Source organism: Gavia stellata, chromosome 3 (genome assembly GCF_030936135.1).
Source record: "Gavia stellata isolate bGavSte3 chromosome 3, bGavSte3.hap2, whole genome shotgun sequence".
NCBI lineage: Eukaryota > Metazoa > Chordata > Aves > Gaviiformes > Gaviidae > Gavia > Gavia stellata.
The window spans coordinates 30415974-30560152 of NC_082596.1; the positions used below are offsets into that span (position 1 = coordinate 30415974).

The 144179-nt window shown below is 39.7% G+C and overlaps 6 protein-coding genes across 7 annotated transcripts; 3 read left to right on the plus strand and 3 right to left on the minus strand.

Moving 5' to 3' along the window:
- Positions 1–12831: 12831 nt before the first annotated feature.
- On the plus strand, positions 12832–20016 carry LOC104259241 (carbonic anhydrase 1). Its single transcript, XM_009814572.2, is given in 8 exon segments — positions 12832–12868; positions 13082–13220; positions 13222–13277; positions 14464–14582; positions 16510–16605; positions 17492–17554; positions 18555–18710; positions 19906–20016. Coding segments are annotated over 8 exon segments (777 nt in total).
- Positions 20017–35015: 14999 nt separating this feature from the next.
- On the minus strand, positions 35016–55095 carry LOC104264133 (carbonic anhydrase 13). 2 transcript variants are annotated; one of them, XM_059836146.1, is made up of 7 exons: positions 55057–55095; positions 48761–48958; positions 45182–45300; positions 41795–41890; positions 40610–40672; positions 39529–39684; positions 35016–37171 (listed from the first exon to the last, which is right to left on the minus strand). In XM_059836146.1, exons 1-7 carry the CDS (start codon positions 55085–55087, stop codon positions 37058–37060), a joined length of 777 nt encoding a protein of 258 aa, XP_059692129.1. In that variant the 5' UTR covers positions 55088–55095; the 3' UTR covers positions 35016–37057. The 2 variants fall into 2 exon arrangements, with proteins under 2 accessions (XP_059692129.1, XP_059692130.1); XM_059836147.1 differs by lacking the exon at positions 48761–48958.
- Positions 55096–56043: 948 nt separating this feature from the next.
- On the plus strand, positions 56044–61393 carry RBIS (ribosomal biogenesis factor). Its single transcript, XM_059836135.1, has 3 exons — positions 56044–56163; positions 59837–59953; positions 61315–61393. The coding sequence occupies exons 1-3, from the start codon at positions 56044–56046 to the stop codon at positions 61381–61383; spliced, it is 306 nt and encodes a 101-aa protein (XP_059692118.1). The 3' UTR covers positions 61384–61393.
- A 669-nt stretch (positions 61394–62062) lies between these two features.
- On the minus strand, positions 62063–76595 carry E2F5 (E2F transcription factor 5). Its single transcript, XM_059836134.1, has 9 exons — positions 76470–76595; positions 70452–70561; positions 69613–69774; positions 68320–68363; positions 66808–66872; positions 64903–65170; positions 64004–64204; positions 63540–63584; positions 62063–62178 (listed from the first exon to the last, which is right to left on the minus strand). The coding sequence occupies exons 1-9, from the start codon at positions 76593–76595 to the stop codon at positions 62069–62071; spliced, it is 1131 nt and encodes a 376-aa protein (XP_059692117.1). The 3' UTR covers positions 62063–62068.
- Positions 76596–80141: 3546 nt separating this feature from the next.
- LRRCC1 (leucine rich repeat and coiled-coil centrosomal protein 1) lies at positions 80142–98195 on the minus strand. The gene is made up of 19 exons (XM_059815235.1): positions 98136–98195; positions 97757–97962; positions 97341–97406; positions 96393–96560; positions 94647–94816; positions 94337–94546; positions 93384–93586; positions 92422–92611; positions 91936–92084; positions 90583–90787; positions 89404–89543; positions 87872–88073; positions 86670–86855; positions 85248–85422; positions 84354–84517; positions 83253–83461; positions 82914–83051; positions 80924–81059; positions 80142–80314 (listed from the first exon to the last, which is right to left on the minus strand). Exons 1-19 carry the CDS (start codon positions 98192–98194, stop codon positions 80192–80194), a joined length of 3099 nt encoding a protein of 1032 aa, XP_059671218.1. The 5' UTR covers position 98195; the 3' UTR covers positions 80142–80191.
- Positions 98196–103643: 5448 nt separating this feature from the next.
- SLC7A13 (solute carrier family 7 member 13) lies at positions 103644–110309 on the plus strand. The gene is made up of 4 exons (XM_009813361.2): positions 103644–104367; positions 107140–107271; positions 108946–109310; positions 110064–110309. The coding sequence occupies exons 1-4, from the start codon at positions 103644–103646 to the stop codon at positions 110307–110309; spliced, it is 1467 nt and encodes a 488-aa protein (XP_009811663.2).
- The last annotated feature ends 33870 nt before the right edge of the window (positions 110310–144179 follow it).

The following is a 144179-nucleotide window of genomic DNA, read 5'->3' on the forward strand; positions in this document are numbered from 1 at the left end:
CCAGATAAGCCTGCAGAATATTAACAACAGTTTTTCAATAAAAGAGCTAGTTATGATATGTTCTAATACTAATATTTCATCCTGAATTCCAGCAAACTAAGCTCCCCAATGTGAAAGGACAGTTAACCAAACCTGCATTAAAAAAGCCCCAGTCTTGCATCTTTTGTTCCAGGTGGTTACCCTGGAACCTTGGGCTGGTAACTGGAGTGTTGGGGTATACTGTAAACACAAGTACTGAAAGAGTGGTTTCTGTTGGAAGGAGTGGGGAGGGCAGAATTTCAGTTTTATAAATAAGTTCTGTGTTACTCATATATTTTGCTGCAGTGCTCCACATTGTCCTGTGCTCAATAAGGAAAAAAGTTTAAATAATGCCATCATCTGAGTATCCAACACGTTGTCCTTAAGTTTTTATTTCTACTTCTGTGAATTTAATAAATGTCTGTGTTTAACTACATCTTTGAGTATAACAAAATAATAAATTGTAATCTTGTAAAAAAAATATATTCAGTATGGTAAAATAACAGATAATCCAAACCACAGAAGCAAATACAAAGAATTCCATTTAAATAACTGAATGCATAGTCCATGAAGTCAAGTAACCCTTACCCAACACAATCTCTAAAGCTGAGTGTTTAAGCCGTCTCATATGGACTAGCAGTGCTCTAATCCTAATAGGTTTTTTTAAAAAAAGGTATCTTAAGTCTCCCTGTTTCATTATGCACAGGACAACACCTTCATTAAGCCCTGCTGAATTTATCAGCTTTGACAGTGGTCTTTTGCTTTTGGTAATAATATATGGCTTTCCTTTTTTGGGTGGTAGTCTGCTGACTAACATCTAATAACACTGGCTACTAAGCGTCCTGAAGTACCGGAAAGTGGACATTCTGGATGTCCAGAGTAATTTGATACTTGCACAATGGACTGTCATTCTGCATGTGATTGATATGTCTGCTGTATTTGATGTACAGCAAGTTGGCTGTGCACATGTGGATCATTAGTGGAGTATGCATGCAGTAGGTTTGACACGTTCTGAATTTACTGCCTACACACTGCACAGAGGCAACGGGAGCACACCACATGGCTGTACTAGACTAACTCCTGCCCCACTGGAGATTTGTTTTGTCTTGGGGGGGTTGGTTGTTTTTAGGAATAACTTCTTAAAATCCTTCATACATGGAATGGGTACGAATGCCTAAGGAAGCGTTACTTGTCTCCTTACCCTGCTACTGAGGGGTTTTGTAATTGCAGAGTCAACTTAGCAGGCTATTGGTGTTGACGGCCCTCCTCACACGAACATACTCACCTCAAGCTGTGATTCAGGAAGCCCAAGGTCACATACAAAAGTGTTTCTCCACCAAATGTTTATATTTATACGTCAGTCATGCTTATATACAGAACCCAATTGCAGGAGTGCTGCTGAACTTCAGTCATTTGGTATTATGAGAGTTTTGCTGGTTTTTCAGAGAGAAGATGCATTAGAAACTGATGTCTTTCCTTCAACAGTCACCATTGTAGCTCCAGTGCCACAGTGAAGGCAAGTCACGTCCCCTGTGGGGAAAACCTCCTTATGGATCACATAAGATGTATTTATCATCTATCATTCAAACAGAAAGTAACTCTTCGCATTGACTCAGAAAGACTAAGATTTGCTGTTACTAGACAGTCACTTAGATATTCAGTAAGTCATTTGCTTCTATGGCCTAGCAACTAAAGCTTTCATTTGTTTAATACAATGAGGAAGAAAACAGTTCAATGGACCACTGATACACGGTCACAGTGACAGATTTGTGCTATGGAGGACAAGATGCTTGCAAGATAGTGTCAGACCTTCTTCTGCCCCCAAAATTAGAGAAAAGGACTGCTGCTGGCCATCTAGCATGCAAGTCCAACCTAGCAGAGAATTTAAGCACACGTGCAATTTTAAATTTATAACCAGTTCTTTTGATTTCAGTTGGAATGTTCACACTTCAAAGATGCTTGTACACTTTATAGACACAGTTCAGGTGAGTAACATTTTTTGTCGCATACATCGGAGTTTTATTTTAAGTAACAGCGGTCTGTTTTTAAAGTCACATAAAATTTCAGTTTTGAAGAAACTATGAACTGGTTCCAAAAATTAACGTAATTTGATCTTGTTCAGGAATTAGCTTACCAGATGTTCTTCGGGTGTGCTGGGGTGGACTTGGGAGAATCAAGCCTGCACTTCCCTATTTAGTCAATGCATGTCTCAGCAAAGCACTTTATTTGTGTTCTCCTGCTTCTCTTGCAGATGGTATAAACTGCCTGTCCTTAGTAAGAGAGCATTTACCACACTCCCGAAAAGCCTTCGCGTTGCTAGTAGTCCTGCTTCTTCTCCAATGCTTCCCTCTGTTACATGTCAACAACACAGGCCAAGCCACATTCGCTGGTTCTCTGTGAGAGGAAGGATCTCCTTCACTTATTCTCCATCATGGTTTGAACTGTTGCGTATTTGTGTATTTTGAAAACTCTCTGGGGACAGAAAATATGATTCATACAGACAGACACAGTAAACCTTCATCAGGTTATTATGTTAATACCATGAATATTTGTAAACAGTAAATAAAACAGCAATGAAACCACTTCTGAGAAAAGTAAGCTTGCTTTTAAGAGACAAGGGATTCTGTTCTCTTCAGCAATGCATCTGCTTTCTTAAGAATTTACAGAACAGAATAGAGATTAAAGAAGCATCACGTAGACATGTAAATGAAATTAACATAAATTGGTGACAATCAATTGTGATGTACTTATTATATTCCAACATAATAAGTAAACAGTCCTTCAGCAATCACAGCATCATTAAAGGAAAAGTATCTGTTTCAGAGCGCTTACAAGACTGTCCTGAAATAATGGCAGATGATATTGTGTTTATAAGATTTGTTTCTCTGTCTGCACTTACTACATGACACTTGATCTCACTTTGGAATGGAAAAAACCCAACAGTTTAGTTAGGCTTTTAGGAAGCATTAGCTAATTATAGCTTTTATAATCCCCTTCATTTAGAACTAGTCTCCTGTTTGTAATAGCTGAGATCATCCCCATCTTGCAACATCCCACACGGTCACTTGCTAGATACCCTGTTTTTCCTACAAATACACATCTCTGAACTGTCAATTCTATTAGTTTATCTTAACAAAGTAATAGATTCTGGACTGTTCGCTGTTTTACTTTGTTCACATGATTGACTTCACAGATAAAAGTTCAGAGAATGGACATTATCTATGTATGTCTTAACCCAAATGTAATGAATTATAAAAATCATTGCACAAAATTCCCTAGGTGATGCCCACTTCTCTGACTCATTCTTATCTTTAACTCTGGACATATTCTCTATACAACACATTCTTTGATTCTTATATGTGAGCTTAGAAAAAACCCAGAAAATAAACCAGCTTTGCTGAAACTCAGCATAATTCTTGTCTAGTGTTCCAATATTTTTCATAATGACAGGGAAATGTTTTATAACATTCCAGACAAAACTTCAGTCACAGAACCGTAAAAAAACTCAGGTTGGAAGGGACCTCATGCAGTCATCTAGTCCAACCTCCTGCACAAATAGCAACCCCAAAATATCTCACATAGGTTTCAGAACATATATTAAAATGACATATATTAGTTTCACTTAGCATATGACCTGCTTGCAAAATTTATTCTTAAAATGGTTGCTAAAATTTCATTTCACTTACTGATACAAATTTTGGAAAGAAATAGAAGAACTAGTGGTCTCAGTATTCTCTGGATGAAATAAATATACTTCCAGCATCGTTGGCCATGTAAAAAGAAATGTGTAGGATTAATGTACAAGAACCATCCAGGTGCACCGTATGCTGATGTTCAATAAGATAATAGTGAAACAATATGGGAAAATAATATATCTGAAGTCCAAAGTCTCGCATTAGATGATGTTAACCTTCCTACAAGGACAGCAGGTTTTAGTGCAAAGGCATCAACAGCATCACACGGACAATTAAGAAAACATCCAGAGCACTACATCTGTAAGAAAAATAGTGAACAGAAATTCTGTGGTTGCTGTATTTGGCAGAGAGCAATACAAAGATGAGAAAAAGAAGGACCAGCCTTCACTTAACATTAGTATCACCATCAAAGTACAGAACGATTATTGTAAAGGACAGAAATATTTTAATGCTAACATCAAGCAGTGCTAAGATAGCCTTGTTCTATGTATCTGCATTAGAGATACTCAAGGTGTGTAAGTGAGGGAGCCACAGGCTAGAACTCTAATCCCACCAAGTTCTCCTACACGTATATTTCCATCTTCCCACACCTTCAGATCCAGTCTGGCCCCATTTTACTCTGCACCTCTAGGATTTTTTTCTGCATCCCTAATATTTCTGCAGGTCCTCCATTTCCTGTTGGCATCTTACAGCCTCCCCCCAGACTCTTCACAATTTCTTGTTCAGTTTCTAAAACACAGAACCCAAAATATCTTTATTTAGAACTGTTTTCTTGTCACTTCAGAAAGCTGTCAGAGAGTGCTGTTTATTGAGATCATCTGAGTGGTTTTAATCTTTCACTAAAGAAACACAAGGGTATAGTCATTTTGAATAAGAGCAGGCATATTTTAAGACAATGTTACTGGAAAGTGTGAAATTAGGGAAAACTGCAAAGAAACACACAAAATGTGAATAATTCACAAAAGTAATAATTCCAATTTTTTACTATCTGCCCTGCCAGGTAAAGATGTTCTTCAGAGGTCAAGTGAAAGAGCTGGGAGACACCTTCCGAGTCTCCCACATTGCTGCTCTGTCAGCATGCAATGGGATGGGCAACGGCCAGGGAGATGGTAAGGGATAGGGAGATTTTTTCATGAGTTCTTAACTTCTCTGAAGAGGTAAGAGCATGAATGTGTGGGTGTGCCATCATGCACTTCTCTCCCTCCAGTAACGCTCTTGCTTTCTGTCTATTGTCACGCTGAGACCAGCTCACTGGCTCCTTTCTCCATCTCAGCCTGTTTACATTGTTTCAGGTTTTCAAGGCCATCTCTGCACAGAAAAGGGCTGGAAAACTTCCTGTTTTTTGAACTGAGAGGAGACCTGCAGTCTGCTCCATTGATCTGGGACTCACACAATTCTCTCTGATCCTCTGCCAGTACACCAGAGTTTATTTTTTTGTTGCTTCTGTGAGAGGAGTAGGATAACTAGGTAGTACAGAGTGTGATTTCATGGTGGCAGGGAGCATGGAACATGTGGTTAATCTAAACTGCAACAGAAACTAGGGGAAACAGGGCAAGCAGATCCTTCTCGGGCACATCAGGCTTTTATCAGAAATTTGGGAAAGGTGCTTTTCATTTAAAAATAGAAACGATAGAATGATTTATCTGTTAAAACAACTAATTCCTCTTAGTCCTATTTAGCATCATGGAGCTCAGTTACATCCCAGTGGAACGTCCAGCAGTGAAAATGGTTATGGACCGAATATATGCGGTTTCTTGCAAAAACCTTCTCAATTTCTGTGCAATTTGCATTAAGTCCTGATCATTCATCATGTTCCTGTACTTCTGGTTTACATGCTGGGATGTTCCAATTGGGATGCCTGTTAGTTTCACTTCTGTAAGAACTCTACACAGGGCTAAGGCGGGTTTTTTTAGTGCAAATACAGAAATGGTGCGTCTGTAGGTGGCAGAGTTGGTCTAATGGTTCTGGTTTACTCGTGAATTATGTGGCATTCCCAAAACTACTTCTGATTCTTAACAAATATGATTCTCAGATTGCAATTGTTAACTTGCAGTAGGTTTTGAACATGCCCCAGTGAAAAAGGAAAATTACTGAAAGGTCGCACTGTGCACCAGCCAGGCTGCACACATGCCATCAGGCAGCGGGATATGTTTGGATATTTCTGCAACTTGCACTATGCTTGTGGAGTTTAACATGGAGCATAAAAAGAGAGAACACTGCTAGCATAATAATATCTTTAGAATGGAAATCAGTGAAACTACGTCTAGGTACATATCCGCATTTTACATTTGTAACAAAACTTGCATGTGCTACTTGTGCAGGTGTTTTTTCAGTAGTTCAGTAGCTCAAAAAAAGAAATACTTTTGCAAAACAGCTGACACTGAAATTATGATATTTTTCTTGTCCCTTTGTTATTAAGAACTCTTTTTAAGAAACTGTGGCAGAACTGAGCCCTAACTGGCTCACAGAAATTATTCTTCATGACTATCACTGATGTTGATGGTAAAATTAAAAGGTATGGCAAATTAAAGTCAGAATAGCCAAATAAGCCCTAGGTAGAGTTTTACAGTTATACACAAACATAGCCAAATAATCCCTGAGTCGAGTTTTAAGCAGCATTTGATGAAAAAAGGCTCAACAATAATAAAAAGAACAGTAACCTTTTCAATAGCCATATACCATTTGTTTTACCTCTGCTGTTTTGATAGAAGAGTTAGTGCTTTTTTACTGACTCTTTCTGAAGAAACCATGAATTTTAATGCTTTGTCACAGACAAAAGAAAAAGAAACTTCTCAGAATTTCTGCTGCTCCTGTTTTTCACTGCTTAGTCTCTTAGGAGACAGGAAACAAAAAAATATTCTAAGCCACCCAATGCAGCTTACAATAAAACACAAATTAAATCTTTCTGTAGCATTTTGACAAAAATCCTAATATCAGAAATTGCTTTGTGACAACAACCTTACCCTATAAAAATGGTTATGTTAGAAAATGTCTTTGAATTGTCCCATTTCACCCATGTTTCAGGTCAAAGGTATACAGGCTAAGTTTCTTACTGCTATTTCTTCACTGTGATCAAGCAAGCAGCAGAGGGCACAGCTCCCTGCTGAAAGCCTTCCAAGCAGGAGGTTGTGTGACTATGCTTCATGCCGCTTAAAATGTTTTCTGTCTATCGGGAGTGATGTGTTGATTAAAACACTGCAGTCTCAACAGTCAGTAACACTTCCAAAAGAAGGCATTTCTCTTTTGCTATTTATTCAACAGCCAGTTCTGTACAAAATCATGAGATTCAGTTAGGCCTAAAGCAACTTCCAGAATACAGGTGTTACCACAGACCACTGAAGCAATTATTTAGATAGAGTTTTGTACAGAACTCCAAAAATTGAATACATTTGGTTACCTTGGACAAACACCTGCTCCATACATACGGCTCAAATTCGTTCACAAGCAATAGCAGTAATACTTGGCAAAGCTATATTCATACTGATCAGCAGCTCCAGCTGAAGGGTCCAAATCCTGAAAAGGTATCATGCAGGTAGCAATTTTCAGCAGTCTCATGGCACACAAATGTGATTTTCAACTTCTGGCCCCAAATTCTGGGGTCTGTGGATTATTTTCAAAGTAAAAGACAACCGAGAAGAGCAAGCCTGCTTTCAGGAGGATCTGATTTTCTGTAACTTTTGCATCTGGAAGTGAAAGGGCTGAAAACCTCTAATATAGGGCGAGTAAAATGTACCATCACAGCAGTCTGTCTTTCTTTTTCATATGTTATATCTATAAACTAGATTAAGTCTGCTGCAGCTATGTAAGTTTCTTTCATATTAAGGTACAGAATTAAAAGGAAAAAAAACCCATAGAACTACCCCATCATTTCTGATACAGATTGTTTAATGTTGTATCAGTGTAACTGCAAGTAATAAAATTTGTATTTATTACCATGCCATGTCCACCTTCAAATCTGTTCTGGTATCTAAAGGTATTAGTTGCAATTCAATATATTCCCTGAGTATGAGGTGCATTTATAAAGTTTTATTGGCATTTTCTAGAAAATATGGACTACATAAGCTCACGGAACACCTGATAAGAAGAAAAGATTATGGATACTTCATTACTTGGACACAATTTTTTTCCTTGCTTCAGACTTTGGCTGTTATCGTAACTGGGACAGGGAGTTATAGCACAGACAGTTTTATACTTTATAGGTCTGTCTGCAAATAAAAATAGAGAGCTGTATTATCTTTCACCACTTAAAATAAATGCTCGGTTAGTATTAAAAGCCTAAAACTGTAGCCTATAGCAGATAAAACTCCCCAGTTAAGCTGACCCTTTTCCCCTCACAAAGCTGGTCCAGGTTTGATCCTATCCACAATAATCAGCCGTGCACAGGCAAGCAAAGCCCAGTGCAGAAAGCAGGCAAGACAATAGCTCTTTCACAACTGTTGGGGTCCTATTATCTCCCCCTTTATGCCACAGGCTAATATTTACAATGCCTTATTTTATTTTTAAGGTGATCCTTATCTCTTGCGCCCTATGCAACACTTTGCACAAGGATGGCCAGAGCTTCCTCAGACCAAGAGATGCCTGATGGCTTGGAAGCGCCCTCTTTCTAGTTCACTCCAAGACTTTCATAACTTTGCAACTTTCCTCCCTCTACTTTACTTACAATAGCTATAAGGGAAGAGTATCTAATACAGGTTATTTACTTTTGACCAGAGCATTACAAATAACAATATCTTGATTCTCTGTAAACATTAATTAAAAAGGATCACTATGAGAGCTAGTGAAATATTTTTGAAACTTTTTGGAGGATTTTTTCACAAACCCATTCACTATCAAGATATGTAGTATTTGGCACTTAAAAAATGAAACATTTCCTTTGAAAATTCTTGTAATTTAATATTTTTCAGAACAGTTTTCTGTTTTTTCTGGCCAGTGTCCTTAAAATAAGACTATTTTACATTCATTCCTATACTATGTTCATTTTTAATTTCATACTCGCAAATAAGGTCAGTAGGTGTCCTGGTATGCATAGTTAGACATATCTATAGGGGTTTGCAGGTTCAGAGCTTTAGACATTAAAACTTTGTCCGCACTCATCTGGAAAGCCAGGGATCCACTTCTATTTATACTGTGAAGGTTTTGCCAAGGATATCACATTTCTTTAATCCCAGTTTCCTGGAAAGGTGCTAACACTTTCCCTGCAGAGTGTGGATAGCCTGAAATGTGGAGGCAATAATCAGTGGTTGATGGAATACGGGCTTGTCTTTTAAGAAGCTTTTTACCATCCATGATCCTCAGCCTTCTCATGGCCTGTGCTGCTGGGACATTTTTTGTGGTTGCTGTCTCAGCAATTTAGTGCCATAGTTCTAATGCATTAGTATAATATGACAACGTCTAGACTACAAGTATTCTAGAGGAATGCATGAAAGCCACAAAAATAATTATAAAATGCTTTAAATCATATTATTTTAACTTACATTTATAGATAATTTACTTCAATCCCTATTGCAGTTTGTAAAAAGATTTTATTTTGGAAAAACATTCAGTGCTTTTTGAGTTCAGGAGTCTTTCCTCCTAGCATGAAGTTGTAAAAAGCCTTGAAATGTTTTTTGTCAGGTAGGAGAGGGAACTGAAAGAAGTTGCCCAAATGGCAAGTGCTGTGCAACAAGCAGTAAGATATCAGCCACCCTTCCTAAGCTGCATCACCTTAGTTCCTGGGACTTTGTTTAAAGTCAAACCTAATTTCTTTGTCATCTGGAGAAAGGCTGATCATACAGCCACGTTGTAACTTCAGGATTAAAAAAAGTGGTAACTCTATTCAAAGAAATTCTGGAGTCTTTTCCTTTGAATCCTGGTTCATGAGCTCTTCATGAGCTCAAGAGCTCCTTCATAACATTAACCTTATTCTCTACATTCATGCAGAAAAAAATAAAAATTGTTTTTGACGGGTTTTAATTTGAAGTTGTAAGAACCAGCAGCTCAGACCTTAATTAAGAAATGCTAGTAATTAAATATTTTAGCAAAAGTGATAGGGTCATAGTTAAAAGCTGAAGTGCACTTAGGGAGGTGTAAAAGGGTGTAATGGGAGGAATCATAAGCCAGTTGTGTTGGGTTTCAAGAAGCAAACCAGTTGTTGCGTCAGTCACACACAGTCTGCTGCATTTAAATCGGAGGTCTAGAATTACTTTAGAGCCTGGCTGATGAAACAGTAAAAAGGTCACAATTCTGAAATCTTGGCTCATCTTCCAAGAGATCATTTTACTGAATCTCTGCCATGCTCACCTCGCACAGAAAGAATATTTTTCATAATCAGAAAATTGACATTGATTATCTGATCAAGCAAAAGATACTATGGCAATTTTTCCACATTATATTCCCATTGCATCTGTCTAACAAGGCAAGATTTATATTTCTTTTGCCTATTATTCCTAAAACTTCATTCCTTTCTTTGTTAGAAAATTCAAAATTATCTTGCCCCACTCTTCTGTACTCTTTGTCACTGAATTTCTTTATATTATATTGTCCCCATATCATGCTGGAACATACCATCTGTTTCACTCAAACCACAAACACAATTTCAGATCTCTCTGAATTAATCCTATCTAACTTGTCACTTGTTATTTTCAGTGGTCCAGATGTTAGTTCTTGACCATTGACAGAAGGTCTTTGATATTATCTATGTAACTAACTGACAGTGACTAACACTGTCTACAGATGACTGATAGCAGACAAGGAATTGAGGGGTCTCTGGCTCTTTCACCCTGCTGTGAGTGTGAACAACTGCAGTCGATTTGGTGCTGTGGCTCTCACAGGACTGAAGGAACTTATCCTACATTATTCCAAAGGAATGATGATAATTGACATCAGATCTGGTCAAAAGTCAGGATTTCTGTTTTGCAAGAAACACATTCTGTTTCAAAACAGTTCTTTAAAGAATTATTAAATTTTACTGATGGCTGCTAAATCCCCCCACAAATACATTCAAAAGAGTTCTGATTCTCAAAGTGAAAAAACTCTTGAGCCATGAACACCTTTGCCCCAATGTACCAGGCTTACCCATCCCTCCAGGACACCTAACTCGTCATAGGGGACAGGCAGGAAGCTGGGCATCTTCTTGTCACTAATAACCTTGTAACTTGGACTCAAACCCTAAATCGTTTCCTGCAGCAGGAGAGAGGTTGCAAGTCCTGAGTACGCGGGATGAAGGTGGCTTTTTTGGGGCTCCTGGGCTGCCTGCCGTACGGCTTGGTTCTCCAGAGCAGTGGGCTGCATCTTTTTAGTGTCTGGTGCCAGGTTTGGTTTCTGAAGCCTCAAAACTTAGTCACCACCAGCCTGAGTCTGTTTCAGCGCTCAACATGGCAGTAATTTATCACAGCCATTACAGACCGTAGCAGCCAAGACAGCGGCAGGGCTCCCAGTTCCCCTTGCCCCAACAGGGTGCTGAAGGCTTGACGCAAGCCTGATTACTGAGCTCTTCAGACTCCCTGCTGGAGACCTACAAGTTAATAGCTGGCCAAGTCCAGCATACCTAATATTTCCAGCTGATCTATTAGTTTTGCTATTTTCGTTTCTCACATAGTTTACATAGTAAGGTTGCCCGAGGACCATAAATTGTGCACCCTTCACGCAGAAATGTCATGATGTAGTGAAACACTGATATCATTTTAGTAATCTGACTAGGAAATTGGTCAGGGACAAAGCAGGTGAAGCTGTCTCTCTTTCAGCAGATTTGTGGTGGTAATTTTTCTTTGAACATTTTCCATTGGGATAAAACATAATTTCTGAACAACAACAAAATTTAACAGAAAATTGCAATCTGCCTATAACTGAGATGCACCTAAAAGCTGCCATATTCCTAGGCATCAATGCCACAAGTTTTACAGGTTATAACATTACTTGCACAATGGTATCTGAAATTCCTGACGTCAGCTGTGGACATCTGCAAAGGCAGATATCAGTAGTTTCCTATTACTGAGAATAGTCTGTAAGAAAAACAGGAAAATGTCAACAGGTTCTGTTTTTGCAACGCAGGATGACAAGGCAATGCTTACATAGTCTATGATAAACCTTATTTTATATAGAAATAATTACTCCATACACTCAGTTCAAATGGTTACAAATATAGATAATACCACAACTATTTAACTATGCTGCAGTACTTGTCAAGCATATGGTCCTAAAAATACAATCCTGCTTTTAAGCATGTATGAGACAGAGTTTAAGCCAGACATATGTATTAGTAGAACTTAGATCTGAAACAGAGAGTCAGGGCATGGTATCTTATTACTGAAGAAATAGGTGATTGTGTGTAAATATTCTTGAATTATGAGATAGGGCCTACTTCAGAAGAAAACTTTGGAAGTTGGACTCCAGTCATGCACTTAATCAGGTATCAGTCACCAAGAAGATTGCTTTGAAGATTCCCAGCAGTACAAAAATGGCTTGAGATCATTCCCAAAACATCTGAAGCTGGTATGACTTAGCAGGCTTTGGACCTCCTCTTTTATTAATGAGAGCATTGCTAGTCATATTAATGTAATAATTAGCAATACATTGACCATTTTGTTGCACACTGACACTGTTATTTGTTTTCCATCACTAAAAGCTACTGAGATTGATTATTTTTTAGTGACTGTCAAAATTAATGTTCTAAAATCCACACAGCTTAAATCATTGACATGGATTTTCCAAAAGGCTGAGCATCCATTGCTTTCTGTGTAGTCTGCACCTTTATACCATAATTATCCTTTGGATTGTGAAGATTTAATGTAAAGGTCTTCTTTGGACAACTTTTGAAGAGTTAGAATGATGTAGATTTTAATTTGGCCTCTAACATATCTGTCTTAATATATATACTGAATCAAAAAGTAAACAGACTGCAGACCACACTGTTTCCTTATTACAATCCTTTCTCTTATCACAGTTTCTCATGCCATTCTGAAATCATATAAAATCAATAAACGTTTGTTAGAAAATATTACTGTCTTTAAGCAGGCATATAAAAGCCCAAGTGTAAGTTAAAAATTCAGAAGAAAATCAAAGCAGAGTTCTTGTCTTAACAGCTTTCATCAGCACCAGTAGTTTCTTTTTAAAGAAGACAGTACCTTGCAAGGAGAAAAAAATGGCAAGTTTGAACTGGAGTTATCAAGGCAACAATGGTAAAAGCTATCTTTAATAGAAAAGCAGATTTCTTTATAATATATTGAATATTTCTTTCTTTTCCTTATAAAAATTCTTCAGAATTACATGCATTATTAACATATCAAGTATCCGTATTAGATATACAATTGGTTGCAAGGGACGTGTCATGAATTCAGTTTTGGCACAGAATTTGAAGTAGAAAACTTCAATTTTTTATTTATTTTCCCTAGGACCTGACCACTGGCACAAGTTATACCCTATTGCCAACGGAGACTGTCAATCTCCTATTGATATTAAAACCAAGGAAGCCAAAAAAGATGCACCTCTGGGGCTTCTCCGGATCACTCGGAAACCTTCCACATGCAAAGAGTGTCAATGTTGGACATTCATTCCATGTGAATATTGAGGATAAGGACAATCAATCACGTTAGTAAAAAGGGGATCTGGAAAGGGGTATGTGAGACATTTTCTTATTTCATTCTCTTTTTCTCTAATTTATGTAGAAAACAAGGCGAGTTGCCTTTCAGGAGTATTCATATAGATTAGGGCATGCTTGCTAATTTTGTTACACTAGTTGGCAACACCCTTTAAATGTTACAGAAGATCCAGATTATGTTCTTTAAAATTAGGACTTGTTGGCAAGTGTTCTTGTGTTAATGGCAAAAGGACTGGTAATTTCCCAGTAGGAAACCTCCAGGATAATCACTCATTTGGGGAGAGGAAGATAGATAGGAGAGTTTCTAAACACAGTTACTCAGTTGTGCTTTTTTTTTTAATCAACTTGCCGTGGGAGATTTATACATATGTAAAAGTTACTCACAGTATAACTCCATATGAAATCACTCTGGACTAGGCTTTTTTCCTCAGAGAGTCTTACTACCTTGATAGCAAAGGAGGAGATTTCTTTGTACTGATGTATAATATCGCAAGTGCTGCAAAAACTCCAGGGACATATTTCTAAGCATCATGCACAATTACAGGTGCCTGTCACCACAGTGGGAATCGATACACATTTATGTGCCTGTAAGCAAGGAATTAATGATAATGACCAATAAACAGTGTCAATAACATCCAAGTACACCTGTGGAATCTCATAATCTAAATTCAGAAAATGTCAAGTATCTATAACTGTTACTTCTGTGAAGAAAGCGACCTTCAAAATACTGTCATAAATAATACAAATTTTAGTGGGAATTGAATTCCATGAGGTAGGACTGTTTCTTCTGCAGTTATTAAAATCAAATTACTGTTTCTGGCAAACTGCTGTTTTTCTGCATTACTTTTCCTTTTGTTTTCTCCCTGGAGTAGAAGGTGTATTCACATATATTTCACCTAAATTTTGGAACCATATTGAGGATACATGCAAATGTACTATAACCAATGCACTCATATACATATCTAGAATTAAAATCTTCAATAACTTCGGCTTAACTGCACAAACTGGTGTTTCGTTTTTTTTTCTCCAAATGTTTAAAAATTACCTAATATCAAAACATGTTAACATGGAGAAACTGTTAACTGCTTGCACGTTATAAAATCTTTGAAATCTTTAACTTGCCTGTCAGGAATACTTTATTGATTAATGTTTTTACCTTACTTCATGCATTTGCAGTGCTGACAGGTGGACCTCTCACTGGAACATACAGATTGCGGCAGTTTCATTTCCATTGGGGCCAAACAGATGAGCAGGGTTCAGAGCACACAGTGGATGGAAGGCGATATGCCTCAGAGGTAGAGTCAATGAAAGAAAAGTCGAAGTCACGTTTTCAAAGTCCGGTCACATGCATCATCCCTAGGAAAAAAAAAAAAAAACATATGTAGATAGCTTCAATAATTATTTTATTTTGCAAAAGCAATACCATCTCTACATATGCCAAGTTGACTTTGCAAGAGCAAATCGGCTTTTGTGGTCAGTACTTATTAATCTAAATTTGGATAATCTAAATTAATATTTAAATAATGAAATAGGGCTGAACGCTGCAGGGGTAAGAGTAAGTAACAACTGCTAAATGTTAAAAAGGTCAGCTGTACAAGTACATTCAGCTCAGTACTAAATCAGCTGCTTTTTAGAGTCTGATCGCCCAATGCCCCACTACAATTGTAGCTGGAGCTCCTCAAAGCTACAAGCATGCTGATCACTGTAAGGTGGGTTTTTTTCTGGCTTTTCAAGAACAGCAAATAAGAAGGAAACCCAGAAGAAATTAATGAAGAGAAAGAGTTAAAAAGGTAATCTAGTAAGGGCTCCAGCAGCTGTCAAATACGTTAAATGTCTTCAGATAATGAAGTAAGGTCTGTTTTACAAAAATTAAAAAACACCTCCAAAGTAACAGATTTTATTTGTTTTCCAGTGTCTTAGTGTCCTGCTAATAGTCATCAACATGCCAAGAAACAATTCATGTTCAATCCATGTAATGTTATCTTTGGCAGCTTTTTAGATTTTAGGAACATTACAACATGACAATCTAATGGGATGGATTATACATTTTTAATTTAGGCATTAGAAACACACAGCCAGAAGTGTGTTCCTAATAGGAAATTTTCCACTGTTGAGAGTGCTAAAGCTATCTCATTTGATACAGCCAAGATAAGAAAGGGTTGTCCCTTTAGAATTGCTTTCTGCTGTAAAGAGATAGTGCACTTAAGCTGTGTTTAAGCAGCACATGATTAAGTGTTTATTAGTTTGCTTTGAATCAATAGTTTAAATATGTTGAAACAGTGAAGATGTTAAGTTGAAAAGACTGGAATTCAGCTTTGAAAAATACCAGACATTTTTAAAAAAATCTGATTTAAATCAAAATTTTAAAATTATATGTATTATACAGTAATTTCCATGTTCTGTCTCTATATTTTAGAATCTCCTCCTTGTATTTTATGAAATTTAGATATTCTCTGTGACCATGGTGCTGAAGCATTATACAAATAATCCTGGACTAAACTATTGCCATAGACTTAAATAGTTGCTAAGGAATTGCTAAGCATATTCATAGGTGAGAAGGTATTTAAAGAAATTATTACGATTTCCAAGTTCTGTAATTTTTTGGGAATTTGTATTTCGCATGAAAAATAGCTCAAGATATAATAAGCAACATACAAGGATGTACAAAAGTTCCTCAAACCTCTATTAAAGGAAACACTGTGAAAACTGAAAAGTTGTTGAAATATCTATGTTGAATGTAAACTATCCACAGCCATGATGTTCATGGCCCTACCATCAATCTTTTCCAGTAAATGGGACTATTGTGAATAAATATTGCACCATGTGTAACAAAGTGGTTACGCGCCTCAAAATGCTATTTAATGTATTACATTTTTAAAGACATGGAAATAAAGGCATGCACAGGAGACTGTTAGCAGTAGAGTTAGAAAAATATATGTCCCTTGTAAGTTGTGATTTTCCACATCTCTGTGTCCTTACCCCTAAATTGCTTTTAGAAATATGTGCAGTTCTGCCTACCCCAAGACAAAGCCTGGGTATGAGTCCTGACAATGCCAGGGCAATTCAGCAGAACACCGTAAGTCTGCAGGCGTTCACAAGCACGTTCTCGGTTTCACGGTCAGACCCGAAGAGTGCAGAGTGGTGTTTCTAACTATTTTACTCTAATTGCGATATTTCTTTGTAATAGAACCAGCAAAAATGAGCCTGTCAATTGCTTTTTAGCTTCATCTCATGCACTGGAACGTGGACAAGTATTCGAATGTAGCTGAGGCTTTCGACAAGCCAGACGGCTTGGCAATTGTCACTGTTTTCCTGAAGGTCAGTTACTGACATACTGAAAACACATGTGCCTCTCTTCCCTTTCCTTATCGAAACTGCAGTTAGTGATGAGGGCTAGGAAAAACATGTCTTTGTGTGAAGTCAGTGGAGATAACCGTCACTTACCCTGATTTAGCCCATGTTGCCAGCTTTGCCCATGCTTCTGCATGGGTGTTTTACCCAAATCCCCATTTCATCCACAGAGCCTTCAAGAAGAGCTCTACTTTAAAGCATGGGTGCTAGTGAGCTTGTGGTATTTTGTCCACCTTTGTAACAGGCAATGCTCACACCTTTTATGTTTGCTTTCCACTCCATGTACAGCTATGTGAACTTTCACGGAAAGACAGTTTGAATCACATGTGCTAATAATGTCTATCAATCAGAAAAGAAAATTCTAAATCAGAACTCCAAGAAAACTTGAATCCATGCACATGACATATTTAGCCTTTCAAAATCAGCTGAGGCAGGAAAAAGAATTCCTTATTATTAAGGACTTTGTTATATTAAGGCAACATCATAAAATAATATTATATATTATTTTATACTGATAAAATATAATTACTCATAGTTCACATTGCAAAAAAGGTACCAGCAAACCCATCTCTCTGAATGCTTTCAAAGTGAATTTCAAGGATAAGCACATATGATCAAAGCAATCATATACTTCTGAACCACAGATTATTTTCACACTACTGTTTACATTACTCTGCAAAGCAGAAGCAAAACTTCCTGTTATTTCCTCAAAAGTTCTAAATTTTGTCTCATTCATAGTGGGTTTGCAAATCTAAACTAAGCAACATTTATAAAGCATATTGTTATTCTTGATTCTGTTAGAATAAAATTATTGTTACATATTTAGGATTTTAAAGTACTTTTTTATTTACAGCTTGGCTTATGCAATGAAAACCTGAAGGGTGTCTTGAAGGCCTTGGATTCAGTAAAGACTAAGGTAAACATCATCACAGCCTGATCATGATAATATACAGAGTAGTTAAATTAAAATCTATGCAGTCTCTCATCTGCCTTTTTGAAGACTCCAGAATAACGCAGGGGTTCAGATGAAGGAGGCTGTTGAGATGTGGGAGCTGAAAGCCTGATCCTGGACATGAGTTTGTGGGATCCCGTAAGATATTTTGTATTGTTGCAGCTCCACTCTGTAGACAGCTATGGGCTCTTTGTGTAAGAGTAAGAGAACACAGTTCCTGATTCCTACCTAATCCTACGCTTCCAACCATCTGTCTCTCTATTTAAAATTACCCCGGTGTCCACCACCAGCACAGTCTCACAATAATGAAACTGAAGTTTCGCTCAGTTGAAGGAGGGGAAAAAAAGGTAGAAGAAATAACACCAGAACTACATTTTTCTTAAGCTGTCTTGTAAAGCAGTGACTATTCCCACTAAGCATCTCATAAAGGCACAAGATAAGCAGAGATATAATCTGAATATCTGAATTTTAGTGAAGTATGTTAAAAATACAATACAGCATCTCCCACAGGATTTTAAACAGGAATGTAGACTTTGACCCTGAACATGCAAACATTATCAACATGTGTGAGTCCTCCCTTTAGCTTCAACAGACAGCTGAAAATTAATTATGCACTGAAGGGTTTTGCTTGCTCAGGAGCACAGAGTTCAGTATTTTGGAAAAAAAAAACCAAACCACAATCTTTAGTCAGTGATGACTGAATTCTTTGGTATCTGATACCGTTTGAGGGGGAAGTTGTTTTTTGTTTGGTTTTTTTGAGTAACACTGCTCACTGTCAGTGGTGCCAGCCTAGGTGCATCGCAGTGTCAAACATCACCAGGGCGAGCAACTCACCTCTGATGCTATGAAAAAACACTACTGTTTTGAAATTACCTTCTCTGATTTAGGAACACACTTTCTTGTAGCCTGAGATGTAAATCCTATCTTATTCATGGGTTTCATTAACACAGCGTATCTTCGACAGGGTAAGCAAGCTCCCTTTTCTGATTTTGATCCTTCAAGCCTACTGCCTAAATCCATGGATTACTGGACATACAATGGCTCTCTGACTCATCCTCCCCTCCATGAGAGTGTCATCTGGATTATCCTTAAAGAGCCAATTACTATCAGCTCAGAGCAGGTATGATATTACAAAGAACAAGACCCTTCTTATCTCTTAGCTTCAGGGACATTATCACTTTAAATTGTGTTGCTGCATTTTATTAGGTTTATTTGTCTCATTTTTACTGTAAAATGAGTACTACCTTTACACCACATTATTGCTCTTAAACAACACTTATGATTCTGCCTCAGGCAGGTTAGGCTGCTCACACCTTACAAAGTCTTGTGGGAACTGAGATAAGATTACTTCGGATTAGTAGAGTTGCTTCCATTGCTCCAGGAAAGGTGATTTGCTTATTTAAACTCCCTTGCAGTGCTGTGTCTCCCAAAGCAGAAGCCAGGCAGAAAGCTGAATTCCTACCATTTTCATTCCTACAAGACCTCCCCCCCCCCAAGTCATATTCTCATCAGATCTCAGCCAAAAACCTGCCTGAGCAGGGAGTTTTGTGATGTGCCACAAGAACAAAAAATCAGAGTATAGTTCTCCATTCAGTGCTATCGTAGAGTGGTTAGGAGCTGTACCAATTGCTTTATCATTGCATAATTTCCTAATAATGTCTGTTGGACAAGCTAAATATCCCTCACTGGCCTTACCAAGGTAAGTATTCTTTCTGTTCTCTTATGAAACTGACTTACGCAGTTAAATTATTGCCACCTGTCCTTCCAAAGGTGTTTGAATTACTATCTTTCCAGATAAGGCTAGTTAAATACTTTGAATCTTTGAAAATAAAAAGCACGCATGTAGAAATAAATTGGGTATTATGAAGATCCTTAATATTTGTTCAAGGTGTTATTAATTGGGCTATTCAATGGATTGGGGAGAGAAATTAAGTACAAATAGTTTGACATAAAAAGCAATATTTAAAGCAAAGTTGTGTTAGTTCTAAGGCACTGTTTTTTACTTCCACAACTGGTGATATTTTTAATTTATCAAACCCCAGATTTTTTACATAGGTGATAACACAGTGGTATCAGTGTCTGAAAGTTTCTGTGACAGTTGGATATAGGGGTGAATAGGATATTCAAAGATGGTTATTTGTTCCAGTACTTCTGTGGCAGCATAAACCCTGACTCACTACTGGATTAATTCAATGTTATGAAGCTTACTTTTTTTAAAAAATAGAAAGTTAGTTGGGAAATATAACGATTTCTCACTGACATGCAATATAAAAGTGAAAAGCTAAATATATCCCTTCCTTCCTCACCCCATTTAGCTGGCTCAGTTCCGCACAATCCTGTCTTCTGCTGAAGGGGAAGCATCTTGTCCCATACTGAGCAATTACCGGCAACCCCAACCGCTGAAAGGCAGAGTGGTGAGAGGCTAATTCCAGACAGTCAAAGCAAATCTGGAGCACAGTCTGCTCATCAAGAGCAACACATCCAAACAAAGACTATGAAAAATCTACCAAAGAAATGAGTACGTGAATGGGTTCTTAGCTGCAGTATTCCTGTCCTGCCATAAACTGTTGTAATTCACTGTGGCATTCGGCAAGTGTTTTTACTGGAATTGATCTATATTCTTTTTGTGGTAGGCAACTGATCTGTTTTAATGCATGACTTTTAACAGTGGAATGTACTTTAAAATTTTTAATGAACCTTCACATTCCTTCTGATGTACTAAGTAAACCATGGTGATAAGAATCGAAGTAATTGTTCAGAGTGAAACTAATCAGTACTCAGCTTCCCACAAGGAGAGTTTATGCAACTGTATGAGGTGTCTGTTGTTTTCTTGCAATGAAATTGCTACTGTTAATGGCAATGACTAATGGGTTATTGTTGATTTGGCTAATAAAAATGGTTTCTTTTTCTAGTTTAGCTGATATATGCCTGATTAAAATTAAATTCATAAAGAACGCACTTTGAAATGAAGTAATATTGTAACAGTGCTATGCTATCAGTGTTTTAAAAGAAATTGTGTGATCATCGCTGTTTTATTTGACCTGCAGATCTAATAAAGGATTATTAGACATATGTCCATGGAAAAGTAAAGCACCTTGGTCTGGCTGTACATTTAAGTCACACACTTACGGCACCAGTTTAACTATTTCTCAAGCCGAGCAGTATTCAGCTTTGCAAATGGCTCCAGCAGTGCCAACTGAATTATTTAATAGCCAGCAGTGGCAAAGGTCTGAAGAAGATAAAGTCAGAATGTACAAGGAACAACATAAAGCGTTAGAGCAGAAATTAGGTTTCCAGTTGACCCCATTATGTAACTTAAATGTTATTTGACTGAAATGAATTAGTACCTTCATTAAATTACGTGACTATCATCTGTTGGGGTTTTGCAGCACATGTTGCTACAGGTATAGTTTCTTCTTTAACATCTGCATGCCTTTGACTATACAGTAAAAGCAGTGCTGTAAACATTTACAGTTCCTCACAATTCCTCTATAAAGTACAGAAAATTTTCAAATCCATGTTCCCAACATATTCAAAAGCTTAATTGCTTTAAATGCAAAAGACCGCCTCTGCTGCAGGCAGCTGCATTCAGTGGGACATACTCCTAGGTCCACCTTTTCAGCTAACCGGTGTGTATATCCAGCAACAGGATAACTAAGGCCTTGGTCTGTGAATCACCACCATAATGTAGTGGCAACAATTATCATACCAGAACATATGAAATAAATAACTAGTTACTTGCCCCAATCAAATTATCTTACACCTGATTGGCTTGTGTACCCTTGCTGCCTTGTGCCGTTAGCCTGTTAAGCACGATGACACAAGTCAAGACTCTCACTTAATTGGGTGCAATGTGTTTATAAGAAACACAAAAAATCATACCAAGACCTCTCTTTATTCCATTCCAAAACAGGTGGCACATTTACGGCTAACTTTCTGTATGAAATAGGTTTTGAGGTATCACAAGCAATTTACACCTGAAAAAAAGGAGAGGTCATTTAGTCTTATTCTCCTAGCTTGGAACTAAAGGAAAAATTGTTAATTGAAAGTGCAGAAGAATGAGCACAAACTGCAGGTAAGCACATGGCAGCTAAAATGTAATATTAAGGTTAGTCTTAGGCCTCCACTTTTACGAACCAGAATCTCCCTTTTTTCAGAAAAGTTCCTTTCCTAATAATATCAATCCCTGATGCAGAATCATGAGCAAAATGGGAGCTCACCTATGAGCATGGAAATCAGGACCTCAGTATTCAAAAGCAGTCTCCACTTCTGTGCTAATTAAAAAGCAGACAAATCAACATTCAGTCAGATATTCCTGCCATCCTCATCGGCAATACCTATTCCTATTACCTTATTAAGCAAAGCTAGTAAAATGCCTCTTTTTGTTCCTAAGCTTACAAAAATAATTACAAAGAGGTCAATAATTCCCTCAGGTAATTAATACCTTCTTAATGAGCGATCCTGAAACCACACCACTTGTCCCTGCCTTAGTGCAACAACTGCATCATCCCTTTAACTGCTGTGAACAGGAAAATAATCATTCTCACTCCTCTCAGTTCTCCAGAAAAAAATCTGATGGTGCCTGTGGGAAAAGTGATAACAGAGACACAGCTTTATCAGTTTGACTGGTTTCAGAGGAAGCATCTTCCTTGTAATGGCAAAAAAATTAAACTTCACAAAGACATCACAACAGGCACACGTTTGAGAAATGGGAACAAATCTGTTAGGCAGAATAACAGCTTCCTTTACAGAGCTGTTTCATTTGGAGTCTCTTTAAAAAGCTCTCTAACTAGTGTCCTGAGCTTTATCTTGTAATTTCTCAGATTTAGAGTGGGCCTGTGCTGCAGACCTGTGGGTTCAATCACTTGGAGACCTTTGCATTGTGTGCACAAGGGTGACAGGAAGAGGGCAGCTGGATCTACTGGTTTGTCTCAAGTTCATCTCCAACATAAATGACTTCACCCTGTTTCTTTTTGCGTATCGCCTTCAGAAAATTACTTTAATAAAATACAAGTGAAAACGTTAAGTAGGAACAACTGTGAAAATCAAATGGATCTGATTATGACAACCACAAAAATGAATAAGCAATTCATCGTCTAGAAAACGGTAAGGCAAAGAAAATGTCCTTGACTTGATCAAGGAAAGGCAAGCTCATTTCATAGTATCTCTAGATGTTGACTACCAATGAAGGAGAGATCTCTTATCTTTATAGCAAAGAAAAAGAACAAAATACAAACAGGATTTTATTTTAGGACATAAAGCTATCACTATATTGACATCTAATGGCACTTGCTGGCAATATAAGAGAGATGGAAAGGAAAATTACCCAGTGCAGTAGTTTGAATGGGTGATTTCTCAATGTCAAAGACTTGCGGAAATTACACAGAAAAACATAAATATTTTAAGTTTTATTTTAAGAATACCATTTCTGCCTTTTACCAGAATGAATAATTTTCTCATTTACTGCTCAATGTTTTATCTGTACATAAAAATATTGGGATCTGTGTGCTGTCCATGAATAGCTAAATCCCACAGTAAATCACCTTTAGTCCCAAATGACAGAGAAACAGGCAAATGCAAGCTACCATAGACGCAACTCTTCTAGAGAACTTCTGCTAAGCTTCTCCTCATCTTGCAAAGACTTCCAAGACTGCTAAAATAACGTTCCCTTGTGTAACTCCACAGATGTGAAAAAGTAGTTAACACTTAGCATTTAGTATCTGATCAGCAGAATGGGCTTCAGGTCAGGCTCCAGCAACCCCTTCCATCTTGATCTCTGCCGGGCGCATCAACTAGGACTCCTTCGTTGGGGTTATAAGACAAAATTGGGTTAGTTAATGTTCCACATTCATTTTTTTCTTTAGAAAATCCTTCCTAATTCAACTTTTTCCTCATGTTGGGGGAAGAAGTGTACTGTTATAACCACAAAGGTGTCAATTGGTAAGTGTGCTTTGAGAATGCCCATATAAAACCCTGTAGATGAGATAGCCTGAGGAGGTCTAGTTAATAGCTCCTGATACAGCTTAGGGATTTTACTGTAAGGTCCGTAGATCTTTTGGAAAAGGAAAGACCTTGTACAAGAAGTCTCACTTCTTTCATAGGACTTTCTGGGAATCCTCTGCATCTTTAATCCCGTCTATAACAGGTGCAGCAATGCAGGGCTGCAGTGCTGAGCAAGCCCAGTGGCACAGGATGGGAAATGTGGGGCTTGGAAGCAGCTAGCAACAATGCTAGGCAGTAGAAGAAACCACTTAAAACTGAAGTCAGTTGCAGTAGACCATTTAGAAAATGTCCAGATGTAATACTACATCTTGAAACTTTTAAAATTGTTTTTCAAGCAAAACTGCTTGTCAAAATCAACACATTTGTTAGCTATTCTGAACGTCTTGATTGCGTTGCATTATTTACCAAAGAAAAACAAAGAAAAAAATTGCTGAAAAAATCCCACCAGGATTAAAGGTGTACTGCTGCCTATGGTATGGTAATGCAATATAACTTCCTTGCATGCCTTATTCAAGTTTTTCTACATTAGCACAGAGCTCAAATAAAATAAATTTATTTTTTGACTGCTTAAGCCATTAAGTCTTTTGCAATGCTCTGAGGTAACCAAGAGATCATACCATAAAAACTTTAAAATCAACAAACTAAATTGTGCCACAAAGTCCACCATAGTGTAGCTAGAGCCAAGTCAGCTTAAGCAGTGTATGTGTAGGAAAAATACACCTATGGGACTGTGTTCATGCCAGTACAGTATACTGTGACTAATTTCTTTAAGGGCTATCTGTTGCAGCACTAAGTCAGCCAAAGGTGTAAGGTTCCTCTCAGAAGGGTGCTAAAGGAGCCCGTGTGACGACGAGACACCTGCTCCCCCGAGGGACCAAGTGGCCTTCATCCCCGAGGCATCCTGGTGGCTTCCAGCAGACGAGCAGAGGGTGGTGCTGCCACAGGACGCTGGCCTGCTGGGGTCCGCAGGGCCCAAGTAGTCGCAGGACCAAGCAGTGCCATTTTGGGAGCAGTGACAGCAGCAGCACTTTCTGTTCCTGCAGCCTGAAATGAGCACTTCCCTCACCGCCAAACTATCGCCACCTGATGATCCCCGTTTAGATATCCATTACGTTTACTTCCTATTTTGTCTGTGGAGAACTACTGCTCACATTTGGCTAAATCTGTGAAATTGAGAGGCTGGAATATCTTGTCACTGATATTCACTGTATCGGGAAATGTGTAGCCTCTGCTTAATTTTCTCATAAATATATACACACACACACACACTCCAAGCTTCCCTCTCTCTTCCCACCCTAGAGGGGAATCGGATTAATTCCTCACATACATACCCTTTGAATAGCATTTACCTCTCCTCAGGACACCGTGAGCTTAAATCCATCCCACCCAAGCACGAGAAACCCAAGCATGGCCGCGGGCGACCGAGCGTGTTGCATGCCCGCTGGCTCTTGGCACATGTCACTCCGCAGGACGATGGCTGCTGGAGCAAAGCCTCAGTAACCGGATACGGCGGGGCAGGGGGCAGCGTGAATCCACCAAAATGCGGCCGCAGAGCGTGGCCAGGGGATGGGCCTGCGGCTCGGCTGCACGTCACCCGCGCCAGGCCCCAGCTGCAGCCGCATCACTGAATTCAGCCCCGGCTGAGCCCGCTGGCCGCCGGGCTCACCCCTGCGTCGACGAGCGCTGACTTTGTCAGCATTGGGTACGATAGTTTCCAAAGCAGCTTTTTTGACCTTTTGGTCATAAAAACATCAGACACGCACAGGAATTCTGGTGGCACGAGGACGCGCTTTTCTGAGACACCGCAAATTTGATTTGTGGTGATGATTTGGCCTGCTCTTATTCTCACTGAAATCTTTAGCAAACTGCCCATTGACTGAGGTTAAACAGGATAAAGCAGTGAATGAGGCCGAAAGACTGAAAAAAAAATGGTGCCTGCCATGACAAAATCTAACTCAGTAAAACCTCATCTCTGTCTGGGACATTCAGTTACCAGAGCAATGTAATAACATGAATCAATATAAAAGACCAAGTCATGCACTGCCAATACTTTTATAAGTGGTACCTCTGAACCGACCCTCTCCTGCCCTGCTGTAAACTCACTCCTTCAACTGGAGGGTTGTTAATCAGGAGAGAGCTGGGAGACGGGGCAATCTGGTCATCTGGGTCGCCCCTTGAAACCAAACTGCTTCCTCATGATAAGGAGACACCAACCCTTGGCACACCAACAACGTGCCATCAGGAAACGTTTAGATTTACCCATGAAAAATGTGTTAGGACAGATTTGGTAGTAGTGGCACAAAAAGCTGTCAGCAACTGATGCAATAGGACCACCCCTGTCTTATCAGGAGGTTGCCCATGAGGAAGAGCAAGAAGGGGGACATCCACAGCCGCTTCTGTGCAAGCGATTGGGCTTCCCTGCAGTCCTCTGGGGAAGGCCAGATCTGCACATCCCCCTCCCTCCCTCACCAAACTGTGTGCTCTTCCATTGATTTGCAGTGTTGTGAACTGTGATCTAATATCCTTTCACAGAACCTTATTTCTTAATTATCTTCATGGAACCATACAGCCCGTTTCTGCAATGGAAGAATACTTCGGAGGCATGGTCCAATGGAGCCATTATGTCTTCTGTCTGTGAAAATGCACATATACAAGAGGAATGCCTGAAACAGTCACACTCCAACTAGTCAGAGTGCTTTCAGCCCTTGAACAAGTCCTGTACGATTAACATTAGGCAGGATTTTACAAGGCTGCCAGCTAACAATGTTGCATTTTGCATTTCCATTACATATCCCGCAGCAAAGTTTGTAACATGGATTCTTTTGTTATTGGGTCAAGGGAGAGAAAGGCTCCAGGGAAAGCCTCCAGACAGCTTTAGATAATTATTGCAAAGGAAAGCTCTGCCAAGACCTACAGAATTGTTTCCTATTTCACTCATTGTACCCTGCTTCTGGCCTCCTAGGTTTCCCTGGTATGAACATTGCTGACCTATCCCGTGATCCTTTAGCCCTCCTTCCAAGTATTTGTTGTATGCATATTTCTTTCTTCAAGTGACATTTTAACTCATTTGAGCATATCTGATTGATGAGAGGGAGGTGGAGAACAGATGTTTGGCTCAAGCAGTTGCAAGACCAGACACTTATGTACAGGAGATCAAGCTCTAGACCTGTTTCTGAAATCTCATTTCTGTGATACTACAGCAAGTTGGGCCAGTTGTGAAAGGAGCATGGACTGAGCTCAAATAAATGATTCAACAGAACAATATTATAAGTATAAAGGAGTATATATTAAAACCAAATTGTGCTCAAGGCTGTGATATACACGGTGTTCATACTTGTGTTCTTCTGTACATCTCCAAGCATAAAGGGATATAGTTATTCCAATGGGAGGGTTAGACTAATATGAAGATTCAGCAACTACTCCTGAACCCTTGTTCCCAAAAGTTATGCTTTGAAGCCTCTAAGTGTCACAACAGAACTGACCCAACTTGCCACAGGGCTGGAGCTGCCTTCAACTAGGAGATCACTCAGGTAGTCAGTACTTCAAGGAAATTAGAAGCTTCTTTTTAAATGGCTAATCAAGGGGTTAAGTACCAGTTTGAAAATACTGATGTGAAGTGACTACTGCAAAGCCACAAAGAAAAACGGTGCAAAGTTAGGAACAGAACAGGGTTTCTGCCCATGTCAGAGGTGGCTCAGTCCCCTAGAGCAGGCCCACCATTAAAACACAGCTTTCCAAAACCACCTTCTACTGCTTTCCCTGAAACACCTTCTATTGCTCTCTCTGAGACAGATATGTGACCTGCCCCTGGCATAAAGTCAACTCTTCCCACACACCCATTTTTCCAGGCTGCAAACCAGAAAGCTCCTCTTTCCTCATAGAGAAAGAAGAGGGGGCCCAATTTCTAATTGCTCCCATTCTCCTTAGTCTCACCCACATGCTCTTGGTTTTGACTGCAGAACCAGTTGGTTCTAGTTTGACCACATACCTAACAAGGATGGTGGTTGTTTCCATAGTTAAATCAGCAGTCACTTATGTGCTGGCTTCTGTGACACAAAAATCTTCAATTTCTGCTGAAAGACAACAGACTTATGAATGTAACAAGCATTAATACGCCCATTTTGCAAATAAGAAGCACAAAGAAGGCTTACAATAGGATTCAGAAGATACATTTTGGCACCTAAAATGAAACAGGATGAATGCCAGTGGCTAAATTCAGTAGAGAACTCCAGAAAGCGTATGCCAGCCTGCCTCTCTCATTTACGAGACATCTAAATACCACTGTCGTGCAGGAATGCCGCGTGCAGTGGTGCCCACACAGCAGTCAGCTTATGGAGACTTAAGTGTCCAGACCAAGTGGGGACAAGGTGTCACACAGGCACTTCAGTGGGATTCAGAAAGGAGAGAGGCACTGGTGAAGCCCCGGGTCATACTGCTGCACATGGCACTCCTAGCACACACCAGAAGCGTTACCTGTGCCCATACTAACAATTGGAGAAGGACAGGGCTTGGCCATGGTCAAGTGGAAGCTCCCCAGTGTGGTTTTGGCAAATGTCAGCTAGAGCTCTCTGCAGGAGGGCCCAGGCAGGGTGAAGTGATGGTTCCAAATAGACCATATGGAGGAAGGTACCCAGGAAAGCTCAGCTGTGCAGACTCAAGACATGTTCTTGAGTCTCATGGCCCTTGTTCCAGGGCCAGAAAGTGGGCCCTGGCTTGTTTGATTTACCATGACAGGCACAGCTATTAAGTTCACTGCAAAGCACAGCAGATACACTCGATTTTCCTCTGGAAAAGCAGAGGCTGTTGGTAGTTAACACACTCATTCAAGAAGTAGGTGGCTTTTTCCTGCTCAGCTTGAGGGATCTCTGTTGCCTCTGCAAGTGCCCTAATGGGCAGGCTTTGAACCAGCCCATCAGTAGGCAACTGCTACACTGGTTTTTAACATGAACGCTTCACTGCTGTAACTGGATAGTATTACATTGTAGGTGTGATATTATGCCTCTCTTTAAACTCAGAAAATAAGGTGATAGCAACAAGAATATGCAACTAAATAATTTCTTTTTAACTATCTAGCCATTCATTTGGTTAGTGGTTTTATACCTTGGCTGGGTAGCTTTTTCCCTGCCAAATGAGAAAGGTAACTCTCAGTGCCAGTGAGAAGCGTTAGCTAACGTTTTTACCGTGCCTACCAATGCAAGAGTGCTAAGTACTAGAAGTGAAGCACATCTTAGCACTCAAAGACCTGCATGCTGAATAGTTGACCCAGTGCCCAGACTGGGGCAACTACTGACTCTGAAGAGGCTGAATATAGCCTTAAGCTATAACAGAAAAGAAGTCCGGTACAGGTATGTAAGTAACAGTGTGTAAAGCACAACTAAACAGCAATACACACTTTCAGAAAAAGAAATGGAGCTTTCTCTTTTCCAATACAAAGCAGTTCAGTCAGTCACATTTTCCTCTTGCATGAATTACTGGATGCAAGATGCAAGAGAAAATTCTTTGGTATAATCGTTTTTTTAATCTCAACCTGGTTTAGCAGGAGCTTAGTGCAAGTGACTCTACAAACGCCCCTGAACACACTGTCATGATGCAACACACCCGCGTCAGTCACTAGGGAAAAGTGAAGCACAATCATGAGACTTCTGTATTATTTAAGCAATATCGCACCTAGGCAGTGTGTACACCCGAGTGCTGTTCAGTCCTGATATCCTGGGTGTTCCCACTCCACTATGAGATGGCCACATTGCAGGGCTAGATTACTAGATTACTTCCTGATTGCCACAAACCAGTGGTGGGGGCAGTGTAGATTATATATACCCTTTATACACTGACACAGAGGGTGAAATCCAGATCAGTAAAAATGACAGTTATCCAATAAATAAAAAAAAAAAAAAAAGCAGTCTGGAAAAGAGCATTTTAGTAATGCATTGTCCTGTCCACAATTACAACTCTTTCTGTAATCACACAGAATCACAGAATGACAGAATCGCTAAGGTTGGAAAAGACCTGTAAGATCATCAAGTCCAACCATCAACCCAACACCACCATGCCCATTAAACCATGTCCCACAATGCCATGTTCACACGTTCCTTGAACACCTCCAGTGATGGTGACTCCACCACCTCCCTGGGCAGCTTATTCCAGGGTCTCATCACTCTCTCAGTGAAGAAGTTTTTCCTAATATCCAGCCTGAACCTCCCCTGGCACAACTTGAGGCCATTTCCTCTAGTCCTGTCACTAGTCACTTGGGAGAAGAGACCAACACCCACCTCTCTGCAACCTCCTTTCAGGAAATTGTAGAGAGTGATAAGGTCTCCCCTCAGTCTCCTCTTCTGCAGACTGAATCTATTTCCAGTTAATGCACATTTGCAGTGTGCTTGCGCAAACCAAGAAACCTGTCTTGGGTCCTAACAGTGATATTTAGATATATCATAACTGAGAGAGACAGGTAGGCAAACACTTTCTGGAACTTCACACTGAGAGCCAGGTGAGAGCGGTACCATGGCTGAAGTGAGAACCACTGTTCACCTGAATCCGTCAGGAAACTCAAGCAGAAACTGGTTTCAAATAACTGATCAGATTTTCCAATTTTTCAGAATCTTTACTGTTTCCTTTGCAAAAATCCTGCTCAGTGATGATCACCTATACTCAGTTGTATTTACTGCATGTGTGAATTTGTCCTTGCACGGAGCTTGCTCCCAGAGCTTCAGGCGCTGGCACAGTCCGACCCACTGCCCTCGGTCTGCCCAGCAGCTTTCCATATGCTCAGGGAAGTCCAGCTAAGCCAGAACATGGTGGACCTACAGAGCCTGCTTGGTAGTGCTGACGTGGCCATGCACAGTCCAGGCTCCCTGGACACAAATGACTTCAATACTCTTTTTTTAATGCCTGGGGAAACTTCCAGCTGGGAGAGAACAGAAAAACTTACCTTGCTCATATAGTGGTTGTTTCTGGCATGTGGCTTTTAGGCATGTGTGGAACTATGTGATGGTAACTGCTTGTGGAAAACAATGAGCATTTAAATGCACAGATTCACCTAAATATGATCTTTTAAATCTGAACATCTTTTGTTATGTACCTGAAAGTAATCCTTCTTTTCACTTTTAAGAAAGGGAGTAAGTCACAATCAGCAGCACATTCTTAGTACGTGAGTTATATTACATACTCTTCTTTCACAGGCTGAGACTTCAGGACACCATGCATGTTATTCAGGCTGTTGTGTCAGCATGAAGGTGACACCCAGACCATTGCCTTATTTACAGACAGCTACCATCAAAAGCAATCTGTGAAGGGCCTCATTTTCCATTAGAAGGTTTTTTTGGTGTTCATGCTCCTACCTTTGGCATTTTTCTTCATTTCCTTCACATCTCACCACAGTTGTTCAGTCAGTTCAGTGTTTTAGATTATTGAATATAGTTTAGTCTGTTATAATCTTTTCAAACCAAGTATCTCTGTCCTCAATCAGTCATCCATCTATCTATCTCCAGAGTATACGTCAAAACAGAACAAGATTTTGTATCATCAGCACCGTCTACCAGGACATGTAAGAGTGCTGGGCATCTCCAATGTGCAGGAGACACAGCTACTGCTGAGGTAGCATCATCTCAACATCATATATTTAGTATTCCCACATACCTACCTATTGAGTGTAGCTATCACTGACACCATCCACACACCAAAACTGAAGCCTCTCTGGGCATAGGACCTTGTCTGCAGACTTCAGGAGGCTGATGGAGTCTAGTGTCAGCTCAATTCCACAGTACTCAACAGAACCTGCCATGTTCTGGAGTCATCCTCCAGCTCTTCCTGTATATTCTATGGTGTATGTGTGTATATATACACATACATAACATGTATATAGTATGTCGTGTATCTACTGATAAACATATATGCAGAGAGAATATATATAGATAGTTTAGTATAGTTGCTAAACATTTTAGGAACAATATGTAGGAACAGTAATTACATTAACACCATCAGACTGTGAGTACAGAAGCGAGTATTTCAAGAATTTGCTCAGAATACCTGCTGAAAATACTACACACCATGTTACAGCTACTCAAATAATGTTAATTAATAAATAGTGTTTTGTTTTTATTTTGCTCTATATAGTTATTGCTATGTATTAGCCAGTCCAAAACTAATTCAGTCAAACGGGTTTGCTGCAGCAGACATTCGTGAAGGGCTTTGCTCCTCTTATGAAGGTCCCCTGAACCAGTCATGAAGATGAGCTAAACGATTTTGAGAGATTTAAGGTTTCTTTTGGGCATTGGGCCAATAGGCTGGCAGTTCTTCGGCTAGTCTCTGCAGACATTTTTAACAGACTTCAAAATTAATATGTTGTTGAATAGCACAGTACGACGACTCTTGTATTATTTAGTTTGATACAACAGTAAGACATTGCTCATATTTATAACTGTATTTGCCATGAAATAGGTAACAAATACTATTTAAATAATCTTCAGCAATTTTTGGATTGCTGCTGCCATCTGCAGACCTGGAGACACAGCATTCTTTCAGCTATTTATACATTGATACCTATGCTTTCCACATAACCATGAGAATTTTAAAACAATTTTGGAATATAAGTTTGGATGCTGAGATTCTTAGTGATTTCCAGGTAGACTGTTTATTCATGAAATCACAAACTACTTAAGAAGCTGGAGTTTAAACAGGGCAAAGAGAAAACAGAAATCAAGAACAAACTCTCTGAAAAACACCAAGGATGACTGGGTTCCTTTTTTTCCCTCAAAAACACCAACGTGCTGTTTTTTTAAAAGATTTATTTTATTGAGAGCACATTTCTGTCTGCTGTCCACACAACTGTAGAAAAGATAAGAACTGGAAGCAAAATGTTGTCATTTAAATGGCTGATGCTTTATTAAAAATATTTTCAAATCAGAGACAGAAAAAAAATTAAATCAGGTCTTCATAAAAAATACATTTAATTGATCTGTTGCACGCAACATGTGCGATCTGCATCTGAAAAATGAAACTGTCAGGAGCATCTACAAATTATTCAAATTTATGTACCCAAGTATGCAGGTGAAATTTGATAAAATAGAAGTGACACAGGAACTGACTGTGCAGCACATCAGTTCTGTTAAGCGGAGGCAGAGAATCTTTGTTTTCACAGGACAATCCAGTACTCTCCTGAGAGAGACATTCCCTGTCCTCAAATTCTGCTGCACAAGAGAAGCCAACACAAATCACACATGCAAATGTTTCACCACAGTGAAAACTTGTACTTGGCATGACTGATGGAGAGGTTGACAGAAATAGGAAACAAAACATTAATTTAGAAACATTTTTGTTCAAGCACTTCAGCATTATCTCTTGTCTCATGAAGACTGCAGACACCCAGAAAAGGCCATCTGTCCATAGAGTAAGTACTTCATGAATAAAAGGTATGGAAATAACAGTATCTAAGAGATTAAGTAACGGACCAAATCTCTATTAGGCTAGATTTGTACAAAGAAACAATAGCAAGACTTAATATGAAAAACAAGCAGGCTATCTATATGTGCAGAACATTGGTGGAAATATAAAAATACTGTATTTTTGTAAGATGTTTTATAAGTTAAGATTTTTATCCTAAGTCCTAAAGAGATGTCAGGGAAGAAGACTCAAAGAAAAATGAGCAAAGGCAAGCAATGGTAATTAAAAACGAAAATGGAACAAGCTCTTTACTCCACAGCTAAAACTACAAAGCAAGATCAGACTGTGGGGGGAAAAACAAAATATAATAGGTCAGAAGTTAGATGTAGTCCATCTAGCAGCAGAGTGACAAAGGAGCTTGTCACAATGCTTTTTTATATTAGTTAATAGATAATAAAAGAAAAAAACATCTCTAGAGAAGCATTCCTCTGGCATTTGTACCTTCATGCTGAGGCTGCGACCTGAAGGTCTGTAAGTCTCTCAGTTACTTGCAACTTTTAACATCTGAAAGCTAGGCAAGATTTATCTCTAGCAACCTTCTTGTTGCCTACCTAAAGCTGCAAGAACCTAAATCCCAATTTTCCTTTCCATTAAGTTTAAAAAAAAAGTATTACTATTTCTTTCTATTATGTTACTTTATTCATATGCCATATTCCACTTGTTCCAGTGAAGTTATTTTGAAATTGATTATTTGGAAGGCTTGGGGTTTTTCCTGGAATTGATTCCTTGAATGCTTTTAGGTCTCAGTTCATGTCTGGAAGGCCACCAAAGTCCTGTTTGCTGAAGCAACAGAGAGACAAATCTCTGAAGGGGCAGAGAAAGCACAGGTATGCAGCAAGTGGGTGTATGGCAGCAAACAGATGTCTGCCTGATCTTCAGCCCACTGTACTCCAGAAGGAAAGACAGCTGCTTCCCAGGTTTTTTCTTTGACATAAAGAAAATTCCCAGCTGATGTTAAACTCTGTCTTTGCAATGTGAAAGACATCATGAGCACGACTGGCAAAGGCTATAGACACAGCAGAGTGCACTGCTTCCCTCCTGTGCCAAAACCAGCAGAGCTGACCCCAAGGTTCTACTGCAGTTTATTTAATTCTGAGAATAAGTTTATGGGTGACCAACCATCCAGCCGTATACAATTCTTGACAGCTACTATTTTCAGCAAATACCCTATATGTTTTTGGTCACTGAGCATTTCATTCTTCTTAGTATAAAGGCTCCAAGTGTGTCAGAGGGTAAACAGTTGATCAAAGAGACCTGCAGCTGGGGGGATGATGACATTATTTTAGCCTTGTTTGCTCTAGAGTTGTCTTAGTACAGCACAGAGCCCACGCTTCAGATTTAATTCCCTGGGAGCACATCATGTAGTCTGGTTGAGATTCAGCGCAGCTTGGGCATACAGTAAGTTAGTGACTGAGGATGCAACCGAGTGCTCAGTGCTGAGACTGGATCCATGCTCTCACCTTACAGTTACAGCAGATGGATAACCCGGGAAGCTGTTCCCACAGGATTTCAGGCAACTGAGCATTTCTAGTCTTTTTCAGATGCCACCACTAGCTTTCAGCCCAGATGCAGTACCATGCTAGGTCAATCTAACATGAACACAGCATCTCCACATTAGAGAATTACCGTGAGTGATGTCTTCTTCTAAAACTTATTTGCATAACTCTATAAAAATAGTCAATAGTTCAAAAAAGTGCTATCAAAAACTTTATGTACAATTGATTGCATGTCTTACCACTGCCAAAGACATTTTACGTGGAATATAAAAAAGTTGCCTAATACTACACTGCCCAAAGATAGACTTCAAATGAGGGGTGACAATTTTTTCTAAAACTAGAGCTGCAAGCACTAGTTATAAAACTGCAGCCTTCTCTGTAAAACTTCAGTTTCTTCAATAGAAAATACAAGACACATTCATAAAATCCATTTTTTATTTTGATAAAATCCATATAAATATCAAAGCACTGGATCAACTCCACTGTTTTCAATATGTAAAAAACATGTAAAACTTTTGTTTCTGATACGAAGCAGTAGCCTTATTACTTTCTCTTCTGAAGCAAACAAACTTTATAAGCTTCGTGCAATTTGTAAACATTTTGTTCATGGTCTGCAGCTACTGACATGACAGGGAAACATATCAGATCCAACACTAAGTCTAAAAAAGGGTGTGAACACACGCAACACGCTCCCGCTCTTTCCACGCACACTTTCCAGACGTCCTCATTCAGAAAGAACCAACCTGAGGTCTTTTCAGCTGCATTCTTCTCCCTATGCCAGCAAACAAAAAGTGCTTGCAGGTTTTTCCCCTTTGGTTAATATCTGTACCTGCTGCCGCTGCCAAATGCCTTTTATTTCTCACATGGTCTATTTGTGTTCTTTCCTTCAGAATACATTCAGAAGGCATGGAGAGGCCTTGCAGCAATAGTAGCTATACTCTGGGGAGCAGAAAACAAAAAAAAATCCACCTATCTTAAACTAAGCTAAAATATCTACGTCTCTATGTCTAATTTATTCAGTTACAAGAAGGTATAGAAAGTCAATCCTGATTGTGATTTCCCTCATGGTTGTCCATCTAAGATCAAAAGATCTGTTGAGGTAAAAGGCACAGCCTATAAACTTTATAAAAAACCAAATTCATGGAAAGCAGTCATGGAAGATGAGTTGGTCAGAAGTTCTACAGAAACTGGTGGTAGTTGCTGCCCATGAAACCTCCAGCTGCCTCTTTCAGGTATCACTGGTTTTCACTATGTAGTTCTCACAGTCTGAGGGTAAATCTAATCCTATACTAAGCTACATCCTATGGCAAGTTCATTAAAAATAATAAAAATAAATTTGGCATAAACCATACAATTATATTCAGAGAACAAAAGCTCCTGAGAGAAGCACAGGCTCAAGTCAATTCATAAAGACAGACATTTCAACACATTACTATGGAGGGCTGATCTTTTATTAGATACTGACTTGATCCTGATATCTTTGGCTTGCTCTAACTGCTATCTTTGGTCTCGGAATATAAGCGCAACCACCCAAGTTCAACTATGACAGCAAAACATCAGCCAGTACCTAGAAGACATTACATACCTGAGTAGTACTGTGCTCCACTGCAAGATGTGAGGCATGCAGCCTGTGTTTCATACTGCAGCGTGCAACGTGTCTAGTATGAAACAGTCCGGAGCAACAGCTACCCCTGCCTCCCGATTTTAAGTGGTAGGAGTCTGATGCTACATGGATATAGTGTTACAGTCCCTCATTGTTCACCAAATGCCACAGACTGGATTTAGGGATGAGCAGTTCCCTCTATGCCCTTCCACCTTGTGGCTTTCAGGTTTCAGGACAATTTCATCACTGTACGTGGTGAAATTCAGGAATACTTAATCCACCTGACGTGATCCTGCAATATACAAAAACCTTACTATATGCTTTTTTAAAAAAATCAATCAGTACATCATTACTGCTATGAAGCAATCAGAACAACAGGATCATATAAATATCTGTTTTACTTAAATGCTGTTAGTCATTACTGCTTTTTGTAGAAGATAAGCATGGTATTGCAGAAGTCAGCAATGAAATTATATCAGCCTTGAAATATATTTTCTTGAGATTTACAGTGTGAAGTCTTACATAGAAGCTAAATGTTACCTTAGAGACCAGAAGAATAATCCCAGAACATCCTTTACTGCCACTAATATCAGGGATCCTGTTCAGTCATTTGGTGGCAAATTCTGGACAGCTCCTTCACCACATCTGTCCCTTACGATTAGCACTGCCCTCTGTGTCTGCAATGCTAACGCCTCAATGCTCCCAAACCAATGCACTCAAACACAGTCAGACCTGTTAACATTGATGAACCTGCAACAACTCAGGACATACTTGCCTGTGAGAAATGACTGCATGGTAAGCAGTAATAAAACAACACCTATTTGTTAAAACAACTCACAAAAAAAAAAGAAAAATCACAAAGTATATTAACTATTAAAATTAATACAGCCTTTGGTTTCAGAGGGATACTACTCTGGCTTTACTCCTTTAATTCCTTCTGACTTCTCGTCCCTTTAAAGGCTGGGGAGGCCGGTAGTTTCTCAGCAAGCAGCAGGCGACCTCATCCTCAGCAGTGCTCAGGAGGCTGCGGAATTTGGCTAGCTGCAATCAAAAGAGACATAAGGTTCACCAGAAAACCCTCACGCTCATACTAATGAAAAAGCATGTAGTAAATATAAAGATACTTGTCACCTTTTTTCTGCCAGGAAGAATGGAACTGTATTTTTCTAGGGCGTGTGGGGAATAGCAATTTCACCATTTCTCTCCTTGCAAATGAAAATCCATGACTACTGAGAAAATCTCCCAAAATACGTGTCAGAATGAAACTGCATAAGGATTATTTGTTTCCTATATTCACACTTTGTCTTCCATAACTTGATCTAAAACAGGGGTTTAATATTTTTTAGTTCGGCTTTATAGTTTAGAGATTCTGGAATGTTTTGTGCCAAAAAGTAGTTTTCTTATGGGCATCTGTGTACATCTTCTTGTTCAAAGAGTATATTCACAATTAACCTGGAATAGTAGGTGTGGTACTACAGAAAGCTTCTGTAATTAGCACTTTTCATCTATTAAACATGTACTCAAAACAGGAGAGATTCCAAATTTTTCCCCTGTGAATACAGAACAAGCCATTATTCATACCTCAGCGTAAGCTTCTCTGCTTAAGCTGATCTCAGCAGAAACCCAGAAACCAGCAGAAACCCTCCATGTCTAAACCTTGGGAAATCCGAGTCTGATTTCTGACCTGAAGTTTAGTATTTTGTCTAATTTCTAATATTTCCAATATTTACTGTCTCTATTCCAATATTTACTATTTCTATATACCACCCTACTTCCCTTCTAGGTTACCAAAGGTAGGACAGCACAAAAATCATTCCACTATAATAGAGCATTTAGCTGTATGGCAGATTGCATCTTAATTGCATTAAGAGCAAAAAAAGTCAATACTATCTTACTTCACCCCATTCTAAAGCTAACATTTGTAACTCAGGCTCCCTGTGAGTTTCTAAAAACTTGACATGTATTTTTAATTTCTTTCAACCTGAAAAGTGCACCAAAAAGTAGGTAGTAAACTGTAAAGCCCTGAAGAAATACGAACTTGAGGAATAAAATCAAATGGCAAAACAGTATCAGTCATGGTGATGACTGATCAATCACAATGGTGGACATTACTGGAAACAAACACTTTTAGCTACATGCATGCTTCTATTTATAAGAATATAGCACATTTATACTTTAATACATAAGATATAGCTACAGTCTGTGAAAAATGAATAGTAAAGAATCACTGTATTTGACATTGTTTCTGACACCGTGTCCTCTGAACCTGTTACATATGGGTATCTGCATACAGTATTTCACATTTTAGAATGTATTAATTATAGATTAGCCCAAGTAAGAACCTTTTATCCTGAACAATGGCTTGTCTTTGGGAAATTGGTATCTTAACACAAATTTTCAATCCTACATCCATACATATTGCAACGAATCTTACAAAGCCAGACTGAGGGGAGTGGGGAAGGGATACACAGGACAAAAATGCACACACTGAGGAAATACATGACTTCAAATCAGTTACAAACAGAATTTGAGGTCTCCTGACTAACAAGCATCCCGTTCAATGAACTTTCTCAATGTTTTGCACAAAGACTGAAGTCACCGTTTCTGCTGAGTATATGGCCTAGGGTATTGAATTTTCTGACGTATTTATAATATTGACCATGAATGAGACAAACGCTGTAGTACAAAAATCTTAAGGTTTATAGTGTGTCCAGAATACTGCTAAGACATTGCAGGTGACGTACTTATCAACATCTAATGTTAGAAGCTATAATCTGACATACTTCAGTGTCTCCAGTGGGAAAAACTCTTTATACCTAGGACGACCATCCCACTGGGTGTCACTGTTGCAACGTTAATATACAGCATGAAGCTTAATTTGACAAGAAATGTAAGTAGACTCTTTTACAGGGTATCCCACTTTTCCTAAGATAGCCTAACATAAAAACCAACTTATTACAATTGTATTTGCTTTTCATAATTCTAGTAAATTCACCAAGGTTTACATATCTGGAATGCAAGAAGAAATTTACTATTGATCTCAGAAATAAAAATGGCAGAGAAAAGGTTTGAGCAGGATGCGCAAATAACTAAATTGAGTGGAATTCCAGGATTTCTTAGCATCAGAACCCTTTTTTCTGTAAGTTCCTTGTGGGTTATTTTTGATTGTTAATTTTTAGATTATGCAAATTCTTTTTAAAAAATGGATAATAAATAGCTGTTACACAAAGAAAGGCAACAAGAAGTCATGATAAATTTGATAGACACATTTTGTCCTCTGAAAATTTGATAAGGTATGCAATGTCAAGGTCTGCAAAAGAATACGTTTTTGGGTGACATTTACAGTTTGAAGTCTTACAAAAGCAACTTTTCTATAGCAGTGAAAAATTGAAAAATACCTGTTCAGAACAAACACTTATGGGCTCTCTCAAAACAATCCAGATGACACTTTCAAGAAGAGGTGGAACAGTGAGAGAGCCAAAGTAAGTCCAGTAATCCAGGGACTTGGGAAGCAGACAGCTAGGATCGAAGTTTGTGAATAGTGCTCTTTTACCCTGGAAAATGAAAAAAAAGCTCATTGTGGTTCTAGATTAAAAATATTTAGAAAACTATTTCTTACACAAAGTTTAAAAAAAAAGGAAAAAACAAGGCAATATTATCTAAAATCAGGAGGCCAAGATAAATCATGACAAAAGAGATAGAGCTTGTTCCACTATGGGATGGGCTGGCAGCATCCTGGATGATCACAGCAGGTGAGCCAGTGCCCTTCTGAGGAGGTCTTACCTGTGCCACAGCTTTGCTGCTGCTATCCTCGATGCCAGCAGGACACCATCAAAGGTGTCATCTTAGCATACACTCCCCATAGTTACAAATGACCATGGGATGGAGGTTGGGGGGAGAGGTGAGAAGATGTTAGAGTGTCAGCGTGGTCTCTCTGGGGCTGGCGGAGTAACCGCGCAGGTTACTGCCACCTGCTCCCCTTCCCATTCGCTCCTCCCAGGCCCACGGGTTACTACTTCTCCCTGTTCAGGCTACCAGGCCAGAGATGCCTCTATGAAACATGATGCTGTGAGTCTGGCTGATCGCTCTCACACATACAATAGCTTATTTTTCACCCTGTACCTCAGCAAAACAGGGGAGGAAACCTTTCCCTCATCTTTTTCACAGCTTTCCATAAAGTACGTTCTTCTCCTGTTAATATTCTCATAGCAACAGATTTGTCAGAGGTTAGGTTCTGTAAGGAATTAGCTTTTTCCTCTGATCTCTTGTTGTATAAAAATTATTTTTTGTCTGCTTAGTTTTTAACTTTACCTAACAAGAATGCTCTTAAACTGTCCCAAATCAGAGTTAGAAATGGGTAACTATGAAACTAGGGACTAGGGAACATGAAGGTGAAGGAAGTAGCAGCCAGGTTACCAAAAAACCAGAACAACAAAAGCAACCACTAGTATTAGTATTCTTTTAGAAGCATTCGTTCACCTTGATTCTGATGGTGTCCAAACGGTCAGTAATCTTCTTCAGCTGAGGGTTGCATTCACCAATCTATTAACACCAGAGAGGAGAAAGAAATACTTGAGCTCCAGAGAAAAATAGCAAAAATAAATGATCAGAAAGCAAATGCATACTGAAACTGTTTTATATACCTTTACTTAAGTGACTGTGAGATCTGGTATTTTTTGTGAGTACAAGCCTGTGACTAGCTGGTCCTTAGAAATAGTACTGGTCGTAAAGAAGATCCACTCCCTTGCTGACAGTATTTATTCTGGCTACTCATAGTAATTATTTCAGCTACAAAAGATCCACAAACTTACACTGCAGGGGAATAAAAGCAATTTATTTTTCATGTTTTGTATGCAGGATATTAAAAGTTTTAGGCTTACATCTGAAATTTAAATTGCTTATAACAGTGAAAACATCATTTTTATGTATCACAAGCAGAATTTGCCAAGAAATACAGTGAAACTTTCCTTGAATCATTATAATGTAAACTGGAAGGACAGAATTACTGAAGCAGTTCTCTGCCACTGCTGCATGTAATGGCTCACTGACTGCGCCAGCACTAGCACTAGCTGTGCCCAGTAAGCTGTGGCAGCCAGGCAGAAACCACAGATTTGACGAAAGCCCTATCCTTTGTCATGGATTGTGTGAATTTTCCATCTGCTTCTTCAAGCAGAAGTCAATGAAGCTGTTGCAAGAGTTGAATTTCACCTTAGAATTGCTGCAGGAGACAAAGAGGTATATAATGATTACAAGGAAATTCTCCAGATTCTGGGTTTTTCTTTTTTCAGAAGAAACTATCAGCTCAAAAACAAACTGTTAAAGAAGCATTCAAAACAAATCAGATTGCCCTTGGTAGTCAAGCACAAGTTATCGGGATCAATATAGAGGCCGCTGAATTAAGTTCCACATCTTACACTGTACAGGAGTGCAGACTAGACAAACTGAAGGGCCCCACTGTCTTGAAAATCTATTAATCTGATATTTTTAACCTTCAAGCAAGCACAGTTTTCTATACTGGAAAGTAAACAGTATGAAGGAAACAGTATAATTTAATGCCCATATAAAACAACCATCTCTTTAGCAATAATTATACCAACTATCAGCATTATCCCTTTGGGCCCATAATGCAGATTTATTAGGAGGGCTGAGACATTTTTTTCTTACCTTCAGAAATACAGCCATGACTGCTAATCCATCTGACTGACGAGCTGCCTCAACAAAACTGGAATACTTTTCTGAGTTCCAGTGGACCACATGAAGCTGAAAAGCAAGAGACACAGACAGCATCAACTCCCGCTGAACTCACATAGTCAAAACTTAATACTACAGTTTTACTGGTTTTGATACTCTACTTTGCTCTTTTGTAATCAGAGCCATTCAGTTTTCTAGATGCAATTATTTTTTTAAATTGGTAAATATATAGTTCACACAAATGGCAAAAAGTATTTCCAGTGGTTGGGATTATTCAAAATTTAGCAGCAATCAGCACACTACAGCGCCTGGCAAACTGCTGTTGGGTCCCCAGATTTTGAACAGAGAAACTAAGACAAGATATCCCATGGTTATATAACTAAAGCGTTTAAATCCATTTTTAGTACAGCTGATTTTACAAAGTGATTGAAAATCATGAGAATGTTATTAGTTGCTCCTCTTTTTCCTTAATTAAGCTTTCAGTAACATTAATCAGCCACATAAATAGCTAGAAAACAGGCAGAGGAACACACATTAAACTTGCACTGACCCCTTTTCCCTTGTTTAGTTTAAGCTGAACATCAAAATTTCATTTTTGATACTTTCCAAATGTCATTTTCTATGATTCCAGTAGTTAGGCACTTACAAGCAGCTTGATTATCTCAGGTTTAAGCATTTGCATTTCCAACATGCATTATTCTGGAACTCTTCTGCGGTAGTTGCGTAAGCAGCTTAAAGACAACACATAGCCCAGTGGGGAAAGGAAAAGCCCATGATGTCTACCCCCATACCACCTCAGTCCCTCCTGCTAAGCCAGGTTTCCTAAATCCTGGCCACACTCTGCAGTGGGAGCTCCTGGTTCCCGGGAAGCACCAGGACATCCCAGCCTTGAGCAACGGTCCGACTGCCAAACTGGAGAAAGCACAAACACTCACACAGCACTTAAGACTAAGTACTTCACAAATGTTAATTACTCTTACAAATTCTCAGTGGATTAGTAACTCTTAGTTTTTACATAAGGAAAGAGGCTCAGAAGCAGGGCATGAGACTGGCTTTTCTAAAATTGGTGAACATCTTTTCAGACTTTGAACTTTACTCTTTAGCAGTGCTGAAAAGCAGCTCCACTGAATGACTTAAACTGGGATGAACCCCTGAAAAAAAAGACTTCCTTTTGCAATACAGCACTTCAAAGTAAGAGCAGTTTAGGAAAGCTGGAACTTGCTTTAAAAGTTTTCTATGGGAAGGAACACAGCTGCATGGCTGAAACAGGGATCTAGGAGTGCGAAGATTTTGACTTTAAACCTCAGTCCTTGACTAAACTCTATGAGTTTCCATACCTGTACAATGGAGCTCTTACTTGGTGTTACAAGGTATAATTAATACTTGTTAAGCACTTGGGCTCTAAATTGCTGAAACGTTACTTCCAGCAAGTAAGGAATCCCACTGAAATCAATGATACATGTGTACTCATGATGAAACACATGCTGGCTCACAGCTTCAGAGATCCTTGAAGGAAAGTTGCTAAGAATATTATAAATTAAACCAGGAAGAGAACATAGTCCAGTAAACCATTCTCAGGTGCATTAGTATCCTGGAGCTCGTACTGCCTGCACCACTCACTATTACAAGTTCACAGAAGCTACATTGAACAACTTTTAGACAATTACATTTTTACATACACAAAAATGAAACAGATACTCTCAGTCAGAATTGACTTTTATTGTGGATTTTAAAAAAAGCAAAAAACCAACAAGAACAAAAAGGAAAATTCCCGCAACTAAATAAACCTCACTCCCACTCCCTCACAGCTTTACCAAAAAAACCCCAAACCAACGCTCCCAAACCCAAAACCCCCAAACAAACAGAGCTGTGAAACACTTTTGGGTACAGCCCCATTCTCAATGGCTTGTGACTTCTCTTTAAGGAATATATCCCGTCTTACCACCGCTCTGTCACTGCAGCTTGTGAAGAGACCTTGATCAGACCATACGTTGTCACAAAGAATGGAGCCATGGATCCCTTCTGCTTCCCGGTGGTCTTAGGGGGCTGAACCTTGCAGTCTTCTTTACCTGTACACTACTTCTTTCTTTGACTTGGTCGATGCTTTTTCTTGAAATCTTACACATCTTCCTTACGAAGGTGAGCACTGAAACCATCTTCATGTGTCCTTCTGAGGTATTTTCTTTTGTGTGAACAGTGCTCAGAAGCCTTGATCTTAATTCTGGGTTTCTTATCCCAAAGCCAAAGTGACATCTAGAGAGCTTCTTGTGGAGGGTTACCCAACCAACAGGTAACGGAAAGGTTTTTAGACTGGCTAGAAATTCAGAGATATTTTCTCCTTCCATTTGGTTTCTTAGATGGGAAACATACATATATTTTCTCAGCTAGAAATTTGGTTTTGGTACTTAATGGTTTTAAAGCACCTCTATTAATTCTTTATATTCCATCTCACCTGGGTCCTGTGGAAAACATAAGCCTTTAAACACTGCAAATGTCACTTTTCCCCATTAGTGTTAGAAAACGGATTTTGTTTCTGACCACTATCTCTTACAGCATTTCCAGTAAAATCTGATCACACCACTGTGCATACATTTCATTTTTTTTCTTCTTTAGTATTATGTCTTTTATTTGTCCATTACCATTTATTGTTATACCTTTTACTTCTTATTAACCCCAGAAAACTCTTCACTGTCTGAACTACTTGATGTTAAAGATCTCAGTCTCATCAAAATACTCCACGTTACTTCCATTTGCAAAGAGGAATCGGATACTGAATACTTTTTACTGTGGACTACTCAAACGCACCGAAGGAGACAGAGCAGGAGCGAACTCTCCATGCCAGAGCAGATGGTGCACTTCTCCCTGTGGCACGCTGCCTCCACTGAAACGCAGTACCTCCACAGACAGCAGGCACCCCACAGATATTAAGGTGCGGTTCTCAAAGTCATAACCATCACATTGCTAAATGCACCACAAAATGCAACGCTTCTAAGTCTTGCATAAACTTTACACTGCACGGGCCCCAAACCAAATAATTCTGTGGTTTGTAACTGAAGCTGACTTTGAAAATATTCTCCACGGAAGAGACAGTGAAAGACAAAGTTTAAAATAACTCTGGAACATTAAATCTTGCTCTTATCAAGCTCTTGTCTTCTGTACTCCTTTTTTAATCCTCTCCAAAGCTTTCAAATAGGTTCTCCTTTGAGAAAGGACCAAACATGCAACACTTCAAGAAGACCGCTTGTCTTTTGGTAAAATGGGGGGAGAATGAAAAGCGGGCAGAGGAGGGGCAACATTATTCTTACAGTGGAAAACTAGTCGCAAGCTGAGAGGTACAGATGACTCCATGTAAAGCCTTACCTCTGCCGCGTACTTCATCCCATCCACCGCGTGCTCGGAGCCGGCTTCGTCGTTGGACCCCCAATGGAAGTGAATCTGGCGCAGCCTGTAGGTCCCGCTGAGCGGCCCCCCGGTCAGCACTGGAAACCCAAGCAGAGGAAAAGGCTTCACTGCAGGAACGGGAGACAATACCCACATCCTCTACCCTCACACCAGACTTCAGTCTTTGGACAGTCCCCTACTCCTCAAAAGCTGTCTCAGATGGCTTCCCATTTCTCTGAAGTACTACATAAACCCTCGCTTGTTCAGGATATGACTTTCAAAATTGCATTTATGTGTAGATTAGTGGGTTGTGGCCCACTAAAGTGTACATTGTTATCACCAGGTTTGTCTTGCTATGGGCTGGATATTTCTCAGAAGATGGGAAAATATTTCTGTTTTGCAAGTGGTTTCCTCTCTTGTATGGATCTAAAAGAATCACCGAGAAATTAAGCTTAAAATGTAAGTTTTATGAATAAAAGGGAGTACCAGAAAAATATAATGTGAACAGAATTTCTTCTCCTTTTTGAAATTTGGAGGAAAGTAGGTGGAGCTTAAAAAAATTTTCAAGACTCTTGCCTTCATTTGCAACTACATCCAGTTACATTGAAGTCTGAGAAAAAGGAGCATATATTAACATAAATAAAATGAAGGCAACACTACATATGCATTGTACAGCTGCAATATTACTGACACTTAATTAGCCATTTATTTCAACTTAACATGCATATGGGTGGGCTTTTCATTGTTTTGCTTTTGCAAATCCTCATCTTTTGCTAATCAGAGCTGGAATGAAAACATGTCTGCAGAGAGACCTGAATGTGAATCACATTCAGAAAGATTCCTTGTTCACCGCAAAACAAATCACCCCACTCTCCCAGCTCCATATCTCCTCTGAGGGTTTGGGAATTAATCTGGGCTGGTTTACCGGCTCATTATAGAGATTTTAAGGAGAAAGGATGGGAGCTTTAACCAGACAGCTTTTAAATTAAGAGCACTGGGGAGGACAATAGTAATTCTTTCTCTCTTCTAGGTTTAGTCCAAAACTTAAGCTTTGTTAGCAACAAAATACCACCAAATAAAGATAAAAGAAGAATTTCTTAAGTTGCTATCTGCTAACACAAGTAGCCTGGCTAATGAAAAGGAACTGGAATCGTTTATCTGTGAGGAAAAATATTTGACCTCCTTAAAACTTCAACTCAAAACCATGCTTTTACAGAGCCTATAAACCCAGTGAACAAAGGGCACGGGGAAGCGGCACTCCTAAAACAAACTCCTTCTTTCAAGGACTGAAAACTTGGAGGCAAATGATCCTAGAAATGTGTAAAGATTGCTGTTTTAAATGGCTGAGGGAAAGCAATTATGTAGAAATGCATCAGCATTCAACGAAACACTTCTGCTGAAAAATGTGGAAAATGGCGTGATGATGTATTTTTACCACATCATACAGTGATGGTAAAACCCTTCCATTCCAACAGCAATTAAGGAAGAGGTTAGTCAGAAGCTATTTAAGGCAACTATCAGTATCTCAAAGTTTGAAAAGAGCTGGAAGAAGAGGTCTTTGAAACATCAATAGACCAATTTCAGAGAATAGAGCTAATGTGCCTCCAAAGAGGATAATCAGAATTACACAAACAGTTACAGACTTGACAGCCCAGTTTCAATGCTGGCCAAAGTGAAGAAATAGTTCATATGGAAGTCAGTTAATAATGAATTAAAAGGTGCTAATGTATTTAGTACCAATTAATTTGATTTTTTTTTTCTTTCATAGAACCACCATATGGCAGGAGTGCTTACTTCACAGGGGTGCCCCAGAGGCCAAATTTTGGCCCTAGAAAATTCAGTATTTTTTGATCAATGACCTGAAAGAAAACAAAAACATTACTGATAAAGTTTGTCAGTGACAAATATTAGGGAAAATAGTGAAAAACTCAGTTTATGGATACAGAAGGATTTTAATTCTTTGCTAAGTAAGGCATGATAATGTCCAAAATGTAAAGCCATGTGTGTGGACTGAAGAATCGAGTCCATACATAGAATATATGGAGTCTCCTGAAGGAGACTGGGGATTACATTTGTTAATTATCTGATCAACATCTGTCAGTGCTTTGCCATGAACTATATCCTTGGAGCTATGGCCTGAGGAAAGCAGTAAGAAAGAGGATCACATTACCACTGCTTTGGTACCATTGTAAGCCTACAGAAATAGTATGTTCAGGCCCTGTCACTTCATGGATGGAGTTAGAAAGTGGAAGAGGTTCTTGGTGTATTCATATTCATACTTATTACTTTAAAAAAAAAAAAAAGAAAAGGAGTTTAGGAGTTTAAAGGCTGAGTTGATCTAACTCACACCAGAAATAAAGTGTGATTTCAATTTTTTTAATTGTGAGGATAATTAACAATTAGAACAACTTACCAAAGGCTGTGGTAGGTTCGTCATCGCTGGAAATTTTGAAATCAAGATTGTATGTTTTTCTAAGACATGTGCTTTAGTTCACCCACACCTACTAGGCTTGAAGCAGAGATTAATTCTGGGGAGTCCTGTGGCATCTGACACACACGAGGTCAGACCAGATCATTGACGGTCAGCTGATGGCTTTCAGGCAACATCCAATGTTGCTTGTATCAACAGAAAATTTAAGAATTAAACTAAGACTGCCCAGGAAAGCAAAGTATGATGTTGTCTCCATCTAGGTATCTCCCAGTTGCCAATATAAGCAAGTAGTTCCTCAGGACTAATGGACAGGGTGATCACAAATCAGTCCCCCTCTGGCTTTGACCCTTGTGAATGCACCATATGGGCTTGGATCCTCAGCTAAGCCTCGCACAACCACACAAGGATTTTATTGCTCGTAGAAACTGCACTCCTACAGTTTCAAGGGGAGGTGTGCTAGCTTGCCTACCATCCAAGAGAAGGTTTTAAAGATGAAGGCACTAACATCACAAGACTATGCTAAACCAGAGAACTTCTAAATAAGAATTACTGCTTGCAAAAAGGGAAGCTACATACGCCTAGAAAAGACTGGGACAATAACACTTTTCAGAGAAGAAAAGGGATCACTTGGGATATATTTCATTTGTTCTGTATTGGCTCTTTCCTGACACAAGAAGTTCAAGTATGGATCGTAAAAGGGAAAAACATATATAACCAAACCTGCAGCTAAAGTCAGATAAGAGACTTGAGCGATTCGGTTGGAATGAACCTGTAATGAGACACAAAGGATTCATCTGCAGTGAGAGAGAGCAGCATTTGAAAAATTGTACACAACACTGTTCAAACATGGGGGCTGGCACTATCTAGCTGGTTGGGGTGGATCAAACCATCCCTGTGAAAAGGGAATCCTATCACTTTCTGAGAAATGCAACCTCAAACTCGTGTCCAAATATGTTCCCGCATCGTATCATGCTGAAAGACAGGGAAGAAAGGAATCTCTCATCCGGAGCAGCAAAGCCTTACTGTTTATGAGGAGTTCATACCCGGCAGTGAGACATGCCCAGGCTGTATGTACTTTATTCAGGAAACAGTGGAAGAAGATGCAGTGCAACAGGAAAGGAACAAACCTGATTTGTTGACGGTGTCATCAAACTCAACACTGGTGGAGTGCCCATTGTTAAGGATGATTTTAGCAGAAGCCGGATCGTAATTGGGATTTAGAGGACGGAGAGAGGGATCATACTTGGTTTCCTCAGTTTTGATGTCGATGGGTGACTGGCGGTCTCCATTAGCAACAGGAAAAACCTCCTTCCAGTGGGCAGGCCCTGCAACACATTGGAGGAGAAGTCTGAATTGATGGCAGTGCCCTGCTTCATACGAAAGAACAGTCTCCTTGAATTGTTCTTGTTTGCATCTTTTAAATTCAAAGAGGTTGTATGAGAAAAACAAATCAAAATATTCAGCTACTTTTGCTGTACCACATTGCACCAGCAGCTCTCAGGACCCCTTTATCTACCTTGCATGGTGTATCTAACTGTATTTGGCCTTTGAACAAGGCCACATGCAGCAGGCAGATATTTAATTATCCACAGCTAAGGCTCAACTATGCACAAGTTATATCCAACAAATGCTCATTCAAATCAAGCATCCTGTATCAAACAGGCACTGTGCCCCAATAAATATTCAACATGTAATTTTTACCTAATATCATGTCTCATTATGTCTTTAAGGACTACCTCTTATCTATCCAAAATCCCTGATTTAAGGGATTTTTATACCTTAGTCGTTGGCAGCAAAAGACCTGAGAACACATCTTCTACTGACTACACTGAATGAGATGGGGAGATGTCAAAAAAGATAAAAAGACTAAGTGGTGCATGGACTCTCCTGGGGCCTGATGGCAGTGCCTGTAACCTAAGCATCGCTGCACAACCTATCACCTCCTCCCAACCCATCAACCCTGCAAACCAGCTGTCACAACAAAAGAGAGATTGTCACCCTCTAACCATAAAGCCTACACATGCGCACACACATGCATACACACACGCACACTAGTATAGTGCTAACAAAATCAGCAAAGAACAGGAACGCTCAGGACAGTGGTGCCTGCACGAGGTTTGGATTTCTACCACCTCCTGCTGATAAATAAGAGTAGATCTTCCAGACACAGACTTGCACCAACATTCACCAGAGTTAGCTAGAAATTAAAACACTAAAGAAGCTGTTAATCAATACTAGTGATCTCGAGTTAACCTTCCTCTCTCCATGCAAGCTAAGCCAAAAGTCAGCTGAAAAGCATTGTCTCTGTAAATCAACAATATGGATACGAGAAAAATGGCAAATATTCTAAAATAGTAAGAAAAGCTTAGTTGATGAGATGTGTGAGGTGTCTGTTCTTATCTGCTAAACATCACAGAGTCCTCATTAAGAGTATGTGTGCCATTGTTGAACCATATTTAAATAATAAACAATGTGGAAAGGGGCCATAGAAGAGAAATAGGGACAATAAATTGCTTGGGGAATATGTTCTATAAGGTAAAGACAGCAAACAAGGTTTAGGATGGAGAAGAGGGTAAGGTAAGGGAAAAGGGAAACTGGAAAAGGGCTAATGATCTTTCAGTATTACAAAGACCAGAGCACTTGTTTTTCCTCCAGGCTTATCATGGGTAAGAAGCATAATAAATCAACTAAGAGAGACTGGATGTAAGAAAAACTTACATATGAGCATCAGAACTTAATCCTGTAAAATCTGCGTCACTGGAAGGTAACTGATCTCAGTCTAAAAATCATCCTGTTTGTTTGGGTCTTTCTGGATGGCTTAGCACTTAAATAAACATGATGATAAAAACAGTTTAAGATGTATTACGCTGTGATTAATAGCCTAACATCAAAAGTTGTCAGGTAGTTTTCTCTCCTCAACTTCAATAGAAGTGAACACAGCTTAGAAACTCGCAGGTGCTGAAATAACCCAAGTGCCCCAGCAGTAAATCAGGGAGGGAAGCATTCCACGGTGCCGTGGGGAAGCAGCTTGCACAGCCACCTGGGCAGAGCCTGACTGTCCTCTGAGCAGCACCAAAAAATAGAAGAGGGAAGGAGTACCTTGTAAAGACCAGCCTAAGAATTAAATCTCATATAGAACAAAGGCAAGGGCCTTCAGTCTTGAGTTTGTCGAAAAGTCCTTTTGTTAATGTTTTCATTAACTAAATTCAGTAAGCAAACCACTTCTAAGGCAGAAGATAAAAATCCTACTGGCTTGAAATACAAAGCTGTTTAAACTTAATTCTTCTCACTTCACAAATGGTCATCACAGCTATTCAATATTTTAATTACATACAGTTTAGCATATGATATAATTTTAATTGTGTTTAGATCCTAGTACCTTGTAGTTAGAGACACAATGCACAGTTTTATTAATTGAAGAAGCACCACTCCGTCATTTATACCTAACTAACTGCTGTGATTTAGGATGCTTAGAAAAAGCTTATTGCTACTTAATTTTAATGCTTAGGATATGCCTAAGCTGAGGAAAGGCAAAATATATTTATGTGCTTAACGACTTGGTTCTATTGCTCCATCTCAGCAACAACTACAGTTATTGTACAGTGAATAATATGAATTATTTGCATTCATAAACAATATGAATGTGCCAAAAAGAGGACCCAAGGCTGTAATTCTGACATTAGCTAATTATTCAACAATAAACTTCAGTTCTGAAAAGACATTGTACCTGCTTTTGTACTTGTCCTTAGCTCAGACGACCAAAATTATCTTTTGCTTTGGTGATTAAACGTCTGTCAGTAACACAAGACTGCCAGAAATCTGACCTTTCAAAATATACAGGAAAATATCAAGAAACTTCAGCTCATTTTGTACCACTTGGTTATATCAAGTGGTATTCTTTACTAGATTATCTACCAGCAGTCTAATACAATTATCATACTCTTGCCACTCTATGAAAACTGTGGCTCAATTTATTACTACGGACCCCATCCCAAAGCAAACTTCATGTATGACTGTTGGAAAATAAATCATTACAGCTGGAAGAGACGCTCAAATGCATGTCACACAATCAGATTCAAGCCAGTGGGATCTCCAGGGTGAAAATGTCTTCTGAATTTGGACCTGAATTATATGCCTTGGTCTCAACATAGTGTATAATTTGATTTTCTAGCTATCTACTTTAAGACATACCCATGAAAAGTGTAACTCATCGATTCACCTCCCTTCATTTTTTAATTTACTGAAGGAACATGCTTAAATATACTGATTTCTGAATTTATGAAATCCCCTCCTGTTGATGGGAAAATGTTCTTTTGCTCGAGGAGATTACCTAGTAGCTCTTAACAATCAAAGCCATTGTGAGCAAGATATAGGACAAAAAACTGAACCATCTGCTCTGAAGATTGCGTGCCTTTATCTTGGACACAGAGTTACCAAATGCGACGCACACCTCTGTCACTTTTAGATTAGACTATCGCTACTTACGGTACCCACCAGCATTGTGCACATTCAGTGCATGAACTAGATCTCATGAGGAAGACAGGAGTTTGTCAGGATATGCAACTTGCCATAGCACCTAACAGCACTGCTTTTATACCCAGCTGGAGTTAAAGGTCATGGGCTTCATCAAAAGGCTAGACTAACTTGAAACAAGCCTAGCGGAGGCATCGCAGGATACAGTTCAGTTGCAGTGAGCCTCTATACGGCATAAATCGAGTACGTACAGGTGAAAAAGCGGATTCTTTTTTTTGACAGTTGTCTAGTACATACAGATAGTTTATTAGTTTAGTATGGTCTGACCTCTGCAGGATCACATCCTCATTTGTTGCTAAAGAGAATCCATTGCCCAGTTTATCATATACAAAATGCTTAAATGTATAAAGTTAGGTTTGCAAGTAATTTAGTTGCATATTCGATTACAATAAGCTTAGCTCTAAGAAAAACAATCGGAAATTCATAATGGGTAAAATTAAGTGCCATTTTTTAAAGCAGAGAGCAAAATTATGTAATTATTCTGAGGGAGAAAAAAATAATATAGGGAATTCATATCCCTTTTTGCTTATAAAAATCCTCAGTGTTATAGTTGTAACTAGACCAAGAGACATTTTTGCAGTAAAACACAATACATGTACGTACTTTCCATATATGTTATTAAACAAATAGTAAACTGAAGGCAATTGATTCTCAGTTTGTCTTTTAGCTAAGGCAATTCCCCGGTTAGCTAAGGGGACTGTTTTCTGTGAAGGGGTGAGAACATTCCCCTCTTCGCAGGACCCTTGAGCAGCTAAGAAAAGCATGCATGATGCCACATTGAAGCCAGTTTTCAAGATCTCGGTATTACACCTCCATAAATAAGCACCATCAAAACTGTGAGGCAAGAACAGTGGCAAGAAAGCAAATGCAAAGGTTTGCATAGAAATAAAATAGTGTCTCTTTGCATTTCAGAAATACGTGCATCAAAGCAGGGGAGAACATTTAATTCTGTGTATACCAGTCAGACCATGTCCCTATACATAGACATACCATATATGCTGACATGTATGTGTAATATTTGACAGTTTACTTTATGCACATACTGATTTATGTTGCAGTTATTATTGCTAAGGGGCAAATGAATTTTTGCCTGGTTTAAAAAAAACAGTGCTTTTATCACTGCAAGTAACAAACGCAGAACTCAGAGTGAACGCAGATGTCTTTCCAACTCTTTATGAAATCAACTTTAATATATGACAGCACCAAATTTAATTAATTTCACTTTGTTGCTACCTCCTTAGTTGCAAAAGCTAATCTTAGTCTCAGGGAAACTATTCAGGGCCATGCAGGGCAACAAAATTTTTCAAGAATTAGGGCAATCTCCAGCATCTGCTATTCAGCAAAACAAGAAACAAACAAAACCAGAAACAAGCAAAACCAGAAACAAGCAAAACCAGAAACAAGCAAAACCAGTAAAATAAATGCATAAAAAGAGAAAAAGCTGAGGAATAAAACTGATGCTAGGGAAGAGCAGTGAAGTGTTGGATATCCAATCCTCTCACCATTAGTTGTCGGGGAGAGGCAGGGGGAAGGGGATGGACTGATGAGGAACTACCCACCCTAGCTGCTGGAGGCTCCGAGAGAGGAGAGCGAGAGAAAGCCAGACTCCACCTCGAATATGTTATTAGCCAGTAAACAGAGTTTTATAGGAGAAATGGGGCTTCAAACAAGGTCCAGAGCCACCCCGACAGAAATTCTGGTACTCCCCCCCCGGGCCCCGAAGTTGAGAATAGTGAAGGAGGAGGGATAGGATAAGGGAAGGAAAGTGGGCTTCTTATCTGGACAGTGCAGGTGAAGTCCACGCACTCTTGGAAAACATATGGAGAAACAAATTTGAAAAACAAGACCCATTTACGTCTTCAGGGGAGGGGTAGAGCAGACTGCACAGCCATAGATAACACGCCCAATCATTGCAACATTGCTGCGATGCACCACCACCCAGTTTTTCAGGAAAAGTATATCCATCAAGAAAAGATTGAACAAAAGGGCCAGGCAGGAAAGGTAGTACTTGTGCAAACAGTATTCCAAACTCCAAGTAATAATATAAATGAAGCATACTCCTATAGGCATTAGTATATGCAAATATATAGCTGTCTCCTTTTACTATCATGGTGGTTTATGTCTCTGCACTATAATAGACAATGTAAGTTATTCCATTTACTTTAGCAGAGCTGAGTCTCCAATTTACAAAAGCATTTTCATTACTACTTGAATGGCTTGTGAGCCGGTCTGCACACAGGAGCAGCGTTTGCATGACTTACAATGCAAAACAGAGGAAAGTCTTTAAGACTGCTGATGAGCACATCTTGGGACTTCAAAGACCGACAAGATTAAGGAAACCATGAAACAACTAAAATCCAAAAGCGTCTCCTCTTAGATGCATAGTTACACATTCAAATGACCGATTCGGGTAGCTCGTATTTCCCACCACATAACAGAAGCAGAACACAGCCGGAGTCAGAAAGGCACTGCCGATACAGCAGCTCTGATCAGTGTGACCGTCTAATAAATACCGGATATGTACGTGCAACTGGTCGACTAGACGAGCAAACGAAATCCCAACAGGGAACGAGACAGACCAATTTTCCAACTCAAAGCCAACCCCCGACCCGACTCTGCAGGCGACGCTGCGCGCGTGAAACGCCGCTCTCAGCAGCCAGCCTTGCATCATTCCGAGACAAAAATCTGCTCGGTCTCACGTTGCCATGCCTCGACAGCATTTCCGCTAATTCAGCCTTCTCGTGGGCTCGGGAGCTGCCGAAGCCAGCTGCGGGAGATGCCCTCGGGGGTGTCCCGCTGGCCGCGGCTGGAGCGGCCGCCCCGACGGCCCCGCGGGGAGCACCGCGGCCGCCCCCGGCCCGCCGCCCGCCGCCCCCCGCCGCCGCCCTACCGTTGTGTTCGTCGTATCCCCAGTGCAGCATGGCTCTGGTCTCCTGCCGGGACGGGACGGGCTGGGACGGGCTGGGAGGGGAGAGGCGGCCGCGCCGTCACCGCCGCCCGCTTTGAAGGCGACGGGCGGCGACGCCCCGATGCTCGGGCGCCGATAAGGAGCCTGCAGCGCTCCGCGCCCGCGCAGCCCGGCCCCGGCCCCCCGGCCCATCCGCGCCGGTTCTCGCTACCAGCTCTCCGCCGCCCTGCCTCCCCGCAGCGCAGCGCCGTCGGGGCGGCCCGCGGGCAGCGGCCGGCTGGCAGCTGCCGTGCCACCCCGCAAGGGACCGCTCCAACAGAGCAAGGCTGCTACCCCTCCGTCAGCCACCTTCCCGCGAGTGCCGTGAGTCGTGCGGCAAGGAAAGACGGGGAAATAAGTGTCTCTTCCTGGGGTTACTCCCCCCCCCCCCCCCCCCCGAAAGCAAAGCGAAGTGAGCATCGCTGCCCGGCCCCGCTGCGTCCCGCGGCGGGCCCCTGCGTTTCCCTCTCTCCTTGGCGCGAGGGGGCTGAAGGCAGTTCCCTTTGGAACTGGCCGTAGAGAGGTTCACCTTCTACAGGCGGGGCCCATAAGCCAGAAGGGTTTTCCAAGACCTACTCCATTATTTATTTTTTTTTAAACCCTGTGTTTCAGCGACTGTCCGGCACGTGCTTTAGCACCGTGGCGTTTAGCTCGGCGGCCAGCAGTGGCACGCGCAGAAAGCACAGCCTCCCCGCGCTGGAAGCTGGCTGCCGAGAGCGGGAGCACGCGCGGCAGGCGGGGAGCACGCGCTGGGACGGGGACGTTGCCCCGCCGCTCCCCGCCGCGCGGCCGGGACAGAGGCGGGCGGAGGGGGGCGCAGCGCCCCCTGCCGCCCCCGCCGCCCAATGACAGTGCTGGGGGGGGCTTGGAGGCTTCCCCGGCGCGCGGGTGTGACGTCAGTCGGCCGACCGTCGGCGCGGTGCCGCCGCCATGGGGAAGAGCCGGTCGCGGGCGGCGAAGGCGGCGAGCGTCTTCCGCATCGCCCGCAGCGGCGCCGTCAAGGCCAAGGCGAAGGGCAAGGCGCGGCCCGTCACCTCCGGGCTGAAGCAGGTGAGTGGCGCGGGGGGGCCGCCGGGCGGGAGGAGGCGGCTTGCCCGCGAGCGGCGTGGGTAGCTTCCCGCCGGAGGGCCTTAGTCCTGCCGCGTCGCCCGTAGGCCCCACGCGGGGCCTCGGCCGGGGGGACCCGGCCGCTTCTGCGGGGTTGGCTGCGGGCCGGGCTGGTGCGGCCTTTCCTCCTCTTAGGCCTTTTCTGCGGGGCGGAGGAAGCGCTCGTGACTGATGGAACAGACCTGTTTTAGGGACGGTGTTCTGCTGGGTACAAAATTGCGAAGTACGCAATTTCCACCTTTAAATTTGGTTTATATGTTGATGTCATTATCTTCAAAAAGAGCAGCACAAAACGTTTATTTGACTAATCTCCTGCAAGCATCTGCCACGTAAGACTTCAGGCTCTTCTGCTTGAGGGGGTTCATTCAGAAGGTATCTGATGGCGTCTCAGCATCTCCTGGGGTACGTGGTGCTGAAGACATCAGTTGTTTAACGAGCTTACGTTTACTAGGCAACGCTTGCAGTGTCACCGATGGTGTAATTCAGGGTATGGTTTAACAAAATGGCCTGCTCCAAACCATCAGGCACAGATACTGCAAGGGGAAGTCCTGCTCCTTTCCGTCAGGTTCCCGACCCCAGCCCCCCTTACCAGGCTCCGGGCTCTGTTCCCACAGCTCGCCTTGATGCTGGCTCGAGAACTCATCGCATACTAGGTGATGCAACTCGCTAAATCAGCAGCAAAAGCAATTAAAAATGCATTTTGCATTTTTCTCTGCTGGGTCGATGAGTTGAACAAACTTAATTATGAATGAGTGCAAAGAGAAACATTCGGGGGGGGGAAGAACCAGAAAGGATGGAGCCTTTTTTGATCCAGAAGCTAGCTGTTTGTCTCAGCTGTCAAGTAAAACCCTGTCAGTGAGATGCAGCGAACAGATCTAAGAGCACACACTGCCCTATGTGTTACTCTTAATTCCTCTTTCCCCCCTTCTGTCCCCTTAGATAGGCTGGGATGCTCCACAGACCCTTCTGTGAGCTGTTTTAACACACCAAAGCAATGGAAAAGTGAGCAAGCAAAAATAATATTCTGCCATTTTCATGTCCAGAGAGCACCACAGCCCAGAGGAGGGAGAGAGAGGGTCGTGTGGCTGGGAGCGATGCAGGGGAAGGGGATGGGGAGGATCTAAGGAAGAGTTTTCCTCCTGGTGGCAGCAAGTCATTATATGGTATCTTCTTCACAAACCCTGCCTCCAGCCTGAGCTGCGTGATCTGCTGAGAGTTCAGCTGGTCCCTCTAGAAGGGCATCTGATAATAAAAGCAGAAAGTTAGTGGCTTATTGTTCCCATTAGATTTAGTTGCAGTCTGCTGGGCAAACAGAGTTAAATAGCAGCTCTAAAAAAAGGCCCTTTCAGATTTTCTCCTGGAAGCTAAAGCCACTTGACAAGTTAATCTGGTAGACAGATAGGAGCATAACAAACTTTGGAAATAAACAAGGAGCCCCAAAACTATTTCATATTGCTGGTGTCACATCTCCACTTAGTCTAGAGGGTTCTGTGTAATAAAGGGAGAAGCAGGTTTAAAAACATGTTCATGAAAAGTCAGTAGCTTATTAGGGGTAAAATTTTATTCTGTGTGTTTGAAATTGTATTCTTTAATTCATTAAGCCTTTGGGGATTTGCTTATCATTAAGCAGTATAGGAGAATGCTCGGAAAAAGTTGTTAGAATAGGTTTACTCTTTAATAGATAAAAGCCCATTATAACTTTTCAAACAACTTTTGATATAGATACACATGCTGGCTACAGAGCCTCTTTCTACGGAGGAGCCCTGCCAAAGTATCTGAGGATATTGGCTATTAGTAACTGCATCCTTTCAGCACCCCTGTGAAGCTGGAAAATGGTAACAAGCCCTGATGGGAAACCTAAGCTCTTTGTAAATTGCATTGCCCACAGTCCCATCCACGGTGATTTAACCTAGGAGCCGAGTCTGTATTTCTCAAGTCACTATCCAGGTTATTATGAATTAAACCGCTAATCTGATGTCCTGGTTTCAGCTGGGATAGAGTTAATTTTCTTCCTAGTAGCTGGTGTAGTACTGTGTTTTGGATTTAGGATAAGAATAATGTTGATAACATGCTGATGTTTTAGTTGTTGCTGAGCAGTGCTTACTTTAAGTCAAGGCCTTTTCAGCTTCTCGTACTGCCCTGCCAGGTGCACAAGAAGCTGGGAGGGGGCACAGCCAGGACAGCTGACCCAAACTGGCCAAAGGGATATTCCATACCGTATGATGTCATGCTGAACAAAACAAAAACAACTGGGGGGTAGTTGGCTGGGGGGGGTGTGCAGCTGCTGCTTGGGAACTGGCGAGGCATCGGTCAGCGGGTGGTGAGAAATTGCATTGTGCGTCACTTGTTCTGTATATTCTTTTATCATTATTATTTTCTCTCTTTTCTCTCCTATTGTTTTTATCTCAACCCATGAGTTTTACCTTTTCGCCAACTGTCTCCCCCATCCCAATGGGGGGAGTGAGCGAGTGGCTGTGTAGTGCTTAGTTGCTGCCTGGGGTTAAACCACAACATCTGAATAGGTTTGTCTTCTCAGCTTCTTGCCACTGCTTTCTTACTACTGGTTCTCTTGGTCACGCACTTAGAATAAACGGAATTACTGTTAATATACACATGGTCTGAAATTATGGAAGCTTTGAAAGCAAAACGAATACATGTTAACACTTCACGGTTTGCTTCTGCCTATGTAAATTGCTGAGAGGTGAGTTACAGGGGTAGCCTTTGGAACAGCAGTAGGTATCCTGAAATTTGGGGTTGCCTGAAGAAGTATGAGCATGCTTCTGGAACATTTGCAATGTAACAGGCTCCTGTTCCAAACTTAGTGCTGCAGGAGCAACAGGTGCTAGGGCTGAGATCAGCTGAATTTTCATCTGCTGCAGTCATGAAACAGTTGATGGCCCCATGCATCCACCCTGCTCCTCTACAACAGATTATTGTCCCGAGAGCACAGCATATGTCCATATCTTAGCTCTTCCCTTTTGAAAGCAGGCATCTTTGCTGAAATAACTTATGAAGGCAGACTTGGGCTAGTAAGTGAGGGTGAGGTCTCCAGGGACCAGATACACATCGTGGTCTGCTACAGCCATAGAACTTTCTTTAAATACCATAGCAAAATCTGATAGATGTTGTTGGCCAGACCTACAGTATGAACAAGTAGGAATGCAAGGTGTGATACTGAAAGGCAAGCTACTGGCAGAAATTCAAAATGGTAAGATCATTTACAAATGAAGGAAGGAGCCCTTCCTGGAATTCCACTCCAGCTAAGAGGAGCTGAGGGTGGCATAGCAGGGCCTATCTGCAGCCTGGCTTTTGCTTTCTCTGTGTTCTGTTTCTGGATCGCTATGGCCTCCCTTTCCAATAGAACAAGTTTAACTGCTTTCATAATTTTCAATTTATTAGAACATTAGTAGTACATGACTAGAAGTAGTACATGACTAGATGATATAATTAAGTAACAGATTAACTCAAGTTTAAAAACATACCTACTAAAAAGCAATTTTGGAAGATATGCATGTAACACTGGCCGTATAATAGTTGTATAAAAATGGTGCAATTTCACATGCCAATGGAATTTCAGTTAAAAATACCACTGTGTGTTATCTTTCTTCCCTCCCAGATAAACATTAAAAATGCCGAGAAAGTTAGCACAATAAATAAAGCATTTGCTGAAGTTCAGAAAGAAGTACAGCAGCTATCAAAAGGCACTGCAGCAGAACCTCAGAAGAGTCATCAGGTAATTTCCCTTTGTAAAAATCGGAGGAGGGAAATGAAAGGAAAAGGCATGTTCAAAGCATTATATTCTGGCTCTAAGACTGCAGACAATTCATGCAGTTGCTTTAGAGTTATAAACATAGCTTTATTAATTTCAGTTGCATGGTAATGTTGAAATCTGGTTAGCATATTCAAGTGCTTTATAACTAGTAAAGTCAAGAGAGAAGAGGGTGGGCAGCCAAGCCGGAGCATGCTTCCAAAACATATTTTTAAATTATGTTCTAGCTGATTTTTAATTGTTTTTTTTTAAATGTTAATTCCAGCTCCAGCCTCTTGATTTGAGACTTATGTCTCAACATGAATAGACACAGAGTAAGGATGAAGCTTGCTGTTCCCTCCCTGAAGCACCTCATAGTGCTTTGAACCAAAGAGCTCTGCCTCTTTCTGTTCTCTGTTCCTAAGCCTTCATATTCCCTCATCAGAAGTACCAACACCTGAAACCGCAATTTCTGTACTAGAGCTCTTGGCTGTAGCACTTAGGGTTCAAGATGGTGTTTCACTTGCCTTCCTTTGTCTACTCTATTAAACAGGGCTACACGCAGTCTTGAGTAAGAAATAATTCACAAGCTCCTCTGTATAAACTCTTTATGCTGACTCTTCCTGATGTACTGGGCATGGTTTGGGGGAGAGAGAAAGCAGTGGTCCAGGGCAAAGTACAGACGCATCCATCCTGGCTGTTGGGGGAAGTAAAGGAAGTTGGGAGAAGTGGACATGAGTTGCATTTTATTTACTGTGCCTGGGGTGATCAAGTTTCTATACGGCTGGGAGCGACACAACAAGCATCAAATACCTTAAGGAGAGGCTGAGGGAAAAATGAAACGTAGGTGACAGTGCCACCAGCACAGGATGAGGCCAAGCAAGGGTTTCAAGGCAGTCAGTGCCAGCGGCCCTATCCCTGCTGGTTTGCTATTGCACGCAGCCAGGAATTTGGACTATACCACTGCTCACATGCTGGTAGGGCTGTACATGACGTAATGTTGAATTTAGTAATAGTATTTTCTCCAAAGCTGCAAAATTATGTTGTCAAGAGCATTTCCTGAACTAAAAGCTGAGCCTACTTCCATTTGGCCGTGTATGTTTGGCCACGTATGGCATGATGCTTTCTCCTGCAGCATAAAGTATTGGCTGCTTATCTGTCAAGTTTAGTGAATCCTCTGATCCCCCAAGTTATTGAATTATGACTGCAAAATTAGCCTAAATTAAGTATATAAAGACAAACTAGTCTTCTAGACAAGAGGTATTTATTAGTTTGGTTTTTTTTTTTTTTCAAGCAGAGTAAAAAGATACTGTTTTCTACTTTGAACTGTAACTCATTTTTTTCAGGTTTCCACACATCTGGAAGAGGAACAAGCAAACGTGGATGCTACCACAAGCCTATTATCTCAGTTGTAATGCATAATGGACAATGAAGAGATTGCAAGAAATGAAGCTCAAAAATACCGGTGGCTTTGTTTGTACAATTTTATTAAAAAATCTTGTTAATATACAAGTATTGGCACACTTTAATACAAACTACAAACAGACCTTTCCTATCATCTAGGAAAGTGGAATGTCAGAAGTCAGTGTGAGAAACTTAAAGTGCTAAAACAGAAGGCACTTCACAAAATTGGTTCACTGAAACAATTTAGCATAACTCAAGTTGATATCCTTCACTTTTCAGCTTGGCAGTGAAAGCTTCAAAATTGATTGAAAGGTTAAAAAAAAATAGAAAGCTTCTTGGCAGTAAAGCTTCAAAGAAAATGCTGTTAACTGTGAGCAAGAAGCCTAATCATTTTTTAAAAAATGATCAAAAGGCTATAAAGTATTTTCACTTTTCTTACTAAGGAAAACTCCAAATAATTGGATTACACAGAGGACACTCAGGTGAAAAAACGTGCCAGAGTTGTTTTTTTTTATAAAAGACCTTTTTTCTGTTTGTTGAATTTGTTTTGTGAAGTAGTTAAAGGAAGCAAAAGGAAATATACTCCCAGAGTCAGTGAACTAAGAAGTTATACATTCATTATTCAAATACTTAGGTTATGAAGAAGTCTAGAATGTTATAGTTAGAGGTAGATAAGTAGTCTGGTTGACACAATATCTAATAATTTAGTATCTGCACATCAAAGAGATCACAGACTCCTTCATTATCATCCAGGTTAAAGTTGTAGTCATCTCCGGGAGTAGGAGAGAGTCGTAAGAGAGGAAAAACTGTAAAGCAGGAATAGTTTAGTTTAAATTAAAACACTGTTGGAATATCAGCCCTATCTCATAATTCAGTATGTTTGTCATTACCAGTATCAGGGTTAGTCTTAATAATTAAAATAGTCTTGATAATCTGACAAGCATGCTAGGATACATACTGTGAATACCTGTATTGCCTTCAAACTAAGGGAGTAAGTGATGTGTCTACATTTTTTGCTTAGTATTTTAAGTTAATTTGCTGGAATAGAGTGATAGCTGTGGAATATGGACTTAATTTCTCCTGCAATGAATGAGCTCCTGAGCAGCTTTTGAAACTTTCATCAGTAAGCCATCATTTATATTTATATTCCTTCATTTTATTACAGTATTGTATATATAAACCTTCAAATATTTATCATTTTAAGTAAGGAAGTTACATTATCCCTATTTTTACAGATGAAAAATGGAGGCTAGCAGTTTCTGTGTGCACTGCATTTCAAGCATGGACTTGAAGCTGTCTTTGGGGAGGGAACACAAGAAGAGAAGCCTCAGCCCTCATGCTGCATCTGAGAAACACACTAACCTAGTGCAGATCAGCTGGGCATGCTGTACCTGCTCTAGAAGTGGAGACCGTTTCCATTTTAGCCATGTATTGGCACATTCACGTAATCCCATCTTGCCCCTCAGATCCTGTAATTACATGATTCTTTCTGGATGAGCCCTGAGGTTGTCTGCTTGAAGGGCAGATATTAGCAGAGGCTGCTCGCAGCAGAATATTTACAGGGCAAGAGGAACAATGCCAGCAGCAGAGTTCACCTCTTTGCCTGGCACCTTAGCAAGACAGCAGAGAAGCAGGGAACATAGGAACCTACTAGCTGTGGTTCAGTTCTGCACGCGTGTAGCCACCAAAGTGCAAAAGCAGACATGGGTGACATTTGTCTGTTCTGTTAGTGTACCACAGCCGGCCATGTATCAATCTGCATGCAGGCACGTACGTATGTTCTGAAATGTTTACTCAAAGCTCCTGCAGGAAGCCTGAGGCAGAACAGAATTAAACCAGATTTTTTTATTTTTTTTTTTTAAGGCAGCACTCTAGTCATCAGCCTGTCCTTTGTTCCTGAATTAAGGACTGGTGGGTTACTCATGCATGTAAGTGCTTGCTGGATTAAGGCTTTCATATTTTGATTGTTAAATAAAACTGTTGCAGGGAATGGAAAGGGGAGCAAAGACAAGAATCACAAAGATAGAGGCAGCAGTACAGGGGAAAGAAGTAGTTTCATACTGACTCTTGGCACCAGATTTAACAGACACCTACCAAGAGTGCTGTTGACACAAAACCCATGCTGCTACTTGTGATTATTAGAAAAGTAAAGATGCTAAATACTTACCGTCAGAAGACATGAGTTCATCAATAATATCTCCACTGATATTTCCTGTGAAAGAGAGGAGCATGTGTTTATGGAAGCCAACACATATTTTCTGCATTAAAACAGCGAATTGCAAAGTACAGTATGGCTCATGTGCAGTGTGGGAGTTGTAGAGATAGCATGCCATGTATATGTAAAATAGATTTATCTTTGTATCCCTCAGTTTTTCCTGATACATTTCTCCCACTGATCCCTAGAGCCTTGTACAATATGAAGCTTATTTGGTGGCAGAAAGGTATTTTGCTCAAAATGAGTTTGCTACTCAGAGCTGGCTCAGTGGCTTTATTAGGAGATGAACAAAGGCCTGTCATCCTCTGTGGGAAAAGTGCTCATCTTTCCCCCTCTGTAACTTATCAGTACCTTGGTCACAAAGAAGGGCTCAGGAAACTAATAAAAACATTTAAACAGTAACTGCTTCTTCCTACCTGTGGGCTCCTCCATCTTTGCTATGTCGAATGAGTTTGGTTTGAGAATACAGTTAACATCCAGGGGCAGCAAGCCCTGGTAGTCAGTTGAGCTAGCTGTAGCTTGGGCGACATCTCCTGAAAGGCTGGGGTACAACACCGACTCTGGAAGGCTGGAGTAAGGAGCTGCTGGGGCTGTACTGTTCTGCTGCACGCTGCCGTCTACAAAGACAGAAAGGCATGTTACAAAGTCTGTTATGGTAAAAGAGAACACAAAACGCCTGCACCCGGCTTTGTCTTTTGAGATCATGGCCAATGTCTGGGATGAGGTGAGAGGAGTCTCCCCCTTCCAAAGTCACAGGCACAATTTAATCAGGACCCCTCAGAAATGCAGTCTGTAACACTGACAGCATTTTCTTAAGTCTCTTCATATTACACTACTATTATTATGAAAAAAATACCTGATATTCAGGTAGTCTCTCACTGTGGCTATGTGGAAGAAGGTAAGTGACCTTGTGGCACAAAAGCTGGAACTGGTGCCTGTATTATCTGTCTCATTAAAAAGGTACATGTTCAAATCATATACTCCTTCAGAGGCTGGCAATTTCGTTCCATACTGCATTCTGGAGAAGCACCTCAGAATAATTAACAGGATCACATCCAAAACCTGTTCGGTATAAGATGATAAGCTACAAGGGGAGAATCTGTTTCACCAGACAGAAAACAGAAGAGGAAGAGGCTTCTCTGTAACCTCCTGAGAGCTGTTAGTAAGCTCTTGGGGTAGTTTCTTAACAGACAGCTGCTACACTATGCAAATTCTGCATCTTTCCTTTATCTACCACCTTTTCTAACAATTTCTTCTTTCCCTCCAGTCCCCTTCCTCGCCCACCCATCTGAGGTAGGAAAAACCCTGCACACACCTGATGGCGTGTCCGCAGCTGATGTTTGTGGCAACTCTTGTCCTTGGTTCAGATCATGTTGTTCTGGTGGATTTTGAGGAGCTGTAGCAGGCTTAAGGGCAGTCACTGGAGCTGCAGGTTGAGATGGGGGCTGTGCAAGGTCATCAGGTGGAGGAACTGGAAACACCATGGGCTTGGAGGAGCTTGATTCTTTATTTATAAGCAGCACATGGATAGGTCCTGAACTACTTTTAAGATTGATCTGGTACTTCTTCTGTCCATTCTGTCCCTGTTAAGGTGGTATATTTTAAAAGTTACTGTTCCTTGAGAACTTAGAACTTCACAAAATGTAACAGTAACTGCGTATAGTTATTTCCCACAGAAAGTAATGAAGATGTTTGAACAGAATTCTCAAACTGATGCACTTTTTACCTCCCAGAAGAGAAATACAGTGGTGTTCTAGTTAGATCACTAGGAAGAGCTGATAATTGGCACAATCTTAGCAAATCATATACAGGAAAAAAATATTTAATACAGGTGATCTAATTAAAACAAAAAAAAAAAGATTACAAACCTGTAATATATTTACCTGACCAGAACACAGTTACGGAGGACACAAATACACATTCTTCGAAGTGCTTAACTAAATCTTGAATTCAAGTTACGTGAGTACAAGAACGATAAATAATGATTCCTTTATATTTACATTGCTTCCTTTTAAATGGAGCTTCAGAATGATCCTGGTTGGGACTAAGCATTCCAAAACAGTTGGATATCTCAACCAGACTGACTGAACACAGGATTGTGAGTCAGTAGAAACAATTTCCTAGCGGATTTGCCAGGCCTTCTTTTAGCAAGTTACTTAAGCAATACTTAGCTTCCTCTAGCACAGTCTCAATGAGACCACTGACACCACAGTGGCTAATTCAGCAAATAGGTTTTCAGCGCCTATGTTCTAGAAAAAATGAGGATGAGAAAAGTGGGAAAGGAGCCTCAGGGAAGGGGAACCAAAGCAAAAACATCCAGTCTGAACTTGGTGATGAAGACTAAGATCAGCTGTTTTAGTTCTCGACAAAAAGCCAAAAAAACCCACCTCCCATCATCACAGCTGCTAACTTTGGTCCCATAGAGAACCTTACCATTGCCTGAACTGATTTCAGCAGAGACAGACAAAGATAGTACCACTGATGAGTTTCATGGTTCTAGCTTTGGATGCTCTTACAATATTAGACTGTGCTTAGCCTCACTAAAAATAGCTGTGAAACTTCTCAGGTGAATTTCAGCCTTCTACAAGCATAGTGGCTATCATGCTTCATACAATGCTCTCTCCCAACTATGTAAACCCTATTTAAAACAGAGCACTGCAACAAAAAAAAAAAATAAATTAAAGATGGACAGAGGTAAGTAATTTGGCCTCCTACTTTAATCTTAGCCATTCAAGCCTTTTGGCTGAAGTCAGACTGCAGTCTGTTTCTCTATCCAGTCTAGTACCACGAGACTAAACATAAACTAAATCTAAACTAAACCTACAGCTAAATCTAAAAGGCTTTTTCGTAAGAGAGCTGTTTTAACAGTACAGCAAAGAAATTTGACATATAAAAGTCACTGCTAATAATTTCTCAAGGGAACTCATGACAATTATGCCTAATTTGGAAAGTTGCAACATCTAAAAACAAGAGAGAAGAAGAGAGGGCAAAGAAACCCACTATTATGTGTTGTTTTTAATAGAAGACAGAGTTACCATTAGTCTATCTAGGTGTACAAAAACCACTTTTTCCCACCCAGACTCTCCCTTCTCAGCTGAAACCATCTTAATTTTCCCCCCCGCCCCCGCTCTTGCGCACAGATAAATTCTCTACTCTAATGTAACTCTTCTTTTCCACTGTCCCTCTAGAACCCTTAGGTAAACAAGAAACCAATACATACCATTTCGGGTATAGGTACTTCTAACTGTGTACCACAAGGTGCTTGAATTGCTAGAAGTGTGTCTCCTGGTTAAATAGCAATTTTTAAGAAAGTGTTAAGTGTGCATACTTTTGTTAAGTGTTGCATGGTATCCGTTCAAATGAGATATGGTAATTCTCTAAGGTCACTTAAAATACTGCATAATGCTAGCATAAATAAATTCATGGTGGGACTTGCATAGTCCCTGTAAGATCCAAGTATATCCTATAATATAAATCACAGAATTCCAAGACTTAGACCGTAGTTGCAAGAACCTTTTCTCATAGCAGTACAAGATTTACCACTTCCTTTACCCATTTGTTACTGTCCCCAGATCTAGCTGTATACGTAATGTGAGGTGAAAATGTTTAACTAGTTTCTTTTTCAGCTAAAACAGCTCTCTGGTCCAGCTCACTTTATGGCTTTGAAGAATGGCGGTAGTACAGAGCGATTTAACAGAAGGAAGAAAATGTCTTAATGATCGTCTTCGGTGCCAGCACTTCCCAGTGTCTAAGCTCACAGCTTCTGCAGGACGTAAAACTGGGATGTCACAGCTGGCTATCAAACTCACCTGCGGCTTACTATGTGCACTAAAACTTACTGGTTAAAGTCAGATCACAATTACATCAACAGCACTGGCACAACCTGCCTCACACTGCAGGTCACTCACCTACCTGCACGTTATTTCCCATTTGTCTATAACTTGGAATAATGCTTTTCTTCCTTTGCCTCCTAAGAGATACTTACATGAAGTATTATGTGACTGGCGTACTAGGTGCCTCCACATTTTGTAATGAGTAACTCCTTTTAGTAACAGCTTGTTTTTATTAAACTCTGCAGTAGTTGTCTAATCTTGCTTTTTTACTCGAAAACAAACACAACCTTCCTTGGAGCAAAGAAGGGATGGTTCTGAGCCTAGCTGGAGGCCGAACAACAATCTTCCCTTGGGTGCCCCAGGATCAGGAGAGGATGTCAGGGGAAGTAACTTCTGCCAGCAATTCTTGGCAATTTCTTCAAACCTCCTGTACAGAAGGAATCCTTTTGATTTACTAGCAATGCCCCATCATGGAACTTCAGCTGGCTCCATTTATGTAGCATCATCAGGAGCTCCCTCTGGCCACAGCTGCCACCAGAAAATTTTAGGAAATTTGGACCTGCCTGGTCTTTCTGGTGGGTTGAACCAACATGCCCTGTCCCTGGTTCCATTAATAGCCTGAGGCAAGCTGCTGCAAAGTATGAATATGGAAAGAGATATCCAAAAACAGTACTCTGAAAACAGCTGAGCTTCCATTCCATACAATCTGACTACAACTAGAAAATGCCAGAACTTGCTGGTCACAAACATTATGAGAGACACCTACTACTAGATCACTACTGAATACTTCTAAATTCAAAATACTTACAGGGAACAAGCAGGTTAGTTAGCAAGTTAGTTTTCAAAAGGAAGATCAGGAAATCCCTCACTTCAAGAAATAAAGCCTAGCAGCAACTTACCATTGAAGCAGTTGCAGATATCTTCATGCGTGACATACGAAAACGTAGTTTATGTCAAGGAACATTTTTCTTAAAGCAACACAAAACTGGTATTTGTTGCCCTTTAAAAGAAGTTTGTCCAAACTCAGCCTAAACTATAAACTTACTGCTATTAATCAGAGGTGTAATCAAGGCGTGATTTTGGCTTTCAGAATGGCTAGTTAAAAATAGCAGAGTTCTACCTTTTAAAGAAAAAAAAATATCTGTATCTGTGAAGAAAATACAAAAAGGAAAAAGTTGCATAGCTTGAATGAGAAGAGATTCTTCTAAAAAAAGAGAACATGCAAAATCTTGTTTTGAAGAACAGCATTTACCTCACGAACTTGACGCTATAGAATTCAAGTACGTATCAGGACTTCCCAGAATCACATAAAAATACTGCCAGAGAGGACTTGAGAGTTCATCTGCCATCCCACTCCCCTGCCTCAAGGTAGGATCAACTGTTAAGACATTCCAGACAGATGTTTGTCTCCCCTCTTCTGGAAAACTTCCAGTGATGGATATTCCACCACTTCCCTGGGAGGGGGGGGTGTCAATTCCAGTGCTAGCTCTCCCGAAGGAAAGTTTTTCCTAATGTCTAACTTCAGTCTCCTTTCTACAAAATCCATTTTACAGCAACAGTTTCTGTAGAGCAACTGCAAGCAATTTTTAAGTACTTATCGTGGTACCACAGATAAGAGCAGCACTTTTCTGCTCCAAATCTCAGGTGCCCGTTTTGCTCGGTATCTTGCAAGACAGCTAAACACATGGTTACAAGTAACGTAGCAGGAACTCTCTGCTCATGGGGTATTTACACACAGGATATTTTTCCAGTTCCAAACCCGTCAGGCTTCAGGACTTTGTCAACTCCATTTATCTTTAGGTGATAGCTTAATCTTTTCAAGAGAAGGAAGCAACACAAAAAAAGATTCATGTAAAGCACTGCTAAAAAAGTATAAATTCAAGTGCTGGAAAGCAATACAATTCATTTAAAATAAGACACCAGGATTATACCATCGATGTAAAAATTACTGCCATATATATATATGCTAAATTATTTTATTTTCAGGTTACCAATCATACAGTCACAGAGGTTAAAAAGTCATGTAAATACGATTTATATTTTCTTTCTTTTTGAACCAAAGCCAGAAAAAAATATTTGCCTTTTCTTGCTTCTGGATAAAATGGACTGCATTATGCTTTACCTATTACCTACACTTTAACTCTTGCTTTAATTCTAGTTCCAAGATGCATACAATTAATTTAAAAGGATATTGGTGGTTTGTAGAATCATCCATGACATTCTTGATACTTTGCTGTAGCCACAGTTTCTGCTGATCCAGTTCTTTTTCTTTTAGTTCTAGATCTTCAATTTCAGCTTCCAGATACCTCAGCCTGTCTATGACTTCTTTTGTATTGCAGCCAGCACCTACTCCTCTTAAAAAGGCATAAGGGTTCATGAAACCGTAAGAAGTGAAAATCTAAAGCAAACACGCAAAGATCATTTCTTAAGATTACTTTCAACGTTTTGAAAATCTACTAATATTTAACATGAAGGAAATGAACATCTACCCTCCCAGCAGTTTTTTAACAGAAAAATGAAAATTCTTAACTTCAGATCAAATTTAGAATTTCCCCCCCGCCCCTAAATTTATTTTCTTTTGGAACAGAGCTTTTTCTGCATTGGAGCTGGTTTGCAGGCCCTTTCTTCTTCCCCTCTAACTCTTAGCTTGAATTTTCACCTTTGGCGACCCAAAAGAAAATAGGCATGGGCTACAGGTGGGTAAGTAGGTAAAGACAGTGTGTCCCAATACCCTTCCCAGATTCATCTAGGGTAAATTTTTCAACTACCAGTGCTAGTTATAAAGTATCACTACAAGTTTTCTGAAAGTTCCTCTCCTGTATGCTTTAAACTTGATTTTATGTGTCAAAGACACAAGGTAAAGGGAAGACAAATCAAGTTCATTTGCGACTTTACTGCAATTCTAAAATGTCGTATTGCTTGCTGATGAGCGTAACAATTTTATGGTGTCATATCTAGTCAGGAGAAATGGAGGGAGGCAATTTTTGTTGCTTTTGAGCATGTGAAAATATGCAGAATTGACACAGCTTACTTCCACTGGATGCTGTTTTTTGACTTCTTCTCAATGAGATCAATCCCCTCCAAAACATTGGTGATATCATAGATCCTTCTCTTCTGTCTCACAGCAAGGGTATCAGCAGCCTGTCAAGAGAACGGCGACTATCAGCAACTTGCATGCTGAGGGCAAAAGACAATTAAACCCCTCCCTTGGAAAAATGCCAAATAATGTCATTCTGAAGGAAGAAGGCTCAGCTCTTCAAGAGCCAGATGCTCAATCATGAATTCAGAAGTTCAGCACCTGCACTTAGTGCTGAGGAGTCACCTCTTTGAAGGCCAGCAGGCCCACCCTCATCAAAGAGGAGACTTCACCTGTGTTGCAAAGACTGTGTTCGGTATTCGGAGCGTGCACTATTCATTGGCGTGGAGGAGCTTGCAATGCTCTTTTTAGAAGGTAGGAAAAAAAGTAGGTAAGGCAGACAGCAACCCCCTGCAGTGGAACAAGCCTCTGAAGCCAATGACGTCGTAAGTTTATCATCCCTTCCACTGACACTCAAGGTATTGCAGTCTTTGTTTGGATTAAACTATGCTAGGATACGAAATGACAGGGCTGTAATTTCACAACGTGGCTGAAGGAGAGCTGCAATACTTCAAGCCAGCATCATCCTCTAACATTTCACTGCATGAATCCACCTCGCAGCGTAACTGGGCTTGCTCAATCTGCCACACCGAGTACCAAGAGCCGTTTCACAGCCACCAGAACTCTCCTACAGCTCACAGGGATGCTCACCGCTGTCACACTATCACTTTTACGTTACAGCTAGCTAGGTCGTGTGTCTGCGTGCTGTCACAGCTCGTCACTCAAAGCAAAGCAGAGTGTCAGGCAGAGGAAACAGCCTGCTTCATGCCATAATTCTCTCCATGGTGACTTTTATGTACCTGATGCAAAGACTTAAGATAAAATAACCAAACGAGCTAGTTGTGCCTTCCACGCCCTCATCTCTTTGATGCTGTAAAGTGGCTCAAGTTCAAAGAATATTAGCCAAAAGGAGTGAAAGCAAAGAGGAGTCTGACTCTGTAACTACCCAGGACACTCAGATACAACGATTACAAGGGATTATATGTGTTAAACAGATCAAAAGAGAAAAAGAAAAAAAATAAAGAGAAGGATACCTGACAAAGACTTCTGCACCCCAAATTTGCACTAATGCATAAAGCCAACTAATTTCCACTATAGGCACATAATGATTTATTTCAGTTTGTCCAACAATCTATTAAATTAATGCTTTCAGTAAAGTAGCCTATATGAAGAGTACAACTGGAGACAGCCACAAATAGGAAGGAAAATTGAATTCATTTTTTAGCAAAGTCCATATAACTCCTTTTGCAGTATTTTCTGAACCATGAACAAACTCACTAATCTTCCAAAGAAATGACACTTTCCTGTTAGAAAGTTAATTACTAGGACTGAGTAGTCCAATTTATATGGGTGAATGTTTTGCTAGTGAAGTAAAATTAAAGGAAAAAATGAAATAAAAAGGGAGATTAAAAAAACCCACTCTTACAGCCATGAAGTATAAACACTGCTCTTTCTCCTTGACAGTGATGTACCTTCTAAACAGTGTTTCTACTGATACTGTTATCAACATTTATCTTTTGCATGGTCTTCTGTAGCAGTCTGTTAAAATCTTTTCTTTCCTATCTAACAAAACAAAATACATAGGAAGTGACAAAATTGATGCTGCCTGTGCAATGTTTAATCAACACCCTGTATATCTCAGTCTTCAGAGGAAGTATTTCTACAAGCTCTCTACATTATTTAGTGCAAGGAATGGACAGCACACACTTAATCAGCTGCTATTCTGATTAATTACTTTCTGCTTTTTTCCCATTGCTCGACACAGGGACCTAGGACTTAGTCTACTGCTCATGGTTTGCATGATGAAGAAATTGCTTTAAGACCGTTTTCATTACCTCATGATATTTTCCAAAATGCCTGTCTGTACAATATATAAATGCTTTACTCATCTTAATGTATTTTCAAACCAAAGTTTAAGACTAAAAAAAAGAAATCACTAATTTTGAGAGCCCAACTTCAGAAGCTTCAAACTTGGAGAGGTCTCTAAATTCTACTGCATTTCGTATGCCCAAAGCAGAGCTCCTATTAACACCAGCAGTGGCGATTCACTACTGCTGCAAACCAGGCTCCAGAAGCCCAGGTTAGGGACTGAGAAAATGAAGGACATATGTATATGTATACATATGTATTTGGCTTTACTAGCACTGCGTATAATTTTATCATAGCTACAAAGCCCAACAACTTAAAACAAGAATTTCAACAATGAAATCAAACTGGGGCCAATCTGGAAAGTTTAATCCAGATATTCACGAACTTTCTGGTGCTAGCTGTATAACCTAATTATCTTCTCAAAATTTTATGGAGTGTTTCACAGATATTTTAAAAAACAATTGAAAAGTTCCTCCCCAACACTCTAGCAGTTACCAGTGTAACACCTTCTGGTAGGCTCAGAAATTAAGTTCAGGCATTCAGTTCCTCCACACAAACTACGCACTAATGACTTCAATAATTAGAAGAGCTTCCTGAGACTCTTCAACAAATCTCCTGTTGTCAAACACACTTTTAAAACTCATCATTTCTCAGCCAGTGTCAAATGGTTGAAGCAGATCCAGGCAGCACAAGAAAGGGACATCTACCACAATGGCCCTGTTAAGATGGTTGGATGTAGCTTCCACATTCCTTCCTCTGAATTATTTGTATTTGGAGTTCCTTCATAAAATCTTTTTAATGTAAAGCTGCTGCACTCTATAGTCATTCCCTCCAGTATCTCCTCATACTTTGAATACCTATGTATCCAAGACAAGCACTGTACGATTGTCTCATAGACAGGTGCTGAACTGGAAGAAAAACATCTAAGCACAGTGCTTCGGTTCTGTGTGCATTAAGATTATGCAACTTCTGGAATACGGAAAACGTGCCGTTCAGCACAGTTTCAGCTGCAGGCAGGCATGCACACACACACAAAACCTTGCCCAGAAATTAAAAAAAAAAAGACAACCAGAAAAAGGATAATTAAGAGTTTGGGTGCATTCTCACACAACTTCTTCTTTGCTCCCTGGGAGCTGACAAAAGGCAGCAGGAATTATTAGCTGCACAGTCGCTGCATTAGTACTGAAGAGCAGAGGAATTCGCTGGAGCACTGTGGCAGAGTCATAACTGAGAAGCTTAACAAAGCAGAAGAGCCAGCAACGCCTGCTTGCTCTCCGTGTGTCAAAGGAAAGAGGTCCTGCATCTGCCGGACTGTGCCTGTAGCAGATGACACCACCTTCTCCCCAACAGGACTGTCAACAGTTCGATGGGAGTTTTAAATTGAACAGCATGCTTGGCAACCTGTACATAAAACTACTGAATATCACTGCGTGCATAAAGGTTAAGGGAATGTAAAATTTAATAGATACGCTTTTTCTTCTTCTGTGGAATAGGGCAAGTGTAAGGCAGTTGTTAATTTGCTCCTGATCAATACATTCCTAAAGGTAGTAGCAAACAAGTAGATTTCAGAGTACCTGATGTTTTGCACTGATGATCAGAAACGCTACTTAATTGACAGTATAGCAGGGACAGCATTCTGCTATAAACCAAGCCCAGTTAAGAAATCAAGGCAGAAGCAATAGTATGCTACTGAAAAGAAAGAATATGCGATGTTTTGGGAGTCATTTCAGCGGCTTATCCCTTACTCACTCATCTTGCTCTTTTTCTCTCCTCCTTGCAATTCATGGGTTGCTGCACATAGGAACTTTCTTTCCCTTCCATCTCATCCCTTAATGTTTTAAGCTTATTTTCATAACTAGATTTGCTTATACAGGGTTATTCAGGGACAGTTATGCAATTACTTGAGAATAGCTGTTTGATTTTGAAGTAAGTACTGTAGAGTTCAAATTCCAAGTAAAGAAAATCCTCACGTCCCACAAGTTGTCAGGTGTTAGAAGAAGTGTCCAGCACTAAAACATTTCCAAAAAAAGTTGAGCATACAGAACTCACAGTGCTCCCTGCTCCTAAAGCGAGGAACAGTGCCTACACATCGGACGATGCATCACTACTGCTTCGTGATGGGTCAGCACACATGTCCCAAAGTATCCTCTTACAGACCACTTAACTATAATTACAGATGTATCAAAAAATCACCAGGAAATGTCCTATAGAACAGCTTTTCACTCTCAACTGCTAAATCACAAAGCCACAAGTACACTTAATGTTTCCAAAGTGTATTTTCTTCATAGTGCACTGCTGGTTTTGCTACAGAAATACTAATCAGCAGCACGACATCAGACGGTCAATACCTGCCAGCAGAGAGACATCTGAAGATGTTCACCCCATGAATCATTTCTTGGAACGCTCTGTTCCATTTCAAGACCATCCTGATTCTTCAGTCTTGAGCACACCAACGTAACACGCATGCTGGTTTTTATTTTTCCTTAGATATGTGGCTTCTTTATGAGAAATACCAGTTACAGAAATGTATGTTCTGACTCACTGTTTATGAAAGTACCAATGATTTACTCACTTCAGTTAGTATTTACTTTCAACAAATGGTATCCTGTAATTCAGAAACCAGCCTCCAATAAAGGTCTTGAGCAGAAATGTCTATGACTTGCTGCAATGCCCACTCACTTTTCCCTGGCTATCAACCCTTCCTTCCCTCTGGCTGGATACCTTCCTCACAAAAGGGAATGAGAAACGTCATCTCATCCCTCTGCACAGCCCAACTTTACTGTTCAAATCCATCCTCTTTGTCTCTTTAAGCTAAGCTTTTTGGCTCAACGTCTTACAAATTGAGTATGTTTTGCTTCTCAAACTGACCTGGAACACCTCACAGCACATGACAGATAATAAAGTAAGCTGCACAGCAATCCCTGAGATGTGGGCAGCTTAGTTCTGTTTTACTAAAGAAAGAAGCAGTTAAATACTAAGAAGTTAATCAACTTGTCCAGAACACAGCATAACTAAAGGAGAAATATAAAACCTACCCATGTCCCTCCCAGTTCACCCTGAAGTTTCACCAGCCACAGTAACATCACTGAAGTGCTTGCTCTCCGAACAGGGATGCACAAAAAAGCTCCGAGAACACCGTTCACCTCAACTCAATAATCAACGAATAAGGTCGGTTCTCCAGAAAGGACTTCACGTAACCAAAGCGCCAAGCCAGACTCCTCCTGCACTTCGCTTAACTCCTCAGCAGTTTGCTGAAGACCGCAGCCAGCCAGGCAAAACACCCTTTCGCCTTGATGTACTGCGCACCCCAACAGCCCGGGGGGCCCCAGCAGCGCCCCAGCCAGCGCAGCAGCATGCTCCAGGCAACCGGCAAGTGGGACGCCTGGCCCAGGGTCGGGTCCCTCCCGCAGCAGGGCGACCTCCCGGCGCGGGCTGGGTTTGTCCCTGGGCTCCGCGGGGAAGCCCTCCCGCTGCGCGGCCCAACGCCTTCACGCCTCCGAGGCGGCAGGGTGCGGAAGCGGGCGGGGATGACTCGCCACCCCCCGGCCAATTAAGCATCTTTGCTGTCTATAAAGAAGTACTGGAGAGGCGATGGGCTGTTTTTCAACATCGTTTTCCCTTGCTAAAAGGACATCGAGGGGGACGGGTGAGAAACAGTTTTAAATAACAGCCCGTACACTGAGTCAGCGCACAGGAGAGCAACAAATAAATAGAAAAAACCCCCGTGAGCTACATTTCATGCACGGTAACCACCTTAACCTCTTAAAGAAGAGTCAGAACGCGTGTTGCAGCCGGCCGCGGCGGCTGTCAGCCACCACCGGGCAGCCGCAGCCCGTCAGCGGCCGGGGCACCCCCCGCCACCCGGGGAGGGAGGGAGGGAGCGGGCGGCGCGGTCCGGCCCGGCCCGGCCCCCGCGCTGCGCCGCCCTCCCGGCAGCGCGGCAGGGCTGTGCGCGCCGGCGAGGCCCGGCGGTGCCGCGCACGCCGCCCCCCCGCCGCAGGCAGGCCGCCGCCATGGCGCCGCCACCCCGCCCCGCCCTCGCACCGCTTTGAGGTCCAGCACGCCGTCCTTGGCCTCCTGCAGCAGCGACACGAACTTGGTGGTCAGCAGCCCCAGGCTCTTCTCGTGGCGGCTGCTGCCGCCGCCCGCCGCCTCGGCCGCCGCGGCCATGCCGCCAGCGGGGCCGCCCCGCCGCGCCACGTGTCGCGACCGCTGCAACGGCCCGAGCCCGGAACGGAGCCCCGGCCCGAGGGCTGCGGCGGGAGGGGCGGCGCCGCAGGAAGTGACGCCGCCGCCGTTGCCTGGACACCGGCATGTTTCGGCCGCGGGGGGCGAAGGGCTGCCCGTGGGGAGCGGGCCGTGTCCGCCCCTCGGGGCTGCGCCGCGGGACAGGCGACGGGTCCGGTACAGGGCCCGTCCCCCCGGGAGGCCGGCGGGGCGGCGCTCCTCTGCCCTGCGGCCTCCAGCCGGGAGAGCCGGGGCAGGACGGTCAACCCCGCCGCGTGCGGGAGGGGAATTACACTTGGCTGACGCGGGCCGGGCCAGGCTGTCGCTCGGGCTTCCCCAGGGCGGGTGGCGCAGGCCAGGAGTCCGCCTCAGGATGGGAGGACCGGGCCGTCGGCGACCGACCGACCTGAGTGCCCGATGTGCCCCCGCAAGCCTGCCTTTCCCCTGCGCCATAGCTTGTCGCTCATTTCACCGTTTGCATTTGATATATAAACGCTTAGATTAATGATAAACTATGTTCTCCCGTCTCCTGGGGCAGGACACGCAACACGCTGATGGTCTGGCGAGAGGCACTGATAATTTCGGATGCTCACCCAGCCCCTCGCACTGGTGTCCAAATACACTCGGCCTTAACCTTCGTTCAGGTACGCCTCTTTCCTTCAGTTACCATCAGATGAAAGTAGAGAAGCTTTAAAGTCCACATAGTGTAAGAATTCAAGAGGTGCCCCTCAAGAAAGAAATGCTGTTGGGAAAAGACTCTTGGATGCCCCATCGCACAAGGCAGTGGAGCGCGTTATGAAGGGACATTACACGGAATGTGCTGTGTCACGTAGGAGCTGTACGTTCATAGATAATAGCATGTTCAGGGCGATATATGTATGTATAGGAGCAGGCAGGTATGCACTCCCTCTGGACCTTCAATCGCATTCCTCCTGGTCTCAGGTAACACCGGAATTTCCTGACTGATTACACATTTAATATTGATTTAAATAGATCCATTATCTTGTCTGGAAATGAAAACAAAACAGCATCTAATAACAGAATCAGTTTTAAGTCATCGTGATTAATGCAGGAGAACACGCCTTGCATCTGACAAGGTCAGAGATCACATTTAGTTTATATTTATTTCTTTTATTTTATACCTTTCAGTAATGTCAGGCTGAAATTTATCCTTACGAACAGGTAAATTTGGCGCAGCTTTGACCTACACCATATTCTTATTATTTTATCATTTTGAAGGTAGAAATCATTTAAATATCTGTTAAAAAGCTCTAAGAAAGCCATGCAAGCATAAAGAGGGAAACGATGCCAAAGGGAGAATTAGCTGCAAGAAAAACAAACAATCCAAACACTGCTAATGGCGTGCATGTACCCAAGTACTGTAATATGAGATTTCTGAGCGAAGAGCAAAGAACAGAATTTATGTAAAAACAGTAACAACTCCCTGTGATGAAATCAGAAAATAGTTTCAGAATGAAAATTTTGGAGGAAAAACTCTGAGCTGATATTAATAAATTGAATCAGGGTAAGAGTAAGTTCTTTTACCTTCCTGGTGCATTCCAGGTATTCAATTATTTCACCCAAAGTGTAGCTTGGTCAAATAATAGGCAAAGAAAAAAGAATTGCCCAAGGAAACACTTGATAAACATAACAGAAAAACACTCTGAAATGGTGAACCTTTCTGTGCCAGTGATACCCGTTTAAATACTGTAGAACAGCTTTCCAGGTAATTTCCTCACATAGCATGGCTTCTGAAGAAGCAGGAGTGTGTAGAGCACAAGGTAAGAATGAGAAGTCATTTTCTTCTGCATTTAGGTAACATTGATATATTTGCATCAGGGAATCAAGAGATCACTGGGATGCCAGTAGAACAATAAATCAGGCTATTTTAAACTTCACAGCAAAATTTACTAGACTGGCATTCATTAACCCAATTGTGCTAAGAACTGGTTCTTACACCTTGCTAACTCTTACCACTATGTATTAATTTTTACATATTATCAACTGTTAGCATGGATTCAAAGCAGTCAGTCCTTAAGAGCTATATCCCACCTTAGCTGGGAGTATACAGTACCACAGAGCAGGTGCCTCCTTATTAGCACTGATGGCTCCGGTCCTCAGGGGTCTCTGGGTCCAGGTGCAAGAACTCTGGATGGAGAGAGCCAGAGCTGAAGCAGGTGTCTGCTTTCTGCCCCTCACACAAATTTGGGATCTTACCCTTTTATAAGACCATGCAATCTCTAGACAATTCCCAGCCCTCCACCCTTGGACAATGTTACTGTGTGAAGCCAGGCAGGGTTGTTGTTTTCCCAGGCTGCTGCAGGTGATTTATTCAGTTGTTGGGCTGTTTGTTTATTTTGCTTTGTTGCTGCTTCCCTTTTTAAAGCAAAAGCAGTCTGTTCCCAGCTGTCAAGGTTGTGCTTTGTCCACTGACCATCAGTGAGTTGTTTTTGCTGCCGTGGCCCCTGCTTTCAACTTGTGCCCATGTTTTCAAGGCCTTTGTTATATCCCAGGCTTAAGCTGCACCTCATAACAAGAGGCAGCTGGTATCAAGCTCTGGTTCACACAGCAAATTCTCATAACAAGCTGATTAACAAGCCCGATGGGCCTTGCAGCGTTAACCAAAGGCCAGGGCCTTTTACTAGCAGTAGTGCTTTTACTGGGCTGCTGGGCACAAAAATACATAAACAGTTCCACCGTATCAGCGCACTTATGGCTGGGTTCTGACCAAGCTGATGGTAAAGTTGGCTTAGCATCTTCTATCGTCATTGGAACAACAGGACTGTGCTTTAGCTACTGTGAGGCAATACCTGTTACACCTGGTGTAACAACAGATAACTGATGTTACTATTTTACTTACTACTGCAGCATTAAACACTTCAGAGTATGGTGTACTACAATAACTGTTTAGGATCTTCTGAGAACAAGCAAATGAAATAAATGCCTGAGTACAGTGGAGATGGCAAAGTCTCAGTCATGAAAGTAGTATAACAATCATTAACGTAAGGCTTATGATTAGCTTCCATAACAGGCTGTTAGTTTATTATCTCCTATTTTTCAAAAGCCTGGTGGGAAGCCTAATGCTGTAGAAAACCCAACTATGCAGCCAAAAAAGCCACTCTAAGTTGTGGGAGTTGTGCATTTTTCATCAACAGTGGCAGATTTAATGTATTTTCAGGTAAATTCTTGGATATTTCATTACAAGTATCTTTACCCCAGTGAAGCAAAGCGTCAAGCTCTTGTCTTAGACACAAAGGCCCAATCTTCTTTTTTCTTATTAAACATGCTAATTCCTAATTTCATATGATGCTTTTCATCTAAATATGTGTTTCGACCCATTTTGACAAAACAGTTAAAAATAACCAAAGGTTAGAAATAACTATTTATTATGAAAATAATGTAAAAATATTTATGTCTGATTCTTGAACCATCAAAATGTATCACACTTGTTTTCTAGAAAACAAGGAAAAGTGCATTGTAGTGTATGAATTTGCTTAAGTTTGTGTAATACATGTTTTTAGTGTGTATATTAATAATCTTCAAAGATCTTGTTGAATATCATTCAGTGCATGTGTAAGTCGTCTTATTTTATTTTCCATGGCTTTTTTATTGTTTGCTGTTTCCTGCAGAAGCTGCCGCATTTCTTCTTCAACGTAATAAACCTGAAAGAGCACACAGAGATCAAATAGAATTCTTGCTTTTCCTTAATATACCTAAAACCATATAATCTTGGCAACTTTTAACACTGATAAGCGATGCAAGGGTTATATGCTTATGTTTAAATAAGCAATGCACTACTTTCAACACTGAATGCAGTAGCAGGATTTTGCTTTAAAAAAAGTACTAATTTGCTAGGAGATGGCGAGTAATGTGTCAAAACCAAAATACCTAGTACACAGAAAAAGCACCAGTTGTCACACTAAGGAAGAATGCATTATATGACAGTAGCTGTTAACAGTGGCAGAAGTGAGGGAAATGGATTATCGGCATAATTATCATTATTCTTGCCTGTATAGATAAGGAAACATTTAGCTATCGACTCCTAACAGCTACATAGCACGCAATTTTAATTTGCTTGAATACAGAACGTCATGGTGGTACAGTTCTAGAGATTTTCTTGCTGTGCAAAGATTGAGTACTAAAAACCAGGGCTGTTTCCATCCAGAAATTAGCCAGATAGATACAAACAGGTGACATCCAAGCACCACTGTTGTAGCAGCTGCAGAATAAAAATGCCAATACAGTGAACATAAATTTAGTATTAAAATTACTTTTTCATTTGCTGCTTCAATTTGCTTTTCCTTTTCATTTGCCAGCTGCAATAGTTCTTCCTGATGAGCTGCCAACATTGACTGAAGTTGTTTTCTAAAAGCATCATCCATTTCGTGAAGCTTTTCCACAGCAATCCTAAAAAATGATTAAAAAAAAAAAAATCACACTGCAAACAACGGAATTATTTTGCTTTGCCCAATTCTGCCTTCGATAAGGTTTTAATAACATAGGCATGAAGACAATTATTTCAATATCTAGCATGAGAAGATGTCCTGTTTTCTCAAGTATGTGCTCTAGTTTTATGCACCATGTTTAGGGCTTCTGGCATTCCTCTCAGCAGAAGCACTTAATCACTAGCAAAGAATACGAAGATTTGGGCTTGCTACTGTCAACATGGATAAGAACTCCACCTGTTTTCAAACATCTACTTATTGTGCTTTTGCTTCCTGAGAAGTCCATGACTGAATTATGCAATCCTGTAAATGGCCTGTAAGCCTTTGTCTCACAGAAATAGAAAAGGGTTTGCTTCACAGTAGTGAAGCATTTCCTCGACGCCAAGCAAATTCTGCTTTTAGGGGATAATTCTAAAACACGTAGCAACAGAAAGCAAGGCAAATTATTCCACTATAAAACTAATTTACACCAAAATTTTGCAACAAACTAGAATTCTTTGGGACAAAATTTCAGTTTCACTACTGATCTTTCAACAGTTCCAAAAGCTAGTACTACTGACTATTTGAGGTGGTTGGGTTTTGTTTGTTTGTTTTTTGTTTGGGGGTTGTTTGTTTGTTTTTAAAACAAACTTGACCATCAAGGTACTTACTTTCATTTATAATTAGATGACTCTCCTTAAAATAATAGTGAAAGTGTAATTAATCAGAGTGTTTAGTTTAAAAATGTAAACCAAAAAAACCTTAGTCATACTAGCTTATTCCTTCAGTAACGGTGTGGTTATCACTGCTAGCTAAACATGCACTCTTATTAACTAGCTAATCTTTTCTGAAGAATAGTTGGAAGGAAGGAAAATAAGAGAAAGGGGCCAAAGAATAAAGTAAAAATCATACTGACAATCTAAGCTCATCACAGGCAGCAGCCTACCATACTTCTCCATAATGCCGGAAACACATGAAATAACTAAGCATCATCTAAGTCCCTGACTATTTTCTGGGTTATGAGTATTTGTTTCTGTATCATATCTACTATTAACTGCTAAAAAAAAATTGACAGTACAAGAGGAATAATAAAAGAAATTAAAAACTTGTTGCTACTTGTATGGGAGGAGAATGACAGGTAACTTTTAAACAGTCTATTTGTCACAGACTGAAATATTTATTAATATTGTTGTGGTAAGTATTGAGGATCTGTCCTCAATTTCCTACACAGTGCACAAGGTATTTTCATCATCCTGCACAGACATTAGTGAAGCACTGTGGCCTCTCTCGTAAGCCCAAATGCCAGCCTCAGTTGCTTGGCTTGACCTGTGATTTGCAACCAGTTTGTTCCATGCATCCTAGTCACGACCTAGAAGGCTGACAGGCTCACGCTCAAAGAAACCCTGCTACAGACTGTGAGACTGTGCCTCACATGCACAACCACCTTCACTGCGTGACTCCAGCCAGCATGTGTGATGACTGTGTAAGAGTACCTATCACATAAGTGTGACATGGAGTTTCTTCAGAGAAGTGAACCAAAAGCATTGTGGTGGAATGGGCATACTAGGGACGAATGAGTGTAAGCTCCAATTATTTTCAAAGAAAATGGGAACATAGCTAAGAAGATTAAAGGATGAATGCTGTAACTGAATGCTAGTTCCACGAAGTCAGTCACCTGTATAGGAAGAACTACTTCTACGCACACAGTTTGCAGCAATTGGGCTCACCAAGTACTTAAAAAGGTATTATGCATTCTTTCACCATATAATCAGACATTTTTGTATACTTATTAACATTGCAACTCTATACTAACAAAATAAGCTATTAAGGTGTTCACCTCTGAGTTTGAAGACTTTTATTTCTCTCATCAATCAGCTTCTTCTCTTTGATATCGAAGCTCTCCTTCATTTGTTTAACCTGCACCTCCAGCTGGCTTAATAGCTCTCCTTTACCTTGCCACTTCTTTTTCAGTGCACTGAAAATAAAATGCACATATTCACAATGAATGTAGACACCACTTCTTAGGAGGGTGGGAAAAAAGTTTTCCATGCTTCCAATTTTCCAGGTTTTTGTGTGTTTTAATAGCAAGCAAGTACTCTCTGAACATAGAGTAACTTTGGAGCAGTGTTGCATACTATTACCATCCCAAAGCATTATTGCCACTTGTATGTATCACCTGTGTGCATTCTTAATGTCATCAAGTTCTACTTCTTTTTCTTCTAGCAGTTGCTTTAATTCCTCTTTTCTTTCATTTTGCCTTTCTAGTTTGTCCATTAGCTCTTCAAATTCAGCAGCTTTTTCATCCAACCGTACTTGAAAAAATTTCTGAGCTTCCAGATTTTCTTCATGCTGTTTTCTGATTTGTTTATCTTTTTCTTGTAAGCCCTTTAGAAGATAAATATTTTAGAACACAAATTCCCTTAATTTTAACTTTACTGTTACCCTTTAAGAGTACCTGTTTAGTCTATGCTGGAATAAAGCAGGGACAGACATGTGGAAGTTTACTCTGCTAAACGTATTATTATATGAAAAATACATAGTAAAGTGATAGCCAGTTAAATAATCTTCATCTAAAAGAAGTCAGAATTAAAAAAAAAAAACCATGAAAACAGAAATCTGAAATTGAGAGCAAGTTAAAAAAAATTATTTTTTAGAACTCTACTACAACTTACTATACATACACAAATCACTGACCTCACATTCTGTTACGTGGCTATATAGTTTAATGAGTAACACATCTAACCTTGACTGACATAACATGTTATAAAACCTTGCTCTGATTAATAAGCTGAAGTACTAAGTCTCTAAATTCTGTGATTCTGTGATGAGATGAATGGAATAGAACAAAACATAGTAGCTCTGCTGTTAAAATATTGATTTACAAGAACACAATAAAAAAAATATTTACATTGCATAATAAACCTGAAGTTTTTAATTTTTTTTTCCTTTTCTTTTAAACACACAGCAAGAATTATGCTATCCTAGTTTTTCCTCTCTCAAAATCATTACCAAGAATAACTTGAAGCAAGGCAAAGAGAAGAAAGTCTTTACATAAATATGGTTCAATGACAGATTCAAAGTAGCATCTCTGTACATCAAGTTAATACAAGACCGCCTTCTGCTCTCAGTGAAATCAATTGCCACTGACAGCCTGATGGTGCTTTCTGAGTTGGTAAACTAGGAGTGCAGAGCCAGCTTTCATTAGAGCCTTTACAATAACTTTCACTGCAAGTCTTAACTTTAGCTAAGCACACAAATTTTCAGACATGGCACTTACTTCTTTTAATCTCCTAATGGTTTCTGTCTGATCATCCACTATTTTGTTTTTAATTCTTATAGTATCACTGTCCTGTTCCTTTTGCTTTTTTAACATCTCAATCTCATTTGTTAAAACTTCAATTTTTGCCTCCAGTTTTCCCCGATCTTGAGCCAGATGAGCTCCTAGATAAAAAGAGGATATTTACACTACAGAACTCATTTTACAGATGACTTCAAGATGTATAATGTTGGGGGAGAGGGGGAGGCAAAGGTAAGAAACATCTTAAAAACCATTTTGACCATTTTGCCCACTGGAAACACTGTAGAGCTTTCCTCTGTAGGTAGGTAACACTTAAGAGGAAATGTAGAAATGAAGGTCTGTATTTTATCCTTTGAAAACTTCTCTGATAGAAGCCAACAGTAATTCTTACAGACCCAGCCAGTCTCGAAGAACCCACAAGGTGGTGCTGAGTTACATGAATCAGGGAAAAATGAAAAAAGCCCAAGGTTTTTTCACCCAGTATTTAACTTTTTTTTTTTAAGATATATACTGAAATTTTTACATTAGACTTATCTGATAGACAAGTAGCATTACATAACATTATTTACAAATCCTTGTTTTCCTCATTTGATATTTAAAAGTTCTTTGTATAGCATTATGGTATTTTGACATTTTGGGGAAATAGATAAACTGCATTCGCAACTAATTCCCCACAACTGCTGTTATAGTTCCTATAATGGCCTGCATACTACAGAAGATCTATTTTTGCACATCATCTTTACAACTGGATAAGATCAACAAGGCATCCAGAGACCCTGTAATGATTACAACTATGTTGGAGTGTTTATTTGAGAGGTACACATTGCAGAAAAAATGGTGGTGTTCAAAAGGAAAAAAAAAAAATTATTTTACCCTGTTGTGCCAACTCCTGCCCCCATATTTTTCTTTCCATTTTTAACCCATCAATCACAGATTCCTGGGCTGTCAGCTGAGAAATAAGTTTTCCATTTTCTTTTTTCAGAAGTTCAACTTGAACAGCTTTCTGTTTGTCCTCCTCAATCACAGTTTCAAGTTCTCCAGTTCGACACTGTATGAATGAACATTGGAAAATGACAATAAGATCTTTTAAAAGAAGTATTCAAAATTTCAAATCAATACTAAGCAGCTAGGAAATAATACTTATATACAACGAATTAAGTTAACTGAGGAATGTTCTGCTTGCATACAGGGTTCTGTCCATATCTCTTCCCAGTAATTAAACGCAAACGTTTGCTTCAAGTAGACATACTTAAATCCCAGAAAACTGTAAAGCTGATTTCTAAATAACCACCTTAAATTATCAATGCCATTATAAAAACTCATTTAGAATTATAAATGCACAAGTCAAAAAAAGAGAAACAAAGTCAAGTTAAGATACTAAAAACCAAATCAAAAGAAAACAGACAGAAGTTGGGATCCATGGAAGCATGGGCACTTCCACTTCCCATGATAAAGATTTATCTTCAGTTATGCAGGCTACTTTTTGTTTTACAGATTACAGCTGTTTAATATAGCTATTTTTTAATTTTGTTTTTAGCAGCTTCATTGACTGGCAGAATCCTATTCTGTATAGCAACACAATGTTTGGACACCTCAACAGCAACACGTAGGGAGGAGATTAGAAACAGCTGTGTAGCGGTTGTACTGCACCGAAGTTTTAATGTAAAGGTGGACTGGATACATACATGAACTGGATCACGTAACAGTTTAAAAGTTATGTTTCTAAGATAATTTTTATGGACAACATAGTACTACAATATGTTACCACACGGTGATCAGTAGCATATGATAAAGCAACTGTGCCCACAGTTTTTATCATGATAATTAGACAATTAGTAAATAATTACTAATACTGCTAACTCTCAGCCATATTAAACTGCTAATTACTACACTCGATTATTTGTTCAATTTCATTTTTACTTCACATACAGTGACCACTGCAGAACCATATTCCATTACTTTGAATTTACAAGTGTTAATTTATATTAATGTAGGTTTTAAAATCTCAGTTTAGAGTGACCACTTGATTATATACAAACGGCTAGCACTCACAAGGCAAGGAGTGCAATTCTGAAGACATGAATGAGTCTAGATTTTGCTATATGGGGAGCAGTGTTTGTGAGAAATAGAACTGCAAGATGCAAGAATAAAAGCTAATGCAGAGCACTAGATTTTAGTGCAGCAGGAAACGTGTCTTTCAGTCAATCTACCTTGTATGGAATTGTTACTTTTACTTTTATAGATAAAATATTACCAAAAGTCATGTATGTAGTTGAAATGTTTTGAAACAAGTACCTTTAGGTTTGCTGTAGCTTCTTCATTTGATTTTGTTAATTCTGCAATCTTTGCTTTCTGTTCTTTCACTATATTTGTCAGGTCTTGAATCAGACTTGCCATCTCTTTTTCCTTTTGTTCAAACTCAAAGAGGGCTCGTTTATGTTCCACTAAATCAGCAGCAAGATTTTCAAAACCCTCTTTTACCTAAAGTTTTATAAGACAAGACTTGAAAAATTCTAACATTTGGAGAAAGTGTGTATACATACAGATAAATGACATTTGAGTTTCAAATAAAGGAAGAAATAGAAGTTCATCAACAGTATGAGAAATTAGTGAATATCTGAAACTGGTTTTCTACCAGTTTGTTGGTGATACCAAAACTTAAAAAACTGGTTCTGCTCAGCTACAAATTTGTAAACACAACAAACTGGGGAAAAAAAAAATCATGGGTGGATGGGAAGCCGAGCAGAAAAACTATAGCTTGGGAAATGAAAACAATGCCTTGATTTAATCTCATTATTAAGATTAACATGAAAATCTGGGAAGAACCTAAAATTAATTCTATTTTTTTTTCCTTGCAAGAGAAAGATTTGAAGGGTAAAAAACCAGTCTTTTCTTTCCTCTCTTCTCCCACGTATCCAACTGATTTAAAATGAAGAAAACCAAGTTTAAGTGAAAGTGAAGTGAAATTTCATTTCACTTATCTTATTTCTATGGATAGTGTTCATATTATTTTATATGTTATCTAAGGAATTTAGTAAGCAAGCTTTGAATTTGAATTTCAAACTGCATATCCAAAATTCAATTTTGAGAGGTTAAACAATAGGGAAATTTATTATTAAATACACTAGTATATATGTAACCATAACCTTATCAAAACACCATAAGAGTTTTCAATAATTGACTATATTCTAATAGAAGGTCGACATCTTTTAAAAGAAATTAATACCACCAGGCAGAAGTTTCTTTAATTTCTTTTGATTAACTTTTAGTTATGAGCAACAATGCTGCATTTTTTGAGTGCTGACTTGACATTTGGTATCCATGTTCTATTAATTGATTATTTCAAAGCTTACTACCCATATTTTTATCAAAAAAACCAAAAAAATCCCAAAACCACAAAACCCAAAACCCCTCAAAAAACCACCCCCCCAAAACCAACACATTTAAGAGAACTACAAGTCCACCTAGTTTGAGATGAAATGTTCTCTTAGTCTTACCTCTTTGAATCTTTGTGCTTCCATGGTTAAAGCTAAACGAAACTCATCTTCTAACTCTTTGTACTTCTGGTTTAACACATTAATTTTCTCCTGAAGTTCTTTAACATGCTGTTCATGCCTCTGCTCCTCTTTAGCCACTTCTTTTGATAAAGCATCTTGAAATTCAGGTCCATTTAAAGCAACTCGGGTTTCAAGTTCTTTCCTGAAGTTACCAAACATATACTTGAGACAAAAACTGCAGTATCTCACAATGCTGTTTTAATTAATTTCCTCAGTATTTCTTAAAAAGGATAATAAATTACATAATGAATGGGATAAATTCCTTAGTTTCACAGACAGATTTCAGTCTTCTATTGCAGTCGTCCTGGGATGAGGTAAAGTGTGCTGACTACTGTTAAAACACCCAAAGGAATAACTTTACTTTTTAATTCAAACTTTTGTAGGGATTATTCAATTGCTCTTTTACTGTTAGTTAGCATTTGTTTGCTTTGCTGTTAACAAAGATCTGGAAGAGACATTGGAATCTGGGAAAAGCACTGCACAGCCAGATACCCTCTTTTGCAGTCATTCTCTTCACCCTCACCCAACAACTGTTGCTTCTCACTCAGACCCAAAACCTGAAAAGCAGCAGCAACAGGGACCTAAAGGGTTCCAGGATAAACCTCCTTCCTGTCTGGAAGCATCCCTATAGGAGAATGTTGAAGCAAAAGTACCCTGTACTTTAAGACTATTCTGTCCATCTATCTGCTTTAAAGCACAAAACACAAAACGTATCTGCTGTCATTCACATTACATCTTTTGGAGATTTATGAGTTAATAATTGAAAGTTCTCAAAACACAGCTATCAGATTCTTCCCATCTAAACCTGCAGTTATCTTGGTACCTGAATACATTTATTCTTGTAAAATTTAGCAAGTGTGACCAGCTTATTTCATTAATAACCTCCCTCACATACTAGTATACCACACACCACTTGTTGCTTTAGTTTGTACACGTATTTGATTGTATTAGCTACTCAGGATAGAAGTTATGTTCAAGTATTCTCCAAAAAAAGGAAATTTTGAGAGGAAAGAGGAAAACAGCCAGGCAAGCCCCCTACCCACCCTAAAGCAAGATACTGTAGAAGCTGACTTTTTTTGGGAACACTTTGTGTTATTGTAGTATATGCAGAACTTCAGACAATAATTCAAATGCAAATTTATTTTTATCTGATTATTTCCTGAATTAAAGATCAAGTATTTAAAATAAAAAGTTCAGCCATATAATAAGACAAGAACCTATCAAATGAAAGCCTGGAAGAACACAGTTACCTACATGGACTTATTAGTTAAAAATCTACAAGTTACAAAGATATTTTTAAATAAGCAAGAAAATGGGAAGACATCTACATTTTTACAAAGACCATCTCTCCCATAAAAAAACCAACCCCAACAAAACCGCACCTACACTTTGCAGAACGCATTTAAACAAAACAACTTTGCAACACTAGCATCTCTATTAACTTGTGAAAAATAAAATAGAAGACCCCATACCTTTGCTCTTGTTCTCTTAATATAAGAAGTTCATGTAGTTGTTTTACCTTCTCCTTCTGCTGTCGAAAGGATATTCGAAGTAACTGTACTTCTCTTTCATTTGCTGATGCTTTAAGCTCTGCTTCTTGCACCTGTTTCATCTGTGTAGAATTCATAAAGAGAAGAACAAGATTTTCTTAAAGCTGTAATCTATTCTTCATGTCTTATACTAGAATACAAAGGTACAAGTGCTTTACTAAAGTTTTATACATGTCTGCCTGGGCCATGCTCCACATGGTGCTCCTATGCATGCTCCACATGGGCCATGCTCCACATGCTGCTCCTATGCATGCTCCACAACTGTTGGCATTTTTCACATTTTTCACAAAGTTTTATGGAATTTTATTATGTGACCTAGCCCAAGACAAAGGAAGGGTGTTTTTTGGTTTTTGGTTTTTTTTTTTGTTTATTTTTTACTTAATATATTGTTACACTTGCAGAAATTTAAGACAAGATGTTTAAAATTAAGTCTTAGCTTAACTTACTACAACACAGAAAAAAGCAACTTTCATGACGAACCAAGGACATTTACTTAATTTATAAAGAACTTGAAAGTACCCTGCAGAATTGGAACAAGTGTATTGGCAGAATGATTTCCTCAATTACAAACTCTTGTATTGTAATACTTGTATTAGTTTAAAGCAAACATTTTTAGATGTATTCAATATAACTTTTTTTTTAAACACTCCAGTTATAAAAATCTGTATCTTTCTGAGTTTTACAGTTTAAAGTTGCTGCACAGAGCTTTCTAATAATTTTACGAAAAATGGAGAATCAGTACAAACATGAGGTAGCATACTCCACTTTTTCAATCTGATGCAAACTTTTATGAATAATTCAATTTTATAATCTTAAGCCTTTTACATACAAAGCTGTCTTTTCTGACTCAACAAGTAGGAAAAAAAGATATGAAAAAAGTTATAAAAAAGGTTTTAATTACTCATGAAATGGTAATTCAGAATCAAGACACTTCAGAGGGCTGCAAGTTAGAACATGCAACAGAAACAGCAGAGGTGATGTTAATGGAGATATTCTTACTCCTAATCATTACTTGTAGCATTCATCTCAATTCTTCTGTGCTCAAGCACTACAGTAGCCATCCTGTTGCCATTGCATTATTTACTCATGAAAAATATTTACCTCTATTGTTCGTTGCTGTAGTCTCTGTGTCTCCATCTTGGACAGTGTTTCTTCTAAAGCTTGCATTGCCTTCTGATGTTCTGCTTCTTTATTTCTTGCCTGATTTAACTCATTAGTAAGTCTTTCAGTTTCACCTTTCAACTGTTGGACATCTGCTTGCAGTCTTGCTTTAACATCTCTCTCTTTCAGTATCAATTCCTTTAACCTGAGAATAAATGCAATAAAGTTATATTACAAACTTTTTAGTATTTAGTTTGATGCCAAATACATTGAGAAAAAGCCATTTATTAGTAAGTGTTGTAGCAGCACATCTTGTTCTTTGCTGAGTCTTACTATTTACAGCACTGTCATGTAAAACTGTTTAAAAATATGTAAAATATTACTAAGTCATGTGTAGCACTGCTATATGGAACTTCATTTTAAAAGAAACTAAGCTGGAGACAATCTCATAGATCAGTCTTTAAGGAAATGACATTCCAGTATAATTTTGCTTTATACAGAAGACAAACATATAGTATGAATTTGTATTTTAATAATTTTCTTCAGAAAACTTTGAAATAGCCTTAACTATTCTAAGAATTTTTGATATAAGTTGTATCTCTAAAGAAACAGAACATAGTAAGCCTCTTATCCAAGGAGGTAACAAATAAAGGTGGGAAGTGAACGTAAAACAAAAAGAAAAAGGGGAAATAATCAGTCAGTCATGGATGGTAACTCAGGAAGCACTTGGCTTGTTTCTTCCTTAGAAGAAAATCTGTCTTTGATAAATACAATGCAGTTAAGAAAAAGACAAATAGAGCAGACATCTCCAATCATAGCTGACAACAAACAATGCTTTGTTAGAAGGGAGAACTTTTGAAAAAAAGGATGCTGCTCAGAACTCACAAGGATGAGCTGTCTATAGGAAGATATGCTTGGCCTGACCTGCACAACATATTGCAGACTGGCCAACTCTGGCCTGCCAGAAACAGCTCTGTTCAAGTGCACTGCACAGGAAAAAAGGAACGCTGTATGTATAGGTGGAATGGCAGACTGAGAATTGGAAACTTAAAGTATGAGACAGCTACTAGAGCTTGAGCTGAAAGTACAATTATGATACAGATTGCTTGGAAAGTAATGGCTAGAAATGGAGGTAAGTGACATACTGATACTGTTCTGAGACAAGGAACAGGAAGAAAGCTGCAGAAAAGAATTTCATTAGGTAATACTGAGAGAAATTCTAGCACTACTTCTTGATGCATTATTTTCCAAGTATATTGTTTAAAGCCATTCTCATTTCTTAAGCCTATAAATGGAATTGTCTTGAACTAAAAAACCCCAAACTCTTATTATTACAGCACTCTGTTTCCCTACCTGTCTGTAGTGTATACAGCCATACTCTGAATATTCTTTTCTTCTTTTGCATGTTTCTGTAGCTCTCTGACATGCTCTATTAATTTCTTCTCTGCTTGCTCTGCTTTCCACCTCTTTTCTTTCTCCTGATCTAGTTCTTGAATCAGCACCTTAGCAAGAATGTGGTAAGCATCAACTTACTAGGAAACACTCAAATGTAGCCAAAAATGAAAAACAATATTAATAATTGTAGAACAAGAATTTTTTTGTCTTTCTGGAATTCATAGATGACAGAGGAAAGTGCAATCAACCAGGCCAAAAACCCCCATAAAAGTGAAACAAATTAAGTTCTCTTCCAGCTGACACTGCAAGAACTCCACCATTTCTTGACAGTATCTACATGCAATTATTTTTGTCACCGCCAATTTTGAAGTTTCACCAGGAGACCTATGCATGGCTTCAGGTGAAGACATACTCCTATTTAACTTGAAATAATGCAAAACATACTCGGTATGTTGATTCCTCTGTGGCACTTGAAATAATTTCTTCTACTTTTTCTATATTGGTCTGTCTTCCAGTTAATATTTCAGCTTTTCTTCCCACTACTTTCAAGTCTCGAGTATCTGATGATGAATTGAGATGAGAGTCTGTCTGACTGGAGCGTGGACACTTTGAGGAACTCTTCTTCTTCTCTTCCCTATAATAGTAGGATATCAAGGTGTATTTAAGAATATGCAGAGTTTAAACAGTAACAGGGGATTCAGACACTTTTACCAGACAAAATTTTACATTTCTGTGTAGAAGCTGAATTGTACAGAGTTCAAAACCACATAGAAAATAATTTGCAAACAGATCATAAAACAAACAGCTAAATTCAAATCTTCAGCTGTTAAAAAAAAAAGTAGTACTAGTAGATGCTATATGAAAAACATTTTATGATCATGTAGATATGAAACAATTTTAGAGAAGCAGAGTAACTGTAGAGCTGCAGTGGCTGACTAAACTACTATATTACAATTTATATCATCTTCTATTCATCACATCTGTTATTTACTATATAAATAAAACAAATTACTATGGCATCCTCAGTTTCATCACAAAATATGGAGAGTTATACTCTTGACCATTGTACTGACACCATGAATCTTTTATTTTTTAATGACTCAATTCTTCTGTCTGTGGAAAATTCTTCTGTCACCACAATATAAAACAAAGATGAAAATATAAGCTGTTAGAATTCCAAAAGTGTTTTGGAATCTTCAGTTCAATTTCCTTTTCACCTACAGACAGAAAATGCTCATATAGGGAAATGGCTGAGTGAAGCCTCAGTAGCTAATGATTTTTAGAGCATTATTAACAGAGCTAATTTACCCAACCTACCACTTTCAGCAAAATGTTTCAAGTCTATGTTCACTCTGACAATATTCAGCTTAATTCCTTTTGGCTTTATATAGCAAACATTGGGATACCTGTCAGTTATTTTGTTCTTAAGATAATTCGCATGACACCTAGTAGATAAGGTAGTTCTACGGTAAGTAGGAATCTTGCTCCTTTTCACAACATTTCTGTTGTTCTCTTTTCCACTCTCATTTTCGCTCTCAGAAGTTGGATCTGTGTCTCTCTTAGCTTTGAGAGCATTTGGAGGAGCTTCCCTTCTTGAGGTATCAGATACCTAAGAACAGATCAGATTTATCTATACATTTTACAATTTCTAATTGGCTACTTTCTAACACTTATTCAGGTGCTATTTTTAAAAAGTTCACACAAAATAATTTTGATAGAAAAGTAAATAATTGCTTCCAAACAACCCCTTCCCTCCTGCTAAAACATGTAGTTGGTTGAAAGATAAAATAAACCCAACAGAACAGCATGCTTGAGAACATATAGCTGTATCTTTTTGAAATACCCGAAGTTTGGTAAAATCTTCTGGCAGAGAAGTTTGGTGCAAAATGTAAAACAAATACAGCATTAAAACCAAAAATGCCTTGCAAACATGCAAGGTACACCACAAACCGCTACAAAAATGTATCAGACCAACTTGACCTATTAGCAAAATTAATTTTTACCAACTCTATAATCCAGATATTTTGCTGCATTTCATATTTTACTCTGGTTCAGTTACTATATTGGTGGCTTCAGAGTAAAAAACAGAGAACAATTTTCTAATGTGACATGATCCGACAGTTCTCCTAGTCCCATACACTATTGTTTTTATTCAGTATGAAAGTTTTTGTGATTCAAAGTGCAATCTTCAGTTTTAAAGACTTTTTATTTTATTCCCAGTTTCTCAAAATTATTAACACATTAGCACGAAGTCAGCACACACATACCAGTAGAAATGCTCCAGTCTGTCCCAGAATTATCAAAAGGTACACCTCATTTTACAAACAACTTTCTGTGCAATCACAGAAAAAAAATTCACCTTTTGCAGTATCTGTGAAATTTGATTTTCTATTCTTTTAATCCTCATCTCACTGTATATTTTATCAAGTTCAGCCTTCTCTGGTTCTGAAGATGAGACAAGCTCTGTAGAGGAGCTGATGGCACTTTGTACTGGTATTCTTGTACGTTGATGAAAACGAGCTAACGCCTGGTCGATATGTGGTGTCACCACCGGTAAGGTAACATAGTTCTATCAAAAGGAAAGACAACCCTTGTAACATTAATGAGTTGCACGCAATATAAAAGTAAAATGTATCAATTTTAACATCAGTACACACAAACTATGGCACCTGATCTCTGGACGAAGGGCACCCAGATGAAACCAAACAGCCCAAAATATCTTCTAAACACTGCAAATCTGAACAATTTTCTTCTGCCACGTCCACTGGTTCACCAGAAATATTTCTTCCGTCTAGAGCTGTTAGCTGGGGCAATGTCTGAAGAACAGTTTCTCTATAACCTTGAGGAAAAGACCACATTTAAATTGAAATTAACCTCTAAAGGAGATGTTTAGTGTATTTTAGGTACCCTGTCATCTTCAAGTATTCATTGCATTTTTAATGGAAGAAAAAAAAAGTACTGAGTTATCTACAAGTGTCTCACCTTTCCCCACCCATAAGGCTTTCAACAGACAACATTACAAAACAAATGACCTGGGAAGCTGCCTGCCTAGTCCTGGTCTACACGGGCATCTCCCCACCACCATCAGCACAACGCAGTTGCACAGACAACCTTTTAATATCGGCCTACTGCACCAAAACAGTTGTATCAAGTGTAAGGATAGACAAATGTAATGGAAAGGCAAGTTCTGAAAGGGCTTAGATAACTTTATCCTTTTTCAGTAAATGAAATAATGCGTTATGAAACTGTAAGGCATTGAAGTTAATCTTCTTTAAATTAATAGAATTTGGGCTTCTGAACATTGCAGTTTTGAACGTAAGTGCCACCAAAGAGGTAGACATGAAAAGACACATAAACACTTACAGAAGAAAAGTAGCGGAATTTTCTAAGTTATCCAGATAACTTTGATAGTCCTGTTACTGCTTCCGAGGTGCCTGAATGCATTTGTAAAACTTGTTCATGGGTGCTTTTAAAAGCATTACCTAAGACCTTATTTGGCTTCCCTCAGTTATTTCTGAGGTTTCCAAGAACTGTACACGTATTACACCTGTATCAGTTACACGCTCATGATATGGTTGTTATTTTGTATATTGTAATTCCTACTGTTCTATTCTTCGTAATTAAATTATCTTTGAACTGTCCTAAAAAGCATCAATCCTCCACTTCTACCTTCCTGTAGAAGTATTTCCCCTCTCTTACAAACACAAACAGAAAACAAACAAAACCTGCACCAAAACAGGATGCTGCAATTTAACTTGTTTGAACACAGGGTGTAACATTTAAACGGTGCGAAAAACCTACCCCCAAACCAGAAACTGAAAGTGATGTATCCACATGCACTCCTCCAACTTGTCTCCATGCTGCCTAGTGAAACACCTGCCTACTATCTTGATGAAAATGCTAATTACTGCAGAGCATCTTAGAGTCTGTCGCTGGTTACTGAAGCTGTGAGAAAAGGAGGAAAGGCTAGTAGTGCTTATTACTGATCTTGCTCTTGTGGTCTCTATCAGTAGAAGACCATCTACTTCCCATACCTGCCCTCTTTCTATATAGTTCAGTATCTCTATGTACATTCTTCAAATTGTCCACCCACCCACCTTATTATAGTAATACTCCTTTCCTCCTATTTCTGCAATACTTTCTCTTCCCATCATCTTTGTCTACCTCCCACCTTAACCTAAAATAATATGTGAAAAGTTGAGCCTTATCAAAGCATACAACAAGTTACAATTTTGAGAATATGCCCAGGGGAAAAAAAAAATATAATGAAAACCGAATTAATTTTGACAGAATTCAGATTTCTGCAGGCTGGCCAGTTTATGAATGAATTTGCAAGCTTCAGAACCTGGCTTACAGTTTAAGGGAAATTACTGACCTAACGAGCATAAAGTATCTACCTAACATGAGATCTATACCTGCTGTGTGACAAACTGGATTGGCTTTTCCATTTTTCTCCAGTGTCAGATTCGTCAAACAGCACAGCCCCTTTGTGCACTGAAGTAAGTGATTAATATTGGTTACACAGTTGCTGTGAAGGTCAATATGGCTAATCTTATGACTGGTTCCATGAAGGCACTGAAATCCTGAAAATTTGAGAAAAAACACAAAATAATGATTTACGCTACAATCCTAGACTATAGGGTTTAGAAAAAATGGCATTTTGTTGAAAAACATTCAGTAAATAATACAACCTAACTGGAAATGATGTAACAACTTTTGCTCCATTTTCTTGTCTACATATATTAATTAGCTGTGGTACACTACCATACAGTACACCACTTAAGCTAGTTATGAGAGCAAACTTTAAAGAAACAGATTAGTCTCTAACTGTTAAGAAGCATGTAAAAATACACATTTTGCTTGAGGTTCTTTTTTATACCTCAGTTCATTAACAAAATTGTTACCAATGTTGTTTTTCATTTTCTACTACAAACTCCCTTGATTCTGTAGCTTAAAATCTTAGTTAGAAGCAACAATCGACAATTTCAACAAATAGATTTAGAAGAGAACTTCCCTATCATATCCAAAGTTGCATTTTCGTCCTGTATAAACGAGAGATATGAATATTTTGGAAATATCTTCTGAGACTATTGAATTTTCACTTTGGAAATAAGTTTGAAATGTTTACTGTACTGTGAGCAATCTCAGCCTTACCAAATACAGGAGAATAAATTCCAGTCCAGAACAACCCTTGATGTTAGAAACTTGAAAGCTGAGTGTAGCAGCAATTGCCACCTTTTGTAACATTAGTCAATCAATTGGCTAAACTATTAGAAACTTCTAAAAATACACTTGGTCAAGTTTTTCAAAATTAAAGTGAGACAAATGCTTTTTATTGCACTGCACATACCAACATCACTTACCAGAGAGATCATGTATGCGATTATACGACAAATTCAGTTCAGTTAAATTAAAGAGTTTTTCCAGCCCTAAACAAAGTGAGGAAAAAAAGAAACAGTAGGATTTTCAGAAGAATGCTCTGCTTTCATCAAATCAAAACTTGCAAAGTAAGCCGTTAAAAATCATAACTACAAATTATAACAATAAGTGATAATCATAATATAAAAATCGTGTTTTTCTTCTAAATTAAGGCATTTTGCTATGATAAAGCTTACAGAGACTAAATAGTCTTTTTTAAATTTACATAATAATATGGTTAGTAGCTCATACTAACTTCGTATAACCTTAATTATATGCATACTTTCCAGAAGCAAGCTTTAACACAACTCTTAGAAAAGCTTCATGAGTTGCTAAATGGACAGAAATAAATATTGCAGACCCTCCACTTTCATTATCAGGTTACAGGATAGGCTTAGGGTGCGCAGATTAACCAGGGAACTTAGCCCCTCGATCCGGCGGATTTGGTTTGATGACAGATCCAAATGCTGCAGATTCCGGAGGTGACTGAGCCCTTCGATTCTGGCGATGCGGTTACAGTGTACGTTGAGCGTGTGCAGGTCCGAGCTCAGGGAGACCTGCAGCAAGCTGCGAAGGAAAGGCACCTCCCATCAGCCGGACAGCTTCATGCCCGAGCCGCTCTACGCAGCCCCCCCGGCGCCCCGCCACGGCCGCGGCCTCCCCTCACCCCAACCGCCCAGCTCCCCGCGCCGACTGCAGTGGGGCACCTGCTGCGCCTGCCCCTCCGGCAAGCTCCTCACCTCTTAACGCCCTTATCCATGAGGCTGAGCTCGCCGGGGATGGCGCGGTCCCTCGCCATAGCGCTGGGTCACCCGCACGCACCTCCACTTCAAACTTCCCTCCTCTCCCAACGGCGACACTCCCTGCTTTACGGCTAAGACGCAAACCCCTCACGACAACCCCGCCGCAAAGCAGCACCTCCCCGCTTAGCTTGCTTGCCGCTTTTTTTTCCGTATTTTTCTTTTCCTTCCCCCTCTGCCTCTCTCCGCCGCCTCCCACTGCGGGCACGGTGCACGCGCAGAAGGGGAGGCGGGGGACCCTGGAGCATGCGCACAGCAGCAGCCGAGGCCATTGCCTGCCCGTCGCGGGGCAGCAGTGGAGGTGGGTCCACTGGTGCCGCTAAGCCGCCTGTGGGCCCGGGCCTTCTTTGCCGCTCGGGAGCGCCCAGCCAGGAGGCTGGGTTTATAAACTGGACTGCTTTGGGTTCTCCTCAGGGAAATGTGTGGGGGCTTCGGATCTTTTTAGGGCTGATAACAGTATTAAGAGTTCACTGCAGTCGTGGCTCAAAGCTCGCCACTGGCTCAGGCTGGCCTGGCCTGGCCTGGGGCCACAGATTCACTCTCTAAAAGAGGCATTTTCTAATGCACAGAAGCCCTGGCACCACTTCGAGCATTGGTTCGGTACTTGCCCAGCGGCCTGCCTGCTCAGGGTCAGTGTGCTGAAATCTGGGGCTCCGACCCTGGTATTTGTGCATGGCGTGACCCCCGCCGGGTCCTGAAGAGCAGGAAAATCCCAGGACTGTGTTGAGCTGCTGGGCGGTTTCTGCTGGCCACGACTGGCAGATCCTGCTCAGCATGGCCTGCCTGCACGGCCGTGAGAGCCTCCGGGAGACTATAACTAGTGACAAGGCACTGGGAGTTACAGTACAACTAGGATTCTGAAGAGAAACATAGCTAAAGGTGAATTTTGGTTAAACAATTTCAGTAAGACTGGACTAGATGTCCTAAAAGACTTCTTACTTGGACTGGGCACTGTACATGCTTTTTATTATCGGTGCTATTGTAGTACCCTTCTACAGTACCATATTGACATTTCTTTGTGAATGACTTTATTTTTCAGGGTGCTATAGCATCACTGTATAAGCTTAGAGTGCAACACTGAGCATTTGATGTAGAAAATGCAAGCCTGACCTGCTACAAGGAGGGCTAGATTAATCTAACCATCTAAAGTAGAAGGGGAATAATTTCCAGGGGGCAGTTCATACAGCCATTGCTGGGATTGGATGAGTCTTAACCCATCTCTTGCTTTTTACTACAGGGGAAGCCTAACAAAGTCTAAACACTTAGTTTTTAAGTGTCTGCATTTACACAGATGAGTGATACTGTTGAACATGCTCACCGGCCCTTGATTATTAATATCTGTTACTGCAAAAAATCTATCATACTTTTCTTTACACATCACAGACCAACAAAGAATGTAGACAGCAGCTCATGCAAATGCACTTAACATTCATATTTTATCAAAGAGAAGTGCTTAAAGAGAAGTAAAGTTTATGGCTAGTATGAACAGCTGTATAGGATGCAAGTGCAAACATTGTAGCATGTCACAAAACAGTGACTTTCCCTATGTTTTTTGATTTGCCATTAGTTGACTATTATGTGGGGTCTGTTTCTTGATCAATAATAAAAGAATGATGCATCTGCCAGGGAAACAAATAGATCCTTAAGACTTTTAGTAAAAGGGAGATGTATAATAAGCTTGGCAGAGTATCAGGAAAAAAAGAATATTGCCAAGGCAGTAAATTGTCACGTGCCTCTATGTGCAGATTCATTTTCTAAATAAAAGTTTGTGAAAACATTATGGGGTCTGGTGTGGCAAATGGTAAACTGGCTTCTATCTAATGGGACTTATGGAAATCCTTGAATAGCTGTTGAGGTCCTTTCAGAAGGCAAGACAAAGAAAACTACTTTGAAATGTCATGTTCCCAACAAAAGGTGAGCTAAAAAGGAGAAAAAAAAGGAGGATTATAAATAAAATTTGTCAGTCATATTAAGTAAGGTATGTCCCTTGACATATGCCAAGGAAGATTAACTGTGACTGTTTTTTTCCTAGAAGGTCTCTTCAGGTTTTTCCTTTGTTCCTCTGCTTCTTTATCCTTGGTGAATGTCAGAAGGAAGCTTCTTCAGAGACAGGACAGAAGAGTATTTATTGAAACTTTGCAAGACAAATTAGGTTCTAATTTTTGCTACATCTTCTCCCCTTAAAGGATTTGGGATAATGCAGAGATAAATCAATACCATGCTTGAAACACTGTGTAGTTAATTGAAAAGGTACTAAATAAATGTTTTAAAATCTGACATTGTTCAGACAGATGGGCTTCCTTCTAGTCCATTTAATCAGTGAGTGGATCATAGGAAAGACCTAGTGAGTACACACAGAAAATTCTTAACAAGGTTGAAATCAAGACTCCTTATCCAAGTACATTGAAATTCAGTTAATTACAATTAGGAGATAATACATATCCAATTTAGGCAACAAAAATATTCTTCCATTACTTTTCTGTATTGGTTTCTCTCTTAAATCTAGAGAAACTGCAGTGACTGAAGGTATCAGTCATGATAAGCATTAGATAGTTGATGATGAAAAACTTGACATTGAAGGCTAAAAGAATTTTGAAAGAAAATTAAAAGGGAAAATCCTAAATGCTAGGAGAACTAGCCTTTCAACCGTAGCTGTTATATAGCGCTCTCTTGACCTCATTTTGCTGTCGAAGAGAACTCAGTAGTTGGCACTCAAAAGAAATGTCGTCATTCCCTGTTGACTATAAAAATTGCAGTACTTTGGCATTTCATTTTGATGATGATACAACCTTGTAGTGTACTCCACGTAGCAGGGGAATCATAGGCTTGTCTTACAAACGTGTCTAGGTTATTTTAATCATTTATCTTTGCCCTATATTCAGCAGTTGAGTTTCTGGATAATGTCATCAAAGTGAATGTGACCAGGTACTGACTACATAGTTGGGTGTGAGGCAGGAGTCACTGACATATGAGACCTTGAGATAATCATATAGACTGTGGCAATTTATCCTCTCAGCCAGAGGGACGAGTTGGACATCTTACAGAAAACCCGGGAAATGAATATTTATGACATGCTTCAGAAGACTCTGCCCTTACATTTTGAAAAAGAAAGCAGTTTGGCTGAAAACTACCTGTCGTTGTGTAACCAGCGGTGTTTTACTGAGTTCTGCCCTGGTAATGCTCATGTTACTGTACTGTTTCCAGAATGTCAGTTTTTGTTGGATTTGTAGGAATGTTGTCATTATCTCTGCTCTTACCTCCTCCTACTCTGGCAACAACACACCAAAATGAAAAGCATACTTTGCATAAATCTCCAAAGCATTTCACTGAAAGTCTAGAAACATTTATCTGAAGTGGGCAGAAAGCGCACACAAGAAAGTAATAATCTCAGTGGGGTTTTCTGAAATCAGGCAGCTTTGTCAGAAGTAAAAAATCCTTATTAATCTGCTGCTTGGGAGATTTTGGAAATGCCTTTGTTATACTAGGAATGAACACACTTTAGGATGAACAGTGAAACAAAGTCAGTTGCATCTGTACTTTAAGCTGCCATTTAGGGTAATACTGAATTGTTTTAAAATAATAATCCAAATCCAGCCGTACATGGCCAAACACCCAAAATAAACAGTTGGAAGATCGATGGATATAAAAAAATATGTGTACATTCACAGAGAAGGAGACTCAGAAGAGGCACTGAAATAAAACAGGAGATTACATATTTTAACCATTTAAAACATTTGTCGCATTTAATTTCCAATTCACAAATACTGGGGAATAAATATTTGCATTATTTTGAATTATTCATAATACATGGTAAATGCATACTCGAACTTAAATACATATTGCAATTTACAAAGTGAATAAATGCAATTTAAAATGCATGCAAATTTTTATAAATAGAGTGTTTTGTGTAGAACTAAAATTCTTTTAGTCTGTAGGACGATGTTTTTTTGAAGGTGAAAGCTTATAGCGAGTGCTGCAGTGATTTGCAGAAGATGGAATAATTGTCTTACAGTTAAAAGCTGCTCTGGAGCTGTGGATTCTGTCACTGCCCATGCTGCATAGTTTCTGCGTGCTGATGGAAACACACTTTAACCAAGTTGTTGAAAAAATAAAAAAATAATAATCTGTGCACATGCCTCTTTTAATTAAAGGTCTTTTACATGATGGCATATTACATAAACCTATTTTTTCAGGTGGATTTATTTTCTATTTGAGTGAAAATCCTGCTGTTCAGGACCAATCTGCACCACTGTGTCTTTCAAGTTGGGCACTGTAAAAGCCATGAGTTTTGTTTGCTGCATTACTGAGCTTTGACCTTCGGGACAAAAATGGTTCTGCAACTTGACTGGTAAGAAGTAAGAACTTTGCAGCTACTAGTTTGGGTGCTTAACAACCCTTAAGGTATATGCTGAGCTTCTTTTTCAGTTGGTTTCCTGCTTTCTGCCCATTTTTCTCTAAATCTCTTAAAAAGAAAAAATACATTTTTCTTGGGGCAAAATTGTATGGCAATGGTGTATCCACATCTGATTGAAGAGAAGCTCCTTTTGCAGATTTTGAACATAAAATATACCACAGATTGTTAAATACGTAGAAAAATCATTGGCTGCACCTTAAAAGGCATGCACCAAACTGGTGGGGACTTTCAGCCTTCATCTTTCTGTTCCACAGCCCCCATACAGACAATGGAAACGATGATACAGCCCCTTCCCCTCACAGCAGTGTCCAAAGATTAATAACTGCTTAGGAAGTGCTGGGGTACTACTATAACGAGTGCTCAAGAAAAACTGGGAATAAACTGGTAATTTTCTTTCTAGGGCAGTGCTTAATGAGAGAAGTATAAACAAGCTCCAGTATACCCAGTGACTGATGAGGATTTGGCAAAACATACTGGTGACCATTGCTTATCACTGTCCATTTTATGTATTGAGGGTGGAAAAATAGTACCAGGCTGTCCAACTAATGCCCGTGTCACTGTCAGTAACATAAGGAGGGCTGATTTCTTTCTTCATGCTGCCATACCCTTCCCCTTTCCCTAGATCTGATGCAGAGGTCACGTTTACCCACCTCTTGCAGTTGTCTCTGAAGACCTATGTAAAAAAAATTGAAATCCGTTGATGAAAATCAGCCAAGAAATGTTTATTTACTGTACATGATTTGTTATGCTGTTTTCTTTAAAAATACCTCCAGACCTTAATAATTTCTGAAGTACATATTAAACCAACATGTACATGATTTGCCAGTGTTTCTTGAAGTATTTGGTTAATCATCTTCACACAGAAGACATCAAAACCCAGAGTATGCTCTCTTTTCTGAATGATTAAGCCAGGCTTCCCATAACATTTCGCTAGCAAGTAGGACCATGACAGTCTGCTAACAACAAAGTGAAAAGGAAATACACGTAATCCAGCCTCTGCAGTCATATAATCTGCTGTGAAAAAACAGAAAAAAATGGGAAAAGGAAAAAGTGATGATCCCAAAGATGTGAAAAGAAAAGAAAAGGACAAGATGCAACTCAGAAGACACATAGGTTATTTTGATGGGGTAAGTTTTATTATAGGATCAATTGTTGGGGCAGGGATCTTTGTGTCTCCCACGGGGGTGTTAAAGCATTCTTTACTGAACGTCGGCATCGCACTAACGATCTGGACTGCGTCTGGGCTGGTTTCTCTGATGGGCTCCCTCTGCTATGCCGAGCTGGGAACCGCTCTGCCCTTCTCGGGAGGAGAATACAGCCATATTAAAAGAGGCCTTGGATCCCTACCCGCCTTCGTGTTTATCTGGACGTCAACATTTACCAAGCCAGCATCAAATGCTGCTCGAGCATTGCTGTTTGCTGAATACGCCACCCAGCCCTTCTACGGCATCTGCCCTGCACCAGAAGCGCTGAAGAAATGCTTGGCCTTGGCTGTTCTCTGGTCCCTGGGGATTTTGAATGGCCGCAGTGTCAAAATGGCTGCCTGGGTGCAGACAATTTTCACTCTGCTGAAGATGATGGCCTTGTCTGTAATCGCCGTTGGTGGCATAGTTCTCCTCGTTGGTGGGAGAAAGGAGAGTCTGGCCAGGTTTGAGGATGCGTTCAGCTCAGAGATCCCCAACGTGTCACAGGTGGCTGAAGCCTTCTTCCAAGGACTGTATGCCTATGGTGGTTGGTGGTCCCTCAATTACATGGCAGGTATTTCACTCCTCATCTTTAGCTTCTGTTCTGCAGCCACCATTCTTACGTTCCTCAGCTCATCTTTGTAGTACTTGTCTCTCCTTCAAGACCATAGGGTCTCCCACGTTTTATGCGAGTCCTGTGTTTGTTGGGGCTGGCAGAAGAGGCGTTGTTCCTTTCTAGGGAAGTTTCTTGCTTCTTGTGCGGTCTCCAGGATCAGATTGACATTTCCAAAGGAGTACAAAATTTTAAAATTTAAAATCTCATGCATAAACAGATTTTTCCATACCTTAAAATGTTGCATTTTGTCTTTGCCAATGTCAGTGCATTTTTAGAAAAGGATTAAGATATCCATGACAAATTATGTGCACAGTAAGGACCAAATCCCAAAAGGTAGTTGATTAATTTATATTTAAATATCTGTACCTTCTCTGAGATTATGCAGGTTTGCACATGGGCAAATTAATTTTGAATTGTGTTAAAATATGGTCATTTTATGGGATATATAGAATGGTCAGTAGTCACTTCCTTGGGAAAACAGACTTTTGCACAGGAGATGAAGAAGAATCTAAGGAAAGTGGTATAAAACCTTTCATATAACTTGTGCTCAATTTTAAACATTCAAAACGGTTTTTAATATCCATTTACTTATTCTATTTTGTATCTGATGACACGTGGCATTTTTTCATGAAAACTGCGGAGAGAATGTTCCTAATGTTAGTTATGCACGTCACGAGTTAAATGAATAGTGTTTTATAGTATCATCAGATTTATAGAATTAAGTTGTAAGCAGATGGATGTTGCTGTTATATCTTTAACCCTATTTATCCATTGACCTCTATCACATGTAAAACATTAAATAAACTGAATGTGTGAAATGCATAACACAAAGTTCAATGGTAAGAACAGTGTGAAAATTGGGTTAATGTTTAAAAAAATGACTGTGGTTATTACAATACAGCTATTTCAGCATTAATAGTATGCTGCAATAAAAAAGGTGATCTAAATCAGCAAAGTATAATTTTGAAATCTTAGGATTTCCTTAAAGGAAAGCATTTAGCTTTGTAAGCCCAAGAAAATACAAAATTATTGGTAAAATGTTAATTTATTTCCTGATCGGTTAGGAATAGTAATAAATACCATGCACTGGGCAGCACAGCTGTTTAGACAGATGCAACCTATGCAACAGTCCCCTTCTGAACTGTATTTCCTATTCTTCAACAATAACTTCATTCCTGTGAGCTTCAGCTAAAGCATCATGTGCCAGCTGGACGGCAGGATTGTAACAAGCAACAAAACAAATGGAAAGATAAATTTAAATTGGCAGTTTTGGTGATTGTCCCATTCTGGGCTCAAAATTACCAAATGTATTTCTTACATTTGAACTAAATTGCAAATTCTCCAATAGTCCGTATCTAAATTTCACTGTTGTGCTCATTCAGTTCTTCTGGCTCTGTGCACTACAGCCAGCACTGGGGCAAGCTCAGAGCTGATGTTCTGGGCAGGAGACAAATTATATTTGAGGAAGGAAAGGGATTTCTGTCTCCTAAAAAAAGCTTAAGTAAGCTGCACATTTGACTTTTCACTTCTTCCCCCTTGTGAGTTATCAGTTGGTAATACTCCGGAAGTCTTCCTAAACGCTGAGGGAAGTGGGAAGGGGCGAGGGAGCATGAGGGAAGGGATGAAGGAGTGAAAGAAAGGAAAAAGACCCTTTTTGACTGAGATGACGATGAATTAATAGGGTTCTGGAAACCAGCTCCATCTCTTGCTGGGACTATCACATGGTCAGGAATGTGTGCCAGTGCCTCAGTTGTTCAGCTACAAAGTTTGGAGTTTTTTCTTGTTTGGTAAGAGCAGTTTTAAGCTAAGATGCTAGGCTTAGCACTGAACAGTTTTCCTCCGCCAGCTTTGCCCTGGAAAAGATAATCAACAGCAGAATCCATCTGGGAATGGCCCTCTTAAAGCCACTGCATTACTGCTCTTCTGTCAATACCTTCAGTCTCTTCCCCTTACATTTTCTGTATTTCCTGATGTAAGGGCAAAGAGAAAGGTTTTGTGCGGGAATGGGAAAATACACTCAGAAAGTTTCAGATCAGGACTCATGAGGTGATGTAAGAATAAACAAACTGACACTTACAGTCTCATGTTCAAGCTTGTGATTTGAAAGTATGGCTACTTGAAAATTTCTTACCAAATCAATTTTCTGATGTAAGTCAAATATTTGTTAAATCAGAGAAAAGTTATCACAGAATCATAGAATGGTTTGGGTTGGAAGGGACCTTAAAGATCATCTAGTTCCAGTCCCCCTGCCATGGGCAGGGACACCTTCCACTAGACCAGGTTGCTCAAAGCCCCATCCAACCTGGCCTTGAACACGTCCAGGGAGGGGACATCCACAACTTCTCGGGGCAACCTGTTGCAGTATCTCACCACCCTCATAGTAAAGAATCTCTTCCTAATAGCTAATCTAATTATCAGTCTTTTTGTCTTTTTTTTAAATCAGCCTGTCAGGTCTCTATCCGTCCCTCCTTCCAAGATAGTTAAAAGATGGCTAAATAAGAAAAAAGAGATTTGAAAAAATGAAAAATATTTTGTTTAGACTTCTTTGATAATAAACTCTTTGAGAACAACTGTAGGACCTCACAAGCAGTATAGCTTAGGAGCCATGATTAGGGGTTGGGCAGGACTTTGGTGTCAGTCTTGTCAAGCTCTGTGCAGATTTGCTACTGAAATACAGTTGCAGAAGCTGTATTGCTTGCTTTATTAGTCTTTTAAAATTGTATTTTTCAGAAGAGATGAAAAACCCTAGCAGAAATATCCCCTTAACTGTGATGACTGCTGTTCCAGCAGTAATTGTTTTTTACTTACTGGTGAACATCTCATATCTGACTGTCCTCACACCTAAGGAAATTGTCTCTTCAGGTATGGATTTTATATTTTTTTGATTAAAAAGGTGTGATCCATTGGCATACGCATCTGATGTCAATTTACTGGGTTACTTTTGCTCGTCTAACTTCACAGTCAGGAAGTCTGGGTTTCATTCTAAGTTTCAACAGAGAATTGTTGTTTAATTTTACCGTATGACATAAGTTGGACTGAATGCGGACAGATGTTATTAGGTGTTGAAAATGTTGGCACTGTCTGAAAAGACATCAGAAGTGTATTAAAACCCTGAAAATCAGGTGAAGATCAGGTCTCTGTTGAGTATGGAGAAGGCCTTTGTTTTCCTGTAGTTTTAATCCTCTCTCCTCCTTCCTCCCTATGTCATGGTGTCTCAGGCTAAATCTGTTACTGTTTAGGAGGTGGTTGAGTCCACCGTGATAAATAATATAGAAAAGACTGTGGGCACAAAAATGTAGCCATTTCGGGGGTATGTGTTAGTTATTCATGATAAATATTGTGATTCCTTAGAAGAGCCTGTACAAAAGTCCAGTGTACGTAAAGCCTCTCTCAGATCCTGTACCAATAAGCAGCCCATGAAAAGGTCGAAGAGGAGCTGTATTTCTCCTTGACTGTCCAAACAGCACCTTTTAAATACCACTCTAATGAGACTGAGCTGTCAGACCTTGCCTCCAGGAGTGACAAAAAACATACCTCATTTGGATGGATCAATTTTTTTTTCCTGTGAGCACAGCTCAATAACATAAATGGGAGCAGTGTAGCTGTCACTCAGCACCCTCTTACTATCACTCAGCCACTGTCATGCTATCTGCTGGGAGAGATGCACACATTTGCAGATCCATCCTACAATGAAAGAGGCAGCGAATACCAAAGTATCCGTGAATAGCAGCTGCCCAGCTGGCATGGGCAGCTCCAAACATACTGGGGGAGCTGTTCTTATCTGTGTCAGCTGAAGAGATAGCCTTAAAATTACAGCTCTTGTTTCAAACATTGCTATACATTGCTGCAGTTCTTGTTGTTCACTACATTTTTTGAGCTGTTGTTTTCCCCATCTCTAATAACTTCCAATGCTGCACAGGTCACTGCAAGACCTATATTCCTCATGGCAGTTGGTTATAGACCCACTAAACACTAGTCCTCGCTACAATATGGGCTATAGCTAATTTCCAAGCAATACTGAATATCTCTTGTTCAGAAATAATCTTTCACATTTCCCAGTTCCACCAAAGCAAAACCTCATTAATAACATGCTCACTGAGCTGTCTGTGCATGTACATGCGCTCATGCTGGCAGTTTCCTCATAACAGTAGATCATGTCACCACTGTGGTCACACCGGGGACTAATGCGTTCATTTTCTTTCCCTGCATGGCCTTGCGTGTACGTTTGTGATTCATGGCGGTGAGATGCAGCTTGCTCCCACTGGGCAGTCCATTATCATGGTATTGGCCCCAGCAGGTTTACACAGCTTGGTAAGGGAAGCACTCCTTCTTGCTGTCTTACCCCCCCGGAAATTTTTACCTCCTGAATTAAATACCCTTAGGATTAGATTAGTTATGTTTGTGTACTGTAGCAAAAAAACAGGCATTGCTGGGAAATAATACGTGTTTCTTGTATTTTAAGTTTTGTTTCTGTTGAGTCTGTCAGTAATTCAGAACATGGTACCTACACTACACTAATGCTTTGCTTTCTTGCAGTTGCTGTGGCAGTGACTTGGGCTGATCGAGTGATCCCCTCTGTTGCCTGGATCATTCCTCTCTCTGTTGCTGTCTCAATATTTGGTGCCCTCAACAGCAGCATGTTCACACTAGGTCGATTAAGCTATGCTGGAAGTCAGTCAGGACATTTACCTGCTTTAATATCCATGCTTAACGTCCACTCCTGTACTCCAGCACCAGCCATGATTTTTTCCACCACCATTGCATCCATTTTTATCATCCCCTCTGACCTTATTACATTAACAAATTACTTCGGATTTTCTGCCTGGCTTATGATTGGATTGACTTGTGCAAGCCTGATTGTACTTCGATACCGGGAACCTCATCTACATCGACCATACAAAGTAAATGGAAATAAGTTACAAAAGATTTTTACAGATATTTTGAGTCATGGGTAGCATGCAAAAGTTACGGAACAAGTGCAAGCCAAAAGTGGATAGTCACTACAAAAATGCAAATAATAATCACAATGTTTAGAGCCTTATTCAAAAACTTTGCTTCACTGTAGAAGGAAAAGAAACAAAGCAATGATCTCTGCCCCAGAGAGCTTGCGCTTGAAAACAAGAGACGGATATATGCAGAATAGAGGAGAGGTGCAAACGACATGAAAGCATATTAGTGTGGAGCAGTAACCAGAACAGTGTGGGATCCAGGCTGCCCATTAATGGTTGATTAAACCTTGATCTACTCTCATCTTTCCTGACACACCACAGACATTAAGGATAGGTTTAATTTCCTCTCAATCTAGCTGTCAGAAAGCTGGGTTAGAAGTGTATGCTTATTGTGAAGGCTTCTTCTAGGCACCCAACCCTGAGTTTCTTTTGGGAGCCCATAATATCATATGCGGACAAATAGTTTTCACGTACTGCCTATCTCTCCCCCTTGACGATAGAAGGAGCCTGAACAAGTATTTTAGAAAAGGTGCTGATCTTGTAGGTAGTTTGAGGTCAGATGAATCTCATCCTGGGTGAGATTGCAGCAGCATGAGAAATGGTACTCTAGTGTAGCAAAGAACACATGATTACTCTTATGAATGAGGCATAAAATCACAGTTGGTCAGTTTATTTCCTAAACGAGTTTTTTTCTTTCTCCTGCAGGTGTTCCTGCCTGTTCCATTTGTGATGGTGGCAATGTCTGTCTTCTTAGTTTTAGCTCCCATAGTCTGGTCTCCAAACCTGCAATATGTTTATGCTTTCCTGTTTATGCTGGGAAGCCTTATTGTTTATCTGCCTTTTATACATTTTAAATTGCATTTTGCATTTCTTGATAAAATTACTTGCCACTTACAGCTCCTGTTGGAAGTCTCTCCTGCTGATGGATCTGCTGAGGGCAAATGTGAATAATGGCAAATGTTTAATCCCAGTACAACTAGCAGCCAACAGAGGATTTTGTCTGAGATTGTAGAAGGCACAGGTTAGATGTTACATGTGATATATAGGCGTGCATGCATGTGCATGCATGTGTGTATGTATATACATATACAGATGAATATACATATATTGCATACATACATACACACATATATACATATATGTATATACATATATGCACTTATATGTATATATACATGCATGTATATGTATATATACACATGCATATGTATGTACACACATTAGCATAGTGAGTTAATATGTATATATTTGTGTCTGTGTGTATACATACGTATACATAGATATATATGTATACTTATTTAATAGGTGCAAAGAATCTCTCTTAAACTAGTAAAATCTGTAAAATGCTCTCCCTTGCTCCTGAAGACACAGTTAAAGTTGCATATATTCTTGTAATAATAGAAATAAGACTAAATTATAGCATAAATAATTATCAATATTATAATATAATAAATGAGTAAATACATACTTAACAGCATCATTATATAAATATACTTTTGGTCTCCAAACTAAATTGTTTGCATTATTTTTAGTTTGTAGTAGCTTGTTTATTAGAAATTCTGGTGTTAAAGGCTTTATACTTCTGTTCATCTGCTACCTTTTTTGTCTGAATTTATTTTTAATAAAAACCTTTGAAGAATGTAATACAATTGAGACCTTTTTTAATCCCAAGAAAACCATACATGTTGCATCTTAGCTATTTTAGAACAACACATACAAATTCAGGGTGAAATCTTATGAAGCATCAAATAAGGCAGTAAGAATTATTTATCCTCTTCGTCACAGCAATAAAACTAAAGATATGTGGATTACTTTACTAAATTCTTTACATCTTAGCATTAATATTACCTTATTCCTTGGTTTCTTTTTGTCGTTACTGAGAAATAAGAGCTTTTTAGGCCCCCTCCCCTCCATTATGTTTATTTTGTTTATGAAAGCAGGATCAATAAATTCTTTTTTATTTTGATAATTGGGCCATATTAAGTTCACATATTGTTTAAACTTCAAACAACCAGTACACAAGAAACATCACATGTTTAGGTGATTAATCTTTTAATATATGCTGTTATATTTATAATTACAATAAAATTACATGTGTAATGTGGTTTTTCAAACCTGTCTATTATAGCTCAGCAATACAACCAGTAGATGGCTCCAGACTAACATCTGTCTTACACCGTGATACTCTGGGTTGCTGGATGTTGTATTGGTGAGAGAAATAGTTTTACAGAGCACTGTGTTATAACACTTCCAGCAGAATGAAAAAATTCTTGCTAGAAGACTCAATTCTCTGATATATCAAAAATTTAGAGGTCAGAATGATAAGACTTTATACATAACTACCCAAAGTGTTGGTACCCATCCATAATGCTGGGAACCAGTTGAAGGTTTAAGAGGATTTGACTTTGCACTGGAACAAGCACCCAGATGAAAAGAAGTACATGAAGAAAGTGGCTTTTCTCACAGCAGGTGACGTACACAGAACAAAAATTTGAATTAAAAATTAGACCTTTTAAAATGCTGTAGGAAAAAAAGTCCATGCAAATAAGGAGTGGCGTGAATACAGCTGAGCTGGAGACTGGATCCTGCTGAAAGCAAGGCAGGAATCAATGTTTAATTTCACTCAATAGTGCTATTGGAAAAACATTTCTCTTGCTATTTAATTTTAAAAAATCACAAGACAAAATTTTATAGGAGTAATATTTTAAGAACTGAATTCTAGTGAGTATTAAATGAAGGAAGGGTTTTACTGTGACTAAAGCACTAACCAGGGATTTGTAAATGCAGGTGTGGTGCCTGACAGTGCCATAGATTTTCAACTGATTTTGATCAAGTTACTTATTTAAACCCATGTTTTAATATGTAAACAAAAACGGAAGTTATAAGAAAAAAAATGTGTATGGAACAATAATACTGTGTTGTAGAACACATGGTTAGAAAAAGCAGACATCGGGGGATGTTGCTCAACTGGATGTGTAATTTCTATGTAATTTCTTGTCAGTAGATCCACTTGAGCTTGTTGGTACACTTGAATTCCATAAGGAGTTGGGTATCTAGTGAATATGTATGTCAGGGTATGTTTGGGTGATTGGAGCATGTATCTGTTAATGATACAAACTTCAAATTTACAGGTTTAGCAGTTTCAACAAATTAGGAAACTCAAAAGTCCCAATGAAATGTAGTATGAAATAAATTGTATCTATGTATCTTTTTGTAATACGAAGTAGATCGATAGTTTTTCTTTTAACAAAAATCTAGGAAACGGCGCATAAGCAGGCACACATATCCCCCACAGTTTCAACGTTTATTGCCAAAGGGTGAGCAAAGACGAGAATGGTTAGAACAGGTCAGAATTAAAACTGCCCATGCAAACTTAACCTGCCCCCCCTGTGAAGGCACCTTATAATGGCCTTTGATTATCAGATCATAAAATATTCTTTGAATATACCCTTATCTCATTTATTGGATAGAATGGATGGTGCCTGGATAATTCACTATTATTTTCTTCCCATTTCAACATGTGACCTTACGCTTTATTTATCACTCTCTGCTCAGATGCTGTTCTTGATAGACATTATTAATTTCTTACAGACTTTTCTATGTTATGTTCCTCATAACAGCATCTGAGCACTTCACAAACAATCACTAATTTGTCTATACTCTCATGAGCTGAATCAGTGGTATCATCTTTGCTTTGCGGAAAGTGAATTAAGCTGATTTTTAGGTTGCACAGCAAATGCATTTTGTGATGTTCCCTGAGATCCTTCAATTCAGATCAAGGACCTTGATGGAGAACTATTGATGGAGACTTAGGTCCAACTATGGATGTTTCTTTATCTTAGGAAGCAGGGTAAAGAGCTTGGGAATTGGTGAAGATACACCTTGTATGGATATGCAGCCGCTATATGTAGATTTCAGTTCTTCCACATCTTTTAGATGGAAATAAAGGAAGTATGGCCAAAATTGTTCACTAACTTTGGATGCCTAAGCTGAGGTACCTTGGACCTGATTTTTCTTAGAAATTAGTAAGTTCAGAGTGCCTATAGTCTTCTGGAATTAATTTCCAAGAATAGTAAAAAAGGAAAGAAGGACAAATTATCACAGTCACTTTGGTTTTGATGAATAGCAGGTATCCTATAACTCAACTTCGGACTAACTGTGGGTAGCTGCAATTCCTTTAAGACATACAGTCTATGAAACGTTAAATTACAACTATGAGCGTTTAAAATTCCACCAAATCAAGCCATGAGGATTTAAGATAGGGTATAGAAAATGGGGAAAAGAAGTTTAAAGACAATTTTTAAAAATGTTGGTTTAAATGATTCCAGTATGACCTTGGGATTTTATAGGGAAAGAGAAGTTTTAATTCTTCTGAGCAATATTCAAATTCCTTAATCCATCAACCCTTCTGCAAGTGCCACCTCATTCACTACATCAAATTCCATTTCTACAGCAAATGAGGGATTGGCTACCTCACATTCTTCGACACAAACTGTTGACTTATTCCCAGATCTGAGAGAGATAGAGGTCTTCTGAAAAAGAATGCTCTCATTAAATGACCTGCTGTTTGGAAAGGGACTCACTCAGCTGAGCTGAATTAACATTGTAAAAGCAATCTCAGATATGTTATTGCCTATCTTCTGAATATGAGTCGCTTGATGTTCTCTTAAAGCAGCTCTTCTTTTGCCTGAGTGTTTTAGAATGCTAAATCATAAAGAAGCAAATACAGTATTCAATTTATATAAATTTCCTGTTGTTGCTGGATCATTCCACATTTCCAAGCACTAAGCATAAAGGAACAGAATTCAAATTCATAATTCAAATTAGCTACTCTGGCCAAAAGCAATTCAATATTTTGACATTATAGCTTGTTTTCAGTGACACTAGTTGGTCTCAGCTGCTTTCCCACTTGAACATACCTCATAAAATGTTATATAGAAGTGTGACTGGTTCAGTACTAGACTATATCAGACATTTATTTAAATTTTTAATTTGTTTTTTTTTTACCTGTGACTTCATAATTCTTTTAAGATCATGCATACTTGCATGTTTCAGAAGTTCAAACTTACAACAAATAAACTTAAAATGTGGATATTTGTTTTTCAATACTGTACTGGCCCAGTTTGTCATGTAACAAACCTAGCTGTTTTTCTAGGTTCCTAACACAATATTTGTATGTATATCTGCATTACTTTTTTTTGCCATTATCTCCTTAAAAAGCCAATGTAAAAAAACAAATGATAATCAGTCTTACTTTAAAAATTACTTGTAGTTACACATCATGCTATCTCCATGTTTGCTGATGGCTTTACAAAAAAATTTCGCTCTGAGGCAAAAACCAGCAATTGTACAGAAGAAATGAAAAAAATAATCAATTAATTGATTTGCTTCCCTTTTCATAGTTATTGTTAACTGTGATTCCAATAAAAAGATAATCAACTCATAATAAACAGTTGTACATTTTTGTTTGTTCTTTGATGTGGTGATTTTTGGTTGGAACCTCTGGTTTACACAGGGGAGGATGTGTGAGGAGCTGCCTATAGCTGTTAGGCATGGAGGGGCTCAGACCTTCTGACTTCTAATCTTAGGTTTGATATATGCACTGTGGGTGTTGCTAAGATTCCTCACATCTCAGTTTCCACATCTGCTAAACCAGAAACAATTGTGTTTTAACAACTTACAGGTCAAAAGCATGTTTGCTTGTCACCTTCTCTTCTGAATCGCAGTGAGAAATCATTCTCGTCATTGCCCTCTATGACTTACTTCAAGTGATAGGGGACCCTGAGCATTCCCAGTTCTTACTGGCTTGATTTGGAGGGGTGAGAACTGTACGTGCTTCAGGAACTTTGAAGCTGTTTCTATTTTGCTTTGGAACAGGAAATTAAACATTTTTAAATTAGCAGGTTTGGATAACCTGTATCCAACTGGTTTAAAGGCACCATTGAGGAGCTTGACTATTAATGTTGATTTTCAATAACTTCAACTCTTGCAACACAGGGGAAGTTTTGGGAGAGCAGAAGAAAGTTAACATGCCAGTATTTAAAAAGAATAAAAGAGATGACCCGAATAATTATAAGCTTGTCAGTGTGACATAAATCTTTGGAAAAAAAATGGGACAGCTAATATGAAACTGAATTGATAAAGACTTAAAAGAGAGTAGCATAATTAATGCCAGTTTGTTTGTGTTTATGGAAAATAATCCTATCAAACCAGCTTTGCATTTTATTTTCTCTAATTTTGGTTGATTAAAGGATAATAATGTTGATGTATAATACTCAAACATCTTTACTTGAAATGAAATGAGAAAAGTCTTATGAAATATCTGGAAGATGACAAAATCAACATGACACACATTAAATGCTTTAGAAACTGGCAAATGAGATCTCAGTTTAACCTGTGAAGAGGAGTCTCCAAAGCAGCCCCACAGAGATCAGACCTTGATTCTACCCTCTTTCATGTGCCTGTCAGTGCTCTGTAAAAATGGAGCTATTGCTGAAAAAGTTTATACATGAATAAAATGGAAAATGGCAAAAAAGGTTTAAGATGACAGAGAACAGAGCCAAAAAAATCAGCATTCTGTGATCAGCTGGTCAGAAGCAAAGAATATGCTCTGCAAAATTTATGGTCATATGTAACATATGTAACAGCCGGAACCACTGCCCTGTTTCTGGTGGCAGCACACTGTTAGATCAATTTTGTTGCCGGTGACTATGAGAAGTGGTCCACAGCCATTGTGAAAGGTCAATAGAACTGAGCTTCAGTGAGATTCCGTTGCTCTGTGTTGCATTGGCAGCAATGCTTAGACCTCCTCTGAAGAACTGGTTCCAGTTCTCTCTCCACAGTGGGAGAAGTGGCTGTGATTTCTCCTTGAATCCTTTCCAACAGCAGCTAATGACACAAAACCAACCATGAATGATAGCTGGAACTTGGCTATTTTAGCTTAGCCAAATGGAAATAATTTGACTTGATGCAGAGCAAAATATTACTAACTGTCTTTTTAATTTAGCAGATAAAGATACAGCAAGATCCTGGACCTGAATGTTGAAGCAATTCAGACTAAATTTGAAGTACATATATATGTTATTTTGCTAGGCTCACTATGTTTATTCAGACCTTGTTAAAAATAAAAATATATTCAGGAAACATGAGACTATGTTATTTCTCCCATTTCTTAATTCCTTCTTGCAACAAGTAAGTTGTAGCCTTTGACATACTTTCCAGCAGAAATTTCTGTCCAAGCCATTTCTATCAATGTTTAAAACTTTCTCTTACGCAGCACATTTTGACAGCTCTATTTTTTTTTCCAAAATCATCTAATCATTTCACTTTGTGGTCTTGAGCTCAGTCTAAGCCAAAAAGGTTATGGCATCATTTTGAATTTACTTTCAAAAGCTGCTGAGGATAAACACGACATCTGCCAAAAACGTGTCAGTTGAGTTTGATCATATGTATTTCAGTCTTTGTAAAAGATGCCTTTCTGATCTGAAGTTTATCCTCATTACAGACAGTGGTTGGACTAGTTTGGCAGAACTGCTGCGGCAAGTGCATACGAAATACCCAAAAAGTCACCCAAACGGGAAAACACGCAGGACACTGAATTGTGGTCTTCAGCTTTGTCTCCAGCATAAGTTTTTAAATTTGCTATCAGAAATGGCATCTCCTCTGTGCATTCATTGCCATGCAAGTTTACTGCCTGTTATCTTACACTTGCTGGTTAATTAAGTTTTAGTTTCCATTAGTACTCAAGTCTGGGTAATTGTTCCGATGTGTAAAAAATGCATTGCTAAATATATTTCCCTTCTGAATTTGCCTCCTTTGACTTTCTGGTTTGGTTTTAGCTCTTTCTTTGTTTGCTGTTACTGAATTTCTGTTCACTGTATAGATTTTATTAGACTGACCAAGTCATTACAGAACTTCCCGTGTTCACAGAGGAAAATCTTCACTAAAATTAGGGGGTTTTTCCAGGTTATTTAATGAAATTGATTATGTGATTCTTTCTTCATTTTTTCTTAAGTGAGCTCAATCAGCATCCTCCGAGGACACTAAAACTGGGCTTAGTATCTGAGAAGCAGTCACACAGATGATGTAATGTAGAGTCCTTGTAGGGTGAAACAGAGGAATTTTTACTTGGACTGTGTAAGTTATATTCCAAGACTGGCCATACTGTCACTAAGGAGTTATTCTTAGCTAGTTATTTGTCAATGTTTCTAACACCTACTCCAAAGCAGTCATTCCAAGGGGAGGCTCCCACACCCTGGAAACATGACTTGTATTTCTTGTTTTGGATGGGTGATACAGAAATTCGTATTTCAGTGTCTGTGTCTGGATTATTCAGCATGCCTTGTAGCAGCAGCTTGCCGTAAGACCAAGCCAAATACCTTAAAAAATTAGAACCTTATTGCATTGTCATTATTACATTTAACTTGGGGGATCCCATACATAGTTCATAATCACTTTCCCAGTGCAATAGAAGAGTACATTGTGTTTGTGGTACATGATCATGCTTGCAATAATTTGACTTTATATATTTTGGAGAAAAACTCTGCTTCTTCTTGATTCTCTTAGTGTCATCCAGATGTTTTGATATGGGCTTTTTTTAGCCTTTTTCCTGTAATCAAGATAATGCCTATGTTTTAGTTGGAGGAAACACTATTCTCTGGAGCTGAAACACATTGACATATTCCCTGCTTAGTACTAACTTCAGCCTTACCAACTTCAGCCTTACAGCCTTTTAAAAAACTGCACAATTGGAAGAATCAATATTTAGGGCATCATCACTAGGAGCGTAATTAATCTTTGGGATTTTATATATAATCAATATCAACATCAGACCCTAGAGACAAGGCTTTTCCTTCAGGAAAAAAAAAAAGAACCTAAAAATCAGCTTTTTAATTGATCTTTTAGTCTCACAAATCCTCATTTCCTAAAATGCTTGGCAACATGTGGTTCTTACTCAACTATTCTAAATCAGACATATAATTTGAGGCCTAAATTAAGGACTCGTTTTGGTTTTGCTCTTTGTTTTCAGAACTTGCATGCATGACAATACTGGCCAGGTATTTCAATAAGTTATACAAGATTATTCCTATGCTTAGGTAAGTGGCAGAGTCACTATAAAGCTGGTATCAGGTTCATAACCTTAACTGGGACGTAGTTGAAGTGCATCCAATCCTTGATCATGTCACAATATTTCTTCTGAAAATCTTGATCAAGTAATGCAGACCTGGGAGTGGGTTTTCGGAAAGGTATGTTGAGATCTCAGCATCATGTGGAGATGTCTGAAAAAGTTTTAAATGACCTGCCACCATGATTTCTGTGTGGTCAATGTTGCAACTTAGCCCCCTTCAACTGAGAGCCACATAAACCAGCACCTTCAGGTAGGAGGTGTCAGCAGCAACCCTCAAAGAGAAGGGTATGCCTTGGATCACAGTTCCCTTTGTGTCTGGTGGAGTGAAAGCATCTCCCTTCACCCATGGTTAACCTAACAGTCTTCAATGAGATGCTGAAGGTCTTTTATCAGAGAAATCCATCAACGGCAAGGTGAGGGTGGAAAAGGAAGTCACTCTTCCTTTTAAGCAGCACTGGAGACAGAGAAGCCTCTCTCCCTTTCTGATCCTTTACTTGACTGGTTGGAAAGCTGACTGATTTATATATTAGTCTTGCAGCCTTTAGCTGTGCTTTCCAAGTGCTCTTGTCAGTAATCTAGAAAAACAGGTATATATCCTTAAAACCAATGAATTTACTTCATACAGGTAAAGGACAAATTTACCACTTCTCCAGCCTCCCCATATGTTTCCAACCACTTCAGTTGAAGGCCGGGTGGGTATCAGTACTTGCATCTTCCTTGTCAGGGACTTTGTATGAGGGCCACGCAGCCTTCGTCTTCGCTGACATGGCAGTGAGGCCCTTTGAGATGAGGTTTCGGGACCAGTGGAGGTGTCGGGAACCAGCAGCCCTAGGTAAATCACCACAGCCACAGTGGCTGACCCCATCCTCTGTGCATTTATTAAAAGAAGCGTAATTTTCCTGGTTGGGATCTAACGCCAGCTGAGGTGGTCAAACAGGTTGACAAATGAAAGGTTAATTCCCTTGGAGCCAGAAGGCTTTTCTGCTGCAGACGCAAGCTGAGGTAAGGTGAATTTAGTGTAAGCTAACAGTACAAAACGGAGATCAGTGATCTGGCAGAGGAACAGGCAGAAATAAACCTGCAGGTAACCGCGGAGGGACGCTGATCAGTGAGCTGATCTGAAGTATGTAAGAAGCGAGAAACTGGGAGACGGGCAGGACAGCAGCATTTATCTTCGTCTGCTGGGTTTCAGTACAGCTTAAGAAATCTTCCTCAAATAAAAAGTACTGATTTGAGTTTGGAAATCCGACTTTAAATTAAAGTAGGACTATATCTGAGGCTTGCTGGAGTGAAATCCCAGTGAAACCAATGGATAGGCTCCCATTAACACAGCAGGGGTTTATTTCTTTATTGGCTTGAATCATATATAGGATGGAAGGGTCTTGTTTGAACTTTCATTCTACATAAATGTTAATGCATTTAAGAACACCCTGCCCAGATTTTAACTCCTTGAAGATCCTTTGAGGGTGTTTTTCTTAAGTTTCTAAAACATTCTCATTAAATTTATTAAAAAGCCTCTCTTAGAACATTTTCACATATTAAAAAGGAGCATTTGTCCCTTCATACTGTAGTAATTCAAATGACATCATTGCTTAAAATTAATCTACTGCAGTAGTCTTTTTTGACACCAGAATTTGCCTCTTGAAATTTTTCCTTAGTGTATTTTTTTGAGACTTTTCAGCTTTTTTCCTCTTACTGTACTTGCATGTAACATCTCTCCTTTTCAGTCCCTTTGTGCACTGAAGACCCACAGTAACTGCTGCAGTATTTAGTACTCCACCACTGTTCTTGCATATCCTCATGCAATCAGTAGCTGCTGTAACCTGCTCTTCTGGATAAATAATGGGAGTTTTCAAACATTCTGCTTGTGTTCCCAAAACAAGGGGTCTGCATGACAGTGTAGGATTCTCAGAAGGACAAACTGAAAGCCTGGGACACAAACACAACGTTCGACGCAACTGAAAAGCAGGAATGAGCCCTCTCTTACTGTTTCAGCAGCCTGAGTTGGAGTTGGAGCTGCAGCTTTAACTGAGATTTTTTTTTCTTCCAGAATTCGGTGTCCCTTTAGTCCCTTAAGCCTCCATTGCAAGTGTATTGCACCACTTCATTGCTGGAAGTCAGATGGAAATCTGCTGCTAAGGGAGCTGCCACTTCTGGCATACAGGGAGCCTCTGGTCAAAAAGTGGACTTCACTAGTTTTGCATCATCCACACCCTGTCTCTGCATATGGGGTATTTTGGAGGAGAGAATGGAGCAGAAAGCTTCAGTGTGGCTCTGAGGGCCCCGTGCATGCTCCTAGGTCAGTCCCACGGCTGCTGCCCTGGGAGTGCCTGATGCTGGAGCTCTCCGTTTACAGTGCTTTGGCCTCCAGCCTGCACCCACTTTTCTGCTCTGTGATTTCTGTTCCAGAAACACTTGCAGCACATTTGCCCAGGCTTTCCTAGCCTTTGTCCCTGTCTCCATCATCAGTGTCACCCTTGAAGACTTGATGCTGTCCTATAGAAGGGGCCAGGTTTGATTTGTGTTGCTAGTTACTGATGCCTCCCACCAGAATGTGTATTTTAAGGGGTGGAGGAGGTGGAGAAAGGACCCCTTCTGGGGACTCTGGGGGAGATGACTGGCCTGTTAATTCTCCACGTTTCTGGCTCATTGTCTTGACAAGAAACAAAGCAGGCAGTCGCTCTTTGCTCTTTCAATGTCTGCAGAGATGGAGAAACGTTTCCCCCTACTTAATCAAATAATTGGCTGCCAATGTATGCCTTGGCATGGACTTCCACGTCATCTCACTGCTATGTGAGATAACACAATTAGAGTAAAGCTTAAACTAATGAGAATTATGCTGAGGGCCATTTCAGCCCCTATTACCTGAGAAACAGCAGAATTTATCATTTAGATGCATCATTTTGCAATAGCTTTCCTCCATTTTGCAAAAGTATGAAAGCATAACATGTCAGTAAAGTTTTTTGCCATTGGCACTTATTAGGTACTTGCTGAAGTATTTGCTTTTATCTGAACGAAGTCCCTGAGTCCAAGGTCACAACAGAATAGCATCATACATTTTTATTTTAATTTTAAAATTATTTTGTCGTGTTCCTATCTGCAGCCCTTTTCAATTTCCCATATATGTGAACTGTCTGTCTGGTAAACAGCTAATTTTAAGCAAAACATTGCAGTGTATTTAATAAATGAATTTTGAATTTTCTACTGCTTTTATTCACACCATGAGCCTAATTTTAAAGGTTATCATAATCAAGTCAGGCAATGAAATATACTGTGCTCAACCAAAGCATTAGTATGATCACTTTTTTGCTCTTCCTGAGGAGCAAGTTAAAGAGCAATATTTGTAAGAACTTCAGAAATTAGTGTGGAAAAAGAAACCAAGAAAGGAGCAGAAGACATTCAGACAGTAAGAAAGCAAAACTTATTTACTGCGTTATTGACAATGAATTATGTTCCTAGGAGTGAAGTGCTATTCAAATCAAATAGGCACATGGCCTATATAGTGGCATTTTCCTTGAAAAATACTTACCTGCCCTGGTCAGTAAAATAATGTTTATTTTTTCCTTAATAAAATATAAACAGTTTTATACTCATAAAACATTTTTGGTTGTATATTTGTAAAGCTGCACCCATTAAATGTGTCTTCCCAGCTTAAACGTAGTTATCTTCAAACATACACTTTTCAGTATTTTCTGTAAAATTTGCTTTCTTCATATCAATGTTTGGAGAAGTTGTTTTTCACTGCTATAAACCAGAACAAGGATTTTTTGCACTCACACATGAATTTATGCTAGAAATGCTTTTCTAGTCACTTCTTCACTGTCTCTTTTCTTTAGTATTGAGAGAAGACAGCTATTTTTAAATCATGAGTCCATGAACCTTATTAAATGCAATTTAAACTCTTGGGAAAGAGCTGACAGAAAAATATTCTAATATTTAAAATATCTGAGACCTGCTTGCTCCCATTTCATCTCTCTCTGAAGGTTTCAAAGTCTCCAGCGTCTCCCATGCTTGTAACACACTGAATCAGCCAAAGAAGGTCCCTTGGTCTGCCTGGCTGGTTGCCTAAATCACATTGTATGAGTTGAGCTGATCAACCCCAGTAGTTAAGTGCTAAAGACACACTTTCTTTTAAGAGTTCTCTCTTCTTTTTGAAGATGCAAAACCACAAATGCTCTTACATGAATATTTTTAAAAGATGTGAAATCTTAGGAATGAATCACTGTCAATTCAGACAAATTTCTACTGCAACTTACGAGCTCTATGAAATTCCAGTGAGATTTTTCACAGCTGCTTCTACCATCCCCTGAAGCTCAGGGTTTCGTCTTTTTAAAGCCAGAATGCACAACTATAGACATCTAATTAAGCTGAATACTCATTAAGATACTCAGATAGCTTTACTACATCATTAACTCAAGAAACAGATCAGCAAATATAATACCCAGTGTAAAAACTGTAAAGTCATTCAGTCTCAGACTTAGAGCAACGCCGGTTGGGAGAACCTCTGGCAGTCAGCAAGTCCAATCTGCTGCTCAAAGCGGGACTATCACCAACACTAGTCAGCTGTGCCGATGTCTAGGCACAAATCTTGAAAGCTTCCAACGATGGAGGTTTCACAGCCTTTCTGGGTAACCTGCACTACATTCCCAGTGAAAAAGTTTTTCCTCACGTCCAACCTCAGCTTCCCTTGCTGCAATGTGTGGCCCCTTGTTATAACATTTGCCACTACAAGAGGAGCTGTTGGCTTTGTCACCTTTGCAACTACCCTTCAAGTAACTGCTGGTTGCTCTTGCAGTGGCTCCTCTTTGCCCAGCTCCTGCAGCCCCTTCTCATGGTGTTCTTGCCCCCTTGTCAGCTCTCCCCTGCCTTGCCCCTTTTTCAGTCCTCTTAAACTGGGAAGCCCCAAACTGAACCCTGGTGCTGAGAAGACAGCCACGGCAACTTTCCCTGATCTTCTTGCCACGGTCTTCATAAAGGAGTCCAGTAGGCAGTTTGGCTTATATACGATGAGTATATAAATGGTGCACACCAGAAAAAAATGATCCTTATTTTAAAATGTTGGGAAATGATGGGATATGAGCAGGCTTCAGAAAGTGACCTTAGGGTTAAAGCAGGTCCTTTTGATGAAAATATCAGCTCCAAGCCCAGTAGCAGTAAAAGAATGAAGCAAATACCATGCCAGAGGAATGATCAGAAAAGGAATAGAGAACAAACAGAACACAGCACCGTGCCCTTTTCTAAGTTAAAAAAAGTGTGTGCCGTTTCCGTCCTATTTCAGGAAGACATAGTAAAACCAGAAAAGATACATGGGTTGCAAGGGTAAACAAAGACAAAGAATGGCTCCTTACTAGTCGTAGATGCTGAGCCTGGAAAAGAGATAATTGAGTGGAAAGGCAAAATGCAAAAAAAGGCTTGTAAATTTGTGAATGGCATAGACAAAGGGGACAGGGAACATTTTTTTCTCTTTATTTTTCAATACAATAACTAGTAGATATTAAATTATATTATCAGTTGGCAGCAAAAGCAAAAAGGAAGGTATTTTTCACCTGCACAATGAATAGTTAATCTGTGGAATTTCTTACTAGTGGATGTTGTGAATGCTCAAATTTTACCAGGATTCAAAAAAACAACTGTACAATCAACAGAGGACAATCCATTGTGGATTGTTAGAATTTGTATCTCTAGCTTAGTAAGTGCTAGTGCTACAGATTGCTAGAGGCTGAGAAAGTACCTTGGGAAAATATTTGCAACATGCTTGCTCTCCTTTTTATATTTTTTTATTAAGTGTTTGCCACTGGCCAGTGTTGGAGGTAGGACACTAGGAGCTAGAATATCCTTTGGTGATCTAGTACAGCTGTTTGATATATAACTTTTGTGTTCTTATAAAAATCATATATACAATATTCATATTTTTTCTCCTGAATTTAAATTAAATCCAAAAGAATATGATACATGGATTTCTAAATCCTCCACAGAAAGAGCACTTCTGTCCTGTTAACAGCAGTCCACCTCATAAGTCCAGTGGCGTGAACAGAAAGATGTGAGCTGACTTTATTATAAAGTCCAGTGGGGATATGCTAAGTGAGAAACAGGCAATTTGGAATAGGAATTCACTACACTGTCAAATATTTGTCATATCTTAATCCCCCAAAACCTCTTCTGTAGGGAAGTAAAATAAAAAAAAAAAAAAAGCCTGTTTGCCATATTATAAATATTGTTCCTAATTAGCAGAAGTTTCCCCTTCCATGTACAGACTTTTAGCTTATGAACTTTATTAACTTAGAGGCAAAGCTTCCGAATAGCTGGTGACAGCTTTTCTGGGGCTGGAAAAGACACTGTGTTTCTGATACTGAAGATGACAGTGTTCTTCCTAAGGTCAGTACATGCTTCAATTTTTACATCAGCTATAGTCCCCTTAATACTATGAACGTGATTTCCTTTGTGCTATGAATACAATGGCAAGACAGTTTTTCCCTTGCTTTTCAGTGAAAAGTGGCCAGTTTCAGAGCCTGGTTGACACAGTCCCTTGGGAGGCAGTCCTGAAAGGCAAAGGGGTCCAGGAAGGCTGGTGTGCTGGTTTTGGCTGGGATAGAGTTAACTTTCTTCATAGCAGCTAATACCGGGCTGTGTTTTGGATTTGTGCTGGAAACAGTGTTGATAAAGCAGGGATGTTTTAGTTACTGCTGAGCAGTGCTTACACAGAGTCAAGGCCTTTTCTGCTTCTCACCACCAGCGAGTGGGCTGGGGGTGCACAAGAAGTTGGGAGGGGACACAGCCGGGACAGCTGACCCCAGCTGACCAAAGGGATATTCCATACCATATGGCGTCACGCTCAGCATATAAAGCTGGGGGAAGAAGAAGGAAAGGGGGAACATTCGGAGTGATGGTGTTTGTCTTCCCAAGTAACCGTTATGCGTGATGGAGCCCTGCTTCCCTGGAGATGGCTGAACACCTGCCTGCCGATGGGAAGTAGTGAATGAATTCCTTGTTTTGCTTTGCTTGCCTGCGTGGCTTTTGCTTCACCTATTAAACTGCCTTTATCTCAACCCACGAGTTTTCTCACTTTTACCCTTTTGATTCTCTCCCCTGTCCCACCTGTGGGGAGTGAGTGAGCAGCTGTGTGGTGCTTAGTTGCCAGCTGGGCTTAAACCACGACAGCTGGACACTCTTCAAGAAGGAACTCTTAAATGCGCCGGAGCAGGCTGTCCCCATGTGCCGGAAGATGAGCTGGCAGGGAAGAAGGCTGGCCTGGCTGAGCAGAGAGCTTTGGATGGAACTCAGGAAAAACAGGAGAGTTTATGACCTTTGGAAGAAGGGGCAGACCACTCAGGAAGACTACAAGGATGTTGTGAGGTTTTGTAGGGAGAAAACTAGAAGGGCCAAAGCCCAACTAGAACTTAACCCGGCCTCTGCTGTAAAAGGCAGCAAAAAATGTTTCTATAAATACAGTAACAACAAAAGGAGGGCTAAGGAGAATCTTCATCCTTTACTGGACACAGGGGGAAACATAGTGACAAAGGATGAGGAAAAGGCTGAGGTACTTAATGGTTTCTTTGCCTCAGTCTTTAATAGTAAGACCAGTCATTCTCTGGGTACCCAGCCCCCTGAGCTGGAAGACAGGGACAGGGAGCAGAATGAAGCCCCCATAATCCAAGGGGAAATGGTTAGCGACCTGCTACACCACTTTTAGACACACCCACAAGTCTATGGGACCGGATGGGATCCACCCAAGGGTCCTGAGGGAGCTGGCAGAAGTGCTCACCAGGCACTTTCTACCATCTACCAGCAGTCCTGGCTAACTGGGGAGGTCCCAGTGGACTGGAGGTTAACAAATGTGACGCCCATCTACAAGAAGGGCTGGAAGGAGGATCTGGGGAACTACAGGCCTGTCAGCCTGACCTTGGTGCCGGGGAAGGTTATGGAGCAGATCATCTTGAGTGCCTGTACAAAACAACCGGGTGATCAGGCCCAGTCGGCATGGGTCAGGTCCTGCTTGACTAATCTGATCTCCATCTGTGACAAGGTGACTCACTTAGTGGATGAGGGAAACGATGCGGATGTTGTCTACCTGCATTTAGTAAAGCCTTTGGCACCGTTTCCCACAGCATTCTCCTGGAGAAAGTGCTCATGGCTTGGATGGGCATACTCTTTGCTGGATGGCCGGGCACAAAAGGTTGTCGTGAATGGAGGTGTTGTTTGACAGCCGGCTGAATATGAGCCAGCAGTGTGCCCAGGTGGCCAAGAAGGCCAATGGCATCCTGGCCTGTATCAGAAATAGTGTGGCCAGCAGGAGTAGGGAGGTGATTGTACCTTTGTACTTGGCACTGGTGAGGCTGCACCTCGAATACTGTGTTCAGTTTTGGGCCCCTCACTACAAGAAGGACATTGAGGTGCTGGAGCGTGTCCAGAGAAGGGCGACGAAGCTGGTGAGGGGTCTGGAGCATAAGTCTTATGAAGAGTGTCTAAGAGAGCTGGGGTTGTTTAGTCTGGAGAAGAGGAGGCTGATGGGAGACCTTATTGCTCTCTACATTTACCTGACAGGGGGTTGTAGAGAGGTGGGTGCTGGTCTCTTCTCCCAAGTGACAAGTGGTATGACAAGAGGAAACAGCCTCAAGTTGCAGCAGGGGAGGTTTAGACTGGATATTAGGAAAAATTTCTTCACTGAAAGGGTTGTCAGACACTGGAAGGGCTGCCCAGGGAGGTGGCTGAGTCACCATCCCTGGAGGTATTTAAAAGATGTGTGGATGAGGCACTTGGGGACATGGTTTAGTGGTGGAATTGGCAGTGTTAGGTTAATCGTTGGACTTGATGATCTTAAAGGTCTTTTCCAACCTAAATGATTCTATGATTCTGTGAAAACTGCTAAATGAAAGTAGCAGAGCCAGGTATAAAAGGCAACTTGGAGACTTTATGCAAACACTGTGCTTTTAATTAACTCAAGCATATGAAGCCATATCCTTAGAGCATACTAAACAAAAGCTTTACCAGGATTTAGAGAGTCCCACAGCTTTTTCCTCTCTGTGTCCAGGATCAAAAGCCATTGAAGTTTTTGTAGAACTTTCTATTTGACGTCAAAGGGCTTTATATCCAAAGTAATTGTGGGATGAGATTAATCCCTGTAGCAACTGTGAAATGCACTTTTAGCCCATTTTACAGCTTCTGTCATGTGTGGAGGTGTTCATGGCTCTTGCCCTCCCACGGGCATGCTTTTCTTGCAGGAGGTTTAACCTTTTTGCTAATGTGTGCATCTTAATTTAATGTATTTGGCTTCCAAGGCAGCCAGGAACTACCACGAGTTCTTGCCTTCCTGGGCTGGCCAGACCCATCTAAATGCAGCAGTTAATGTGCCTGGAACAACCTAGGCTGAGCATCATGGCTGAGTCTTTCCAGACCTCAGGCTGCTGGGCTGCAGAGTGAAATCCGGCCCGCTGTGGCTCTGGTGCCGGCACTGTGCATCACGTCACGGCTGATGGTGCCACTGTGTGTGGGTGTCTGTCCGGAGAGAGCCACATGGGCTTGCTCGTGCCCATGTCCCTCCCCTGACAGACTGTAATTATAGCCATCTCTTAGGTCTTCGAATGGTGTAAGTATGGATGGGTCAGTCATCTTTCTACAGCTTTTACCTGCTCATCAGGCAACAGTCTGTTTCCAGATCATGCCCACCGCACTGAATATGCCTGCACGTGTGCTTGCTGTTACTGTGCAACATAGACTTTGGAACAGTGCTGGAATTTAAAGAAATAAATAGATCATAACTTATCCATAACTACTTCAAGAACAGACATTTTGTTTTAAAAATGCAATTCCAGACTCTTATAACTACCATTTAAAAAAATAAAAAGAAAAAAACCAAAGAAAAGCAAAAAAGGCATTATTAAGCTTTGCATTTCAGCTGTGCAAAGCTGAATCTGTCATGTAGAAGGTCTGTAGTGTAGTAATGTTATTATATTACTGTTAATGCTTGAATATTGTTTACGTCCACACATTCAGTATAACTTTTTAAAACTCTCCTCTAATACTTTGGACTGGAAAGAAGGAACAAAATATATTCCAGCTTTTTACACCTCTCTGGCAAAGGCTATAAATCACTTTCTCTTTGGGGACAAATATGTAATCTCCTATATAATCTCTGACCTTAATAAGAAGACAGAACAACCAAAAGCAATTTCTCTCATTATAAAACTCTGAATACATAACCAGTTTTAGAGAACCTGGTGACTTTTGATAGGAGTATCTGAAGAAAGGAAGACTTCTCAGAGAGACAATGAATTTCTCTTACTAGGTACAAGAGGAAACTGCTTTGAATGTTTTCGGAGATAAATTAGTAGGATGTGGAATTAGTATATTTGGAGTCTGCATTTCCTACCAATTACTGACTTCCTAAGAAGAAAACATATTTCTGTACTGTACAGTTGGCAAAGTTGTGGTCAGTGTTTGCAGTGTAAATCCATACATTACTTCTGTCTAAGATGCCTCTTTCAGAGAAGAAGTGGAAGAGGAGAGTTTCCAAACCTGGACATACCTTAAAGGAGCTGAGGAACTGTAAGATCATACTCAGGGCAGAGCCCTGAGTTCAAAGTAAGCACAAAGACTCTCAGTATGTCATACCCACTGCACCCCTCTGGAACGTGCATTAGTAAACTATGTTGCACAGTGCCAGCGATGACAAAGGAGGAAATAAGAACTGTATTCTTGGTAATACCATTTTTTTTCATGCAAATGAAAACTTTGAGTCTTGGGTTTATTTTCTAGTTTAATTCCATATTACAGCGGTCCATGTTCGAAATGCAAAGCCATCGTAATTCAAGCTAGATACTGTATAAATCTAATTTTTTTATTGTTTTTTTTTTGTCTGAAAATCTCTGTTCCTCCTTTGCTTTCTTTATTGGTAGTAAATTCCCAAGGTCTGAGGCTTGTGTATGATACCATTCGGTATTCTTTATTTAACAAAAACATTTCCTGAGTAAAAAAGATTTGCCACTCTATGATGCACTGTGAAACCTCTTCAGAAACAACTTCACATAGAGATTCATTAAGTTTGATTAATCATTCACTTGTGTCACTGCAATTTAAGCAGGATTCCTTTAAATTTACAGTAAGTGTAAGCAAGAGGAAAAGCTGGCCAATGTAGGCCGTTAAAGACAACGGTGCTCAAAGCTATTTCAGCTTCAAAGTGGGCTTTCTTCCCAGAGCCAGCTCACGGTTATGTAGCGGTGCAGACAAAATGGAAGTTCTGCCCCAAGATGATGGTGTTGGTGAACTTGTCCTTCACCTCTGCGGGTGGCACCATTCAGGGTGTGGGGGCAGAGAGTGAATCCCAGGAGGGGCTGCAGGACAGAGGATGGGATGGCAAGGGGACGTTTTGGGGGGCAGTAAGTGACAACCATAAAATGCCAGAGCATGGAGGTGGGCTGGACTTACAGAGCTCCAGGGATGGAAAAGGTCTGTGTGTCTCCCCTCACTAATATGTGTTAGCTTCTCCACTGAGCAGGTGTCTCCTCCCAGCCCTTGGCAGCATGCAGTTCATTCCCTCTGCTGCAAGGTGAGGGCAGGGCTGGGAGCTGCCCTTCTTCTTCTCCCAAACTAGCCCCTACGCCCAGGGTGGGCAGTAGCAGAGATTGTGCAGGGAGCAGAGACCTTGCCCTCCTCAGGCTTTTGAATTTCCTTGGCAGCCACCTACACCATCTACTTCTGTTTGCAATTATAAAGACTTTCTGCTCTGAAATTGTCTATTTCATACCTAAGTGGTTCTAATCTTTTTTGCAAGAATAACTGTAATTGCAATGCTTTTCTTGGATTCATCTATAGTATCATTATCCAGAGCAAAAGACTGGATTCAGCAAACATAAGTGTTAAAAAAGATTGTGGGCTTGGGGTGGAATTCATGTGAAAATGCGAATGAGGTAGAAGCAGAAGATTATTTGATTTTCTTTTCATGAGTTTGGCCAGATTTTGATAAACTCAGCCTCAAACTCCAGAAATAAGTGAACGACAATTATATCAACTGTTTTACATGGCAAAAAAATCAAAGCTATTGTATTTATAACATCGCATCAATCAAATTCCAAGAATTTGCTTGTGTATACATACATATTCTTTAACTCTAAACCTGTTCAAGTAAGGGCTAAATCCCTCCCACATTAAAGTTGAAAGATGCTAAAGCTGTGGTCATAATTAAAAAACCCAACACATACTTACATTTCATTATTCATAACAGCTAAATTTAGTTTTGTGTCACATATCTGACTTCCTTTTTCTAGGTAACTCATTCATAATATCAGATGGTAATATCAGTTTAAAACTAACTTAAATATTTTAAAGCTGTTTATGTAGTTGTAGCTACATCTGAAGAAAAAGTTTACATATTTATTAGTCGTATTCCATGCTGAAAATCAGTGAATCGATCAAAGCATAGGACAAGAAGGACAGCAATGACAAGGAAAAAAAGCATTTTTTATTCTAATTTTTTTACTCACTCTGGTAGCTCTTTTTTAACAGATGTCAGCATGAAATTGATGTGAAACATATAGTATAGATGAACATCACTCAGATCCTCCAGAGGAAGCTCCTGGCTGATATCTTAGACAAAGCCCCGTCTTTGGTCTTTTTTTATTTCAAGTCTTACGCTGCAGTGCAAAAAAATCCCATCTCTTTTGTGAAGATACTTGCCAGTGTGTTATAGATGCCAGTCTGCCATGCCTAGAAAGCTCCTGACTTGTTCTTGTCTGAGTTGGCTCTCCAAGAGAAACAGTGGTTGTCTCAGAGACAAAAACTGGTCCTTGGTTTGCGCAATGGTGTAGGTTGCCTTTAGTGATTAAAGACATTGCTATAATGTTTTTGACTTTTCATGAAGGTTCACATCATCCAGATCAATGCTGAGTTGCACACAACAGCGAGAAATAACTATAATTAGAAACATGATTAAGTATTAAAAATTGAATGTACTCTTCTCAACATGTCAACTTCTTTAATCAGAGCGATTTTGTTTGGGTGGTTGGCAAGACTGACAGTGTTCTTTCGGCTAGTACCCACTTTCTCGATATGTAGCATATCTACTTAAATCTTTCTGTCATTTGATGTAAATCCAGAATACTTCAGTTCCCATCTACTGCTGTGTTGTCTCCGTGGTCTTAAATTGATGCTATGATCCATCAAAACAGTGGATGTATTTCACTAGAAAATAATGTGACTAAACATCAGTAAACATAGAATTTGTAAAAGCAGTTGGGGATCTTTCATGATGAAAGTGCTATGCTGTAAAGAATATATTTGCTGGCCTGGATAAACACTACTTTTTGATTTGACCAGCTCAAAGGTACAGCTGGTGTTGAATAGAGCTTGTATATAACAGAATACATCTCTGGAGATTAGCCAAGCTGATATGAGACCAGATACTTTAATTTAAAATTTTTTATCACCTTAAATCAAAAAAGGAAGGAGGATATTTAAAATCCCTATCTGGATACGCACATAGAAACTCATATTTATCCCACTATTCAGTTTATTCAATGTTTCTTCTGACTAATGTGGCCTTTTCAGTGTTCTTTTGAAAAAAAATAAAAAGATGGGAAGTTCATATTTTATTGCTTTAGCTTGAATTCCCGTTTGAAAAGATTGATAACGTAAGGCAAACAGCCAGTGCTACACTGCAATATAGAATGGCCTTTTCCTTTGCCAAAATGCTGATTAAATGAGTTCTGACCTATATTGTTTTTTACACCAGTGCCCTTTCACATACACAAAAAAATGGAAAAAGAGATAATTAACCTCAATGAAGTGTGACTTAAATGAGGAACCAGATTTTTATAGGTTCCTAAGTGAAATACTCTTTTCTTCTTAAAATCCCTGTGGCTGGTTCTGTGTGTTGTGCTGTACACCCAAAGGTTCAGGCTAGAGGTTAGGTTTAGAGAGATGGTTCTTTCAGAGACAAAAGAGGTGACTGTGTAAATATTTTACTCAATAGCTCCAGACTTTTTTTGAAAAACAAGAGCTTCAAGTCGATGAGGTTAACCTTTCTTGCATCATTAGTCTGTAAGTGTACTGACTACAGAAGTAGTCAAATTAAGTCACCATAACCAATTTCTTACAGATCTGGGAGAGGCCGGAATTTGACCCCAGAACCCAATTTACAAGTCATCCTTTTTTATTATATTAAAAAAAAAAAAAAGCTGCATCTGAACTCCACAAAATTTGTTTTGGGGCATTACAATTTGAGGATGATTTTTGTGGCATGGGTCCAACATCCAATATTTATGCTTGGCTGATGAAAGCAGCAGCTGTGAACAATCAAATCCCAATAATAAATATCTGGTTTCTCTATTGTGTTGTTGGGGAAGAAGCAGTTTAGTGTAGTCACTTTTGCAGCTGGCCTTTTGTCAGTGTATTTTAAATGAGATTGTTGTGGGGAATGAATTAGTCAATCAGTTCCTAGAGTTGGCTCTTGCAGGAAAAAGATGTCCACTGAAAAGTATATTCCTGTAAAACAGTATTTGTCAATTTTTAGTCTGTTGGAAAAGGTAGAAAAAAAATTCCTAAAATTAACTGGGAGACAAATTGGTGATTTTGGATATATCAAAGGGATAGAAGAGATTAGAACCATTAATATCATGACCATTATCATAATTGTGACCATGTTGAAGTTTGCCATTCAACGAAGGATCAACATTTATAGCTAGATATGACTGCATGTCCAACATCTGGGAAAAAACAATCTAATCCGGGGAGAAATCTTTCTTCCTATTCAGTTGAGACACTAAGTGTAAACAGTCAACTAAGTTTTAATGCAAAAGACAAAGGTACCTCTTCATATATTGCAAATAGAAAATTAAAATACTGTCAGGAGGTTCAGGGTGAAGTTTATAGAGACGATGTCTTTTCTTTCTTTCTATTTTTTTTTTTTTTTTTTGCCAGTAGCAGTCCTTTTCTGCTTGAAATAATAAACTGGAAAGTTTTTCTTGTATTACACGGAGATTCCACAAACACCTTCAACAAAGCAAAATAACTGAGCTACCAAGGATCAAAGAGAAGTAAGTGTATCAAGGCAGGTACAGATCAGTGCTCTTGTTCTCTTGTCTTCTTGATTTTCCTTTACAATCAGGGCAACTTGGAGAGTTTTTTTCACTGGATCTCCATAGAACACATTTTACAGAAACTAAATTCAGAGTGTGATGATTTTAGAATCTCTGCTAAGTGCCATGAATTGTAAATATTGCTTTTATGTTTATTAATTATGACTGCATGCTGTTTCTCAGTAAGTCTTAAAAAATTTATTTCATAACACTTAATGTTATCCCAGGCATTGCGTGTAAAGAAGTTTATAGAGTGCCTACAGCTTTTTGTAGCTGAGGGAGTGTTTCACTTGAAGCCACCAGTTCCTTGCTGTTTATAGTCCTAGTTGCTGCCAGCCAATTTTATTAAGTTGAACAAGATTTAATTATGGTAGATTCTCTGTCTGTATCTGTTTGTCCCCCTTGCTTACCAGTCTGCATAGGTATGACAGTTATGCACATGTGACAGAAATGCCTCATACACATCATGTGGAGTAATAGATTTCCCTTTGTAGAAAGATATCTCTTTTCCTCTCGTGCATGGGTTCAAAACCCAGGTGAGCCAAAGTCGTTTTAGCTCTGGTCAGCATGCCGCCACAGCTCGCACGGCTCGGTACATCATCACTCTCTATTGCTAAAGGTGACTTTTCTAAGGCTTACTCATTTGAACACTGCTGCAATGTCAGAACCCAAGTTGAACAATTCTACTCCTTTTCCTTTCTTACTGTTTTATTTTGTTTAAAGTGGAGCTGATGGTACTACTTTTGCAAATCTGAGGACTTCTAACCAACCTTCAGAAGGAGATACATGTATTCAACAGTGAAAGTCCCTTGATTCTCTTTTCCTGACTTGTCTGGAAAAAATCTTGAGTTGTGCTGGGTATCTCTGAATATACAAAAATAGTGTGCGAACGTAATCTGGATTCACCTCTCCCAAGGAAAGTAGCCCTCTCTCCTCCATTTACTATTGAAAGGGAGCTCTGAGCTCACCAAGCAGGATCTACCTTAAATAGATTTGGGAGAGAGAATCTGCTCTGAATGCAACAACGTTTCATGGTCAAGTTATTGAGATGTTGTTTGATCAACATCTGCTACTGCAGATGTTGCTGCTAAAAGTGGAAGGTTCTTACGGTTGCCTGTAAGTTTTGTTTGGCTCATCTTTAGTCTAACAGCTGAATTTTATCCAGTCCCTATACACGATGACATGTATCACATAGCTTCATCTTTCAAATCAGTCTTACTCTGCAGTAAAGTTTGAAAATCAAGCGACTTCTCCAAACATAGTGACATTATCAACCAGTAAATACTGCTTTAAATAACCTCTTGGCAAATACTAAATATTAGCATTTTTCAAACAGGTTTAAATAGTCATGAACTGTTAAGACAGAAAAAACCAGCTGTGTTCATCTAATCTTACTTGGATAACAGGAATGACAATCGGGACAATTATCTGCAATAATTCATACAAAGTATGAATTAATACAAAGTGTGAATTATTGTTGAAATTAGGGAGATGCTTATGCTGCTATTATAAAAACTGCTCCTCAAGAATCACTGTCATTGTATTTTCCATAAATTCTTTCATGAGCAAAGGTGGTGACAGAAATTGCTTAGAACAATGAACAAGCCTGTTAGCCACTTTCTGGACTAAGCTGAACTATGGAACAGGGCAAAAGTAGCAGAGACTGAACAATGAAGCCAGGAGAAGTGAGGCATCCAGCTCAGACATGGACAAGGTTTTACAAGGTTGGGGTTTTTTTTTATTATATAAAGCAAAATTATAACACCTAAATTAAAAGGAAACTACAACTAAAGAAGAAAAAACTTATTTTAAAAAAAGATACAGATGGAGCAGCAGAAGTCTGTGGAAAGGGATAAAACCTATGTTATAGACAGGAGAAGGAAATTCTTGAAATTATATGAACAAAAATGTAGGTCCAGAAATGTGTTGCTGCTTTGAGAGAAGGTGTTGTGTTGGCAGGTAAAGAGATATTTCAGGGTTCTTAAGAGGACACTATTGCATGGATGAAGTAATGTTATATCAGCATCATTAACTTTCTGAGCCAAACCTGAAAGGTCATTAAACTTCTAAGATTAGTTACACAAGATTTACTGTCTATGAAGCAGAAAAACAGTTGAGACAGAAACAAAGCGTAGGAATCAAAATATGCTTTTATCAGACCCCTTCATTTCCCTAAATCTAGACCGGTATGTTCCTAAACAAATGCAATTTGAGTTAGCTATTTAATTTTAAGTTAGATGAAGAACTGTATTCTCACGGTCCACAAAATCCATTCAACTCCCAACTGCAGAATTTCTCTCCTTGCTATCCAGTTAAAATACCAATTAAACACTTAACCTTGTTAATCTTTAATCAACAAAATGAATGCTACTTTTAAAGTCTTATTCAAGTCTCATACTGTAGCATAACAATAATTCCTCTCATTTATGAGGACTTTAATGTTGCATCCAGCTGCTCTACTAATGTAACAGCTATGCAATACTGGCTGGTTATTTGCATTCCTTTTTATGTAATTTATGTGGTAGTAGAGATGACCAAAATAGCTTGCCTAAAGTATTCAAATAACTTAATAAAATTTGTCACCTATTTGAGATAAGCACCTAGTATTTTCCATCACTTTTCTTTACTGGAATTTATTTTGCTGTGTGTATGTCAAGCTTCCCTTGCTAACAGATCCAGGTAGGATTTTTGTCTGTTTGTTAGTTTATTGGGTTTTTTTCTTTTTTCATTCTGGGAACAGTGAATGACTAAAATCAGATGAACTACTGCCAAGATTCCCCAGGTCACGTGCATCTAGTATATGCAACTGTATGTGGGTGGTATTCATTTCCCCTAACTTTTACGTGGCAAATATCACTGGGCTGGTATGAGATACATTGGTAGGCCCTTTCTGTAATGGTAGTGAGAGATAAGCACCTCCAGAATGCAGGGGACTAAGACCTGCGGGATCTAAGGTCTCTGTCGGAGACAGACTAGGTATTGGACTTAGACCAGATGCCTGCCTTGCAGATGGCTGTTTACGTTTGACTGCAAGTGTTTGATGTCGAGAAGGAGGCACATGGTGATAATCATTTAGGGATTGGCTCTTGAGAATTGGCCAAAGCTATATCTCAGTTATATGACTTTAAAAAGTAAGTTTTCAGTAAATTGTACCCATACCAGTGTCACACAACCTTCAAGTCTCTTTTCAATCTCACTATTCACACTCTGTCACAGAAAGTTTTAGCTCTGGAGCCATGACTTAAAGGACCTGGGAATGGTTTGCATCAACACAGTGGTAACACAGTAGTGCCTATAGGCAAATAATAATTGGATTTTCTCTAATAGAAATAATTTATAGACAGAAAAATCCAGGCATGTATCCAGGCATATAGTTTTCTTCTACAAAGAAATGTCACAGCTGTCAATTATAATTTTGCACAGAAAAAGTAGTCTTCAAGATGTGTGGTTTATTCTTAGCAATCAAGTTTTTGCCACCATGGTATTCTGACCATGTAAATGGGGAAGGATCTGAAGTGAGGAGTAATAACTTTAATCAAGCCAATAAAATAACAAACAAGCTTTTGGATATAGAAGCCATCTTTCAGGTATGTTTTTTGCCTTTGTCTTTTAGAAGGAGGATGGCTTTCTTGTGAAAGTACAAAGTTGTATCTTTCTGCTGAAAGGTGAATGAGACATTTTCATTGAGACTTGAATTTAATTCCGTAGAATAAAATGCATGATCTTTTCTGAAATTTGCTTTTGAGACATAATTGTTTCTTTGTCTTTATTCTTTCTAGATGCCTCTGTGGAGGAACAAACAGGAAACAGTTGGAAGAAAATCATATCATTAACAGCCTTAATAAGCTTGGGTTGTGAGGTTTTTTTAAAGTGTTCCACTTTTAAATTATTTTTTATTTTAGCACTTTATAGTAGAGTTCTTCACTCATATCCGGTCTCCTGAAATCTTCATTATAGATCCTGTGTTTCATGATACCCTCTTGCTCTTTTAAATTGAAAATGCATTATTCTCAACTGTTGCTCAAAGGTACAAAAAAAGTCTGTCAAAAAAATTTACCAGTTAAATAATTACCTCTGGTTTTGCATTATCAGAATAGCTCTGTAGAATAACTTCCGTTAATTCATGTAATATTCACTGACGTGCATCCATCACATGGGTTAACGAATATGCAAAGAAAATACGCCTTGGTATTTTGTCTGTCAGTTTTCTTCTCCTGATACCACACGTGCTCTGGAATCTGGCAATAGATTTCGCATTTTAAGGTACTTTGCTTCATCTGATTTATATTTACCATCTCCATCTCCCAAAAAGCCAGCACTGTTCCCAATGCCCATATGTTATTAATGAACACAGAGGAAAATTTGTATTTATTATCTCTGACTAATGCTATTTAACAGCCTTCAAAGATCCTCTACATCCTGTCATTTTGGTGCATGGAAAATCTGGGGTTTTGCCTTACCAAGCTTGGATCCCATCTAGCCAGGCATTCACGACTGAAAAGTGTGCCACATCACTTGATAAAGAAGAGATAATGAAGTATAATCAGCTTTTGCAATAAGTGGCAAACCTCCCAATGACTGGCAGGGTTAGTATTTAGTACTGTTATATTTTTTCATGAGCTCAGTTTGCAAAAGCATCATGCAGCTTTTGTTTCTAATCCTGCCCTGTGTGCAGTGTTCTTGCAGGCCAAGTTCAGCCCTCTGGGCATCACTGCTCTCAGCCTTAGCTGTTCTTTTCAGGATTTTAACTTCAGTTATTCCTTGGTAAAAAAACTTCATAGCCACTCTTCTGCACTTTTGTATGTCTCCTTTTCTTCTGAAACTTGATTTGATCTTTGCCATTCAAGGGCTCCTTTTGCCAAGAATTGACTTGTTCTTTCAAGAGCATTAAAAAAAGCCAGAACAACATTTGCCTTTGTAAAGGAAAGGAAACTCTTTATAAGAAAGATCATGGGATTTTTTCAGACTATCTGGAAGAATTTGCAAATTTTCCTCTCCCATGTTTGATCTCTAATGAACTGCCTTTTATTCATTTAGGTAAGATATCTGTGTCTGCAGTCAGTGCTGTCAGGAGAAGTTGATCCCAGCTGTGATGGCCCAGGAAGCAGTGTGCCAGGCATGAAGCCTGTTGCTGTGCAGTTCATCAGTGTGTGTAGAAAGAGCTTCGTCGCAAGTACACCAAGTCCCTGAGATCTCCCTAGCTCTACTGACAGCAACTCCGGCTTATCAACTGCTGGCATCTCCACTGGCCATCAGTGGTTTCCAGTGGTTTCCCAACCTCTTTGATGCCATCAGGTCCACCACTGATGCCCTCACACTTTTGTTGCCTGTGGAGCAACCAGGAATCAAGTGCCATGTCAGAGCCCCTAGGACTACTGCCATGGTCAGGATGGCCAATGCAAAGAGTCCCAGCACCCTTCAAATGCAGACAAACTGCTATGCCCCACCCTTCTCTCTGTTCATTATGGACTCCTTCATTTGGCTCTATGCCAACCTTTAGCCCCTGTATGCTATATCATTTGCATCCAAGGGACATTCCTCCCATTCCCAGTCTTCAATAGGGGAGCTACAATTCCCCTCAGTTCTCTTTCTGGGTGGATGAAAACCCCCTTGGAGAAGTGCCCTTCCTACCATTTCTGGCTTCTCTGCAGGCATGCTCATCAAGTCACACAGCCTACATTTTTCCCATGCCTGTGACATGACTTGCAGCAATATGGAACATTCATTGTTAACAGCATAGGGTCCTGACCTTCCAATCTGTCCAAGTGGCCACTATGGGGAAAGACCAGAAGAATGGAACCTGAAGTTGTGAGACAGACGTGCCCAGCATGACCTTCGCATTACATAGCGGCAAAGGATTACTGTTTGAAAGGCTCTAGCTGTTAGAACTTGGTCAAGTTTGGGAAACTTTGGTCACAATAGGCTAGATGAGTTAAAGTAGCTGTGGAAAGTAGAAGTCAATAACAACTGAAATTTGTACACTGTTCCAAAAGATTCGTGCCACAGAACAGTTATAAAGGAAAAAATAAATAAAATAGTTGCACTACAAGTTATCTCTGAGAAAAAGTTAGAAAAAATATGCTGAAATGTTCTTTTCAAAATTCTAAGACCATTATGGCACATTTAGTCTTTTGTCTTACTCATTTATCAAGCCAATGCTTGCTTGCTTAATTAATTGGCTTCAGTTAAAGCCTCTGAGGGCGGTGATTCTTTGTTGACTCACGTTTCCCAAATTCCACAACTATAACAAAGTCCACATAATGTTTTACTTTCCTGTAGGTAATGAATGAAAAAGAATTATATTTGGCAGTAACAGTATGGCTCCATGATGTGAGTTTATATAAAAACTCAATGCTCAAGCTTATGACTACACATGGCTTTCATCTTATTACTATGGATACACAGGTTTTTAATACGAGGTATTAAATAATCAATATTAAATCATCAATTCTTGGTATTAAATCATCAATGCTCTGTTCCCTCAAAAAATTGAAAATAAAGTACTCAATCTGCCACTTACTTGAAAGGTATATTTCTTTCATTCAATGATTTATTCATCCTTCCAACCTTCCTACACTTGCTGTCATATTTCGTAAACATAAACCAACACTTTCTATGGTGAACATGATAAATTTAGGGCCCAGAGGTATCACCCGTGTTGTCTCCAAAAACATTGCTCATTTTCAACTCTACACTAGCCTTAGCTTTCAGTTGGAGGCCTTTTGATAGCATTTTAGGAACTAGATTTTTTTCCTGGCATAAGCAGTTGGTCACTTGTTTCTTCCTGGATCTCAACAGCTTTGGCACAAATCCAAGGTGAAGATACGCTCTTTCACACATCTTTCTTCTGTGTTTCCTAACAGACCGGAAAACAGATAGAAGGGGGGGAAAAAAAGGGAATTTACATTCCTCTCTGTTTATGTCACAGGAATTTGAAAGCCAAGCAGAAGACAGCAAGCTGAAAGATTCATTACTCACAGTGGCCTTGGTTAGATGGGATGGCTAAGGTGCCCTGCATCGCTCTTGACATTCAGTTTGAGGGATTACCTCTCCCTCATCTCCAGAGGCTGTCTGAGCACTGGGGTGGAATTGCAGAGACTCTTCTCCTTGGTTCCCCACTCTGTAAGGAGGCAGAAACATCGTATTCTGTCCACCTATCTCCACCGCTCCCTCACATCAAAGCTCTTGAGGAAGGAAAGCAGATCTTCTGCTTAAACCATTCTCTCCCACCAGCCCCCTTCTTCTCATGAAAATATTTTCAAAAATGTGTTGGTTTTGACCAGAGGCCGTATGCTGACAGCTGTCTCTCACAGTAACATCTTACTCCATGATTATCTGTTGACTTCAGTGGTATCCCTTGTGAAATAAGGTGCTATTCAGTTAAAACATCCACATCATGTGTTAATCAAAGTTATTATCCTCAGAGACCTTTGGAAATCTTGGGAGTAGTGGCCGATGATTTTTACATCATTGCAAAAATAGTGATGGAGGGAAAGATCTGTTTCTTCTTTTGAATCAAGCAGGGCATTTCATTAGTCATTTCTTTCCTGGCATTCTTTGGCCACATCCCAGCTGGCAGATCATAAGGGAATTAGGAGGGCCTATGTCCAAGTGCATTTACTGGCCCAATCCTGACTCGGTATCAAGGCCAGATGCTGGGTGAGCATCAGGCCTCGTGCTGTCCCATGCCAGAGACCAGAAGCCTTGGGCCCAAAGGCACACAGAATAGGCACACCAGCTGGTGCTTTATGGCTTTCACAAACTGGCTAAGCATCTGGATGAATGTACTGGCCTATTTTAGGATAGATGATAAGTAGTCCTTATGGGTAGCAGACAAAACTTGTCAAATTACCTAATTACAAGAACTCTTTTGGCATTCAAATTTTGATAAGGGCATCTATCAGGATTCAGCTCTAACGTTAGGTGCATTCACTACTTTATTCCCTTGGATATAGGATTCTTCTTCATTTGGATAAATGGTCTTTCATGTATGGAGAATGCATACAGTACGTACTTTACTGTGGCAGAAGTAGTTTTATCAACTTTTGGTTTCCTTTAAAAGCCTACAGACCACTGAATAACTCCTCAAGTCTCTTAGCAGTAAAGAGCCAATACGACTTTAAAGCAAAAGGATCAACTTGTTTTCTCTTAAATTCCTAGGTATTCTCACTGGAATTTACTGTTTAATTTTTAAAAGCATTGATAGTGTGATATTATTAGCTAGACATATGATAAACTATGTGATAATGACTAGTGTCTATTTTATCATAAATCAGAATATAGATATTCAATATTTAATAAAAGCTACACACTTTTAACAAAACATTATAGATTTGTAAATGCCAGTAAATAATAGGGCAACACTGACTTCAGTGTGTCTAGGATTTTACCCCACATATGCCTTATGTCTGTTTTATTGTATTGCTCAAGTAAACATGGATTAAATATTTTTTGTGAATAAACCAGACTGGAACCTAGGCCTGAGGCATTATGTTACTGACTTTCAACAAAGTAAGACTTTTCCAGAAAGCTTTAGCTACTGCTGAGTGAAGGACGAATACAGAAATATCAGTGTTTATTTTTAAAAAGGACATTTTAGGGTAAAATATTTGTCTCACTAGCTTGTATTTCATAAGTTTATTTTATTATATTCTGGTTTTAATAACACGAGTGTTTGAACAACAGTTTCAAAAGTCCTCATTAAAATACTTTTGACAAATACTGCTTTATCCAGAACTAGATTATAGAGAAGAGAATGACAATTAAACAGAATCACTTAACAGCTAATAGGCACTTTTGACTCTAATTGCTAAAATGAAGTTCTGTTAAAAAGAAAGGCTTGTAAGTACTGGGAAGCAAACTTCACTATGGTTTTCACCAAGAAAACCAGTTCATTCTTTCAAAGATTATTCTATTAGGGTTTCCATCCAACAAAACTGTTCAATCATTATGGCTACAACTGAATGTTTCCATATCTGTAGTATAAAATACTGAAACAAGACTTTTGTCAGTTTAATGCAGCTATTTTTATGTTATTGCTTTCACTCATAAAGTCTCATGAAGACTTAAGGTTTTATTGAAACTATTACTTAATGTTTGATGGAAAGCCCCAGTTTCCAGAGAAAAGGAATCTTCCCTCTCCCCCTCTTCTCCTTGTCTCTCCGCTCTTTCTTCCCTCCTTTTCTTGGCTTTGCTCACTTTTCATTCCCTTTTTTAAGGCTGGCCTCTAGCTGTCAATATTATAGAGCAGCACTTGAAATTTCTGACCAGAGTACACATCAAAAGTCTCTGAACAACCCCAAACAGAAAACAAATGCAGTGTCCACATGCATGTCCACGTGCATTTATTTTCATAAGTGTGAAGCAGGAGCCCCGCTCATGAATATGCATCCCATACTACCTTCCTTGTCTTCACATGTCCATTCAAATGTAGACAGTTTTATTTTTAACTGCTCAAAACAGTATCACCCTCACCTCTCTGCTCATGTGTCTTACTGCATCTCATGCCATCCCATGCCACATGCACAGACAACGGGGACCTTCCTTGCTCGGTGCCTACCCAAAGGCCATGAATTAAGGTTTATCAAAATCATCCCATCTTCTACTCAGTGCTGCACTTTTCACCCAAGGAGAAGATTACAGAGCAGACGTGTAAAAGGTGAAAGACACATTGCCTAGTCTTCTGCTGAGAGCTCCTTGGATGTCATGGAGATTAGTGTGGTTAGGAGAAGCTTTATAAAGAACAGAAGTTAGTTTTCTAATTTTCATGCTGAGTTCTATGTACAGTTCCTCACACAGGGGTCCACAGTGTACATGAGGCTGACCACTGATCGGGCTGCACGGATCCTACGGGTAGCAGAGCTCACTCAACACTTGGCTGTGAATCTAAGTTAGTTCCTCCAGAAATGGTCCCTGGCCCTTTCATCCCTTTCCAGAGCCAAGTCGACAACAGCTTCTGTAATGCACACTGTGGCATCAACATAACCAAATACTTCACTGTCTGCTAGCCACTGTGCACATCTTCAGCTTGGAGATCCCAATGGAGATGAACAGAGAGCAGCTGTGCAGTGAAAACAGGTTGGAGGCAAAGCTCACAGCCAGCATCTTGGCTGATTGCCTGTGAGACCCCTGGCTCCTTGTCCACACTCCCCACAGCCCAGGGACCACACTTGTGTCAGAAACAGGGGCAACTGTGGATGTCCGAGGAAAAGCACACATAAAACTGAGTCAGAACAGGCTTTACAGGTGAGTAAAAATAATGAGGAATTTTGAAAAAAATTAGTTGTCTAGCAGCGGAATTTTTTTGTGGAGCTCAGATTGCTGCTTAAGGGCAAGAGGTCACTGTCTGTTGGCCTCAGTAGGTTTTGGAAGAAGCCTCCAGCCATTTCTCATGCTAACTAGGAGCATTTGCTTGTTCAGAACTGCAGAATCCATGAGGATATGATTACACAGAGTCAGGCATCTGTGCCAACATGTAAGCAAACTGCAGGATCATTTTTCAAAGTCAAGCTTCAAAGTTAAAGTAAGGGTATAGGACATTTGATTCAATAATAAAGTAATCCTTTTGTCTTTAAAGGTAGATGACAATTTCTCTTCTATTTGGGTTTTTCTGCTATAGGGTAAGCA

Bases quoted from the DNA above. Each gene is read 5' to 3' on its own strand.
- LOC104264133 (XM_059836146.1), bottom strand. From the start codon at position 55,087: ATGCTGCACTGGGGATACGACGAACACAACG. The intron at 48,959-55,056 runs GTAGGGCGGCGG...AATGTGTTGCAG, and splicing joins GGGATACGACGAACACAACG to GGCCTGCCCACTGGAAGGAG. The intron at 37,172-39,528 runs GTATTTTTCAAT...TTTTGATTGCAG, and splicing joins TAAGTGTTTGTTCTGAACAG to CTAGCCAAATTCCGCAGCCT.
- RBIS (XM_059836135.1), top strand. From the start codon at position 56,044: ATGGGGAAGAGCCGGTCGCGGGCGGCGAAGGCGGCGAGCGTCTTCCGC. The intron at 56,164-59,836 runs GTGAGTGGCGCG...CTTCCCTCCCAG, and splicing joins TCACCTCCGGGCTGAAGCAG to ATAAACATTAAAAATGCCGA. The intron at 59,954-61,314 runs GTAATTTCCCTT...CATTTTTTTCAG, and splicing joins AACCTCAGAAGAGTCATCAG to GTTTCCACACATCTGGAAGA.
- E2F5 (XM_059836134.1), bottom strand. From the start codon at position 76,595: ATGGCCGCGGCGGCCGAGGCGGCGGGCGGCGGCAGCAGCCGCCACGAG. The intron at 68,364-69,612 runs ATATCCTTTTAA...GACATAAACTAC, and splicing joins GATGATTCTACAAACCACCA to GTTTTCGTATGTCACGCATG. The intron at 64,205-64,902 runs GTGTGTGCAGGG...CTGTCTTTGTAG, and splicing joins AGCTGCGGACACGCCATCAG to ACGGCAGCGTGCAGCAGAAC.
- LRRCC1 (XM_059815235.1), bottom strand. From the start codon at position 98,194: ATGGCGAGGGACCGCGCCATCCCCGGCGAGCTCAGCCTCATGGATAAG. The intron at 94,547-94,646 runs GTGCCATAGTTT...TCCTTTTGATAG, and splicing joins GCCCTTCGTCCAGAGATCAG to AACTATGTTACCTTACCGGT. The intron at 93,587-94,336 runs GTGAATTTTTTT...ATCTGTTCTTAG, and splicing joins TTTCACAGATACTGCAAAAG to GTATCTGATACCTCAAGAAG.
- SLC7A13 (XM_009813361.2), top strand. From the start codon at position 103,644: ATGGGAAAAGGAAAAAGTGATGATCCCAAAGATGTGAAAAGAAAAGAA. The intron at 104,368-107,139 runs GTATTTCACTCC...TGTATTTTTCAG, and splicing joins GTCCCTCAATTACATGGCAG to AAGAGATGAAAAACCCTAGC. The intron at 107,272-108,945 runs GTATGGATTTTA...GCTTTCTTGCAG, and splicing joins TAAGGAAATTGTCTCTTCAG to TTGCTGTGGCAGTGACTTGG.